The sequence below is a fragment of the Hippoglossus hippoglossus genome, chromosome 5, assembly GCF_009819705.1.
Source record: "Hippoglossus hippoglossus isolate fHipHip1 chromosome 5, fHipHip1.pri, whole genome shotgun sequence".
Taxonomy (NCBI): domain Eukaryota; kingdom Metazoa; phylum Chordata; class Actinopteri; order Pleuronectiformes; family Pleuronectidae; genus Hippoglossus; species Hippoglossus hippoglossus.
The window spans coordinates 16,057,255-16,179,150 of NC_047155.1; the positions used below are offsets into that span (position 1 = coordinate 16,057,255).

General features: G+C 42.1%; 7 protein-coding genes across 20 annotated transcripts; 6 read left to right on the forward strand and 1 right to left on the reverse strand.

Moving 5' to 3' along the window:
• Positions 1 to 23,378: 23,378 nt before the first annotated feature.
• Positions 23,379 to 32,859, forward strand: LOC117761678 (ATP-dependent 6-phosphofructokinase, muscle type-like). Of its 2 annotated transcripts, none has more exons than XM_034585777.1 (24): positions 23,379 to 23,468; positions 24,188 to 24,253; positions 25,023 to 25,127; positions 26,515 to 26,588; positions 26,967 to 27,044; positions 27,354 to 27,543; positions 28,205 to 28,370; positions 28,465 to 28,509; positions 29,305 to 29,413; positions 29,513 to 29,605; positions 29,701 to 29,796; positions 29,924 to 30,049; positions 30,198 to 30,262; positions 30,353 to 30,416; positions 30,516 to 30,662; positions 30,782 to 30,852; positions 30,964 to 31,051; positions 31,179 to 31,331; positions 31,451 to 31,615; positions 31,730 to 31,791; positions 31,877 to 31,988; positions 32,093 to 32,192; positions 32,301 to 32,406; positions 32,612 to 32,859. In XM_034585777.1, the coding sequence occupies exons 2-24, from the start codon at positions 24,220 to 24,222 to the stop codon at positions 32,748 to 32,750; spliced, it is 2,388 nt and encodes a 795-aa protein (XP_034441668.1). In that variant the 5' UTR covers positions 23,379 to 23,468; positions 24,188 to 24,219; the 3' UTR covers positions 32,751 to 32,859. The 2 variants fall into 2 exon arrangements, with proteins under 2 accessions (XP_034441668.1, XP_034441669.1); XM_034585778.1 differs by having other exon boundaries at positions 23,445 to 23,462; positions 32,612 to 32,750.
• Positions 32,860 to 33,485: 626 nt separating this feature from the next.
• On the forward strand, positions 33,486 to 48,668 carry espl1 (extra spindle pole bodies like 1, separase). The gene is made up of 32 exons (XM_034586177.1): positions 33,486 to 33,805; positions 33,989 to 34,077; positions 34,554 to 34,856; positions 34,949 to 35,704; positions 35,821 to 35,922; positions 36,074 to 36,185; positions 36,325 to 36,452; positions 36,863 to 37,056; positions 37,399 to 37,641; positions 38,191 to 38,335; positions 38,599 to 38,758; positions 38,956 to 39,095; positions 39,471 to 39,605; positions 39,710 to 39,826; positions 39,923 to 40,094; positions 40,200 to 40,328; positions 40,460 to 40,616; positions 40,755 to 40,864; positions 41,092 to 42,221; positions 42,314 to 42,713; positions 43,040 to 43,165; positions 43,757 to 43,970; positions 44,100 to 44,305; positions 45,330 to 45,457; positions 45,798 to 45,920; positions 46,508 to 46,657; positions 46,820 to 46,987; positions 47,129 to 47,233; positions 47,312 to 47,427; positions 47,514 to 47,597; positions 47,978 to 48,142; positions 48,309 to 48,668. Exons 2-32 carry the CDS (start codon positions 33,997 to 33,999, stop codon positions 48,508 to 48,510), a joined length of 6,501 nt encoding a protein of 2,166 aa, XP_034442068.1. The 5' UTR covers positions 33,486 to 33,805; positions 33,989 to 33,996; the 3' UTR covers positions 48,511 to 48,668.
• Positions 48,609 to 49,993, reverse strand: LOC117761234 (ATP-dependent 6-phosphofructokinase, muscle type-like). Its single transcript, XM_034584932.1, has 7 exons — positions 49,864 to 49,993; positions 49,669 to 49,764; positions 49,481 to 49,573; positions 49,228 to 49,353; positions 49,010 to 49,074; positions 48,863 to 48,926; positions 48,609 to 48,761 (listed from the first exon to the last, which is right to left on the reverse strand). The coding sequence occupies exons 1-7, from the start codon at positions 49,912 to 49,914 to the stop codon at positions 48,609 to 48,611; spliced, it is 648 nt and encodes a 215-aa protein (XP_034440823.1). The 5' UTR covers positions 49,915 to 49,993.
• A 1,240-nt stretch (positions 49,994 to 51,233) lies between these two features.
• pfdn5 (prefoldin 5) lies at positions 51,234 to 54,541 on the forward strand. Of its 2 annotated transcripts, none has more exons than XM_034586451.1 (6): positions 51,234 to 51,376; positions 52,522 to 52,624; positions 52,879 to 52,910; positions 53,032 to 53,106; positions 53,228 to 53,333; positions 54,288 to 54,541. In XM_034586451.1, the coding sequence occupies exons 1-6, from the start codon at positions 51,311 to 51,313 to the stop codon at positions 54,371 to 54,373; spliced, it is 468 nt and encodes a 155-aa protein (XP_034442342.1). In that variant the 5' UTR covers positions 51,234 to 51,310; the 3' UTR covers positions 54,374 to 54,541. The 2 variants fall into 2 exon arrangements, with proteins under 2 accessions (XP_034442342.1, XP_034442341.1); XM_034586450.1 differs by lacking the exon at positions 54,288 to 54,541 and adding an exon at positions 53,413 to 53,524 and having other exon boundaries at positions 53,228 to 53,358.
• A 2,114-nt stretch (positions 54,542 to 56,655) lies between these two features.
• Positions 56,656 to 68,389, forward strand: larp4ab (La ribonucleoprotein 4Ab). Of its 3 annotated transcripts, none has more exons than XM_034585102.1 (15): positions 56,656 to 57,102; positions 58,832 to 58,970; positions 59,278 to 59,638; positions 59,941 to 60,077; positions 60,209 to 60,312; positions 60,613 to 60,723; positions 61,308 to 61,361; positions 62,141 to 62,353; positions 62,454 to 62,557; positions 63,634 to 63,849; positions 64,074 to 64,125; positions 64,322 to 64,486; positions 64,584 to 64,717; positions 64,969 to 65,143; positions 65,649 to 68,389. In XM_034585102.1, exons 1-15 carry the CDS (start codon positions 57,100 to 57,102, stop codon positions 66,048 to 66,050), a joined length of 2,370 nt encoding a protein of 789 aa, XP_034440993.1. In that variant the 5' UTR covers positions 56,656 to 57,099; the 3' UTR covers positions 66,051 to 68,389. The 3 variants fall into 3 exon arrangements, with proteins under 3 accessions (XP_034440993.1, XP_034440994.1, XP_034440992.1); XM_034585103.1 differs by lacking the exon at positions 56,656 to 57,102 and having other exon boundaries at positions 58,826 to 58,970; positions 59,278 to 59,352; positions 59,461 to 59,638; XM_034585101.1 differs by lacking the exon at positions 56,656 to 57,102 and having other exon boundaries at positions 58,826 to 58,970.
• Positions 68,390 to 69,109: 720 nt separating this feature from the next.
• Positions 69,110 to 79,556, forward strand: atf7b (activating transcription factor 7b). Of its 7 annotated transcripts, none has more exons than XM_034585110.1 (12): positions 69,110 to 69,236; positions 70,171 to 70,232; positions 71,236 to 71,332; positions 71,450 to 71,583; positions 71,727 to 71,852; positions 72,467 to 72,621; positions 72,798 to 72,894; positions 75,910 to 76,029; positions 76,234 to 76,350; positions 77,013 to 77,201; positions 77,333 to 77,438; positions 77,557 to 79,556. In XM_034585110.1, the coding sequence occupies exons 2-12, from the start codon at positions 70,185 to 70,187 to the stop codon at positions 77,559 to 77,561; spliced, it is 1,194 nt and encodes a 397-aa protein (XP_034441001.1). In that variant the 5' UTR covers positions 69,110 to 69,236; positions 70,171 to 70,184; the 3' UTR covers positions 77,562 to 79,556. The 7 variants fall into 7 exon arrangements, with proteins under 7 accessions (XP_034441001.1, XP_034441000.1, XP_034440995.1 ...); XM_034585109.1 differs by having other exon boundaries at positions 69,113 to 69,236; positions 76,207 to 76,350; XM_034585104.1 differs by having other exon boundaries at positions 69,150 to 69,236; positions 71,450 to 71,595; positions 76,207 to 76,350; positions 77,584 to 79,556.
• Positions 79,557 to 80,658: 1,102 nt separating this feature from the next.
• dip2bb (disco-interacting protein 2 homolog Bb) lies at positions 80,659 to 121,433 on the forward strand. Of its 4 annotated transcripts, XM_034586216.1 has the most exons (40): positions 80,659 to 80,942; positions 96,180 to 96,251; positions 98,455 to 98,607; positions 102,410 to 102,535; positions 102,650 to 103,009; positions 104,080 to 104,226; positions 104,402 to 104,422; positions 104,821 to 104,940; positions 105,587 to 105,784; positions 106,001 to 106,092; positions 106,299 to 106,409; positions 106,505 to 106,628; positions 106,825 to 106,934; positions 107,419 to 107,521; positions 107,612 to 107,676; positions 108,043 to 108,136; positions 108,223 to 108,342; positions 108,447 to 108,561; positions 108,721 to 108,860; positions 109,739 to 109,875; positions 109,986 to 110,066; positions 110,194 to 110,321; positions 110,658 to 110,772; positions 110,928 to 111,129; positions 111,648 to 111,760; positions 112,052 to 112,075; positions 112,559 to 112,639; positions 113,376 to 113,499; positions 113,599 to 113,720; positions 114,075 to 114,186; positions 114,794 to 114,903; positions 115,114 to 115,244; positions 115,358 to 115,526; positions 116,044 to 116,214; positions 116,306 to 116,367; positions 117,265 to 117,322; positions 117,419 to 117,493; positions 117,582 to 117,756; positions 117,877 to 118,000; positions 119,079 to 121,433. In XM_034586216.1, the coding sequence occupies exons 1-40, from the start codon at positions 80,858 to 80,860 to the stop codon at positions 119,329 to 119,331; spliced, it is 4,923 nt and encodes a 1,640-aa protein (XP_034442107.1). In that variant the 5' UTR covers positions 80,659 to 80,857; the 3' UTR covers positions 119,332 to 121,433. The 4 variants fall into 4 exon arrangements, with proteins under 4 accessions (XP_034442107.1, XP_034442110.1, XP_034442108.1 ...); XM_034586219.1 differs by lacking the exon at positions 112,052 to 112,075; XM_034586217.1 differs by lacking the exon at positions 104,402 to 104,422 and having other exon boundaries at positions 80,660 to 80,942.
• The last annotated feature ends 463 nt before the right edge of the window (positions 121,434 to 121,896 follow it).

Genomic DNA, 121,896 nt, shown 5'->3' on the forward strand with positions numbered 1-121,896 from the left:
GAGTGCCACAGAGGAGACACATGAGGAGAGAGACATGGGGAGAGAGACATGAGGAGAGAGACATGGGGAGAGAGACATGGGGAGAGAGACATGGGGAGAGAGACATGGGGAGAGAGACGCAGGGACACAGGAGACGACACGCCAATTTATGTTTGGTCTGGTTCAAGAAAAGAAAATGCTGAAAGGTGAATGGTTTGTCTATGGCTGCTGTTGGGAGACCCCGGTGGCATCGACATGTGCCACAGTGTCCTCCATGCCCACACCTTTATCATTACAATTGTCATTACTGCTCCCTTTGACTCTGTCAGATATTTTATTTTGTATAAACACTGATCCACCTCTCGATTTATGTGAGACACTGACTTTTTTCTCATCGATGTTGTAAGTATAGTTATTTTGTTGATGTGTTCATCTACACGTGGCGTTTATTGCACTTATATTCGTCCTGGGAGAGGGATCCCTCACATGTGGCTCTCGGAGGTTTCTACATTTTTTTCCCTACTCTAACCCTAACCCTGATCGTTAAGGACATCGGATGTGGAACCTTGTTAAGCATGAATATGGGCTATATTAATAAAATTTGGTTGATTGATTGATTGACAACTGGGCCAAGCTTAACGGCTCTTTGTCTGAAAAAAAAAAGCAGAGGAGATTTTGAACATCACACAGGAATTTCTCTTCCTCCTCTACCCATACAAGGACACATTTAGTGATTTGCACAGACTTTTGTGTACGTCTCTTACACTGCCAGTTACATCTGCAACCTGTGAGCGCAGCTATTCTTGTTTACGGTGTGTCAAAAGCTACATGAGAAGCAACAGCGGGGACCCAAGGAATAGCAATTTGACTTTGCTGTCCGTCAACACAGAACGTGCAAGAGACCTTGATGAGCAGGACATCATAGATGCTTTTAACATGAACCACAAAAATAGACGCATTGTCCCGCTCTGACAGATGTGACATCCAGCGGTTAGTAGGCACTCCCCCCCTTCACTAATGTTTGTGTGTGTATGTGTGTGTTTGGCACAGCATACCACTGTGTACAGTATGTGTAGGCTTTGGCTGTAATAATGCTATACATTGTCTATCATGTAAATAATTACAGGTATTGTAATTTGCTTCTTTAATTTGAAAATTGAGAACTGTCATACATCAACTACGTCAGCACTGTAGTGAAAACATCCTGGTGCCAGCCACGTCCAGAGGTGATATAGTGGAATTTAATCTGACATTCATTCAGGAGAGCTGTCAGGAGACGCAGCCTTCTGTCACCTGAGACATAGAGGCTGTGAAAACAGTCAACAATTCATTTAAACCCAGGAGATTACCCAGACACCTCCTCTACACCCACTCATTCCCACCAAAAACATAGGAATAATTTAGCAGCAGTGCTTCTAACACAGGCTAAGACAGGATTCTGTCCAGTTTCTCCCTGGGACAGAGTCCCAAACTCGGCTTGGCTTGACTAGGACCCTTTGCTTTCTGCTCGCGCTTCTTACTTTTTCACAGTTTACAAATACTTTTTTGTGTGTGAATCTAACACACAAAAATCACAAAAAAAAAACAAGTGAAAGAAATGGACACAGCAACCCGTGACGAAGGACAGAAAGACAGCCGGGGTGGAAGAGAGAGCGAGGGATCATCCAGTGGGGATGACAGGAGCAACAGAGAGAGGAGAAAAAAGGAGGGAGAGATAGTGAAGCGAGACATAGATGACCTTCTTTTAGCTCTTAAACCATGCTGTTCATGCCATCGCATCACTCAGAGACAAGAACACCTCCTATACCCTGCTGCTGCGACATGAACATGACAGGCACTGTCTGATATACTGAACAACGGTCTCTAATACACACACACACACACACACACTTTTTTCCCTCTGAGGCTCTGTGTGATCACATTTACAGTAAAACATCAGATTTTCATGTACATGTAATTTGACTTGCCTCATTATCATGATGTGATCTTACAGTTTTTCAGTCCGTGAATTATTTGATTCAGCATCCTTGTGAGCTTTTACTTCATTTCAAACATACATTTATTAGTAGGCTTTATTCTCCTAAACTCTTTTGTCATTAGGATATTGTCAAAACACAAAGTAAAAGCTACATTCATATTTCCCATAGAAAAAGTCGTTAGCCCTGTGGTATCCTTGAAAAGATAAAAGGGCACAGTTGAGACAAAGCTTGAGACAATGGGTAACGTCATCTACTGTACAACTACGGCCCATCAGTTTCCTCAATGTAGAAGGCAAGATCAAAAGGCAAAAGCAACACTCCAGCTTGCTGACATCGTGGTCCACATTCAGCAGGCAAGAGGAGGTTTGGGCCTAGGTCTGAGCAGACCCCTGTGGAACAAGGCAACTCCTTCAGTGCGACGAAAATTGGTAGTCCTGGAAATCTGGTGTCAGGAAGAGGCAACAAGATGTACAAAGGCTGTCTCTCAAGCCATAGTGGATGAAGTGGGAAAGCATGGAGAAAAGAAAGATCAGCTGGAAGGATCTGTGGGGAATGGCTGCAAGAAAATGTTGGTGTACGTGGGCCAGCGGCTTACAGTCCCATCACATATTGTCACTACCAACCTAAGACCAGACCTGATACTGCACATCTTCTACTTCATAGAATTCACAGTACCCTGGGAGGATCATGTTGATGAAGCCAATGAGAGGAAAAGGCTGCAGTATGCAGACATGGCATTTGAGGCAGAACAACATGGCTGGAAAGCAATAGTTTGCCCTGTGGAGGTTGACTGCAGGGGTTTCCTTACATCATCCAACATCAGGTTGCTCAAAGATCTGGGGATCCATGTACAAGCCCTGCGCCAGACCATAAAAGAAACATCACACACTGCAGAACACTGCAGCCAATGGCTCTGGATCAGGAGGAAAGATCCCGACTGTGCCCCAGGATGCTAGGGACCTGAACCCAGGTCTGATCAACCTGTGGTGGGCCTGACTTATTTGCTGCTGACAACTAACACCTGCTAACATCTACTGTTAATTGGTAACAAAATAAAAACAAATTGTGCAGAAGATCTTCAAACGTACAAGGGACATTCACCATCTTGTCCTATATTCTAAAAAGGTTGGGAATCTTTCATCTTTCCCCTCTTTGTGTTTCCCTTCTGGCCGTGGTTTCCTGGTTTCCGCTGCCTCAGCTGCACACCTCTCCAAGTCTGTTCCAGTATTTAATCACCAGTTGATCCCACCAGACCTCATCAGGTCACACTGTCACACACAGCGATTGGAATGCTGAGGCTGCTGGCTGTTTAATTGCAATAAAAGAATGAAAAAACATTTAAATTAGATTTTTATTTATCTAATACTGCACTTTAATACAAGGACTATAGCGCTATCCTGCAATACAAGAACAAAGCTGCCAAGACGTTTGACACAAACTCATTATCGAAAAACAGGAACGCAAAAGCCACGACAGAAACACTTTTCCAGTCGTTTTCCAGCTTTGCAGTCGTCAATGCGTTTGTGTGAGACATTTCAGCCACCGTATGTACACTTACCAATAAGTCAAATTATAGACTTCATTTGATCTCTCCTGATCATCAGTGTCATCTGCATTTGAGTTTTCAAGTGTCTCTGGATGTAACACCTTGTAGCGACAGTCATTATTTTAGAAGACCCAAATTATAATCATTGTCTGGTAAAGTGCAGCCTGCTTTTTTTCACTTTTATTTTAAACTGAAGATCTATTATTTCAAAAATGATGACACATTTTCACTGATAAATGCTATCACTGTATCAGAGTGGAGAGCTGGACATACAGCAGCAGTAACTAAGGTGGATGGAGCCTAACACAGTATGAAACATAAGAACACAACAGGATACAAAAGAATAAATCACCACTAAGTGAAATACAATGCACTACTCTCCTCTAAAAATCCTATTCCCGCGAGCTGGATATTATTAATTGCAACATATCCTCTCCGATTTTTGAGATTCTCATTAAATTGGACACGACTTAATATAAACACAATCTCTCACCATTTCTATTTTTCGCCCCTATCTCTTATCAAAGCTTTATCTCCAGCTCTTACCCTCCTGCTCTCTCCACACACCACGAGTACAGCGGCCTCATTTGTTTTTATCCTGTAGATAATGAAGTTTCATTTGGCCCGTGCTTGTGTGGGCTGGTAAAACCAAACTCTCTGTCTCTCTCTCTGTCAGATGAAGAAAAAACCTGGGCCATAAATGTACAGAAAATGATCACATCTGTAGCTTTAGTTTTCCTAGTTATTTTTTTCCGTAATACCACCGTAAGTTTTGTGCTTCTTCAGGTCAGAAGATAAATGGCTCCTGTGTGTTCATGATTTGTTATTGACTATTCTTGCTGATAGAAAATAATAAGATAATAATAATAGATAATTTCAACTGTTTATCGGACATTTTTATTAACCATCTAATGGTCCCTGTAGATAATGCTTTGCTGAGGCCTGTTTAATGGACTGATCGGTGCCCTTGGAAACATTGGACTTCACTGAATACTCTCTGGGTCCAAGAGATCAATCTGAAGACCAGGATGTGATGACATAGGAGAATAAGACCAAAAGGCACAAAAGAGAAAAGATGCCATAAAGTAATTTCTCTTCTAGTCTAACTTAAATCTGAAAGTGTCCAAATCAGTTTCATTGATGCATTCAGTGATTATATCATTTTGAACCGATTCGCTCGGAGGGTACTGTTGAGGGTACCAAGAGAAAAGGAGAGTGCTTACATGTAAATTAATTCAGAGTAGTTAGTATCTGTGGCCTCACAGAAAGAAGGTTCTGGGTTCCGGGTCCCTCCAGTCAACACAAACATCTGTCTCAGGTGATCCCATCACAAGTGGACAGAGAGAGAGAGAGAGAGTGTGTGCAGCGCATTGATTTACTCAATAAGATTTTACTCATTTGAAACCCCAACAAAAAAAAAAATTGAAAATCAATATGTGGTGGCCAATGTTGATATTGTGGCTTTTTGTCTTAAAAAAATCAATGTATGGGAAAAACTGAGAAGTCTAAGAATATTGTGGGTTAATTATGAACTAGACGTCAGCTGCTGTGAGATGACAAAGCTTCAATGTGGCCCAGGACACATTTTGAGACGCCCCTGAAACAAGAGTAAATTGTCCACACAGATCTTACAAAGACTAAAAGATGTTCATTATGTGTCTGTGAGTCCCAGATTGAAGCATACAGAACAGTCAAGTGTTAACAGTTTAACAATTGTTTCACGATTTGTCATGTTTTAAATATACATTGAACTTGTTGTCTTCGTTTTCTTTACAAAGCATAATTAGTTGGCACAATTTTGATTGTTTGGGATTCTTTGTATGTTTAACTCATTTTTTTACTTTTAAGTTTTAGAATTATGAAAGATTGAAGTTGTTTGAACAAAGCAAATAGTTGGCGCAATAAACTTAAGATTTTAAGTTTGCCTCAAAACCCCAAATTCTATTGCAGTAAGTTGTCTTGAATTTTTTTGTTTTCCCGACTTTTTAATATTTACAGTGTATAACCATTTGAGTATTGTACGTTATTGTTTCATTCCACTACATAATTCCCCCCATAGGAAATTGAAAAGACTCGAACAACGGTAGAGACAAGAAGAATCAATCTGGATAATTCTGACTGAACCACTGACCCGGATGACCCCCCCGAAGTCTAAAGAGAAATGTACAGTATTTCTGCTACAAACAGCGAAGAGATGCAGCACTTAAAATAAATAGTCCAATAGTAGAAGAAGGCTGAATGAGTTCTTTCTTCAGTGTATTCTGATGAGGAACGTGTATTAAAACTCCAGCTGAGGTCACAGCATGTGTATGTGTCTAAAGGCTGTCTGCTGTAGAGCTATGGTGTTGTCTGTCAAATCAGCCTACTCTCCATTCTGCATCATTTACCTTGTTGTTCTTCATCATCCTCCCCCTATCCTCTTTGTCACTGTTGTATTTCACCATGCCTTTGTATAAATCCTACATTTTCATTGAAGACCTATATCTTTCTGCCAGCTGCATCTCAGTTTATCTAAGGCGTGAACAGGGGGGTTGAGTAATGTGTAGAAAAAACTCAGACAAGACGGCCATGGATTTTAAGGATATATCGAAGCTGCTTAGCTGGTGACTTATTATTTGCTCCATTCACAGGCAAGATAGTAAATCTTAGTTGACCAAACTTACTCCGTCTCTTTTTTCTTCTGTTCATCCGTCTTTTTCAGCAGCAGTCCTCCAACATTTCTCTGTCTCTCACGTCTCCTTGTCCCTGTCTCCTCTTTTGCCAAATAATGACTGTGCATCACGTTTGCTTCATTTCAGGAAATAATCATTGTCTCTTTAACCCGACTTACCCTGTGATTTGATTGCAACATATCTGTGGTTTACTCTTTATCAACAGGCTACATCTACATGCGCACAGGCTAAAATCCAGCTTTGTCTTTGCTCAGTGTGAGTGAAATGCAGCGATGGGTGCCATAGGACCTGAATAATTCATGTGTGCTCCGGCTCTGTCCGTGTGTTTTAAATACTGGTTATAGACCAGGAAGCTATGAATCATTCATCAGAGGCGATTAAAGTCTGCTGTTAATTAACCCTTATCCTTTCCTATAGTAGTATGGAGGGGGTCAGTGACTGGTCCCCGTCCTGACCTCTCAGACCACCTGCTCACTCCCTTCGTCTGTCACTCCTGGACTTTAGCTATCTGTCTTACTGGAGCGTGAGGGGTTGTCTGATTGTTTGTCTTTTCTCACACAGGAGAGGTCAATCTCACTGAGATTTAAGCCACAAAAAAAAAAAATTGTATTTGAGTGTTATAACATCTAAGAGTAGACTGTGTTGTTCAGTGTAAATGACACTTTGCAATATGTTCTGAGTGTACTGAGTATGTGTATGTTAAACATTGAATGTGTGAGTTTGAATGTGTGTGTGTGTGTGTGTGTGTGTGTGTGTGTGTGTGTGTGTGTGTGTGTGTGTGTGTGTGTGTGAGTGTGCGCGCGCGTGTGTGTGTGTGTGTGTGTGTGTGTGTGTGTGTGTGTGTGTGTGTGCGTGTGTGCGTGTGTGTGTGTGTGTGTGTGTGTGTGTGTGTGTGTGTGTGTGTGTAATTGCCGTGACGAGACAAGATGTTGAGAACTCAGCGGTGCATGTCGTCAGACTGCTTGAACGCTCCGCGGAGGGCCCCACAGAGAGGAGGATGGAGAGAAGAGACAGGAGTGGGTAGAGGGATGAGAGGAAGAGAGAGGGAGAGACAGATAAATGAATAAACAATGTTTTATTGTTTAAACAACAGAGAACTTCACAGGGATATCAGAGGGAGCAGCTGTAAAACTGAAGGTGTGATTTGAGATTTATGATATTTCAAGAAAATGGAGGCGTTTTATGGACGAGGCAGAGTTTGTGTCAGGACTGAGGTCAAATTAGTTTCATTACACCTGGTTCAAAATATCATTCACTGGCTAATTAGAGAAAAAAACTGTTCAATTGTGTGTGTGTGTGTGTGTGTGTGTGTGTGTGTGTGTGTGTGTGTGTGTGTGTGTGTGTGTGTGTGTGTGTGTGTGTGTGTGTGTGTGTGTGTGTGTGTGTGTGTGTGTGTGCCGGCATGTGCATTTGTGTAGTGTGTGTGCAGACATTGGTGTATGTATCCAGATTCAGATGTATTAATTCCCCCTTTAATTCTCCTGTCTCCTCCAGTTTCTGACATATGAACACAAGCCAGTGTCAGTTATAATTAATGGGGAATGCCAATATTTTTCAACCCGGGCAATGTGTTTCTACATATGTGTGTGTGTGTGTGTAAATGTATGAAACTTTTGTAATCAGTCCAGTAGATCACCTCCACCAGCAGCTGTGACACTGCTGCAGTGGCTACAATGGGATCTTATGGGGCAACTGCCACAGTCCATGAAATGTCTACTGTAAGTGCTTTTGTTTCACCTATAAAAGGCTCAACATGCTATTCTGGGTCTTTGCTAAGTATTACCACAGAGTTGCTTAGGGTTGATACACACTCCATAAGTGGTGTCAACGCAGCGTGTGCAGAGATACATTTGAAAATGGTATTAGTTTTATCTATAGGGTTTTTAGAACTCAAATTTCATGTCTGGTGAGAAAAGGCTCCAATTTTTTGTTGAAAAGTAAACGGTTGCGTTTGAACTTTAAATTTGTCAGGTTGTTACCGCGGCAGCTGCTTAAATATACCTCCAATTTTGATTTCAATATCGCGTTCACATTCACTTCTTCCTGCTGGTTGTAATCCCGAGTCAGGTATTTTTGATAGCGATGACCTTTTGTGAAAAGAGCCACAAAGATGTCAACAATTTGTGATCAAAATGGTTGCAAAAGCCGTCAAATCCAATTAAAACACTAACAAAGTTACTTCAGCTAATTTAAAAGTAGCTTCACACTGTTTACTCTGGCTATTTAAATGTTGTCACTGCAGGAGAAACCGGTGGAATTAAGCATCTTGGAATTATGCGTGCACACTCCTGAGTCTGAATATTTTTCTTGCTCTGACATCGTCTGAATGCAGCATTAAAGTATACAGCATCTGGCAGTGAATAACAGAGTGAAGCTTAGAGGAAATAAGTGTGACATGGAAGAATGGCAAGGAAACAAGCCAGGAACATGGATTTCTCATCATCGTGTAACAGTTTTAATGGCATTGACTGTTATAACAAGCATGTTTCTCCTCACCTGTTTCTCCCTTTCACTCCCTTCAGCTCATTTTGCAGACGATTCATCTTTAAGGGGAAAAAAAGGAGCGAGTGATGCTGGAGAAAGGGAGGCAGGGAAAGAGATGAGGCCTCTGAGGACCCTGTTGATTTCTGTCAAGTGAGCAGCATTTTAATTCCATGTACCAAGGCCAGCAGACTGCAGATGGACACGCACACACAACCACACACATATTTTTTACCTGCACATTCCTTCCCACTTTTTGTACAGTCAGTCTCACAATCTTAAATGGGATAGTTCCTCGAAAAAGGAAAATTCACTCATTATCTTCTCACCACTGATGAAGGGTTGGGTGGATTTGGCTGCTAAGCTGTTCACCCCTGAGACTCCAAGAGTGTTTTGTGGACTCAAACACTTCACCCACCCCTCCATCGGCATAGTGGAGAGTAGATAATGAGTGCATTTAAATTTTTCGGTGAACTATTCCTTTAATACACTATCAAACACAAACTTGACTCTATCACCTGTAACCTGTCCTGGCTTTCCAACTCTACTCACCCCAACACCCTCTTTGCAAAGCCAAACGGTTTGCAATATATCGTTGACAGGGCCTGGGACTGAAGAAGCGTGTGTGTGTGTGTGTGTGTGTGTGTGTGTGTGTGTGTGTGTGTGCGTGTGTGTGTGTGTGTGTGTGTGTGTGTGTGTGTGTGTGTGTGTGTGTGTGTGTGTGTGTGTGTGTGTGTGTGGCTGGTGGTTGTGGTGGTGGTGGAGGGAGAGTGACAGGCAGTGACGGTGGGTACACAGCGTAACCTTTAGAGGGGAGCCACAGGAGCATGACGGCCAGACTCCAAGGTAACAGAGAGAGAGACAGCGCGAGGTGTGCTGGGGTTGTTGGGAGGAGAAGGAGAAAGTCGACAGGTAGGGGAGATAGAAACTTCAATGTATCTGTGTCATCTGCTGCTCTGTCTGTTTTGTTTTGCTGTGTCCCAGTGCAAAACTGCTACCAGGTTAGACAAAGAAGTTCAACAATTTGGTAAGCATGGATATTTACTATCCTTTTGGGACTGAGATGACAAACAAGAAAGATTTTCCTGCAATAACAAACATTATCATATCTTCTTATGCACGCTGATAGAATTAGTGGTCGCTGTAACCTTTCCCTTTCTTCATTGAGAGTTCACATCCGGCATGGACATAATTATTACATTGACCTGTAACTCTCTCTCACTGTATCTGTGTGAATATTGTATAAAGAGGGACTAATTCTTTAAGCGTGGACTGTGGATGTGTTTAATCCAATTAAGGATTTGAATTGGAGGCAGCTCACTCTGTCAAAATTGAAAAGAAGTTCCCTTAACAACTATAAACCCGTCAAATTAGTAAAATAAAAAAAAGAAAATTGCTGGACCACCTTCCAAGAATCGGTGACACTCAAGTGGATCACGTCTGTTAAAATTAACAAGATACATTAAAGCCGTTTTCAGAGATTAAATATCCGGAGAATTGGGTCCGGACTTTCTCCAGAGTTTGCCTTTGACACATGTTCAATGCAGTGAGAGGTTCTCTGCACAAACGCGTTTGCAACAGCACAGAAATCTCTGGAGTGTTCAAGGGAATTAACATATTCAATCTGCTCCGGAGATCACGTGTTTTTGTTTAAAGCACGTTGACAAAGCAGCATCGGCCCATATCGCCACAAACTCTCTTGACATCTTCGTCTGTGTCTTCTTCATGTGTGGCACCACTTTTTCATCCTGAGATAAATAAAAATGTATTTATGCTTTTCTTTAATTTTTGCATCTGTCGTGTGTGATGAAAAATCATCAACACACCCTCTTGCTTGTGGTGAATCTGAAGGAGGATCTCCTGTTGTGTTCTCACATCGGGTCCTTTGGACATTCTGCAGACTTTTTACCAGGGGACTGGCCGGAGAAAGTCCGAAGAAAGTCCGGAAGCTCTCACTCAGACATTTTAGTTCACACGTACAGCTCCTCCACAGAATGTCTGCGGAGTTCAGTGCATGTCTGAAAGCAGCTTAAGTCAACTGCTCTTCAAAGGCAGCCTCCAAAGGATGTGGCATCTGAATGAAGACGCAGCTTGTGTGACCTCTTTTTAGTTTAACACAGACATGAGACAGATACCTATCTCATCATCTCCCTCGAACAAAATGTTTGAAAAAAACGTTCAGATTTGCATGACTTTTCTGTGAATAAGAGCAAAAGAACGCAGGTGTGTTTACGTACTCTGTGAGTTACAGCTAACTGAGTTTCTCTTATTCCACCATGACTTAATTACACAGGGACTTAATCATTCCTCGTGTCCAGCAGCACTGCTTTTAATTAGCTTCTCTGTATACACCATGCACACATGAACACATACACGAGCGCGCACATCCACTACATATGCAATGACATGGTGCCTATTTATACTTAACCCACGCTCACATGCACACGCTGACACAGCCGAGTGTCTCGCTGTAACATTTTTCTCATTAGGATCTCTGTTCCATCAATTGAGGCGTGGTGAATAATTTATAGATATCGGAGAGTAGATAGTTGGCAGAGGATGAGCGTGTCCAGCTCAGGTCCCTGGTGTGAGTTTTGTCTCTGGTTCCACAAGTCAAAGGGGGTCGTTCTGCCAATACTGTGAGCCAGCTTAGATGTCCTGTCCTGACAGGCCACACTCAAATACGTGCACACATACACGCAGGATGGACATTCATACAGATTCACATATTTAGCTACTTAAATCACACAAACACACATTAATAATGATAATAATAATAATAATGGCTTGCATTTATATAGCGCCTTTTACAGGACCCAAGGATGCATTACATTTGTCTGTGAGGACAAAACAGAAGAGAAAAGAAAAAAATAATAATACAACATGTTCTCACATTAGCTTGATGTTATTGAGAGGCACTCATTTAAATGTCATAGTCATATTTTACTCTGACGTTCATTGAGTTAATGGAAAATTCAGCAATTTTTTCAGCCTCGGACTAAATAACCTGGTCATTCTGTTTTTGGGTCATGCTAACTTTGTGCTTATCCCCTCCACTGTAGATGTTTGGCAACACAGAGCTTAGCCAAATAATGACATCAGAGGAGCACTAAAAGCTTTTCAAATGAAAATAAATTTAGCAAAAATAATTTCAGAGACTTGTCTCAGAGTCTGACCAAAAGTAAACAGAGAAATGAGCCCACTCGTATTTCTGTTAAAGCCTTGCAAGACATTTTTATAATTATTACTGTTGAAATATCACCATGCTACATAAGTAAAACATGGTCACTGCCGATGAGGCCATTATGAGCCATAATAAGAATAGCCAGAATGGAGATAAAGTTGTGAAAGGGGTCACATGTAGTGAGGAACCTACTGAGAACTGTCATTTGATTCTACAGTTGAACTGGACTCTACTGAGCTTCTTATCACCTGTCAACCCATTGCTTTGTTTTTGTGGCCCAACTTTGCCATTATGGTTCACTCTCATTATTTTAGTGTCATTCTTTGCCACAAAAAAAGATCAACTGGAGGCTGCCTGTCCAGCACCATTTAACAGCAGCAGAGCTATATAGCTCAGGAGCTGGTGGAGGCCAGAATTGGAGCAAAACTAAAGTGAATAATAGACCTACATTCATCATAGGGCCAGAAATATGACTCAATGAATAACAATGTTCTCATAAAATGCTACAAAAACTGCACCATTTATTTTGGTAAAGATCATGAAAAAAAATCTTTTGCAGCACTTTCTTTGGTCTGGATCAGATGCAGTGCTGGACCACGACCACCACGGTGGAAGTGGGAGTGTGCTGGTACGGGGTGGCAAGAGTGCAAAATGTGTAGGGGAGATGACATTTATAGATGGAACTATAAATACAGGTTTGTTTATACCCTCATGATGAGTAAATTATGACTCCCAACCTGTGGAAGCTTGGCAGGAGAGGGACAATGATCCCAAACACACAAGAGATGAAAAAGGTGAAGACTATGACCTGGCAGAGCATGTCCCCTGACATGAATCCAATAGAAAAGCACAACAAAAAAAATCCCCCATAGAGCAGTAAATAGAATAATTTCCAAAGAATGTCAGAGCATCTTTCCCCAGATTGAACCAGTCATCAAAAATAAAAGCGGGTGAAAAAAATATATTTAAAACATCTTATTTTCTATTTGATTTAATTTATTACATTTTTATTTAATTCTCTATTTAAGGTGGTACTGATATGTGATGCAGTTGGTTCTTACATGTGCAGCTTTCACTGTAGTATTAGAACATGAACTCGGCTGGTTTTCAAAGAAATTGTCTACCTCTTGGGTTTTATGGTAAATTGACTGTATTTGCATAGCACTTATTCATTCATTCACCCAGAATACAACACATTTGCAGCTCTTCTTTTCTATCACACACTATTCATACACTGTTGGAAATTTGGGGTTCAGTTACTTGCCCAAGGACACTTCAGAATTCGAACTGGGAGAGCCAGGGATCGAACCACTAGCCTTGTGGTCAGTGGATGACCCTCTCTTCCTCCGAAGCCCCCATGGCTGAAGACTAATAAAATCGTTTTAACTTAACATTTTAGTGATATTGACCAGAGTTGTACTCAGTTTAATTGTATACTGTAGAAGGTGATAATAGGTCAGTGTTGTGTTCACAGCCTGTTTGCCCAAAGTGGCCCAAAAAATCTATTCTTTTTGGTTTGAGTTGTGGCTCAGTCTTTTATTTAAGTGTTTGTTTTTGGTTCAGTTTCACAGCTTTTTTAGAATATTTTATTTAAGATGAATTTTGATTAATTGAATTTTCTGAATGAGCCTCCTTTGCATACACTGAATTAAAATTTTCCCGTGAGATATTTCCGTCGATGCAGGGATGCATATGCAAATTAGTGCTATACGCATACAATTGAGCACTTCTACATATGTTCAAACACATTCACATACAGTAGAGATTCATATGCACATTCGACACAGAGAGAGACAGAGACTCTACTTGGACCAGGGCCTGTGACTCTGACAAGCCCTGCTGTCTACTGTGGTCCTCTCCCAGGCTTTGGGAGAGGATGGGGGAGGAATGCTAAAGAAACCAGGAGAAGCCAAGCATACAGTTCCACTGTGCGGGCTGGGAGAGGTGGAGGCTTGAAGTGAGGAAGGAGGAGGAGAAGGAGGAGGAGGAGAAGGAGGGGAATGGATGCTGCTCACCACACCACACAACTCTCTTTCTCTCCTCCCCTTCGTCTCCAAGCATCCTCTCCGTCTGCAGAGACCCCATGTGTGTCAGCCAAGCAGTGGAGCATCCCTTCTGTTTATTTTACCTATATTCTTCTTGCCTCTTCTCCCGCAGTCTCTCTTTTTCATCGCTTCTCATTTTGTGTATTATTTTGTCTATCTTAAAGACTTTTTATTTTATTTCGTAAGGTGTGGTGCAGATGAGGACATTCAGAGTGAAGGAAAATTAAAAGAATACAAAGTTTGGAGCAAATGGGCAGAGGTGGAAATGGAGTTGTTCGAATGCAAAAAAGTCCTCACAAGAATATGATTGATTTGGCTGTTATTATCAGAAGGTCATAACCAACTTGGACTAAAGAAAGAAGGTCCAAATCGTAAAGATAGACTGACTCAGTGGTCCTAGAGAGGTTGCTCTTGTCACTGTGTGTGTGTGTGTGTGTGTGTGTGTGTGTGTGTGTGTGTGTGTGTGTGTGTGTGTGTGTGTGTGTGTGTGTGTGTGTGTGTGTTTGTGTGTTTGTTTTCTGTTAAAACTTCTCCACTGCAGGTGTCAGCTGAAGAAGGAGGCTTGGAGGTGGAGACATGGAGGAAGAAGGCAATTACTGTTGTGGAGCGTTTTGTTTTGTTTGTGGAAGCTGCATTGTGTGGCCTGCTGCTAATGAGGCCCTGCGAGCTTGTTCATAATGAATTGGGGAAAAGGTGACGTGGGGACACTGTGTGTGCGTGTGTGTGTGTGTGTGTGTGTGTGTGTGTGTGTGTGTGTGTGTGTGTGTGTGTGTGTGTGTGTGTGTGTGTGTGTGTGAACGTGCGGGGAGATGGTTGGTGGGGTACTCTCACCAGAGTGTTGACATTCTCTCTGATAGGCCCCCAGGCTGAAAATGGTATCACAGCACTGTTTGATATTGATCTGTCCACACACACACACACACACACACACACACACACTTTTCTTACTATCTCCCTTTTCCCATCTCAACCTTGCAGCTTTTGTATCTGTGTCTAACTGTGAGTTTTGTGACTTTTTATTGACTTGCAAGTCTCGGGTGCCTGGTTTGGTTGACTCCTGAACTGTGTTTATCAGTGTTAAGCCTACGACTGAATGAGGATGAGGAATTCTTTAATATGACTTATGGGCAGGCGTAGAGGTTTGCAATTGAATTAGATGAAAGTATTCCCAAAACACAAACCTTACAGGAGATAATTAAGACTGACTCACTGGGAAACTGACATAATGAACTAGCACTAAACAAAATGCACTGCACAGACTAACACCTTGTTTACACTGCTGCAGATAGTTTCTGAACATGTGTTTTCCCCTCAGTTTAAAGAAAAAAATATCCATCCACATGAACTTTGTTTTCAAAATATCTCCCGCAAGACAAGATGACTACAAATGCACAAACAAGCACGCGGTGCCAATAGGTGGCGATAAAGTCTACATCAATGATACGTGGAACACCAGAGAAGAACATTGTGAGCGTGCTCAGTGAGCTTAGATCCATATTGGGGGAGGTAGAAGCCTGTGAATGTGATACATTGATCATAAATTTAGCTGCAAACTTGTACTTAGACACAGCAGTACAAATCAAACGTAGAGCAATTGCTATATAGCCACCATTGTAGTTGTTGTTTCTGGCATTTTCCTCATCACACAAAGCAACAGTGGGCATGTGGGAGGTAAGCTATGACATCACCAACGCTCCATTTAACGAGCACACATGGATTCATGGAAACTGAAAACTGAAATCTGCACTTTGGAAGGCGTTCGTAAAAATCTCTGTTTTAGTGACTTAAAACACTGTTTGCGTGTGGATGAGAGGCTCAAACTCAGAGGAATGGGCCGAAGTGCTTTAGTGTGGACAGTATCTAAATACATAAATTCAACAAGACAGGAAGCCAATTAAGGTGGGGCAGGTAATCAATAAAGGAGTGAAACTAGACAAAGACAGGAAGTGAAGAAAGAGAAACACGCAAAGAAAGAAGTTTAAAAATAGAAAATTATGATCTCAAAGTGCATAGCTATAGATTCAAAAATTAAACAGAAAGAAAACAGCATGGTCAAAGTCCATAAACACAATAAGTAAAAAAAAAATAGGTCCACAAAGAAAATATCAGAAGTCAAATCATAAAACTCTCTCAAGACAGGGGCAGAATCATCACAATCCGATTCCTGAGAACAGGTTTTCTTTTTAATATTCTATCTCGTTTTTTAGTGAAGTGATTACAGCTTCTTAAATTTGCTTGTATGATGTGTGACTACATCCAGGTAGCTGATGAATTCAAGTGAAACACCTTCTACCTCTCTCTGGATTGGCCAGTGAAGTTTATCCCATCGTCTTTTTGTGTCTATAGATTTGCGCTATGTAATTTGTGCTGACAACACTACTTTGACCAAAACAAACACTGAATGTCGCGCAGTTTACACAATATTCTTTTCCATCTATTTCTCAGTGTGTGGCCAATTGTTTCAGATACATTCAATTGTTAATTTTCGATACACACTTAATTCTATCTTTATTTTAAATCCTGCAACTCAACAGAGGAAACTGTCAATTATTTGACTTATGCTTTGTCATGTGCCTATAAGCACAGCCTCACAATGCTGATAGCGTATAGGCTCTTTGTCTTGTTATTTTACACTATATTGTCATTTTTCTCTACATTGGTTTTAACTGTTTGTGACTGATATCTAATTGTATCCATCTTTAGCAGCTTTCCTCCACATGGCAGAGTTGTTCGTCAACTCTGGGCCTCGGTAAAGAGCTCAGGGATTTGGGATGGATCTGATATGAGAGCTGACTCACCTGCGCTGCATTGAATGAAACAGTCACCTCCGTGCGTGTTTGTGTGTGTGTGTGTGTGTGTGTGTGTGTGTGTGTGTGTGTGTGTGTGTGTGTGTGTGTGTGTGTGTGTGTGTGTGTTTGTGTGTGTGTGTGTGTGTGTGTGTGTGTGTGTGTGTGTGTGTGTGTGTGTGTGTGTGTGTGTGTGTGTGTGTGTGTGTGTGTGTGTGTTTAGTGCTAGAGGGGAGACAGAGAGAGAGAGAATTATTACTCCCTTCACTTTGGTGTCCAAACGAAACCCCTTAGATTTCTCCCAACTAACACCTCCCTGAGGAGAGAGGATCAGACAGTCTGCAAGACGAATGAATTTGTGTGTCTGTACGTGAGTGTGTGTGTGTGTGTGTGTGTGTGTGTGTGTGTGTGTGTGTGTGTGTGTGTGTGTGTGTGTGTGTGTGTGTGTGTGTGTGTGTGTGTATGCATATGTGCATACGTGTGACCATCAGCCGCGTTGGAAGGTTTAGTTGTAGCATGGACCAAAGGACCAAAGACTACTGACAGCTTCTCCTCCATTACTCTGGCTCCTCTTTGTCGCTCTCCGTCTTCATTATGAATACAGCCCGATCCTTCCATTTCTCCTTTTAGCCTTCTAGTGTACCGCCTGACTGTTAATAGCCTCTGTCAACACCAGTGGTCTTTTCTCTGACTGTCGGCCTGCTTTTTTCTCCCCCTCTTTACCTTTAAAAGGTAAAAAATATTTTCAGCATCCCTTTTGTCTATGTAGCTGTCTGTTTTTGACACTTTCTCCCAGTGCTTCATAAACCTTGTCTCCTCTCTTGTCTTCTCTCCCACTCACCTCCACAGAGACGGTGACCAAAAATACACTGTCTTAGTTTAAAAAGCACACTTGTATGCCTCCCTCCAGCCATTTGGCTTTTTCTCCCGTCTCATGTCTCCTTTCATTTCTCTTCCCTTTCTTTTTCTCGTTTGTATCCAGCCACTGAGAGCATGGACGTGAGGTGCATTCTCCTCCTGAGGTATTACTTAATCGATTTGTCTCTTCCTATCATCTTCTTCTGCAATCTCCGTCTTCTATCTATCACAGTGATGGACAGACAGAAATTTAAGACACAGAGTTTTCATATGTCGTGCTCATGAGTCGAGTGCACGTATCATGTGTCGCCAATGATGCATCTCAATAGCTGCGACTGTCTGCTGTCACCATATCGAACAAGGTGGTCCCATGTCGAACAACTTCACATGTAGTAGCCCTAGAGGTTTCTTTGTCTCTCTCTCTCTCTCTCTCTCTCTCTCTCTCTCTCTCTCTCTCTCTCTCTCTCTCCCTCTGACCAGCTTGTCCCTGTGGGGTGGGGCAGAGGAGTGCCCAGTGGACCACAGCGAACCTTGTCTATTTCTGTCTCCCTCTCCCCTCCGTCCCTCTTTAACGACAAAGACGGCCTCCGGGGGCAACGTCTGACCCCCTCAGTCATCTCTCATCAGCTGGATTGACAGCTGTCAATCCAATGTCTGGGATGCGGTGTTACTTGGGGAAGCATTGATAGACAGCCACTATGTTTGTGTGTGTGTGTGTGTGTGTGTATGTGTGTGTGTGTGTGTGTTGAGACAATATGCTTAGCATTCATTAGGCTAATCTCCCATCTAACATCTGTTTATCGATCAAGTGAATGAGTCTCTGGCTCAGTATTGTTGCTTGACGTGATTTAGCACCCTTGAAAGTTTTGTTCAAACAAACTAGCTGATTGTGAATAGTTGTCATTGTAACGATGACAACAGAGGTCCAGTACGCCTATGAGTCTAAATAGATTCTACATGTGAATAGACAGAATCTGGGGAAAAGATTTTCGGGCCGGAAGTTGACTGGTTTGCATTCCATCCCATTTAAGCGGGTAAACAGTCTTTTAATAGAGATTAGTCAAAATATCCTCTGGACGTAAGACGCCTACAAAAAGTATCACTGTTTGTGTTTAGTGTCAAGAAATTATGTGTAATAAAAGGAACTAGTCGGACTGTAAACTGTGTACATCGAACAGAAGACAGAGTCTTGGCCCGGGTATCAGCTGTCTACACCGGTAGCCTCAAAATATTGGCTGTTGCCCCCAGAGGCTGATTTATCATCAGATGATAGCTGATGGGCTCCGAGATCGGTATCAGACGGCAGTGACAAACCATCTATAGGGTCACTGATATAGGAGGAGTTGCTGAAATTTTCATTACTTTCAATTACCAACACATGCACAGCCTAAAAAACTAACTGAATGAGGTTTATGATGAAAATACTAATGACTAAACAGTCATTAAAGTCAGCCTGGTGAGATCCAGCTCAGTAGCTGTGTTCATTTGAGACATGCCTCCTGTGTTGTGTTGTTGAGTAAAGCAGACATTTCCAGAGGTTTTAAAGCTTTGTAGCCGGTGGCAAAAGAGCAGAGCAGCGAGGATTTCTCAGCTTGCCTCTCTTTGTTGTGTGGGAGCGAGCACATCCATTGTTTATCTGCATTATTATTACTCTCCATTGCCAACAAACCGTTAATGACTAAGCATACAGATCAAACCCCTCTTTGGCAGCCAGGTCTGAACTCAAAGACATATTCTGCAATTGTAGATAATGGCTGAACTGTCTGACCCCACAGCTTGAACAACTTTTTAGTTTAGATCTTAATATAGTATTAGAATTACACATGATGTAAACTCTAGGTCTTTGTACAAATTACACCAGTGTAAAAGTTCTCCTTGATGAAAGGTAAATTCTCATGTGGCAAGAAATACCTACGTCATTCTGTTTTTAGTAAAAGTATCAGTACGACAATAATGTACATTTCTCCAAGTAGAACTTTCAGTCTTCAGCCTCACTTTGATACTTTCCAATTATCACCTCTTAATATGCAGAAAAGGCACAAGTACGTGGTCTTCTCCGCCTCCACCAGTGACTCACAATACTTACTAATACTGATCTGATGTACATGAATGTATCCATTGTAATCACCCTGACTATTAACAGAGCAGAGGATTGTGAAACAATGTAGCAAACAACAATAAAAACCATCAAATCTCGAGTGTCAGGATGTTTCACATGTTTGTAATACATGCACTGCTGACATGTAGCTGTCAGCCTGAAGCTATTGTCCATACGCAGTCCTCACATCAAACCTAGTAGCTGCAGGGCAGCCGTCGAGTTAAAAGAAGCAAACATGATCAGCAAGTTCCCAGTTTCATCATGGAGAATGAGGAAAATTATATCCTGTCTACTCTCGACAGCCACTGTTAAAATGTCTTCAATATCATCATGTAGAGGCCCAATAGTGATGCTATGTTTCCTTAAAGCAAAACAGCATTTCTGGTGAATCGTCAAATCAGCAGGCATAACAAGGAATATCTTATTATCGGATGGCAGTAAAATTAAGACTGTGATTTATGTAATTTCAGATTAACACATCAATAAGCCTTATAGGAAATGTCTCATTAATTAGTCATCCCTTAATTGGCCCTGAATGTCATTAGCGCACCGTGTGTGTTAACCCACGCGTTCATTACAACATTACTCTGCGATCCAGATCTGCATGGACGAGCTGGATTAGTTTAACTCCTGTAGCCACTTCTGTGTGTGTGTGGGGTGTGTGTGTGTGTGTGTTTTTGAGAATAATATGACGCCCATGCTGATGCACGGAGCTGGTTCTGCTTTGATCAATGGTGCCTGGCACTGGGGTGCTGGAGGAGGGGGGGAGGGTGCTGGAGGTGAGGTTGGGGGTTGAGGAGGGGGTCTGAACCTCCCCCTGGCGGTGATGAAGACGAATGAGCTAACAAGACATGACGGAATTGCTTTTGCAAAGAGGGGGGCTGAATGCTGTATTGTGATATTGTGTTGAGGGCGGTTAAAAGGGGCAGGTTGATTTATTGTTCCAGCAGCAGATAGCCACCGTTTTACCTCCCCTCCCTCTTTATTTATTCACAGAGACCCTTCGTCCTTTAATTACAGCCCCCAGCCTCCTCCATACTCTCATCTATGTCCTTATTAGAGGAGTCATACCACACATCATACACATGTTCACGACGGCAGACGACATCAGTATACATAAGACACAGGCTGAGGGGAGTACAGGTTTTAGGGGGGGAACTGGTACCCAAAATGTCACAGCCATGTTGATTTTGCATTCTATAACCACCTTATGGTCATGAAAACAGGGAAGAAATGCATAAATGGGTGAGAGTAATGAAGCCAGGGAGCTGAAGGTCAAAGAAGCATCTATGAAAAAAAGCATGGTATGGATGAAATGGAGGAGGGGAGGAAAATGGGCCGATTAAGATATGTACATAATGGGGAAGAGGGATGGGGGATGACAAATGGAGAAATAGAGCAATCCTCAGAGAGAGGAGGAGGGGGTAAAGACATGTTAAATGGTGTAGGAGGCCTGAGAGTATAAGGTGGAGCCCACCGGTCCAATCTGATGAATTCATAAAAGGTCTTGAAGGAGGAGATTAAAAAAAACTATCAGAATAGTCTGACTTGCAGTTTACTAATCAGATAAATACACACTTATTGTCTCGTTGGGCCAATTACAGATTAGTTTGTTTGTTCTTAAATGAATATGGATCATCTCAGTACACAAGACCAATACCCCTGCAACAATAAGTGGACAAATTGCTGTGCAGGTCTACATTAGTGATTCTCTGCAGTGAAAAATAAGAGATGGAAGAGGGGGGAGGGGGGGGTGTCAGGGAGGGGGGGCCACCTCACCCCCACACAATTTATCACTGCATTGCTATTCGCTTTCTGAAATATCAGCCTATTAAAACATTCATTGAGCTGATTAAACTGCAATAAAATCCAACAAAATTTGCACTGACACTTTCAGTGCATGATTTATTAGCCAGGCTCTGCATGTGCGGCTCCAGCACTGATAAACACAGGGAAGGGGGGAAAGATCAGATGCTGCTGCCACCTGTTGGCTGACTGAGAGCTGACGGTGAAGGGTTCAGCAAGGGTTTTCAATCAGAGAGAGAGAGAGAGAGAGAGAGAGAGAGAGAGAGAGAGAGAGAGAGAGAGAGAGAGAGAGAGAGAGAGAGACTAAGAAACCTCTAGGGTTACTACATGTGAGTATTTAAAAGAGTCCTGAGTATGATCACTGTGACTTACTGTTGTAGTTTCCAAGATTCTCAGCTACAGCCTGCGTCTCTACTGGGGTGTGAGAATATGTGAAATAAACTGAAATGGGGAATTTAACACCTGGTGAACATGTTGACTTGATAAATAACTGTAGTAACAAATTGTTTCATAAGTTGAATGAGAGATACAGACTGTAGATAGAGGTTTAAATAATAAAGAAGGGAAGAAATAAGTGTAATAGGAAGTGGAAATATTTAAATTTATTGTATATTTGGCAGCCTCATATTTATTAATGTCAGATGCAAATTGAAATTATTCATGAAAACCATTGTGCAATCAGTGAGAAACGTGTAACCGGTCAACACGTCGCTACAGAACGACCCCATCCTCCTTTACTTGATGTGATCTAATTACTTACCGTGTACTGTGATTCAGATTATTGCAGAATGTGAGCGATCAGATTGTAACAATATCCACAGTCCACATTTCACCGCATTAGCTGAGGGGGAAGTGTTTTGTTTGGAACTGTTGTTGTATTGATCCATGTGGTTTATTACAGGCTGTGCGAATGTTAACACTGTGCGGGGAAGAAAGGAGGTGGGATTACCTGGAAATGGCGGTATCGATCAGGGTTTGCCTCAGGAGAGAGCTGGTCTCCCCCCCCCCCCCCCCCCCCCCCCCCCCCCCCCCCCACCAGGGGTGGCTACGCATGTGTTGGAAGGAATCTGCACAAAGAGCCGGGCCACAAACACCACCTGAGACTGTGTGTGTCTGTGACAAAAGGATTCATTTTTTAAAGACCTCTCTAACGATCATGATCTGCTTGTTTGTGTGCGCTCCTGCACCCTGTTTCTTTCTCTGTGGAACATTTTGAGTCCTGGATGTTAAAATGTATTAGGCCTTTTCTCAGGCCCCTGCTCGAAAATGACGTGCCTAAAATGAAATGTGTATAACTCTACAACTACAGGGTCTATGTGAAGGATCTTGGTATCTGTATAAAGGTAACACAGTGTAAATGAAGAAGGAACACAAAATAAATGAAAGATTTACAATTTAAGATTGAATATCCCCTTTAAATCATGCAGATGAATCCTGTAACCTCTAGCAATCCATAGCACAATGATCGAATATTATCTGTGAATTTAAGGCAACTGTTGGGCCTTGGTGGAGGTATGCGCTTTACTGAGTGCCTTTTTAGTTTATGTGGTTTGAGATTTTAAAGAGTCAGGCTTGGGCTTAGATTAAGGTTTGATTTTGGATTGTTTCATAGTTTTCTTATTTTTTCCACCCATTGCAACCCTTTTACTTTTTTCTTATTTGGGTTTATGTTCAGTTATAGGAAACGTGAATCAATTAAGCAGCTAAGATGGTGTTAGCGTATTTTTTGAGTATACATTTCTAAATATTTATTATACAGCCAAATTTGATTAATATTCACATTACACGTGATGCTTGGACAACTACCCAGCGCTACAGACTCTGATTCTATGGCAGGTTGTATCTGATTACCCACCATGCATTTACACTTGTGCTCATTACACAATGAAGTGTTGGGATATCAAAGCTATTAATACGGATCAGACCCAGAGAGGATGTGGGACCCGGCCGTCCTCTCAGCCCAGTGTTGTCTCACTGTCACGCTGCTGCTGGTCTGTCTGCTGGTCTGGCTCAGAAGGAAAACTCAAGGTGCAGGTAAATGCTGTGGATATGTGTGATGGACCCATTCTGTCTCTGTTTCAGTCAGTGGCTTTTCTTTACATTTGCATCAGCATCACTTTTGGAAACTTTTTAAATGTAATATTTTATAAATTATGTCATAAAGGCCTGCTGTGTATTTATCAGGTAAAAAATACTCAAGCATGACATGTTTTGGCATTCAGTCCAATAGGGGATGACTGTGCAGTTTCACAGTAATGGCGGTGCAGACATCTTGAGTCTATTTAAAGACGCCTCCAATAGGCTGCGTTCAAGAGACGAGCCTTCGTCTCTCACTGATTCTTTCTTTTTCATCTTTAATCAATTTCCATGGCCGTCAATATAAATAATTCACATTCTTAACCATGACTCCTATTCATTTTCTATTTCATTGGCCACAGTATCAATGTTAAGCTTTATAGTTCTAATTTAATATGCAGAGAAAATACAAGAATGGTGATCATTAATGTTTTCACTTGCAAAATGGGCCGAAGAGACAGAGCTGAGGAATAATGCTGGAGCAGCATCTTTTGTGGAAAAGGGTTTATCATGTGAGTGAGCAGCCCCCTTGTACACTGCAGTGAGTGATGGAGCTTTGTTTTCTACAAGAACAGCTGATGATGCAGTTGTACAGGAAGGTCTGTGTGGAGCATATGTATGGTACAGCTGAGGTCTTATCACAGTCTGTATTATCCTGTATCATTCTACCTCCTCAGGTGGTGATGACCTGTCAGCGTCTGAGACTAAGATGTCCTGCAGCTCTGATCCAGCAGTAGGCGCTGGTAAGCCAGATTGAAATGAAAGGACTGTCTCCATTAGTGTACAGTAGTGACGAATGAAGACCTGAAATTCAGCTGCAGTAGCAGTATCTGCTGTTCCGATATGCAGTGAATAACATGACAACTGCATCTCTGATGTTCCACAAAACTTTAATGTTAAAAGTTATTTTCAATAAGACAAAGAAACCGAACAACTGAACAGGGACAGTACGGAGAAAATAACATCAGTGTCCTGGAGAATTCAGTTCAGAATTTGTGGCGTATAACTTGACCTGCAGCAGTTACACACATGGGCAAAACTTTTTAAACTTAATATACATGATAAATATATTGGTTATATTTTCATTTTTGACATTTGTGTGCTGATTAATGTGAAAGAATACATCCACATTCAGAGTTGTAGAAGATGAAATATGTAAAATTACAGAGAGTATGAATGGATTAATAAGATTAATAAGAGATGAATACTTTTAATAGGCACTGCATACGTGCGTGTGTTTCTGTGTGTGTGTGTGTGTGTGTGTGTGTGTGTGTGTGTGTGTGTGTGTGTGTGTGTGTGTGTGTGTGTGTGTGTGTGTGTGTGTGTGTGTGTGTTTAGTGCTAGAGTGCAACTATGTGTGCCTCAGTGTCTGCCAAGAGGATAGTTGAGCTGGACACCCACTGCCATTACTTTCCATAACAGGCAGACTGCATTAGAGGTTGAGGCTCCTTGTGCTCCACACAGTTGAGCAGGGTGGCAGGGATTTTTACACTCAAGGCATCTTTCCCTCAGCCAGCTTCAAGTCCGGCACCATGGCACAACCAGCTCCCGTTCACCCCACCAAGATGGGAGTGGGTCGGGCGATTGCCGTGCTGACCTCGGGAGGCGATGCCCAGGGTGAGTAGAGGATTTCTAGTGTGGCATGGGCAGTGTGGAGTGCCATGTGCCACGTGTCTGTTGTTTGTTTGATACGGCAGGTGGTTGAGAGTATTTGGTGATTAATTAATAACTCTACAGGAGTGTTTAATGAAAGATAATAAGTAGTAGTTAAGTTGTAAAATGAGAGAAGGCCAAGAAAGGCCTAGAAATAGAGTAGAGTCGAAAATGTCGATGTCTCTTCATTGATTGCCTTAGACACAGGCTATACTCCACACAGTGTGTCAGCTTAGCTTGAAACTTGTTTAAAGTATAATATAGCCTGTAATAACATCTCTTTATGTACTAGAAAAGTCTAACTAGCTAGGTACCCATCTGAAATCCTAGCATAACTTATAGAAAAGGGCAGCACAACCTCCCTTATTCCAAGCTGCTCGGAACACAGCGTGAGACAGATGCTCCTCTGACCTTTACCTTGACGAGGACCAAATCTCCACGGCAACCTTTAGGATGTGTCAGTGACCCCACACCAGCCTGTAGTGTGAATGTGTGAAACACTGACTGCTCCATCTGCCTGTTTCTCTACCTATCTTAACTTTACGAGACCTTAGTGGAAGCGTGTGCATGCCAAACAGGCTAACCTTCACCCTTCTTCTTTTTCACCCTTAATCTTCATAATCACAGCCTTGCCTTTTTAGTCATCTTGATATCTTCCTTGATTTAGTCCAACTTTCTGTCTCCTTCCCTCCCTCCTGTCTCTCTCACACTGTATCTGTTATGAGGGCTAATTTTAGAGGAGTGACCTTTCTGTCATGTGTTTGTAAAGTGGAGCGGTAGTGAGTGAGCAGGCCGACCTTACTCCACCTTTCTCTCCTCTCCTCCTTTAAACTGTAAGTGGAGATGCTCTTGGCACACCTAATCTATCCAAATCATGTCCTTTAAGTAACCCACCCCCCTGAGTGAAGAGGCCAACTTGCCTTTCCTGAAAAACAGATTGACACCACAACTCTACAGTTATAATCATCCATCTTTGCCTTAAGCTTGTTGTTGTTGTTGTTGCACCATCATCAGCCGTTTTTTTTAAAGTAACAAAATACAAATGTAAGTCAATGATCGAGAGTTGTGCAACATCCATGCAGCACGTTAAAGCTTTGAAGGGCTCTCAAAATAACTCACTCAAGCTAAATGCTACATTGTTTTAACTGTAGTACAGAAAATTCATTTTTTATTTACTCTTTGATAAAAAACAACCAAATGTTTTTGCAGGAATATAAAGCGCAAAACGTCTTACAATAACTATTTTTTTTACCATATTTTTCCAATCACCTGGTTCAGTCAGTCCCACCTTTGTTTCAATCCTATCATAACATGTATATGTAATTACTATGTGCATGCACTTTGCCTACAGGTATGAATGCAGCTGTACGAGCTACAGTTCGAGTTGGACTTTACACTGGAGCCAAGGTTTATTTTGTCCATGAGGTATTATTTTTTTATATAATTGTTATTCTCTTAATATTATTGTGCACAATATCAAAATAAATACAACAGACTGTATGTCTCTGCCTATTTATTGTGGTGCTAAAGTGCTGTATTCAAAATGTTCATCAAAAACGTTATTAACTGTGGAGCTGGTACCAGTGAATGTTCCACACTTCAGTTTGAGGAATTACTTCAAAATCAAATGTACTTTGATCAACAAATCCATTTAGCATTATCCCATTGACAAACATCACCAAATCCCATTTCCAACATACACTGAACTGAAATAGCAACATGTGTCACAGTAAAAATAGTACTTCTTCCAATCAATGCTCTTTCAAAGAGTTGATTTTGTGTTGTGTGTTTGTTTGTTGCCAGGGTTACCAGGGTCTGGTGGATGGAGGTGATAATATCCGCCTTGCTACTTGGGAGAGTGTGTCGATGATGCTGCAGCTGGTGAGAACAAGCATGAGGATGCAAAAGCATATTTATAAAACAGCATTTTTCTTATTGCTACTGTTTTCCCGATCACTGTCCAAACTATAATAAGTGGGATGGATGTGTGTGTAACTTTAGCAGCTCTGGCTTCTACTTTACAGTTCTGTAGGTCAAGTGGTCATTTAAATGTCAAGGGTTCATTAAATAGCAAGACTCACTGCATCTTAGCCATGAGCACTAGGGTTTCATGACCTTACCCCTTGTCCTTATATGCCTCCCGATGAATCATGTCTGGGAATGCAACCTTTCCTCCTTGCCCGACCTTAGGGTGGGACTGTGATTGGTAGCGCCCGCTGCATGGATTTCCGCAACAAGGAGGGCCGCACCAAGGCTGCCTGCAACTTAGTCAAGCTGGGCATCACCAACCTGTGTGTGATTGGTGGCGATGGCAGTCTGACGGGCGCCAACCAGTTCAAAACAGAGTGGAGTGAGCTGCTGGTCGATCTGGTCAAAGCCGGTGAGAGTCATGGCCATGAAATACACCAATCTAAACAAGACAACCTATGTATACAAGAGAAACTAGAATGTCATTCAGTAGAGCGTATCCCACCGCCAAGGCCTAACAGTCCCCTTAAATTCAATCAAGCTGCACCACATTGCACACACTCAGCATTCTCCCAAGTGTAACTCATTCCCAGCATAGTCTACTACATCATTATGGTTGAGGCTCAGGGGTGGCCTCTTCTGAATTCGTTGTGATTGGATCAGTGGATCAATTCCCCTTTAATCACTGATTCCTTTAAAAATATAAAAAAGAACGTGAACATGTAACACGTGTAAATGTACCTGAATATAAATCTACTGCAGAGTTAAGTACAGATACATGAATAATGTACTTAAGTACAGTAACAAAGAAAATGTACTTTGTTACATCCCACCACTGCTTGCAATGTTAAAGAAAGTGTTGTTTTTTTTTAAATCCCTTTGTCCAGATCTCACACCAAAATTGAATGTCCCCTCCTTTGACCAAGTTTCATGGAAATTGGCTCCGTAGTTTATGCGTAATCCGACTGAAAAACCAACCCAAGAGCAGGGTTGACACCATAACCTTGTGCTCTTCCACATCTGCTGTTTCATTTAACCCTGTTGGTGAAATAGTGCATTTAATCTTCACTCAGGTAAGATCACAGCCAACGAGGCCAAGTGTTCCTCTCACCTCAACATCGTCGGCATGGTGGGCTCCATTGACAATGACTTCTGTGGCACCGACATGACCATTGGCACGGACTCTGCCCTGCATCGCATCATAGAGATAGTGGATGCCATCACCACCACAGCACAGAGGTACTAATGTTACTGTAAAAGTTATTCACTTACATGAATGACAGACCTGCTGTGGCAGTTTAAGATCGTTGACTTGAAATGTGTCATTCTGCAGTCACCAGAGGACTTTCATCCTGGAGGTGATGGGCAGATACTGTGGGTGAGTACAGCCTGTGTGCATGTTGTGTGGCACGGGGGTGAAGTGGCCACAAAGCTCTGTAAACGGGTAGTTGTAACATGATGGATACTGATGCTTAATGTGTAAAGTGCTGGTTGTACACTACATACAAAAAACGGTTGGGACTGTGGTACACAGGACACTCTCGAGGGATATCTGGTGAAATAAACCAGGGCGGAGCAGACAAAGTAAGAATGTAAAACAAAGACACACAACGTTGGTATCTTCTAAGTAAAACAGTAAATAACAGAAAAAGTCCAAATAAAAGGAAATTGCAACTTTAACCCAAAATCTCAAATTGAAACCTTAATTCCAAACAAGTTTTATGTTCAAACAGTGAGTCTCCAATCTGTTGATTCTATAGCTCCTCTCAGGGGCAGATCCTCTCTGAGGATGAAATAGTTAATGTTCCTCTTCTTCACATTCTACAGATATGCTAGCTGCTCTATGAGGATGTGGGGTTGTACTTTGACACACAACACTTTGAGCTAAATGCTGAGAGTTTATCTTATCATAAAATATGCTAATTGGCAGCTAAGGCTGATGAGAATAGTATGGGTTTTGCAGGTTTTATCTTTGGTATCATTAACCAAAATACAGGAAAATGTGGTTGTTTGTGCGATAACTGGTCCTGAAAGGCTTATTTGACCTAAATCAAATTGTAATATGCTGTATAAAAAATGACCCAAGATCACATTAAATAGTTTAAAAGGTCATTACTCAGAGTCTAATTTTCAAAAAGCATTTATCGCCCGTCTGATGACCTTTTACCTGCAGTTACCTGGCTTTAGTGACAGCTCTGGCCTGTGGCGCTGACTGGGTGTTCATCCCTGAGATGCCTCCAGATGATGGATGGGAGGAGCATCTCTGCAGGAGACTGACAGAAGTACACGTTTTATCCTGCATCATCCTCAGAGACTAACTTTAATCTGGCTTTTTTAAAAGTCTGCCTGTTGATTCTAAAGCTGTTCTCTGTCCCTCTCAGCAAAGAGGTCGCGGCTCCCGTTTGAACGTCATCATTGTGGCAGAGGGAGCGATGGACCGCAGTGGAAAGCCTATTACCTGTGAGCTTGTCAAAAATGTGAGTGAAGACAGTGCTCCAACATACTGTACTAAAACATAGGATATACTCTTGTTACAAGAGGAATGCTGCTCATAAATGATCTGTCTGTCCAGCTGGTATCAGAGAGGCTCGGCTTCGACACTCGTACGACCATCCTGGGGCACGTACAAAGAGGTGGAACCCCCTCTGCCTTTGACAGGATCTTGGTAATACCTCATTTTTCTCATATGTAAACTCAGCAGTGGGTCTCATCTCTGTTCCATCAACCAAACATACATCTATGAGCTTCTCTGAGTGCCAACGTGCTCTCTCTCATGCCTTGACATCATCCAGGCGAGCAGGATGGGAGTAGAGGCCGTGATGGCTCTGCTGGAGGCCGCACCAGACACTCCTGCATGTGTGGTCAGCTTGTCTGGGAACATGGCTGTCAGGCTGCCTCTCATGGAGTGTGTGCAAGTGGTGAGTCCATTATTTTTCCATACTGTACACAAAAAAACCTGCTTCTACGGTTTATACAAAATGAGCTAAATTATTAACATATGTTTAGTATTTTGTTCATTTTCTGATTTAATCCTCTGTTTCCTTTTTGTCTTTTGATCAACTTCAGACTAAAGACGTCACCGTAGCCATGTCTGAAGGGAGGTTTGACGATGCTGTGAAGCTCAGGGGAAAGTGAGGCATGCACGGTTGTGTTATCATTTCAAATTCTCATGTGTTGCATTAAGTCTCACTTGTCTGTACATTTCTCACTTCTCACAACAGGAGCTTTGAAAACAACTGGAACACTTATCAAATGTTGGCTCATCTGCACCCCCCAGACACAAAGGTGAGGAAGTGCAGTTGTGCCACATACATAAACTGTCTCTGAGTCAGAAAATCAATACTTTTGTTTTGACAAGTGTCTCTGCAAATCTGACCGTGTCAGAGTAATATCAACATCGCCATCTTGAACGTGGGCGCTCCGTGTGCTGGGATGAATGCTGCAGTCCGTTCAGCTGTCAGGATCGGGCTTCTGCAGGGCCACCAGATGTTGGCAGTGCACGATGGATTCGATGGCTTGGCTCATGGGAAGGTAAATTCTAGTTATGCACACATATAAACAAGAAAGCTTTTACTCTCATGATAAACAGCTTTACCCTGTCGGTGCATGTCTATACAATTGGAAGAGACTGATCCGCTGTCTCTGCTCAGATTGAGACCATTGGTTGGTCTGGAGTGGGAGGATGGACAGGAAAGGGGGGCTCCAATCTGGGAACTAAGAGGTGAGACTTCAATTACATTACATGTTTCAGTTTTTTTTTTTTAAATGTACATTGACTTTTATCTTAATGTAACATGGAGCAGGTTATTCAGTGTGTTTCCCTTTCATAAAGATCCCTGCCACACATGTTCATGGAGGAGATCAGTCTGAGCATCACTAAGTTCAACATTCATGCTCTAATCATTATTGGAGGCTTTGAGGTGAGCAGCAAGTATATGAAGGTTTTGCTTGTGTATTGACGCTATTAAAGTCAGTACACACAAATGCAACATGTAAAACATACGATGAAAGTCATTTGTACTAATTTTGTCCTTTGTTCCCCATCAGGCGTTTGTTGGAGGTCTGGAGATGGTGCAGGCTCGAGAGAAGTATGAGGAGCTGTGCATTCCCCTTGTCGTCGTTCCTGCTACTGTCTCCAACAATGTTCCTGGATCTGACTTCAGTGTCGGAGCTGACACTGCCCTCAACACCATAACCATGGTAAAACTCTTAAAAACAAACACTTAACAATCTAACCCAGGATTATACAAGTCCTGCTCACGACAATTTATTCATCTTCTCTCTGTTTCTTTTCTCTTTGTTCTCGTTCTCCTTTTCAGACATGTGACAGGATCAAACAATCGGCTGCCGGCACCAAGAGGAGAGTGTTTATAATTGAGACTATGGGAGGCTACTGTGGCTACCTGGCAACCATGGCTGGCCTGGCATCTGGGGCTGACGCTGCCTACATCTATGAGGAGCCTTTCAACATCCATGAACTAGAGGTCTGAGCTTATGACTGCATAAAAGGAAGTACCTCTGTGAGGGACGCATGGAGGGATGGAGGGATGGATGGACATTTCTAAACTCTGTGGTCTAACAGCTGCTTTTTTTTGTAGTTGAACGTGGATCATCTGGTGGAGAAGATGAAGACCACTGTGAAGAGAGGACTGATTCTTAGGTTTGCATCGTTTCTGGTCTGAACAGAATTAACTTTAAACTCTCAGTGGCTTTGTACCTCATTCGATATCCTCCTTGTGTTTCAGAAATGAGAACAGCAATGCTAACTACACCACAGATTTCATCTTCAACCTGTACTCAGAGGAGGGCAAGGGTGTGTTTGACTGCAGAAAGAATGTACTCGGACATATGCAGCAGGTGTGTGTGTGTTCAGAACAGGTCTTTTGTCAGTTTGTGCAGTTACAGACTCATTATTTTAATTCAATAATAACACAATTATAAGAAAAGCTTTTTGTTTTCAGGGTGGAACGCCTAGTCCTTTCGACAGGAATTTTGCCACAAAGATGGGCATCAAGTCTGTCCTTTGGTTGACTGCCAAACTGAAGGAATGCTACAGACATGGTGAGGACATCGCGTTACTAAAAACACACAATGTTGTATACTTCTGGTGTGCTCACCCCTTGCGCTTCCTGAATTGATATGGCTTTGTTTTTAATCTCAACCCTCCAGGTCGCATCTTTGCCAACTCTTCAGATTCAGCTTGTGTGCTGGGCATGAAGAAGAGAAGTTTGGTCTTCCAGCCTCTGACAGAACTTAAAGAACAGACTGACTTTGAGTAAGATCTTATTTTAGTCCATTCTGTTTATTTTCATGTCACTTCTCTATCTCTTGATGTGAAATCGGTCAAAAATTACTTTACTTAAAATATTTTACATAAATCATCCGACACGTCTTGAGGACTTCACTCTTGTTGTTATCATGCTCCTTGCTCTGACACATGTTTTTTTGTTGTTGTTGTTGTTGTTGTTTTTAATCTGCAGACACCGTCTTCCAAAGACACAGTGGTGGTTAAAGCTGAGGCCCATCCTGAAAATTCTGGCCCATTACAAGATCGACCTGGACACCTCTGAAAAGACTGCGATGGAACATGTCATTAAGAAGAGAGGCCTAGTTCCTTAGAAGCCTTTGTTCTCAACCTGACGTCACCCGTCTGTTTTCTTTTTGAAGCAACCCTGTCTTTGAAAAGTGTGATATGAATAAAGACAAGCAAGTCTCACAATAAACACTCTATTTGAACACCTTGAAAACCTGTGGTCCGGTGCATTTTTGGGAAATATTGAAATATTGTACTTTTGCTAATGTATTTAATTTGTATTGTAACTTACTTTTTAGATTCACATTAACAACACAAACAAATCTACAAATTATTATGATAAATATGTTATAAACAATGAATTCTGATGCATTATTACAGGTCATCCTGGATTAAAATTCATGATAAACAGCAGTGGAGCTATTATTATGCCTTAATCTCTATCTATCTATCCATCTATCTATGTATCTATCTATCTATCTATCTATCTATCTATCTATCCATCTATCTATGTATCTATCTATCTATCTATCTATCTATCTATCTATCTATCTATCTATCTATCTATAATAACATTAAAATGGACCCCACCGTATAGCAGTAACATAAAATGATGCTGCATCAGTAATAATCAACATACTCTGAAATGGTTCATTCTGTAACCTTGGTAATTTGCTTTAGGTATTTGAGTTACATATATTTTTATGGAAAAACTGTTGTACTATTAATTGAGCAAAATTAAGGAAGCATAATTTTTACTTGAATTTCCAGCCTGTTGTTTCTGGGAGATATTATGTGAAGCCATGTTTCTGATAAAGATGCAAACGTTTATTTTCTAACATGTTGTTTCAACACACTGGTTTTCAAACGTGGGTCAGTGGTTCTGAACCTGAACGGGCACTCGTACATGGCAAAGAAACTACATTACCCACAGGTCCGTTGAACTTCCGTATAAAACCGGATGTCTTGTCGGATTGGTTAACGGACGCCTTTCAAAAAAGAGTGCGCGAGCCGTGCAGTTGTTGAGGATTTTATTCTTTACATTTTAATAAAGCGGTACAATCTATGTCCGTGTGGATATCGGTTGTCCGTGTTATCTGCTGTGAATAAAGGTTTCTCTACGGAGGGTCTCCCGCTCCAGGTAAGTGGCAGTTAACGCTGCCTGTAGTGAGGTTAGCCGATGTTAACGTTAGCCGACGTCAACGCTAGCTGCCTTCATATCGTGCTGGACGTTGTCGCTGATGTCGTCTGACAGCTGAGCTACTTCGCTTTGTGGAAGCTCAAAGATAAAATGGCTAACTCCTGACTAACGTGTCGTCCACAGCCTGCGACATGAAATGCTTAAAGGTGGACGAGTTCATCAAGCGGACTGCTTCCGTGGAGGAGACGGAGCGTTTGCTCCAGGAGCTCGAGGTTAGCATAACACTCAGTCAACTTTATACAGTCAAAGGTCTTTATTGTCATCGTACTCGAGTACAGTGAAATAATCAGATGCTTCTCTCTCCGAGATAAATCTCTATACAAGTTTAAAAATATAGTATGAAAAACAACAATTGTAGCAGCATCAGCAAATAACTATTTACAGAAGATACAATAGTCTTATTTACAGATAATGCATAAACCGTATTAACACACTTGTAAAAGATAAACTGTTCAATAGCTTTGAAGCGGCTACAGCTAATTTATCACATCTTTAACAACATGAACCACTTGTAATACAAGTTCATGTTGTTTTACTAGTTTAGGACTAAAGTGCTAATTTTAACCAAGGATTAACTACCTCCAGGTAGTCCAATTGTTATATTAGATATTATACATGTTTTCTATACATGTTCTTTCACCTTACTATTAAGTAGAGAATCTAAACCAGCGTTGTTTACATTTTGCAGAATTATGTGAAGAGTAAGCCAGGCCTTCAGGGTCGCACGCTGTGTGACCGGATCATCAGAGCCTGTAACCAGGAACTTGGAGTTGGATGCCCTGACCGGGACCATGTCAGTCTGCTGGTGAAGCTGGTGGAGTGTGCCCTTCATGGCTATGACATTTCTCCAGCACTTATTCCTCAGAGCTGTCCGCTGTACATGGAAAAGATCATTTTCCATATCGTCAAGAAGCTGAGCTCCCTAGAAGCTCACAGCCTGTGCAGCTATGTGTCTGGGTTGGTTTACAGCAGGCTTACTACAGCACAGCAGGTATGTATTACCTTTAACACCGGTGCTCCCATATACACACTGCATGATTGTGTCATTACAATCAGCTTTAACAAGATTTATATGGTCTTTAGGGTGAGGACTACTCTGTTCTTTTGCGGAGCTGTTTCTCGGTGCTCTGGAATGGACTATCTGCTAACAAAGACAAGAAGACCCTAACTCCTCAAGAAAAACTCCACTGCCAGATGCAAGCTCTGAGCTTCCTCCTGTTGTTCGACACAGAAAGTACAACTCCCTCCTTCTCCAAAGCTCCCATATACACAGAGGATGCCATCGCTGAGTTTGAGAGGGCCTCTGGAGCGGTGACCAAAGAGGATGCCTCTTTTCTGCTCCAGGAATTGCGCTTGCTTTTCAACAGATGCCAGACTGGAGGTCAAGGCTGCAAGGGGGAAGGGTCAAAGCAGTTTATTAAGAAATTAAGCGTATATGTGGTTTTTGAAATCCTGCTAGTTGCTGTTCGGGTGCTTTGTAAGGCGGGACACTACGATCTGGCTTCCACCTTCCTGAATGATATTGAGAGAGAGGTCCGAGACGTCTCTGCTGACTGTCAGTGTACAGCTCTGTTGCTTGGCAGGTGGGCTGTAGAAGTTCATTCAACAATGAAGGCTGGTGAGGAGAGTGGCCAGGTTTTGACAAACTGTGCTCGAGCTTTGAGGTCTCTCTCTGCCGACCTGGGAGAACAAGAAGCTCATGCAGTTGTGGAAGGGTGTGGACTTGTGGTGTGGGCTGTCGAGACTGGCCACAACAAGGGATTAAGTGGTCCTCTGCTCCTGGCTTGGTTTTCATTCCTGGAGGAGTATCAAGAGCAGATATTAAAAATGTTGAAAAAGGTGAGGATAGTTACTTACCAGTAAAATGATACCATTGTATTATTCTCTTACACCACCATTTATTTTTTGAGAACTTGTAGAGATTTGTAATTTGTGGCTCCTTTTTATGTTTACAGAATCTGACATGCCAGACTGAGGGCAGCCGACTGCAACAGACCCTTTGTTACAGTATTTACCAAGGCTTTGTATATGCTTATGAGAGCATGCTTGCATCACAGGTGAGGATAACATCTGTCCCATCAGATTTTATGACAGTAATGCTGATGCTAAAAATGGGAATGAAGCGCATGTTTTCACACTTACTTGTTGCAACAGTTTAAATGTTCTTAGATTTAGACTTAAGTTCTGATTTGTGATTTGTTGTTTTAGCTGGAGAACGGTGACATACTGGACCGAGTGCTGCTGTACTGCCAAGCCACAGCTGGGCAGATGATGACTGAGGTGCGCAAGCTGCCAAGTGACAGTCTTCACATCAAAGCAGGTGGTTGTACTCTACTTTATTAATCTTGTTGGGTCATATTCAAGGTTCTGGAATGCTCCCATTAATTGCTAGTTACACTTAAAATATAGACATTTAATGTGTTTCATTTTTTCATTTGTGCTCGCTATGTGTATTGCAGTGATAGCTGTGAGCAACTTAGTGTGTGGATTGTACAACCGACGTCTCTATGACCAGGCCTTCACGCTAGTTGAGATCCTCTGCAAGGATCTTTGCAAGAGTTGCCCCGTCTCACTCTCTGTTGATCGGGTAAACTCCTTAATCATGTTTTTGACCTATTGTGCATCACATTTCACAGCATATCATGTCTTAACTTGAAGAGTACTCACTAGAGTTGATACCTCTGCAAAGGCCCAACAGTCCCCTTATGAAACCACATATAAATTCACACATCCTGATTTTGAATTTTGGATCTGCACCAAATTGCACTAACTCATAACTATCAACCCCCTAAAAATGCCTAATTTTTTTGTTTTCAAGATCTATGAATTATTATTATTGTAATCCTGCTAACCAACAAACAAACACAGATGAAAACATAACTGCCTTGGCAGAGGTAACTAATTCTAGAATATTCTTGGAGAGAAGCAAACCAAAATGATTATAGTCATTGTTTTCACCACTTTTAATTCTTAATGGCGATTATTATCATCATCTAGTTGTGCCGACCCTTCATGCTGGCTGTGCAGACTTCTCGGCGGGCTGGACAATTGGAGCGAGCACTCGACTGGGTGATTCTGTGGCTGAAAGCCCTGGGGGATAACATTCCCACTCATATGGCTGAACCAGTCTCCCTGTGGGTGAAAACCAAGACTGATGCAGCACGTAACTCTGAGGAGGACATCAGACTCAGGTACGGATAGGGGGGGGAATCTCTTGGCACCACACAAGTTCGATTCCAATCTCCACATTGATTTGACATTGGTTCAGTTTAGACTTGTGTGCTGCATCTTCAGCCTTTACTGTATCAGGGTACAAACAAAGTAAACGTCAGTACTGTTCAGGTCCTAGAAGCGATTCATTTCCCCACCTCTAGAATATGTGGTAATGTACAGTATTAAAATTAAAGTCTGCAAATAATTCCTGACCAGATATGTAATAGCTAGGTCCTCTGTTGTGTTAAAAGTTAGGTTTTTGAATTTTAGTTTTATTCATAAGTAGGGAAACTTACAAGTGTTTGCTTGTCCTTTAACAGGACGTTACGTGATGGTTTTGGTCCCGACGTCCCTGATGAGAAAGTGATGCTCTGCCTTTTGGAGGAAGAGCTACGTGCCTATAAGGAGGTGGCAAGTGACACTGCCCAGGAACGTTATAACACACTTTGTGACCTGTTGGACATCTGCCATGAGGAGAGCTCCCACACCCACCTACGTGCTGTCTACCTCTGTGAAATGGCCCAAGTTGTGTGTTTCCAGGATTTCAGTGAACAGACTGATTGGTAGGAGCTTTCGTTGACATCCACATTTACAAGGAATAGTGTTTCTTAACAGAGAAAAATGCATTTGGTTTTCCAGTAGTCAATGTGAATATCAATTTGATGTTATGATCACTGTTAGATTTACGTAACCTGCTGCCTGTTCTTCGTGAATTTGGTGGCATTTGAAAGAAATATACAAACTACCAGACTAGTCTAAAAGAAATAAGCAAGAAATCAAGTGGTTGAAAGAGCTAAACTTAGGAAAACCATAATTTTATGTCAAACTAAATACATGTATTAAACACTGATTTATCCACTAAGTTTATGAAACTAAAGCTGCTAATGCAACTTATGTGTTGAAAGAACTTGCAACAACAATCTTTATTAGTGTGAATGGGGTTTACACAGTAAATGTGAGGGTGAGGTAAATATATTAGACCTGGTACCTGAGCAATGGTTTGGGTACAACCTTGTTTTGTACTGGTAATTGGGAAAGTTATTCTGGACCAAAACTGGAGGAAGCCCACTAACCTCTCACTGTGTTTATTATGTTTCTCTTTAACTACACAGCTCTGCAGTTGATTTTACCCATGAAGCTTTGCGGCTACTGGAAGAAGAATCTGTGACTGCAGAGAACGCTGAAAGACTAAAAGATGACAAGGCCCATGCTTCTCTTTGGCTCTTTGTCTGCACTCTTGAGAAGAATCTTCAGGAGGTTAGCGCTGAATCTCTGCACATATATTCAGGAATCACTGTTTTTGTTTTGTTACATGAATAGGATGTTCAATTGTTGTGTTTAGGTTTTCTAGCTTGTTTGTGTTGTATCAATTATGTCCAAAATCAAAAACAGAGAAAGGCATCTGTACACATATATGCTTTTGTCTCAATGATTAGAATTGTGTCTGGATTAGGTAAACAACTAAAAGATGGATTTAAGTGGTACCTACACTGATGGCAATGCATTGTGTTTTTTGCCAGGCCATTGAGAAGGACATCAAATTGCGCGAGTTGCGTAACCAGAAAAGATGTGTGGCCAATCCCATAGGAACCAATGATTTTGACTATGAAGACAAGCAGAAAACAGAGGACAGCATTCTGCTCTATGAAGGCCTGCATTTCAACCTGGCTGCAGAAAACAGTAGGAACCATTTGTTTCTATACTATGCATTGTCTGACTCTTAATCTAATCACCAGTATCATGGTAAATGTTATACCTGTTATTATGCTCCAGAATTAATCCCCAACATGTACCATTGGACGGTCTAAACTAGATAATTGTTTATCACTTGCTGTCTCACTGTGTAATTAATACACATCATTTTTTTCTTTCTTAAGAATTGTGCCAACCTTTGGAAAGAGCTCTGGGTGAGTGGTCTGCTCTTCTGCAGAGTCCAGATCTGCCTTCTGTCAGGAGCCCCAAACAGACCTGCACCTCCATTGCTCTGGCTGCAGCTCTCTTCAGACTAATGGGAAAGGTAACGATTCAAGATATAAATCTAGATAATCACTTGATTGTTTTTTTGGTTCTCTCTTTAGCTCCAACTAGATTTAGATCTTGTATCAAAGTACCTCACTCACTTCATAAAGCATCACAGATTAGGGATATAGATTTTTGTCTTAAGATAATTTTAATAAATTGACTCATGTCATCATCCTTTCTCCCTAGATGTTGATAAAAATATACACAGATCTATTAAGAATTTAATAAATTTGGTTTTTACTGTACTGTAAAGGTGTGTCAGCTGTATTTCATGATTATATACTGGGGTTAGGTTGTTTTAACTTGTGTTCACTTCATTGGTAATTATAGTATCTGTGTATTAATCAAATGTCTCTCTTCTCTCATGCAGCCTTTAAAGACTTTGGAAGCTTACCAACTCACAATTGGACTTTCACGTCAACTCTCTGACACACATGGTTGTGCCAGCTCCCTCTGTCACTCAGCCAGCCTCCTACTGGATATGGGTGCCCCTGAACTCGCTTTGGTAAGGCAGTTTTGTAAGGGTTATTCTATAATGGGACTGATTTGATTTTATATTTATTTTTCAAGTAAATGAGTATTATTCCCTAATCTAACTTGTGGTTTTAGGCCCAGTTAGAGCAAGCAGAAAAAAGTCTTGCCTCAGAAACCACCAATGAGGGAACTTCTTCCCTCTCTATGCTGCCCCTGCTGTTGAAAGCTCAGTACTACTACAGCACAGGACAGGTAGGTAACACATCTGCTAGCAGCATTTTTTATATTATTGGATTACTGCTGTTTTGCAGCTCAGTTTTGCTCCTCTCCTCTTTGATGATATTTCAGGTGGGTCTTGGAGTGCCTTATCTGTGCGAGGTGCTTAAAGAGGTGAATGAGCAGAGACAGTCGAAAAGTTGGTACCTGCTTCGTGCTCGGGCTCTGCAGACCTGCAGCTCCTACCTCAGTTTGGACACAGCTGCACTGCCACAGGCTGAGCGCGGACGTATCACTGAACATGGTGAGCACAAGAATTTTCTCCACTTTAACAGCTGGCTTTGTATTTGAATTTTCTATATTTTAAAATTCCTATAACTAGGTATTGACCTATGTTTGCCTTTCTCAGGTATAAATAGCCCTGACACTGCTCTGTATGAAGGACTGAAGCTTCTCTGCAGCCTGCTGGTCACTTTAGTGGGGAAAGGCCTGTATGGGTCTCATGGCACCAGCTCGGATGTGCGCTTTATCGACCAAGGTACATTTTTCACACACATTCATTCAACAATTCATAAAAACTAACTTCATTTATTTTATTCTTCTTTTAATGCCCTGAGCTATTTCAGTTCCTCAGTCCCTGACTGTGTCTCTCTCTTGGTCCACGAGCAGGAGATAACCTGGTGCTGAAATGGCAGCTGCTCTCAGAGGTGTTAAACTGCTCCATGAAGATGGTTTCTGTTAGGAGCAGCTGTGGGGCCATCAATGATGCCAGGCTCCAATGCCTAGAAGCTCTTAAACTGGCCATAAAGTTGCAGGCACTCAGCCAGTAAGTACATGAACAGGGTTTATAGGTAAAAATGATTTTGTGAAGCAGGGTCTTAAAGCTAGTTTGTTTGTTAGATTTCAATGTATCACATTTTGAGGAAGCTTTTTGATTGAATTCCTTCCTTTGTCATTACTTTAGATGTGCTGAGCTGCTGGTGATGAAAGCGGAGTTGGAGCTGATGCAGGGGGAGAGAGAAGAAAGTAGTACTGATTTGGAAAATGTCAGAAACCTTCTGGACCTCTGCACAGGTCAGTTTAATGCACAGCTACCACTTCAAATCGTGCTGGGCACTGATTCAATCAATATTTCAGGGACTTTGAGTGGAGTTGTAGAGTGATAATGTCATTATATTGTATTATTGTTTCGGTTTTATTTATTAGGAATGTAAGGCAGTGTTATTGCATCATACTTCATTCATATTGACACTTTGCCACTTTCTTAAGCTGCATAATTGACTTAAGTTTCTTCTCCTCAGATTTCTCTGATCAGGTGCAGAAGACGGAGGTAAAAATCAAACCCCGGAAAGGTCGACCAGCGGCGAAACCTCAGCCTCCTCTACCTTCACCTGAGGATGATTTTAAAGACATCCTGAGCACTAGGTGGATTGCTAAAGAACCTGTAGTAAGGGACGTGACCAGCTCGCCACCTCTCAAGGCCCAACCACGTCGTTGGCTCTCCTCCCTGGCACATGAATCTGACTGTCAGTGCCCCTGCTGCTCGGAGCCCTGTCTGGGCCATGCCACTGCTCGCTGGGCTGCTACACAGGCTGATTTGGTTCTCAAGGTGGAGTCCAATGACCCCAAAGTCAGTCTGAAGCTTCAATGGGCAACATTATCCCGCTGTGAGAGCATCACTGCCAAAGTTGGGGCAAAATTGGCTAAACTCTTCCCTCGCTGTGGCCCCACAAAAGGCTCCTATAAACCCTCCCTGATGCAAGATGTAGTGGGTCGTGTGTACCTTCACATGTCCCTGGCCTGTCTGGAACCAAGGCTCAACAACATTTGTGGTATATGGAAAATACTGAAAGCTGGTTTAGCATTTGTTGATTGCACACCCTCTCCTGTGCTAAGACCTGTGAGAGCTGGCTTAATGGCAACCAAAGCCATAGTGTCATTGATCACCTTGGCTTCCAAAAAGGGTTGCAACCCAGAGGAGCTCTTCTCAAATGCGTGGACTTGGAATGCACCGAAAGACAAAGAGCTGAAATCAGAACAGAAAAATCTACCTACCTTGTCCTTGAATAAAAAGCCTAAAGACTGCCTTAAAATCCCTGATGCTCCTGACAAAACAAAGAAGGCAACAAAGGCCAAGGCTGTCAAGCCCAAGATTCAAGTGATGAGCTCCTCAAGCAGAGGAAAGGATCTGGTTCCCAAGACACCAGTAATGGTTAAGTCAAAGTCTGCTGTTAAGGAGCTCAGCGCTTTCGACTTCAACACATTGGTGCCTACTGTGGCTTGCACTCCTGTTCAAAAAGTGAAACCTCCTGCTTCAGTGAGGAAAGCACCAAGAACTGCCTCGAAGCAACAGTTTTATGTGTATGAAGAGTTTTCACCTTCCCAGCCAGTGCCCGCTGCCCCCAGACGCACCAAGACATCACGTTTTAAGGTATGCATCGAATCAGAGCGAGTTTGTTATTTCAAAAATGTACCGTTTGTGTTTTTATGATAAATATCTTTCTTTTTTGATATTTAATACAGGTGGAGTTTAGTGATGAGAGTGACTCCGAGGCTAATACCCAAGCAGAGGCCAAAGAAAAAACAGACGCCCCTAAAAAGCGAACAACTACCAGAAGAGCTGCCCAAAGTGCTAAAACAGTCCCAGATCCACCTGCAGAGAGCAAACTCCCCAAGAGGCAGGCTAAGGGTAGAAAAACCACTGCAGTGCCGAGGGCCACGTCCTCCGAGGACGACGAAAGTTTGATCCTTCAACCTGCGTCAACAAGAAGAGGTAGAAGCAGAAGGGAGCTGACCAAGACAGAGGTGGAAACGATGGAGGAGCTGGACAAAATGAGGACCATCGAGGAGGAATCTAATGAAGTTCTGGATATGAGCATCGAAGAGCTTAGGACATCAGACACTGAGGACAATGCTGCTTCAAGTAAAGAGATCAGTGTGTATTTTGAAATGTTTAACTTTTCATTCGCAGTTAAGTGGCACTTAAAGTAACATTCACAACAATGATCCCCCTCCAAATTTCTTCCCAGCTCAGTTATTGTAATAATAATCAAAACTGTTCTTAATTATGTATCAGAATATCACAAACAACCTGGGAGGAAATTGGATGATATAGCTAAGTTATTGATTTTAAAACATGAAGGATGCCATGAAATGTCAAGACCAATAATAACAATTCTTATCGGTATCCTGTAAAATGTGGATAAATGCTAGAGTGCTAATCCCGCACTTATCTCTCCCCCAACATAGATTTTGAAATCCTGCGGCGGGATATATGTGGTCGCCTGCCGCGAGATGGTTTGTCTGAGCTGAGGAGCAGTGGTCATCTGAGAGAAGGGCCACAAACCCAACTCCCCTACTCAGACACCAGGCCAGGTGAGTTTACTGTGCAATGTTACTGTGCCTTTATGGTCCAATATCGGATGATGTGTAGTATGTTAACGTACGGAGCGGTGCGGGGTTTGCACTGTCTCCTCACAGCAAGAAGGTGCAAGTTGGGTCTTTTTGTGTTGAGTTTACACCAACTTCCAAACGCATGCAGATTGGGATTAGGTGTGAATCTTAATGTGAATGGTTGTCTCTTTATGTCGGCTTTCTAATACACTGGCAACCTATCAGGGGTGTACCCAGCCTCTTACCCAATGTCAGCTGGGATTGGCTCCAATTCCCCCGCGACCTTCAAAGGATAGGCTGTTACGATAATTAATAGATGCATGTAAAAGTAATGGAATTACAAAAGTGGAATTTATAAATTGTTTTGCAAGATCATGTACATCCATACCTCACATTGCAAATGTCCAGTTTTAAATGAGAATATGTTGTGATATTGCTGACTGTAACAATAACATATCAGATTTTCCTGCCTTTTTTTTATATGTTGCTGGTTTGTAGAGTAAAATTCTTTTTACAGTTCATCACAGATCCTTATCCAGTTCCCTCAATGTTTTTTTCCCCCTCGTTTTTCAGAGAATCTGTCCCTGGAGGATGTTGAGTCGTTGCTCCGCTCAGCCTGGCTGGACCTTCAGCACTTCCCTTCTCCCACTCTCCACCCAACCCTCTGCGCTCTCCTGGCCCTGGCACTGGGGCAGCAGGATCCTGTAACCACAGCACTGCTACACGCCGAGTCCTTTGCCATCACGAGCCGTCATCGCACAATCAGGCATTTAGCCAGTTGTCTCAAGTAAGCACGCACTTGTTGATATGCATAATGGAGCATAATCTGATAACTCAAGAGCAACTTCTTTTACTTGTATGATCACTAGTTGTGTGTCAAAATGACTGAACTCTTCTGTTGCCTTGTATCTAATAGAAAGCTGAAAAAGTCGTCCAGTGAACTTGCGGACCAGCTCGATGCTCTGAGTCTAAATGAGCTCAGTTCAACAGAGTCCAAGAGTACTACTGAACAGAGGTTGATTCAGTTGGAGAACATCTTCTCCTTCCCCACTGCTGACTCCTCATCTTTCCCCCAGAACCTCTGCCAAGAGTTTATCCAACAACTTCAACACCTTCCCACAGGTAAAGTTGTAAATTCTGTCTTGGATTCAGTAGCAAAATGGATATATTTTTATTGTAATATTTGATTTGGTCCAGACATGGTTTGCATGTCACTAATGCATTATGAGAAGCTAGTTTATCATTCATCTTACTACTGTAACAATAATTGTACCCTTTATACACCAAATTAGTTCTTGTATGTAGTATTTTAAACACATTTTTTGCAAGCTCACTAGAAAACGGAGTGAAGATGAGCTAAAACTTTATTGATCTACACACCGGGGAAATTCACTTATTACAGCAGCAGGCAGGTCAGAATGAGGTAAACAAGAATAAAGAAATATAAAAAGGACAATAGATTAAAAATAAAGAATTAAAGTTAAATAAAATAATGCTGAGTGTACATTATATACACACAGGATAATTGTATGGGCAAGTAAAAATCTGTTTTGTACATGAGAATAAAATGTTTGTACATGTAAAACAAATGTGCAAAAAGTTGCTTTCTCTTAAAAATAGTGCAAATAGTGTAAGTAACTTGACCAGAGCAACATTTATTTTACATTCCGGATGGTGTGGAAATGAAGGACCTGCGGAAGCGTTCCTTCTTGCACTGTGGGGGGAGCAGTCTGCTGCTAAGGGCCCCCGCGGTATCATGTAGGGGCTGAGAGGTGTTGTCCATGATTGAATTCAGCTAATTAGTAAAAGGTAGAAAGCCACATGCAGCTTAATGATGCAAATCACAGCATTGTGCCAGATATTATGATTGCATCACTGTCGGAGCCAGAGCTGATAAATTCCTGTGACAGATGAAGCATCATTTGACCTGGAAATTAATGTAGATTGCACCCTTACTCACCCAAACGCCAGATCTCAATGGACATTTTTGCTCTGTTTGAAATGGACTTTATTGGGAGTAATTTAATGAGTGTTCACTTTTGGTCTTGCCCATAACTTGAATCTGATTTGTTGACGCTGTCATGCTTAATAAGCTAAGCAAAAACAAAATATAAATTGCATGATATCCTTCCTCTCTGTTGTACAGGGATAACTGTGTGCATGATGTCTGTGCTTGGAGTAAAACCTGGGGAAATGGGCGACAGCATCATACTTTCACGTCTCCAGAAAGGATCTGCACCCGTCACTGTTCATATCTCCACATCTATGCAAAAGGTGATGACAATAGTTTATATAATTTCTAGATGAGTGTTTTATTTTATTTTCCAAACAAGTATTATCTAAGCAAATACAGTTTAAAATCAAGCAAAATTGTAGCCAGAATCAGAAAACAGATAATTATAGTGTGAGCTGTTACTTATGCAGCTGTAGTTGAATTTCAGTGAAATTACAATAATCTGTATATGAGATTCAGTAACGAAAACCAATTCAGTGTCGGAAAATGCTATTATAATATTTGGAACAAGTTTAAGTTTGACTCTTTAATTTTACTCTGTTACAAATTTGCTCTTCACCATCCCAGAAACAAAAATTCAACTTTCTCTGTGTTGTGCAGCGTCCCATTAGTTGGCTCGTGCAGGAGATGGACAGTATTCAGGTGGAACAGAAGGTTGTGAGCTCTGTGTCTGATAAAGCCAAGTGGTGGGAGGGCCGCAGGGCACTTGACTCTCGAGTTGAGGTAAGTGATGAGAAGCCGTGTGGGGGGAAACTCTGGTCTATTTAAACGGTCTAAGCAGTTGTACTTCTTAATTCTTAGTTTTGAGCATAACATGCAGTAAACCAACCAATCATGGGACTTTTCCCATTCCCCGTAAAAGCCGGGTGTGCTTGCACCTGGGTGAATTGATATTATAGTGGTGGATTTGATTATGTAGTGAGGCGAAACAGATCTGCACGTGCAAACCATCTTTTTGAACACACTGTTTACTCAAACCTGAAGTAATGCTTTTTATTACTTCCGCCAATAAGATTGTGTTTTTAAATTTGTTATACGGATTACGCAAAATACTAGATGGATTATAATGAACCTTGGTGGAAGGATGCGTTATAACATTATAATACAATTTTGGTGCGGATCCAGATTAAGGGGTGGATACAAACATTTTTGTCAGTTATTTTAACATTGCGAGATCATTTATGGATCTTGGTGGGAAAAATCACGTATCATTCTAGTTTGGTTGTTTTGACTAAGAAATGTCACTTGAAAGTTCACAGTGATTACTTTATGCTTTTACTTGTCTAAACATATTCACATCTTTCTTCCAGCAACTGTTGAAAGAGATGGAGGGATTGCTCGGATGCTGGAAGAGCTTTCTTCTCCCCCTTTCTTCAGATCCAGAACTTTTCAATCAGGCCCAGCACCTTTGCAAAACCTTGTCTGCTAAAGGAGTGACATGCAGTGAGGAGATGTTGAAGGTGTGTGGGGTTTATTTTGTTTGTTTGTTTTTATTCTGATTCTTTTCACTTGATGGATTCTGGAGCATCAACAGCCGACCTTCCATTCTGACTTGATCTCAATAGCAGCTGGAGCAGGAACAGCAAAACAAACAAACACTGAACTGGTGACTTTTCTTTTAGGCGTTGCTGTCTGCATCTTCTCTGCTGTCTCAAGAAGAATTGCAAAGATTTGCTCTTGGAGTTTCTCCACACTGGCATGCGGAGTGTTGCCAGCTCGTCCATACAGCTCTTTCCCGGCCCTCAGTTAGAGACGAGCCCCGTGGTCATGTTGTTCTGATCCTGGACAAGGTTGGTTATTTCATCTCTACCAAATCCTGTCGTCTGACTTGTACATAAAAGTCAAATAGACCTCTAATGCTCTATTACAATACGTCCCTTGTGGAGCGAAATAGTGTAAAAGTATGGCCATCTGCCCTGTCTCCTTTGCAGTACCTTCAGAAGTTGCCATGGGAGAGCATCTCCATCTTAAAGTCTCACTCTGTCAGTCGGATGCCTTCCCTGCACTCACTGATTGGACTGAGCATTCAGAAAGTGGTAAGATTAAAGTCCACACATGTAATCTGTAGTGTGCAGTAGTAGATATACGTCTCTTACTTAAATCTTTCCCTTCAGAATGACTCTCAATCCGTCCTGACACAAGGTGTGGATACAAAGAAGGCGTTCTATGTGCTAGACCCTGATGCCAATTTAGGAAACTCTCAGGACAGGTTCAAGGAATGGTTTAGCAGGTAAGGCTAACACTCAGAATTAAACAAGGTTGATCTTTTTCACTGCTGTTTCATCCTCAATGATGACATGACTGTTCTGCTTAAAGTAACCCGGACTGGGAAGGTGTGTGTGGGGTTGCTCCTGACTCGGGTCAGCTGGAAGAAGCAGTGGCCAACAAGGATCTGTACATGTGAGTTTGTGATGATCTTATGCATCCTGAAAGAGATGAGACGCAATGGCTACAGTCCACAAACATGTTAATGTTGAGAAATGACATTGTTAATACAGGGCTATGGAAGAATTTAGTGCTTTTGTGAATGTATTGATGCTACCAAATTTTGGGGGAAACACTTGACCAAAATATGCTACACATCAAATGAACAAACTTTGTGGAATAGTTATATAAAGGAAGAAAACTACATACTGATGGGGATTAAAGGGACACCACAGAGGAGATTCAACAAGCACTGTTTTTGTGTTTTAAAGTCCAAATATTCCTGAGCATTTTCCTCCCATATGAAGTGATTGTATGTGATGACCTGTTTAACTTTGCACGTGTGGTCCTTTTAGCTACGTGGGTCACGGAGCAGGCGCTCGGTTCCTCGACGGACAGACGGTCCTGAAGACGCAGATAAGAGCAGCGTCTCTTCTCTTTGGCTGCAGTAGTGCTGCTCTGGCCGTGCGTGGGGACCAGGAGGGACAAGGCATAATCCTCAATTACCTCATTGCAGGCTGGTGAGATATCTGTGTTAATGTGCAGTTGAATAAGGATCAATTGATACATTGTTAACAAATGTTTCTAACAAATGGAGTTGGCGATTTATATCTTGATCTGGTTGACCTACAAACATTAATTCACTGACTTAAATAGTAAATTACTATTTATTTTTTCTCTCTTTAGCCCGTTTGCTTTGGGAAACCTGTGGGATGTGACTGATCGGGACATTGATCGCTTCACCAAAGCTTTGTTGGAGTCCTGGTTCGCTGCTGGACCTGGAGCTCCCCTCCTGGAACACATGGGCCCATCGCGTCAGGCCACAAACCTTAAACACCTGATCGGGGCTGCACCTGTGGCCTACGGTTTACCTGTCTACCTGCAGTAGGTGGGTTGATGAGCCAAAAGCAGGATGTAAACAGTCTCTATGCAGTATTTAAACACACTGCAGAGACAGCTGATCAGTGTCTTGTTTGTGTAGACATGCTACAACAGGGTAAAGCTGTTTATCATGAAAGTTAACGTTTTGTTCTTTGTTTGTGTGTGTGGCAGAAGCCCGATCCTGACAGCTGAACGGACTGCAGCATTCATCCCAGCACACGGAGCTCCCACGTTCAGAACGGCAGTATTGATATTACTCTGACAAATTTGCAGAGACACAAATCTGTTGCAGAGACAACAGATTTGATATTACTGACTCAGAGACAGTTTATGTATGTGGCACAACTGCAGTTCCTCACCTTTGTGTCTGGGGGGTGCAGATGAGCCAGCATTTTGTAAGTGTTCCAGTTGTTTTCAAAGCTCCTGTTGTGAGAAATGTACAGACATGTGAGACTCAATGCAACACATGAGAATTTGAAATTATAACACAACCGTGCATGCCTCACTTTCCCCTGAGCCTCACAGCATCATCAAACCTCCCTTCAGACATGGCTACGGTGACGTCTTTAGTCTGAAGTTGATCAAAAGACAAAAAGGAAACAGAGGATTAAATCAGAAAATGAACAAAATACTAAACATATTTTAAGGACAATAATTTAACTAATTTTGTATAAACTGAAGAAGCTCTATTTTCTTGTACAGTATGGAATAATAATGGACTCACCACTTGCACACACTCCATGAGAGGCAGCCTGACAGCCATGTTCCCAGACAAGCTGACCACACATGCAGGAGTGTCTGGTGCGGCCTCCAGCAGAGCCATCACGGCCTCTACTCCCATCCTGCTCGTCTGGATGATGTCAAGGCATGAGAGAGAGCACGTTGGCACTCAGAGAAGCTCATAGATGTATGTGTGGTTGATGGAACAGAGATGAGACCCACTGCTGAGTTTATATATGAGAAAAATGAAGTATTACCAAGATCCTGTCAAAGGCAGAGGGGGTTCCACCTCTTTGTACGTGCCCCAGGATGGTCGTACGAGTGTCGAAGCCGAGCCTCTCTGATACCAGCTGGACAGACAGATCATTTATGAGCAGCATTCCTCTTGTAACAAGAGTATATCCTATGTTTTAGTACAGTATGTTGGAGCACTGTCTTCACTCGCATGTTTGACAAGCTCACAGGTAATAGGCTTTCCACTGCGGTCCATCGCTCCCTCTGCCACAATGATGACGTTCAAACGGGAGCCGCGACCTCTTTGCTGAGAGGGACAGAGAACAGCTTTAGAATCAACAGGCAGACTTTTAAAAAAGCCAGATTAAAGTTAGTCTCTGAGGATGATGCAGGATAAGACGTGTACTTCTGTCAGTCTCCTGCAGAGATGCTCCTCCCATCCATCATCTGGAGGCATCTCAGGGATGAACACCCAGTCAGCGCCACAGGCCAGAGCTGTCACTAAAGCCAGGTAACTGCGGGTAAAAGGTCATTAGCCCTGAGGCTTTAACTGTGTTTTAAAAGTTTGACTTTGAGTAATGACACTTTTTTTTATAATTTCATGTAAATTTGGCAGAATTTTTTTTTTCAGCATATTCAATTTTGACTTGCCTCTGAGATGGCGTCAAGACAAAAACATGCTTTGACACTTATACAGTAAATACTTCAAAACAAGCTGCTTCACCATGACCTGACTTAAGGTTTCCGCACACAAGCTGGAGAATGTGACTTTAATTTGAATTTCCCTAAAAGTACGATTGTAGTACTGCATTTTCCTTATTTAAATGCCTCTGTTTTTAAACAAATTCTAATGTGTTTTGAATTATTTAAAATTTTAATAGTGTTTGGATGCGTTTTTTATGTATTGACAGAATTGTTTTCAAATAAAGGTGTTCTCACACACAGTCTGTGGTGTGGAAATAACTGATATTTATCACATTTATGTGAAGGGATGGGAAAAGCCTGACTATGGGTATTTACAGTAATAACTAGGGATAGGAAATGTGAAATGTGTTCTTACACAACATACACATCTCATTCGTACAATACAAATGTACTGTTTTTTTATTACTTGTGGGATAGTGTTCTCCTTAATTGTAAAAACTGTAGCTATATCTCTTGTTCTTGAGGCGCTTAATGCAGAGTTCGTTCTGTTTGAGGCATAATGTGTTGACATCACTTCATATTGTGACTCCCATGTAAGGTGGTCTTAATGCATGTTGGGACCATGGAATAAATGCAGGCACTTCAGATGTTAAAAGTCTTTTTAACCAATGATAGGGAGACACCTGATGGGTCTCATCTGATCTGCAGCATGACAAAACATGAGCAGAGTCATAAAGAAACCAACTCTGGAAAAAGAGTCATGGAACAGATGATCTTACTCTCACACATTATGAGATCACATGAGGAGACAGACGACACTAAGAATGACTCAAACCATAGAGGAACTGTGGCAACAACCTACCTGCAAGCTACTTTAAAACTTCTCCACAGAGAATTAGTTCTGTCAGAGGGATTACACCTAATATTATTTTTTCTGTTTAATGCAGTTGGCCTGATATTTACTTATGAATGAAAAACATTCGATGCATTGTTTGTTTTTTAATTCAACAGTAAGCGACTTAAACGTTTTACACCACAGTGTGTTTGTAATGCGTTTGTCTTCCATGAGAGACCATCGGCTTTGTTTAGACTAGTTGTACCGTCGCGTCTTGTCCACCGGGGAGCACTATCGGCGGCACTTCACCCGGAAACACTCCCACGAGAAGAAGAAGAAGAAGAGGGTCATCATCTGGCAGTGCTCTACCAACATGGCGGTGAATCTCACAGACCTCTCCCTGCCCCAGTTGGAGGGACTGAAGAACCAACTGGACCAGGTAACAAGAGCAGGTTCACCTTATTTCACTCCTGAGTGTGTTCGGACATTTTGACCCGACGGGGGGCGACACTGTTGAAAACAAGACGGTGGGGAAGCTAACTAGCATCACTAGCTAGCGGTTCAAACGGTGCTTAAATACCCGGTGTGTTATGACAACGCGTGTTCCTCGTCGTTTTGCGCAGAATGTTCTAGCATGGGACGTTACGAGGCTACGATGAAATAGTGTAAAACGTTGTTTATGGACACAGGTTGTTATTCTCATGGTAAATCAATGCAGTTGAGTTAATGGCCACAGTCCTGTTAGCATGACCAAGTCAACCGTATGGGGCTCAGAGGTGTGCCCCCCCCCCCCCAAAATCTACCGCACTGTCATTATTTCCTCATGCAGGTTAGTTGATCGGTCAAATAGATGATTGACAGAAAATTAACTGGAAACAACCCGATATTAATGTTGATTTATGTCTGCGCCATCTGTTTTCTATGATACTTAACATCTTTGTGTTTTTAAACTTTGAATATATTGACATGTTTGTTCTCGCTATTTGGTGACATTTTATACACTGATCAACCGGACAGTCGTAATCCCTAGAAGAAAGTGTTGTCTCCATTAACATTGTGTATTACTGCAACATTTCCCTGTGATTTGTGTGTGTTTATAGTTTGAAAAACTGGAAGCAGATTGATTTAAAAAGAAAAAACAATCCTTATTAACTGACATAATGACCCCACCCAGACCTGGTATTAACATCCGTCCTGAATGATCCGATTAAAACATGATTTGATCTTAGAGCTGGGAAATGAGATCCGATCACAGGTGGTCCCAGGAGACGCATTCAGAAAGCATTTTAATGCGAGGAGTGAACAGGCCAACTTACAGCTGTCCACGTGTGGTGGGATCTCTCAGGACACATGTCAATACCATGTCTGAACAGGGCCAATGAGGGTCTTGCAGCCAGAATTTGACTTGAGACTGCGCCACAAGATGGGGGACCAGTCAAAGCTGCTTCTGTATTTCAGTCGTACATTCTTCTGACCAATTTGCAATTACTCAAATTGCTTGGACCCAAATGAACCTGGCTTTTTGGGATTGTTTGGTGTGTTGTCTCTGACCATGGTTGTTTTGTCAATTTTAATGTCTTGCAGGAAGTTGAGTTCTTGACGTCTTCAATAACTCAACTAAAAGTTGCCCAGACAAAGTTTGTTGAAGCAAAAGATAGTTTAAATGTGTTGAGCAAAAACAACAAAGGTGAGTGAAATACATTTTATTATTTTTTGACAATCAAGTCTTAATCAGTGTCACTGGAAATATTTATTCAAAAACATACGTACCTCATCAGTGTTTCTTCAGTTCCTGTGATAAACCATATAATTAATACATCAAGTAAAACCAGCACAATTTAGTGATAGTGATGTAGAAATTGTGCTGATCTGCAGCTTTGAATCTTTAGCTGTAATAGATTAGTTGTTCACCTTTTCTCCTTTCTCTTTTTTCTCATGCAGGAAAAAAATTGCTGGTGCCTCTCACCAGTTCTGTATCCTCCATCACAATGTAGCAGCTAGCAGTTACCATTTAGCTGTTCTGTGAGATGTACTTCAAATGATGTCTCTTGAGATGTACAGTAGTTGCTTGTCCTTGACTTGGTTTCTTCTCAGATGTACGTCCCTGGAACATTAAATGATGTGGAACATGTCTTAGTGGATGTGGGGACAGGATATTATGTTGAAAAGGTAAAAATGTGTAGTTTGAACACCACACAATGTATTCATGTATTTCCATTTTTCACATAATGTTGAGCTAGTCATTGTTATGTGAATTTATTTATATAACTGTATTTGTCTGTATTTGTAGAATGTGGGAGACTCAAAGAAATTCTTCAAGCGCAAAATAGACTTCCTCACAAAGCAGATAGAAAAAGTTCAGCCAGCTCTTCAGGAAAAACATTCAATGAAACAAGGTAAGCCCAGAAACATCTTCAACAGATCATTTCTTCCTTTTTGTTTTACCAAACAATGTCACAATTTCCTTTTATATAGACAAACATTTGTACTGCATTTCTCCTGTATCTTTTACTTATACATATGTCATAGACTGTATGGAAAGATGTCTGACATTATGGCTCCCGAAAAGTAAAGCCAAAGCACCTCAATCGCCCCTGGTGGCTGGCTGCAGTATAGGTCATATACTGCGTTAGCAGATGGGGCGTAGGCCAAACTAAAATGAAAAAACACACTTAATTTGATCTGAAAGATGTTTTTAGCAAGTTTGGTTTTAATTAGTTACTTGATGATACAACAACTGGATGAAATGTCATGCTTGACTGTTCTATCCCCCAATCACTACTGCACACACTCCACAAATTATGTAATTAGCACAAGATGACAGCAACCATATCCAGGACATTTTGGCTTCATTTTCAGATAGTGGAAGTGGACCATGTGGCATGTCAACCATCTTTATATAGTCTGTATGCAAGCCCTAAGAAATGCTAAGCATTTCATTGATGTTATACAGGGGTGTATGTATGTTAAATTTCTAATTAAATGGATGAAAGTACCAATGTTCTACAGCTCTGTCAGAAACTCGCCAATGATGAAAACATTTCTGTTTCCAGTCACTTTTGTTTGTTATTTCACTGTTGAGCTGATGATGGGAAAATAATCGGACATTTACAGTTTGATACTGTGACTTTAACTAAAATGTTAAAATTAGTATTCAAGTTATTATTAGTACCCAGAAAATATTTTACAGGAAAAAAACAGTTCACTAGACTGTATAAGTTTTGTGAAAACTTCATTACTGCAGACAGCACAGATCAAGTTACGTTGTCGACCACAACCTTATCCTTTAGTTCAGGAAAAAGAAGGCACCTATTTACTTAATTCATTGAGGGTTTGTTTTTGTCTTGCAGCTGTGATCGAAGTCATGAATGTGAAGATCCAGCAACTACAACAGAGCCAGCAGACGTCACAGGTGGTCGGGACCACCAAGGCTTAACCTAATGAATCCACAATAAATAATGAATAATAAAAAACCTTTTTGTATCCGTCTGAAGTAAGTGCACAAATTTGGTCACCAGTAAATAGGTTGTTGTCACTGGTAAAGTGGTCATGTACTTGGTCAATTTTACATAATCAATAAAAATCATGAGACCATTAAGAAACAGTTTCACTTCTGAGTTTCATCATTGGTATCCAGTACTGAGAGGTTTTTCAGACTTTGGTAACATTTTTACAATCATAGGTAAACTCAGTCCTCTGACGCAACCATTAAGGCCCTGCACACCCATATAGCTGTGTTCCATTAGACTGATGGGAGAATGTGGGTAAAACTTAGTTTGGGAATTACGTGAGACGACTGCAACCCATAAAGTCCTGTGAAGAGGTCCGGTCAGCCTTGAATGAAATCACCTCTGTGGGTTGGAGCATAGATGTGAGGCTTTAAATCATGAAGTTACAACATGATGGTGGAACCGTGCGCAGTTGACCCTGTACAAAACAATCCCAGCACAAGTATAAAGTCATCACAAAGTCAATGTTTCTACCAAGATACATAAACAACAGCTTCAGAGGAAGGCAACACTAACCAGTCATGAAGCCATTTCCTTGCAATAAGGTTCACGATAGAATCCAAGACTTAATTCCACCCTATGACCCCGACTTTCTGCACACTAGGTCATGTTAAAATTGGTTTCATGTGGATACATTCAATTAAACTTGAGATCTCTTAAGAAGGACAAAAAACATTTACACTTACACAGCCACACATCCAGTGGATTATTACAAACTTCTTTAAGTGCAGTTTGTTGTACATTATCATCCATGACCAGCTCTGCTCACACTCTTAACACTGTCAACCACACTGGTTTTATTCCACACACTTAATTCTATGTTCCAGTGCCATCCATGTGATATCGTAACCAGTGTTTCATTTCAATTTACATGTGAGGAAATCCTAAAATCCCATTTGTCTCACGTCACTTTTTAAAGAGCAATTGAAAACAGAAAGCTAAAGACACCAGTACTTTGTAAATTTTTCCAAATTTTCAAACTTTGCATGAGGTCATGTCCTCTTCACTCACTATAGGAGTTATGAGTGCTAACCAGAAGTGATGGGAAGTGATGAAAGTTTAGCACATTAACCTAAGTACTGTGCAATTTAAATACATCTTTGAGAGCTCCTTACTTTGAGTATTTGGGTTTTATGATACATTGTACTTATACTCCACTAAATTCAGCTGGAAATTTACCTTTTTTATACATTTACTGTCAATTATTGAGATTATAGTTAATATAATATATATAGTTAATATAGAAATTTGGCTGTTTTTACCCTCATTTAATTTTACTTTTTGTTTTGAGGTTTGAACAATTGGTTCAACACAACAGAACGTTGTCACTTTGATACAGATGACTGTTATTCTCACTATTTTAATAATTTATAGAAACCAACCAATAATCAGAAGATGAATCCATATTGAAAATGTTAATCAGTTGCAACCTTAAGTAAAAAATAATTGAAATGAGCTTCATCTAAACCTGCTACGATAGTAAAGGGTTAAGCCTTAAATAATATCCACTGATTAAAATCTAGATCTTTTCTACATGGAAAATTAAATTAAATTTTACTGATTGAACTTGAATACTTTATATTAAACTGTATATATTGTTTCTATTCTATTTATATTTTTAGTATACTTCCTTGAGTTTATATTGCATGTTTACTTATCAATTACTTAAGTGATGTCTATTTTTTGCACTGTTCAGCCTCACTGCTGCTACACGGCAAATTTCCACGTTGTGGGACAAACTCAACTTATCTCATTTTATCTTTCTATCTATTTCAATAATAATGTTTTATTTTATCTTGTTTTAACTCTTATCTGTGCCATTTTTATTTCTGTACCTGTACTGTATTGTTGAGTGATCTTCAAATTGCTTTTAAATATTTTTTTTTATCTTTTGCTTTTTAACTATTTCCTATATTGTTTACCTTAAAGTTTTCGTTTTTAATCTTTAAAGCACCTTGTAACCTTGTTTACACGTTTATTATTGTTATCATCTTATCTTATCTTCAACATGTCCAGTGACTGGGTTGTACTTATAATGCAGTAAATTGACTGGTGATGGGAGTTTTAAAGAAGTAAAACATGAAGTGTGTTTGAAACATCCCATGTGGATATAGATTATAGATTATAGATCATATCTCATATCTCGGTGTGTTGCGTCGTGCTCGGACTCCTCTCCTGTGCTGCAGCCGCTCAGAGGTCACCGTCAGCGGCTGCGACGCTGCGCTGTTGGAGGCGGAGGCAGCTCAGCTTGTCGGGACGAACGGTGGCGGACAGAGGACGCAGCTGTCACACGCTGGACGAGCGGCACTTCGGAGCTGATCTGCGGGATGACGAACTGAGCAGCGGAGGGACCACACTGCATGAGAAGAAAACCGAACGGGAAACGCTTTCGACGACAGCATCACTACTGGTTCAAGTTAGAAGTGTTCGAAGTTGAAAGTCTGCGCAGATCCACCCGGAGCACGCGCGGCCGTGTGAGTTACCAGTTGCCGGGGAGACGTAAGTTCAACCGGGGAAGCGACGACGCGGCGACGCTGAACAAAGAGCAGCAGGCCACTCTGAAACCATCTGCGGGGGAATAAATCCACCAGGGCGGTTAAACCCCTCGGAGCCGAAGAGGACACCGTGAGAAGAAGCCGAGGACCGGAGCAGCATGGTGAGTGTTGGGGCCTGGACGTTAGCTAACATGCGGCAACCTGTTTGCGTCCTTCCTCGCTGGAATTAAACCGCTTCACTCTTTTAACAACACGCCAGCGACGGTTTATTAACCTTCGTGTTGCCGCTTCTTTCCCTCGGTTCAATTATTTACATGTGCGGTTAATGGCGGGTCGGGGTCACCCTGTGGAGCACATTAGTTAATGACTGCAGTGTAAAGTCAGGCCAGTTCTCGCCGGTCTGCTACAGTCAACCTAAGCTAGTTAGCTAAAGGCGAGTGTGTTTGTTGTGGCTAGTTACCATATGGTGGCCAACCAGCCCGCCGCGCCGGCCTGCGTGTGTTAAGGGACATGTTGCAATCGGAGGGAAACGTGGGACATGTTGTTCCTTAAGAAGTTGTACTGCACGTATTCTTGAATTTCGTTGCGGTGCCCGTGCTGCACGTGATTTGTGTTCACTGTTAGCTAGCTGCTCCCCTCGGCTATTAAAGGGCTGCGTGGTAAAGGTCATGGCACGATAACTTTGACAGGAGATCGACCAGAGAGCATCCAATAATCGATCGACCACAAACGCCTTGTATCCACACGCCGGATCAGCTCTATTTACTCGGGTTTAACGCGGAATGGTTGCGTTTTGAATGTCGTCCCGAGTTGCATGGGCTCGCCTGCGCCATGTGCTCGTTCTTCCTGATTCTCGAAGAATCGCCGCTACTTCGCTTCACTTTGAGGCCTCGGCGGCTGCAAACGACCACAGGAAGCGCGGAAAGGTTACTACACGTTACCAGTTATTTACTGGTTTCGATGGGCGAAGGGCGATCGGTGTTTTGTAACGGGTGACAGGTTGAAATGTATTGTTCAAGTCACGCTCCCAGACGGACCAGCGCCATGTACGGTTACATGTGCCCGTGGGAGGGGCGGAGTATGGCTGATGAGGAAGCCAATGGAGTGTGTGCGCGCCTGTGTGTGTGTGTGTGTGTGTGTGTGTTGTAAAACTGGATCACAGGATTTCGCATGTGAACTCTCCTCATTCATCGGATTGGCTGTGATATATTTGAGGAAGGAAGTCAGCTGTCAGGGTTGTTAGTTATTTTTGCGTAATACGGATAAGCAGTATTTTAAAAGCATATCCTCAGTGTAAAACTGAGGTCAAAGGCCAAGTTAAAACCACAGCATTTTATTGAGCCCTGAGAATTTGCCCTCATTTCAAATTTATGGCTGACTGGTGCTAATAATATCGTTTTTTTGACAGCTCTACACTTGTCTGGGATCTTTTGTTGCACACAGTTGACACATGTATTTGCAAAGATGCTCTGATTGCTTCATACTATTTTATACACTAAACCACACTTCTCAACTGTGTACACATGATAATCCAGATCTTAAAATCTAGATTATGTAATATATATATTTTCCCACCCTCCACCAGTCTAATATACCAAGCTCCACTTTTAGAAGTAAAAAAATAAACTATTGACTTTTTTGTACTAGCTGCTGGACTTCGCAGTCCCTCCTTATGTTTCCGGTGGAGGGGCATGTGTGAACGCGAATGTCCAAGTTTTCACAGTTTTTATGGACTTTCTCTGCCTGGCCTCCTAGTTTAAAGTCCGTAAAAATTGTGATATAATGATTAATACAATGTTCAAATAACGTTTTGGCTTCTCTATGCTAGTTGTACCTTTTAGCATACAGTGTAAGGTGTGAACCTCAAACTATATTCTTATAATCATGCAGGTTACCACTAAGGGAGCGGGTCTGAATCCCAATGCTAAAGTGTGGCAGGAGGTGCCTGCCCACCAGAACGACATCCCAGAGGGGACAGAGGATTCACCTTGTCCGCAGACCAACCCTCCTCCTGCTGAGATGACCAATGGTAAGAGCACTTCTATGTTAAATTAATGTTTTCGAACTAAAGTTTATCCCCAGCTTCTCCTCACATGAATTTTTAACATGAATATAAAACCCATACCTCTCCCAGTACAACACTTTGACATATAGAATTGGACAGTATTTCTTAAACAAAAACATGGTATATGAGGGAATCATTGTAAGTCTATGTCCTCAGGGTTATGCAGAGAATATGAAGCATGACAAAGCTCGTTCAGAGTGGTGTCTGTTGTGGTCTACACATAACCGTTATTTCACAACTATTTTGTCACTGCCTGCATTCTCTATCTTAGGTTACACAGACGTTCCCTCCGCAGAGGGTAAAGGATGTGACACTGAGTTTCCTGACAGCACTGGTGACTTTGCCCCTGTAGCCACAGAAGGCCCTGTAGCCACAGAAGGCCCTGTAGCCACAGACGGCACTGTAGCCACAGACGGCACTGTAGCCACAGAAGGCCCTGTAGCCACAGACGGCACTGTAGCCACAGACGGCCCTGTAGCCACAGACGGCATCAACCCCCCTGACTTGGGGTCTCTAGTTTTCGACCAACAAAGCGAACCAGCCATAGATGGTGACGTTTCTAAGGAACAACCAATGTCTGAGGAGTGCCTAAGGGAGTCTCTGAAGAAACAACTTGAGTTCTGCTTTTCGAGGTGAGTGGAGAATATATTATTATTAGTAAGAAAAGATCAATAATCTACCAAGTCCTTTTTATATACCACAAATTGTAATTCTGATCTTTCGTGACTGATACTCGCTCATGTACTTTATGAAGTAAGTCATGAATGAATAGAGGGGTTGATGATTGATAAAATAGGATCAGTTCCTGATTAATATTGGTGTGAGATGGGAGTGAAAATCCATTTTTGGCGCAGTCCTGATTTGTGAAGGTACAAAGCAAAGATATTATGAATAATTTTTTAAAGATCAATGTTTTTGTTTTGGGTGTTTACAGGGAGAACCTCTCCAAGGACCTCTACCTTATATCTCAGATGGACAGTGATCAGTTTGTTCCCATCTGGACCATCGCTTGCATAGAGGACATCAAAGCTCTCACTACTGACATGGACCTCATTGTGGATGTACTGCGAGGTACTGTCATGTCACTGCTGTTCTCCCTGTATCCATTTACAATTGTTAGCAGATTCATTGAGGTCCCCAACAGATTCCACATAACATTTTTTTTTAGTTCGTGATGCTAATGTTTTCGCTTTTTGTTACAGCCTCTCCCATGGTGCAAGTCGACGAAAGTGGAGAGAAGGTTCGGCCGAACCACAGTCGCTGTATCATCATTCTGAGAGAGGTGCCAGAAACTACACCAGTTGAGGTAAAGACAACTCACACTGCACAGTCCTCGACATCCACACTTCTCACTGTACAGTACATCCTACAAACAAGGTGTTTTCATATGATTGTGCTTGTTTTACACTGTGTTGCTGCTCAGTTAGTAGTTAGTTATAGTGAGTGATTCACAGTACCTGCATCACTTTGATGTTAAAATTCTGGTTTGATTTGTTTGTGGCTGTGTTATGGTTCATTGACAGCTCATCACCGAGCATGCAGGGGGAGATGAGTTCAGTGGTGGAGCCAGAACAGTATAACATGTGCCTCGTTTCTCTCTTTGCAGGAGGTGGAGGCTCTTTTTAAGAGCGAAAACTGTCCAAAAGCGTTAAGTGCTGAGTTTGCACATAACAGCAATTGGTACATAACATTTCAGTCAGATATGGATGCACTACAGGTACGTCTCCTCATTAATAACCACAATAATAACTGCATGTCTTAGCTTTGACCAACTTGCTGGTCAAATCTAGAGTTAGAATACAGTTCATTTTTTGGAATTGATAATAGGGCTGAGTTTAATATAATTTGAGTATTAAAATCAATACTATTCAAATGCTTTATTTTTATTTATTTTATAAATTTTTAGCACCCAGAGTAAAAATGAAATAATTGAGCCTTGTGAGGCTTTTATTGTTCACAATGACGGATGAAAATAATGCAGTGAATGACAGTACATGATAAAACGTAACTAATCACACTTCAAGACTTAACAACACATGTTGAAACATGGTGAAACATAATAAGCAGTTTATGACACAGTAAATGGTAATTAATGACGCATATTAAATAATAAGTGATTTATGGTGTCAGTGAAAATAGATCATTGTAAAGGATGTGAAGGCGCGATGACACAGAAGTTATCACAACAAAGTGACGTGTTAACAGTGAAGTGAGCGGAGGAAAGATTTAACTCTTTAAATTTAAAAGGGAACAACGCAGATTTTACAGTATTGTGAATGTGGGTTCTTTTTTTGTCCCCAGGCTTTCAGATACCTCAGAGAGGAAGTGAAAATGTTCCAGGGAAAACCCATCATGGTGAGTACTGTTATTGACTTTATTGGGTATAGTAAGTTCTTAGCTCGGGCTGAATCACTGCTTATCATTGGTTGTAATTTAGACACTAGTGTGGAGCCCGGTGAGCCTTGTGTTACGCAAGACTAGTTATGTTGTCAGCTGTCGCGGCACTACTCTATGCTCGGCTGTTTGGCTAAGCTGTGGCCTCAAGAGTGACCTTGGGATTTGTGTGTACAGGCCCTTGATAAGCAAGGAGGAAATCCAATGATCTCTGCTCCTTTGTTTGTCTGAACTGCAGCATACTCGTATCTCCAGACAGTTTGATTGCCCGTGTTATCACCGTCTGGCATTTACCTTTGCCTTTCAGGGATCTTTTGCAGCTGGACTTTGACTTGACCTTGTGGGCCCTCGTTTATTTGCTGATATAACAAATTAGCCTGTGACATATTAATCGTTATGTTTAAACCCCAGTGATGATCAGTATCGCGCTTGGAAGGACCCATATGCACTGCGACTGGCTGGGAGGAAGTTTTAATCTGTAGTTCTCTAATTCTACCGTATTTCTGCTGCTGCTTCTACTCTTCACCTCTACTCTCCCTTGTCCTCCTTCACTCTCTCCCCCCCAACTCCCTCTCCCTCCCCTTCTCTCCCCTAGTCAGAGCAGTGTTTTATGACCTAATGACCGTGAGATTATGAGATCTGAGGGGACTAAAGGACAATATACACAGAGCTACTTCACTTCTTTAGCCACAACAAACACACCTAACTCACTCCTCTCCTTCCTTTTCTGTCCCCCACAGGCCCGCATTAAGGCCATTAACACATTCTTTGGTAAGAATGGCTTCCGCAGTTTGGACTCCAGTGTTTTCAGTCAGCCTGCCCAACCACAGGCCCAGTACAGCTCCCCTGTCTACATGCAGCAGATGTACAGCCCTCAGCAGCAGTACCCTGTTTATCCTGTGGTGTCTCACTCCTGGAACCCTTCAGTCATGCCTTACTTTGAAACCCCACTGGTAAGAGTTTCAATCACAACGTGTTTTTCAAGATGAGATTCATTATTGACTAAAGTATCAGAGTTACATTGTGTAATTTGATTTCCTTTGTAACATCTAGGCACCTTTCCAAAATGGTGGATTCATGAATGGTTACAACAATCCTGGGAACTACAAAGGAAACTCAGGCTCCATCAAACCACATCGACCCATGAGCAGGAACCAGTAAGTGCAAGTCATGATGACATAACTCTCTCATTCACAGTAGTTCTGTCCCGTCTTAATTCACCTTTTTCTTTCAACTCTTTATCAAATGCGAAGCAAATGTTCATTCTCTAATCACTGTGATTATTTTACTTAAGTGAACCACAAATACGCTTGCCAGAAATACTCACTTGTCAGGACCTGTCGGGGACCACACATTACGTCACGTGAATTTGAACTCTAGTCTTACTGTAATATCCTTTGTATAACACTACTGACGTTAGGGGTGTGGTAATACTCGTGTTTATTGCCTTACCTTTTAGCAGACTGCATCAAGTTTAACGTTAATGTGTAGCCCCTGATGGTTCAAATGTCTTTAACAAGACTAATACTGTCATAACTATGATTCAATTGAGAAGATTTCCTTCTGGATTTGTTTTGGACTTCGAGACAATAGTGTAGACATTTACTGCAACTCAAATGGACCCACATTATGAAGTTAAATGGGACATTTGTTACAGTAGCTTAATTATGTCATTTGAGAGGGCGGCAAATGCCAGGCTCAATACAGTTTTTCTTTTAGTTGTAGTGGTTGTTAAATCAATTCATAAACATTATATGTAAGCCCTAATTTTCTATTGGCAAACAGAAGTTGCAAGCTACTTTAGAACATAGGACAAGATGGTGAATTTCCCTTGTACGTTTGAACGTCTTCTGCACAGATTAGGTTGTCAACTACCAGTAGATGTTAGGGACATAACTTCAATAATAAGCATTTGTTTGAATTTGGCATTTGTTTGAATTTGGTCCATATATTTTAAAATGGAAAGCAAATTATTTAAACAAATCCTAAAGACATACGGAAAAAATATGTGCAGTCAAAGCAACCTGTGTCAGCCATTTATGGTCTAGAAATGTAAAAAACTACATTGTGATCAAACTACCATATCCCTTTTGCCTTTTATTTGAAACTGCTTTAACGTCATAATGTGTTCACTCTTATTGTTAAAGTAATTGATTATACTTTGCTAAAATATCAATCTACTTTTTCATGGTAACGCTGGTATTGAGATTGTATGTCCTTTGTTTATGTCCAGAAACCACGTGAAGGGTCACCACAGGCCGGCTGACATGCCCACTCATTCTCCGTCTTCCTTGACACTGGGGGCCCTGATGGATGGTCTGCCTGGTCCCTTGAGTCCGCAGCCCTTGCAGACACCAGAGCCAGTCTCTCTGCTGTCCTTCACTTTTAAAGATATTTCTCTGCCAGCTAACATATCCAGCGGAGATCTGAGTGGGGGTGGACGTGGCAGGTTAGTTAATTATATCCTGTTTGTGAACATTAAGAGATTATTTGCAGTGTGACCCACTAATGTGCAGTGAACTGGTGTGTACTCTATTCATATATATAGTTGTCGTAATTTGATCGTCTCTTAAGTGTTGACATTATTAAGGAATGTTTTTGGCTTTCACGGTCAGCTCAATGGAAATGCAAGACAGAAAAAACCCTAATAAAACCCAACTGATTTGTTTTTAGGAGAGGTGGCTACAGAGGCATGAGGAGAAAAAGAGAAGATGAATATACCACGGTGAGCACTTTTTCCTTTTTCTGTAAAATATCGAGTGACTCTCTACAAAACAATTGTCCTCACACATTTCTGTAGAACAGACAGGTCCTGAGGGTATCTCAAAAAGTTGACAGTTTAATGTTCTGTGGCAATTTTCAAGTAGTGTACAAAATCCTTTCTTGTCTTAACCTTTACTGATTTTTTTTTTCTTCTGCAGCGTCCTATCCCTTTGATGGAGGCCAAGGTTCCACCTCCTCCAAAGTTTGACCTGGCCGCTTCCAATTTCCCTCCTTTACCAGGGTCTGTGGTTAGTACGCGAGGAGAAACCACACCAGAGATGCGCCTCTCTGATGTTGTACGTGGCATAAAGGTGACCAACAAGGTAAATCTCACCTTCTCTGATGGCCCCTTTATTGGAGAATCAGCCTTAAAGTTACAGTTGCATAAATGCTCATTATATTTTTATATTTTAATCTCAGCCTGTGAGCCAAGAAGCTAATGAGACCAGACGCACAACTGTCTCAGAAGATCCTGTGAGCTCACCAGAATCCGTGGTCCCAGCTGCCATACCTGCTCCTGTGACACTGCAGACAGAGGCACCACCCACCTCATGGTACAGTTTTCTTCATGGTGTAGCAAGAACTAATAAACACTTGTGTACAAGTGGATCAAAACTTGTGAAAGAGCTCCCTCTCACTGTGTTCAATCAGAACACAGGTCTACTACTTGTAGCATTGCATATTACATTTCTGATTGCAAGTTGGACAGTGTGCAGGAGCTCTTCCAGAAGGTTTGATTGTAAGAACTAACAAAATATCTGAAAGACGTGTAATGAAAAATAACACAATATTTTTGTCTATTCAGTGATTCTCCAGTAAAGGAAGAGGATAAAGCTGAACTTCCCATTCCAGAGGAAGTGATCTCTTCATCCACGGAGGCTGTTTCTCCAGCTGAATCAGAATATGTCCCCCCCGTCTGCAGCGAGTCGTTACCAACTGAAGCGCCATCTCCGTCTCCCTCAACTCCAACATCAGACCTGGTGAGTCCTGCTTTCCTCCTCTTGAATACTGCATCAGTTCCCTGCTTAATGCTCCCTGTTTAGTCAGTCATATGAGTCATTTTATAACCTCCGTACACTGTGCTTTGTGTCATACAGAATTATTCAAAAAACTTAAATAAAATCTAGTTAAATCTAATCTGACTCCTATGTGGATAATGAATATTTACAGCTGTTGTCAGCTTGAATTGACACCAGTTGTGTCTTAACGTTTACAATTTCTATAGAAATGTATCTGTTACTTCTCAGCCTAACTACCACTTCAACTTAATCCACTTCTCTGCCATTGATCTTTGTCATTGTGTTATTGAAGGATTATTTGTTCTACGCTATTTTAATATTTAGGCTCACATGGTGTTCAAACGGAGACAGCCTTTATGTTTGTTAAACTTGTGACAAATTTCTTTATCCTTTTTAATGTTTATTTTGTTGTTTTATATGTGGTTTATATTTCAGTTTTGAAATGTCTCTATTCTTCACTAACCAGGGGCTCAAAAAGCTCAGCTATGCAGAGGTGTGCCAGAAGATGGCCATGGACAAGCCAGGATCACAGATTCCCTCTCCCTCACCTCCTGCGTCCTCAGCTAGCCAACCCCTACAGGAGCTCAAGGCCAACAGGGGTGAAGAGCCTTGCCCCAACTACAGGCGCACAACAGACAAACCAGAGAAAAATGGAGACAGCCGGCCGCCTCGTCAGCCGTTGCGCTCCTTCAGGGGGGGAAATGGCCAAGCCAGAGTTGGAGGTGCAGCTGCAGGTGCAGGTGCAGGTGCAGGGCTGAAAGTTCGGGAGCATCAGAGAGGCCTGAACAATGGAAAACCATTTACTCCACAGCGGGGCGCCAGACGCAGCGGCAAGGAACAGAACATTCCCCCAAGGTCACCAAAATAACTCAAGGAACCGAAACCTTTACAACATGTACTTAAACAAGAAAAAAATATATATGTAAATATAGAATATATGTAAATAGACAGATGGATATATTTCGTTTGACAGACTTTGTCAAAGATTCTCTACATTGTTGCAGAAAAGACTGCAAGTAGACTTTCCATTTAGGAAAAAGCATTTAGTCTGCTGACAGAATTGCAGACGAGGTGATGAAACATACTTTGCCTAAAGTAATATCACCATAAACTGGCAAAAGTGTGTGTGTGTTTGAACCTTCGAAAGAGGGATCTTGTATCTATATAAATATTGTGTTCTGACAAGAAGCATTGTAAACATCCAAAATGACCGAAAGGCAAATGTGGCACATATTTTTTTTAGTGGCCATTATTCGCATTTGTTTCACCTTCGGATTTTATTTAGATTTTTATCAAGGATGTTTTTGTTTTTTGTTTTTTATGAAATAGAAGATGAATCTAGGGCAGAGTCATAGAAACAGTGGAGTGTGATACCACAGAAGGTTTGAGTTTAGATGAGAAGCTGTGATTGGAGAAATTCTCATGATTATGGAATCATGCTCTTCAACAGATGATGGTGAAATACTAAGTTATATAGATTCAAAACATTACATCATATGATGATTATTAATTATTGAATGTTTTGCCAGTAATTGTCCTTTGTGATGCAGATATTAAAGCACTGCAAATAGCTGAAATAACAAATGTAGAGAAACAACTAAATTCTATTTAACTCTTGTGCAAATCTGTATGTCTTATTTCAGTTGCTTAGTTTTATTAGAGTTAAGCAGGAGCAGTAATACATGTTTTATTTGATGGTGTCTGTCTCATGAAGCAGGATTACCAGGTTATCAGCTACTTCAGTAGTTCACGGTGGTAACCTGCCGAGCACAGAACCTGTTCCAGAAATGTTTAAGTCCAGAAGATCACCCACTAATTACTGTAACATAGTATTTAGATTGTTCGGTATTTTCAGTTTCTTCTCTAAAGTTTTTAGAGAAGGATGAGATGTGAAATAATTATTTGTAACCACCACCTGCATGTGACTTGCTAACACATAATGATTTCTGAATAGAAATTGGATTAAAGTAGCTGTTTGATGGATGGTGCTGTGGCCAGTGTCTCCTCTTGGTCTTTGTGACACTGCCTGCATTATCATCACTTCATCATTTCAGCTGAATGTATATCTGTTGATATTGAAACCATGTTTGAGCTTGACCTTTTAAATGTCTTATGTATTAGCTTTCTTGAGTGAGTGTGTGTGTGTGTATATTTTTAGTTGTTTATGTACTTATTTCCTGCTGCACAGGATTCTTTAAATTTAATTTTCAGTCCAGTTCTCATGTTTTTCTTTTCATAGTTATCAGTGTTTCTCTAATGTTTCTAAATTGTTGTGTAGAAAGATCTGAGGGGAAAAAAGACTTGGTTATTGTCGACTGAGTTGAATGCTGATGTGTACAGTCAGGGTTCATGGCAGAGCAACCTGTATCTGTAGTGGTGTGAACTGAAATGCACTATTGTTTGATCTCAAGGTTTTTAATCATAGCAGATGTAAGAAATGGGAAAATGTTGCTCAGAAATGCTGAACTTATGCTTTAATATGTTTTCATTTATTCTGAATAGCCTGTGGTGCTGCAAATTTAAATGAACAAAAAAAATGAGTGAAGGTAAAGAATTATACATTTTAGGGTTAGGGGAATTAAAAAAATGCCTTGAGATACGTGTTTTGATTCCTTCGCTTCTAGGAAACTTACTGTGGTGTTCAGTATTTTGTTTTTTTGGAATCAGTAGTTGTCTCCTGTGTACAGTATAGTACAGTATGTTTGTATTGACAGTGTAAACCTGGGTGCAAGAAAGAGACAGATTGCTTCTGCTTCAAACTACACGGAACTGATATCTCAAACCAAACCTCCAGTGCCTTAGCAGTGTTTGATCTCAACAGCAACAGTTGTGAGATTGTTGAGCACATCACTCCACTGATCGAGGCTGGTTAGCTGGTCGAACAAATCCAACACGGTCCGTTCACGACACTTGGGAGACACGTAGATCCTACCCGATGTAAATCTTAGTTTATGGTGGCTGCAGCTGATTTGAGCAGAGCTTAACATGTACAGTATGTGCATGCTTATTTGTCCAATGTTAGGTGTGTATGATATAGATGATTTTGTTTGCTCGTCAATGCACTATTAGTCTTATATCATAGTCCTGCTTATAACTGTCTCAATCAAACACAGGATTTCAAGTTTCAGCCAAGTACACACTGGTTTATCAAGTGAATATTTTATTACTGAGCCTGATATATGGAAATAAAGATTTATTTTTAAACAGTCCTGTCTTATGTGTTTGTGTGTGTTTTCACATGTTCAGACGTGGGATGTGTTGATCTTCTATTTGACTCTGACATTACTGGCAGGGCAGTGGACAGTGACAGGTGTGTGTGTGTGTACAGTACAGTTTCAGTTTCCTCCCGATTAACGGGAAACGATTTCACTGAGTGTCCAGGAAATGTCTGTTAACTGTGACACTAACACAACTCAACTGCCTTTGTGTAGACACGTGATAAGAGTGGTAAAGTGGGAGGATATAAAGTATCTTTTATTGAAAAATGTTATTAACTAAGAAATTGAACGCCTTACATTGGGTAGACAACACAATGCAAGCGAGCTGATAATGGTAAATTATAAATATATAATAATCACGTGAATAAAGCAATGTTCTGTGCTTTCTTTTTTATTTATGTATTTGTGCTTCAATGCTGTGTGATCGTGTAATAGTCTCCTATTGTTTACTTTTTTTACTCCCTATCGTTTGCCTTCAATTTGTCCATCTTTAACTTGCAAAGCACCTTGTAAGCGTGTTTTGAAAGGTGTTATTTGTTCATTATTATAAAAATCAAATGAACATTCTATTAAATTAAAAGAAAAATACTAATATAAAAAAAGAATGAAAATCTTAACTAAATAAATAGCAATTCATTTGACTTCAGGGGGCTTCCATATGTAAAGTAGGGGCATATTAATAAGACCCCCTCTCTTACGCAATACTGTGGCATGTTGCAGCTCTCGCGATGTTTGGCGGGTGGAGTGTCAGAGTGTCAACAACGGGCAGCAGCAGCAGCAGCAGCACCGCGGCGCTGTCCGGAGCAGGGAGGTGGGAGAGGCCGTTTCCACGGTGGGTGAGTCCGGACACTATTCGGTTGTTCTAACGTCAAATGTGATTTTTCGTGACCGACACAAATCCTGTGCTCGTGTCACTTGTGTTATTTTCTGCGCGACCAGTTCGCGGGCATAGCTTTCTTTAGCATTTAGCGTGCTAACGTGTAGCTGCTAACTCGGTGGAGCCGCTAGTGTGAACTGGAGCTAACGAAGCTTGGGTTAGCATTAGCTTAGCTAGCTGTGTTGTGCTGGCAGCTACACAAGGAAAAAAAATCGCTTTGCTGGGCGTGTTCCACCGTGTGCTGTGTGACATAAGTGAGCGCGATATTAGCCTCTGCGCTCGTGAGGATGACATGGCTGTCAGGTTTCGGGTCAGTGTGGTGTGGCTAGCTGCAGGGTTCTGCTAGCCTGAGGCCCGTTTCTCATGAAGTCCAATATGTATTCACCATATGATAGCCCTATGATAACCTATCCGTTAGTCCCGTAACCCAGCCCACCTCGCTAGCTGCACAGCCTGATGACCTCGGCAGTGATCGCGGGCTAACGCCTCTGACTTGAGGACGCTGTAGGGCAGCTTGTGTGCTAGCTGGCTCTGGCTCTGCTGCTTCATCGCTGATCGCTTGTCCACGGTTGTCCTCGACCGACCGAGTCCGCAGCAAACGCACCAAACAGGCCGGAGATGGTCGGCCTGTTTGTCACTTGTGTGTTTACGTGAGGGCTCGTGCTATCAATGGCGCTAACAGAGACTGTGGTCCTCAACAGGTGCACGTCTCATGTGGCCAACCACTTTCTTTTCGGTCAACGCTGTCAATGGCCTGAAGCTGGTTTAAACTTGCACTATTGCAACATTCAGTAGCATGTATTCATTCCTGTTGTTTTAATGTGTCTTAGTACGATCAGCTGTCTGCTTCCGTTGGAGTTAACAGTTTGCCCTTTGCTCTTTTTTTTTTACAGATCACTCGTCTGAAATGGGGGATGACAGACCTTTTGTATGCTCTGCCCCTGGATGTGGGCAGGTCAGATTTTTTTCAATATTTGTATTCCTATGCATGTCTCCGTAACACTCTTTTCACCTCTCTGATTATCAAGCTCTGAAATCTATTACCATGTTCAGACCTGTTTATTTACACCCATCCTGAGTGATCGGATTACAAGTGGTCTGTGCCAAGTACATGTCTGAATGCACTCAAATGTGTCCTGAGATCCGATCACTCAAATCAACTTTCAAAGGTTGTTTGGACCACGTTCTTTTCTATATGTGAATGCAAAGACGCCCTGGGCCACATATGTAGGATCACCGACTCAGCTGATGTTCTCTTACCCACTACTGTTGACATTTATTTTAATACTTCTCAGTGCCCATATGTTGATTTGTTTGCAGCCACCTGACTTCTTAAATTGGTCAAATCTTTCCTCATAGTTTTGCATTCATTCATTCAGTTCCTCCTGACTCTGCTCGCTAGCTTTCTCTCGCTACCTCTCTCGCTCTTGCTCGCACTGACACACATACAGACACCCACAAACACACACAAACATTGGAGTTAGACCGGGTCAAAACAACATAATTCGGTCATCACAAACACCACTGACAGCTGTGATCTGCATATAGAGTGGGGAAGTGTTTCCCGAGAGATCCAATCACAAGTGGTCACAGGAGACACATTCAGGACGTATTTGAATGCCAGGTCTCAACAAACGATCATCACGCTGACCACTTCTCTCAAGATGAATGTTAATATCAGGTCTGAACATGGTCTAAAATAAATCCTTGCCTCTTTCTTATTACATGGACTCACCGCAATTTATTCAAGGTGGTGCACAAATGGCAAAGTAGTCCATAAAAATGATTAAGCACATGTAAGACTGTTTTTACAGTGTCTGACATCACTGTGGACCTTCTGCACATAAAGCAGGAGCTAATATTAATCTCAAATCAGATTTATGAGCAGCACAGTGGCCAGAGTAATGATGCTGTTTATATTACTACACTTTTCTTACCTGCTGTGTTATTGTTTGCAGAGATTCACCAATGAAGACCACCTGGCAGTCCACAAACACAAGCACGAAATGACATTAAAATTTGGTCCGGCCCGAACCGACTCCGTTATCATTGCAGGTAATGACATTACCATTTACATGAGTGTTTTTACCTCTATATTGATATAAAAGTCTGTTGTCTGTTGTGAAAGAAACATTTCTGTCTACTAACATAATATAATTTTTTCAAATGCAGACCAGACCCCCACACCGACACGTTTCCTGAAAAACTGTGAGGAGGTCGGGTTGTTCAGTGAACTAGCCAATTCCTTTGAACACGAGTTTACCAAAGCACATGATGATGACCAGAGGACAAAGCACCTGGTTAGAGTAAGGATGACTGTATGTTGAATGGAACTTCACACTGTTGTTGTGCTCAAGTTGTAAGATTTATTTATTTATGAAGGATTTAATAATTTCAGACAATTTGAAAGTTGATATTGATCTTCTTTTGTCTGCTTTTTACCTCCAAGTCTGCACCTTTACAAACACCATCTCAAGCAAAAGATGAGGACGAGGGTCCTTTAGAGGTAGACTCTTCACCTCCTGGAAGTCCAGACTCCTCCTCCAGCATGTCGGACGACAGCAGAGACTCAAGGGTGAGAGGACAGATACAAAGTATTGCTAGAGACTTCTTTTATGTGGACTGCACATTGGATTACAGAAGGGCTGCAACTATCGATTAATCCAATGATTATTTTTTTCGATAAATCAATTAATCTAATGATTTTTTTTTATTACTAGATTAATATAATAATGGATTTATCAAAACAAAATTTGTAAAACTTCTGTCATTTATATTTATTTAATAATAATCTCCTAAATACAAACGCATCTGACAACAAACGAAGTATACACTGCAGGGCATTATTCCACAACAAAAAATAGCCCAGTCTGAACTGATAATTTGCATTTTACAGTCCTATATCTCTCCAAAATAACATTTGTGCAAGAGCTTGTTCCATTAAAGTAAAATAAATATTTAAATCTACATTAAACAAAATAAATGAAAACAAAAGTAAAATTCAAGTAACTTTCTGGAGGAATATCAAAACGATGGACGTTGATTACGTCGACGCGTCGCCCCAGCTCTAGTTTACAGGTTCAAACTTTACATCCTGACAATATATATCACAAGTAAAAAGTAAAGTTAATTTCATTAATGATTATATCTGTTTTCCTGAAGACAAAATATACTGTGATGTGTCAACAGGATATTCCCACCAAGCCCAGCTCTGCCCCTACTCCAACCATTGTGCGTCCAGGTTCTCTTCCACTTCACATGAGTAATGACGCACTACACCCTACAACTCTGCCATCCCCAACATCCGTCATCACGCAAACTCCACCCTCCAACAGACAGCTCAGGTAAACTGCCGTGTGTGTTTCTCTTGTTTGATTTTACTATATGTTAATTGGTGGTATTTGCAGCACATCCTAATCCCTCTTGAAAGATATAAATGTACCTTTTCCTCAATCGTAATTTTGTCAGTCGGCACCGAATGGAGGAACAGCAGTTTACAAGTATCTGATTTTGTCAACAGCTCCCCAACAAGTTCTTATCCGCTGGTGAGGCACCTCCCTAATGGGCAGACTGTCCCTCTCCTGCCCAGTCCTGCGCAGATGACCTCAGTTATATCTGTAAGTCATTAAATGTTGAAAATCATTACTTATATACGTTGTGTAATTCATTGACAACAAAACAACGTAAGAATGCTGAAAGGAAATCTTAATCGGTAAACCCTTGAGGGCTGGGTTCAAAATCACCCTGAAATAAAAGTGAAAATTTGAAATCAGGCTGATCCAACTTGTGTGAATTTTCATCTCGACAACTCATAAGGTTCAGTAGTGTGTATGGCCACCTGTATGCACCCCCAACTACATCTGGGCATGCTCCTGATGAGATGGCAGATGGTATCCTGGGGGATCGCCTCCCAGACCTGGATTGGGGCATCAACAAGTCCTGGACAATCTGTGACGCTACTTGGCAGCAACTTGCAACGCATACACTGATACATAATGTCCTAGGCGTTCTCAATCGGATCTAGGGCTGGGGAACGTGAGGGCCTGTCTATGGCAACAATGCCTTCATCATCCTACACATTCTGGCCACATAAGGGCAGAGTGTATTGGTGCATTGTCCTGCACCAGGAAGAACCTGACAATGGGTCTAAGGATTTCATCCCGGCACCTAACAGCAGTCAGGGTACCGTTGACTATGATATGAAGGCGTGTGCGGCCCTCCAAAGATATGCCTCCCCTGACCATCACTGACCCACCGCTAAACTGGTCATGCTGGATGATGTTACAAGCAACATGACGTTCGCCACAGCATCTTCAGACTCTCTCGTGTCAATCAAAAGTGCCAATGTTCCAATGTTCTCTGGTGATGCCAATCGAGCTGCTAGGTGCTGGGCTTTGAGCACAGGTCTCACTGGAGGACGTCAAGCTCTCATGCGACCCTCATGGAGTCTGTTTCTGATAGTTTGGTCAGAAACATGCACAGCAGTAGCAATCTGAAGGTTATCTTGTTGTGCCCTGGCAGTGCTCCTCCTGTTCCTCATTGCACAGATGAGCAGATACTGGTCCTGCTGCTTGGTTGTTTCCCTTTTACAGCCCTGTCCAGCTCTCCTCATGTAACGGCCCCTCTCCTGGTATCTCCTCCAGCATCTTGAGACTGTGCTGTGACACATAGCAAACCTTCTTATGATGGCACACATAGATGTGCCATCCTGCAGGAGCTAGACTACCTGTGAACGGCCCTACCCCTAGATATGAAGTGCCCGTCGCTGGGAGTGTCCACCTCCAAACAGCCACAAGGGGTAGAGCAAGAAAATCTTCCCCCTAGGAATCTGGCACCACTCACTACGTCATCAGCGGCCAAACAACGTTATTACAATGACAAACAATATCAACTAACGCTACTAACAACCGTAATCAACCAACATTATAATAGTGACTCATCTGACCACATTGCAGGACAGACCGGACAGATTGATCTGTTGATCATTACACAGTCATAGAAACCATCCATAGAAACTTCTGCCCCGCACTGAAAAAGTTGTAACACGAGCAGGGAATTTTGCTAAATTTGCAGCTATTCAATTTTTCAAACTTCATATAAGGGACACAGGAGTAACAAACGTTAATTGTTACTCTCACTCAGACTGTTTACATGCTTGTTTTGACAGCATGAATAGCGTTTTTCGTGAAATTCTTGTCACAGAGGTTCAATTTTCATTTGCTACTTGATTGAAATAAGATATACCGCTGGATTTAAAAAGAAATTCATAGTTACTTTGCAAGATTTCATACTTACATTTATGAGCATTTTACCTGCAGCGGCGGCCATGTTTATTTGCTTTCTTTGTTCGTAAAGCATTCAGGAATTTCTGTCTACCCCTTCATTTTAGGGGGGTCCTGAATACACTACGGTTGAAGGGGTGTTTGAAGAAACACAGGTAGCAGCACAAATAGCCTGTCTGACTGACATCTCTCAGTGGATGTCTGCACACCAACTGAAAATTAACCTTGACAAGACTGAACTACTTTTCCTTCCAGGGAAAGGCTCTCCCACCCATGACCTGACTATTACCTTTGACAACTCCGTGTTAACCCCACCCAGACTGCTAGGAACCTGGGTGTGACACTTGACAGTCAACTCTCCCTCACTGCCAACATTACTGCAACAACACGTTCCTGTAGATGCATCCTGCACAACATCAGGAGAATACGCCCCCTTCTCACTCAGAAGGCGGCGCAGGTTCTGGTCCAGGCCCTGGTCATCTCACGCATAGACTATTGTAACTCCCTCCTGGCAGGTCTACCTGCTAGTGCCATCCGACCTCTGCAGCTCATCCAGAATGCAGCAGCTCGACTGGTCTTTAAACTTAATTCACTCACACTACTCCGCTCCTCCGCTCCCTTCACTGGTTACCAGTGGCTGCCCGCATCCGTTTCAAAACATTAGCACTTGTGTATCGTGCTGCGAACGGATCGGGTCCAGTCTACATCCAGGACATGGTCAAACGTTACACCCCAGCCCTTTCACTCCGCTCTGCATCTGCCAATCGGCTTGTTGCTCCCTCACTGCGAGCTAAACACTCAACAAAATCACGACTGTTTGCTGTCCTGGCTCCTAAATGGTGGAATGAGCTCCCCATTGACATCAGGACAGCAGAAAGTCTATACATCTTCCGCCGCAAACTAAAAACACACCTCTTCCGACTATACCTTGAATAAAAGTTTAAACTAACAATTTAGTAGCACTTAAATGGCACTTACTTATAGCACTTTGTAGTTTGGCTTTCTTGAAGAAATTGTACTTTCCTGATTTATTGTTGTTCTGAGTTTGTACCCTCATAGTTGAATGCACTTATTGTAAGTCGCTTTGGATAAAAGTGTCAGCTAAATGAAATGTAATGTAATGAAGAGCTAAATGGCCACTACCTCTACATCACATAGAGAAACGGGGACAATACTACCCCTTCAAGACCATGCACAAAAGTAAGGGGTAGAGGCCATGTGGTAGGGGCTAAGGGATGAATTGGGACAGGCCTGAAGGGATCCCTTAATCTTTTTGAGCAATGTTCTTGATCCATATCTCTTCTGATTCTTACTCTTTTTCTCTGCATGACCATTCGATGGAATGTGAAGCTTGCGAGGCCAGTGAACTCAGTGCCTAACATCCCTGGGATCCCAGGACCTCCAGTTGGTGGAGGGAGCAGTGGCTCGTCCTCACCCTCTGGGTACAGTCTGCATTCTGAGGCCAGGATGGTGAGAGATGATCAGTCATATTCGCATCATTATATGGGCCAAACTATTTGTATCACGTGTAAAATTGCTTTTAAATATTAAATGTGTTATATTTAATATGTGCCTATACCTAACTTTAACAGATTTTTGTGAGCTCAGCATTAGTGGACCTTCATGGTTGCGTCTGTATTTTGGTAGCGACTGAAGGCAGCTCTAACTCATCAGGGCCAGGGAGCACACGATGGTGGTGGGTCAGGATCCATCCCGGCTGTCCCACAGCGGCAGGAACAGAGCCAGCAGCCCGGCCAAAACTCTGATGCACCGTCACCTGCTCAACCACAGGTATTACACAGGCCATATGAGCTTACATACAAAACGACCTAGCACCATTCCCTCCGTTTATCATGAACACATTATCTCAGGAGCATCTCGAAGGGATCCTTTCAAATTTGGTACAAACTTCTACTAGAGGATCATATGATTATTTTTTTTTGGTGGACAAAGTTACTGTGGCCTCACAAAACATCTCTTTGGCTTCTTGAATGTGATATCTCAAACTTTCTCCAAATTTTCCTTAAAGTTTAACTTTATTCAACTGAATAAAACAAAACAAGCTCATATGTGCACTTAAGAAATGAAAACATGAGCAGCACATTCAAGGTTTGTTTTGAATGCTTTCGTTTGACACTATAATACTGAAAATGTGACGTATTTGGACTTTTGACATGACTCATTAAATATAATGAGTACGTCATGCAAATTTAACATGTTTAAAGTTGGTCTCCACATAGCACCACACTGGGGTCTGCAATAAGCATTCATGCACTTATGCCAAAACATCCTGTGTTATTCTGTGTGACTGACTTTCTGAGAAAATGGTCAAGTCACAGCATGTTTGTGCTTCTGAGGAAAAGCTTCCTCCTTGTGACTCTTTCTGTCAATCAACATGCCACATTTCCCATGCCACATAATCTAGATGTGATGTGAAATTCTGTTTCGCCCAGGTGTCCCCTGCTCAGCCCACAGGCGGTCGGCGACGACGAGCCTCAGAGATGGATCCTGATGAGAGGAGGCAGCGTTTTCTGGAGAGAAACCGGGCGGCGGCCTCCCGCTGCCGGCAGAAACGAAAGCTGTGGGTTAACTCTCTTGAGAGGAAGGCAGACGATCTCGTCAGTACGAATGTCTCCCTGACGGTGCGGCTTCAATGTCTCCAGGGTTTATCCCAAATATTTAAACATGCTTACAGATTGGTTTCCCTGATAATGTGACGGGTAGGGGCATGTTGGGAATGATGCGTATGCTGTGTGTTTTGTGTTGCAATCAGACTGAAGTATCCCTCCTGAGGAATGAGGTGGCACAGCTGAAGCAGCTCCTTCTGGCCCACAAAGATTGCCCTGTCACAGTTATGCAGAAGAAGGCAGCTTTCTTAGGTAACCACCGAGGGTCACAAACAGACGAGCTTCCAGCACAATGTTCCTTCTTTTGTTAGGATCCATAAATCATCTCATCCATCTAATGTGTTCTTTTTACTCGCTCACCTCTCTTAAGGGTGAATGTTTCTTTCTCTGTCTCTAGCTGCAGGAGGAGATGAATCCTCCAGGGACACTTCTACTGAGCCCATCGGCTCCCCGGCGGCAGTTATCCAACACGGGCCGTCACCACCTGCCTCTGCCTCCAGCCCAGGGGCCACCATCAACGGGCTGAGTGTCCGCGCTGCAGAGGCGGTGGCTATGTCAGTCTTGGCTGGCATGGGATCCGGCCAGCCGGGAGGGGGCGTCATGGCGACGCAGTCACAGGCAACTTCAAGATGATGTGCTGATGCAGGTAGCCACTATGAACTCAAGTGGCATTTGGTGGCCGAACTGGTGCAAAGTGTTTGAAAAGAGGGATCTGCCCTCCTCTCTCACCCCAGACTAAGTTACTCCGCCCCCCCCCCGCCCCTCACAGCCAATGATAATCACACAAAGACACTGCACAGCGGCTCCATCAGCCCTCCACCCCGGCAGGCTCCCTGTTCAGAGAGTCTCTCTGTGTACATACATATGAATAACACGTCAGAAACTCACATTGTGGGGTTTGGGGGAATTTCTCATTCAGTTACGACAGTTGGAAAATGTTTTAGATCAGGATGAAAATTATGAATGAAAAAAATCAGTATGTGAAAATCATGTGTTTTATTTTTTTTTTCACATTAAATATGCAGCTTTAGTCTAATTCTGTCCCACACGCTGGCTGTGATGAGGTTGGTTGCTTTCCAGGCTGACAGTTTTACTCTGTGATATCTTGTATTTTTTTATGTAAGGAAAGATTTTTCATGCCTGTTACTGGGCGTTCCACGTAACGTGTTGCTGATGCAGTGAAAGTACCGTGAAATATGGGCTGGCTGACTGTAGTAACGGCAGCCTGGGAACTGTTTCTAATGCTCTTCTTTTGTTTACGTCTTACCCTGACTGTTAGTTTTCTGTCTGCGTTTCCCCTTTGAGTTCATTGTCCTTTTGAATACAAAATGGTTTAGTCAGCCAAGTGCGTAACAATCCAAATTATAGACGTGTTCACCGTTTCCCTGTAAATGTCTGCCTGACTTTTGTAGCATTAGTTTTTAAGCCATTTGGAATGGGTCCCATTTCATTAATTGTGTATGTATCAAACTCTATTGGTTGCATGAGTTATTCATGGCTGAAGAATACCACTGTTTGTTTGTGCCTCATCGTACTATCACTGGTTATTGAGCTGCTTTTACTTCTGTTGTATAGCATCAAATTATTGATGCTAAGATTGTCCTTGTGTAAGAATTCCATCCTCAGTCATTGAAATGGTTAGCTTTAGAAGGCCCTTAAAGGATAATCAAACCTAGTGCATTTTAAATAATTTACCATACCATTTCAGTTTGAGGAAAGAGGTAGTGCAATATATTTTTCTATTAAATATCAATGTTCTCGCATTTAGCTGACGCATGTAGCCCAGCCACTGAGAGGGGTTTGGTCTATTTTAATTGAAAGCTTAACTTACTAGGTGAGCGGAAAAAATGTGAAGATGAGTATTCTTGAATGAATGAGTTTGGTGATGAATGCACATCTGTAGGGAAATACAGATGTCCTAGACCTGGTTGCTTTCCAACAATTGAAAAACTGTCTTATATCATGAAGTAGACTTCATACATGAGCAAGGTGCATCTTTTTAAATTTAAGTTTTGACATGTAGATTGTTTTGTACCACATTGTACTTCCAAGACTATCACATTGTGTTTTCCCCTTTGTCACTGTGTGCTTTTTACGTCATTGTCTATATATGTTTTTTTTTTTTCAGTGGGCATGTTAGGCTTTTTTACCATCATGTGATTTTATGTTCCTTTATTTGTTGAAGAGCATAAGTGTGTTTTAATTGTTTAACAGAGTGAACCACATGAAAAAAAAACGTCTTTAAGATATCCATTTGGAGGGTGTTTGTCAAATACTCAGGCCTCAAGGTGGGAAAAATTACGTGTGTATAGTCTCAACTAATTAATAAGTTGTCTCGGGCAAATACAATAAATTTATGAAAAAGAAAACGTCCTCAGTGTGTTTCCAACCAGCCCCAGTTTGTTCCTCTTCTCTTTCCATTGCATTTGATTTTCTGAAAAATAAATGCAGTGATCTTATGTGTTTCTGAAATACTTAAAACAGCTTTAATCAGTATTTGTATATTAACAATGGATCAAAAGACTATATAATAGTGTTTGCTCACAGTGTTAAACCCACAGAGAGTTTACATGTGACTGCAGTTCCTTTCAGCTCCACAGGGCTTTACAGCTTCTTGTAGCTCAGTGTATTCTTAAGTTCACCTCAGTTCACTCTTACAGACACAAGACTGCAAAATTAACAAAATTGTAGGGGTCTGAAATGTTCTGAATAAATACATTGCATGTATAAACTTGTGTTTGATGCCAAAAGAAAAAAAAATACATAAAAATACATATATTTTCATTTGATTGATTTAAGTTATTAATTATTATATATATATATAATGTGTTTAAGTGTTGAATACAATGAAAGCAGAAAAATGTGCAGGTGTCTTTGGTTTAGAAAACACTGTCAGCATTTTAAAAAATTGGTTAAAATCTTTTTTTCTTCAAATACATCTTTTGTTGTGTAACAGACCAAATAGTTTTTATCCAAATGGTTAGAAAAAACGTTGAAGATGTGTTTGTGCTTCAGGAGGCTTTTACACTTAATTTACTCATTTATTTATTTATTTGTAGACATTCAGTCAGACCTGATCTGAACTTAAAATAACTTAATAAATCACTTCTCAATGGATGAATATTTCCATCAGTCTAATGCAGTAATGATATATTAAATTTAATCTATATTGTCAGGAGGTATTGAAAACGTGATATAATAACACTTCTAGCTCCTGTAGATTGCTCCCAGCAGGTTCTCCATCATATTGTAATAACCTACTCTGGTCAAAGTGCATATTGACAAAATAAATCTTGTCCTGGTGAACCTCTGGATCAGCTCCACTGAATCATCGGTGCCACATCCAGATGTTAGTCTGCAGCTGTGTGTGTGTGGGGGGTGACAGGTGTGAGAAGTCCACCAGCAGGGGGAGCAGGGAGTCCGCCTGATCGCAGCCTCCTGTCACGGCACTCGCCATCAGCAGGTCCGGTCATGTGACCGACTCACAGACCGACTCTCGGGGCGAGTTGCTCCACAGTCATGGCGGTGTCGGGGAGCCGCGGAGATGGAGCGGTGAAGAGCAGCGCGACAACCACAGCTTGATTCTTCTCTCTTTCTCCACTTCGCTTCATGCTGGACTGTGGCTGCTGACGAACTCCCCGCTGCAGGTCGCCGCTGCCGCGCTTCCGACGATGGCCGACCGCGGAGTTGATATGTCGGCTCTGCCTAAAGAGGTCAGGGACCAGCTGGCGGAGCTGGACCTGGAGCTGTCCGAAGGTAAGCGGGGCTGTAGCGGTGCGGAGGCTGCGGGGGCTGCGGGGGCTGCGGGGTCTGGTGGTGGATGTGCAGAGAGTGAAAACAAGCACATAAACAAACAGCCTGAGTCAGCGGCACTCAGAGCTGCAGTCAGATTAAAAACACACTGACCTCCTTTTCAAGCTGTCACTTCTTTATCAAGTGTTCTTCTTGCTTTTATTCTACACATCTGATATTATCTGCACAGGCTGTGACACAAAAAAAGTATTTTGTTTCTGTGCCTAAGCTTTCATGTTTGTTTGTTTTATATTTCCCCTTCTGCATCCTTGCTTTGGTCCACATCTTCTCCCTCCATGTTTATCACACATTGCTTCTCATCTCTATGAGCTTGTACACTCCCGCAGAAGAAAATGGGTCATGTCTGTCATCCCTCAGGCCTTGGGTGGCATCGGTGGACTCTACACGATGCTGCTCTCACGGCCTGAACCCTGCACTGCAGCCCATACAGCAGAGGGTCATTTGTTTTAGAAGAATGACTGTGGGAAATCAAAGAAAGAAATAAGAGGAATATGGTGTTATGCAAGTCTCCTCCTCACCCTGTGAATCACAGCGCAGGAGCTTGATTGGTGCTGTGCAGTTCTCAGGCGCCCGGGGGTGGATGAGTAATGTAATGTTTCACGTGGAGGAGCCGGGCAGGGGGGGATGTATGGGGCCACTAATGATGCCTCATGCACCACAGAGAGACACACAAACACTGATACCTGGAAGTGTCCGGCCCATGTGGGAGGACGGGTGAGACTTCAAATCACAAGAGAGGAGGACGTGGAACCAGTTTAGATTCATCACAGTGATGCCTCGGCCAAGGAGGTTGTTTTCACCTTGTCAGTTTGACTGTTGGGTTGTTGGTTGGTTGGTTGGTTGGTTGGATCTAGGATTTTTTATAAATCAGGGGCCGTATAGGGGCCACAATTTACACAGAGGGGCCAATTATAAGTCTAACGTCCATGTACACTTCCTGATTCTGTAAGGTGCACATTTAAGTCGCTCCTTGTTTACTGTTAGCTCTATAGCTCTGAGCGAAGCTATGCATCGTTGAATATATTATATAAAGCTTAGAAAATGATTGACAAATTGATATATGCTTGGTAAATATTGTTAGTAGGTGGGTGCTTTGTTTAGAAAAAAAGACTACTGACAGGACAGGGATACATCAGGGACCAATCAGATTTCAGCTGGGGCCAGTGCCCCCCTGGCCCCAGCCCCTGGAGCCACCCCTGGTTGGTTGGTTGCTTTGCCAGCAGGATCACCCCCAAAACTACTTGACAGATTTCCATGAAACCTGATTAGATGGGACATGGGCGAAGAGAGAGCCCATTTCATTTTGATGTGGATCCAGGTATTTTTTCATCACTTTCTTTGACATTGAACGATAGTGTTTAGTTTTTTTGACGTTTTCACTGATTTCCCAATCTTCCACAATTTGGATTACGTTTTCATGATCTGCATTGGTTTGTTGGTTTAGTTATAAGGCTTGATTTGTTTTACTGGGACTGTTGTCCCTTGGCGGAGGTATGCGCTCTAATGATTGCCATTCTAGTTCCTTTAGAATCCGTATTGGGAATGTTTACTCTTCCATTCATAAGAACGCAATGAGAGGACATGTGTTGAAGATGTGAGCAGATAAACCAGCCGGCAGTACCTTCCACATAATCAGGTGTAGATGTCAATGACCCCATTCAGACCTGGTATTAACATCCGTCCTGAGTGATCTGATCACAAGTGGACAGCTCTGAGTACATGAGTAAACACACAGGGCGGTGGTTCTCCCTGTCATTTGTTCCAGGTGACTTTAGTATATTTAGAAAACAACCGGGCTCGGGCCTTGTTTTCTTAAACTAAAACTTTTTATATAACAAAAATAATACAGGCATCCTCCTCTTTGCGATATTGTTTATACAATATTTCCGTTCATTCTGTTTAAAGTAAAACCTTCATCTTCCTTTTCCCACACTCTCAAACCCATAATCCTCCTCCTCCTCCTCCTCCTCCTCTTCCTCCTCCTCCTCCTCCTCCTCCTCCTCCTCCTCCTCAGCATTACATAGCAGTAGATACTACTACCCTTAACAGCCTACTTGTTATGTGAAGTTAACAGTTTGCCTCCACAGTACCTTTCTTGACATGGTGTCACAGAGAGTTGCTGTGGCGACTTTGATCTGAGCGGCTATGGAGTGTGTTCTGGTTAATAATAGACTGCAATTAACGCTGTGATAATGAGAGTGGATAATGGAGCAGGGGGATGTATGTTCACTGTACATTAAACTCACTTAACATGGACCAGAGGCTGTGGATGATGGGAAATCCCTTTGTAGTCAGGAGGATGATCCAGTCAATAGACGGGACCTCCACCTCTTCGGTTGCTCTGGTCGTGTGTTTTTGATCGCTGTCCTGCTGAGTCATCAGACGTGGTCGTGTCTTTGTTCTAGTGCATTTGACTGAATCCGAGCTCACCCAGTGCTCCTGTCGACCTCTGCATCCATCGTGCTGCAGTGCAATCATCAATAAAATGCCAGTGTGCCAGGCCCATTGGCAGCCATCACAGCCCCATCACCATGTTTGACAGAGGAGCAGGGGACTTTGGATCTATTTCCTCTATTGGTTTCTTTTTTTATGCTTTTGTGGACTGCGACCAGACTTTGCAGGGGTTTGCATCTTCGAGTGAATCCTCTGAAGATGAAGTCTTCTCTTGATTGTTGATGGAAAAAAACATGTCCGCCCACATCCTGGAGACCATTCTTGACTTGCATAAAGGGCTTTTTCTTCACCATGCAAATGATTTTTCTGCTAATCTGCAAGTCTCAAGCTCCTCGATCTATTTGGTTGTTTGATATTTTCCAGTTTTCCTGTGCACATCTGCTTTTTCTTGTGTAGAATATACCCAGTTATGGATTCTGGCAAACCTCTGATATGTCAGATTTCTTTTGAGCCTTTCTGCAACTCTCAGGTCTGAGCCACGTTTGAGCTCTTTTGTGCATGATCTAACAGTCTTGTTTGCCAAATGCATCAAATACTTGCGAAAAAGGCATAAAAACTCAAAAGATTTCATCACACAGCAAGACAATATGACTCTAAACATGCAGCCAAAGAGCTTTTCAGGTCGAAGTGGAATATCCTCGATTGGCCCAGAGCCAGTCACCTGATCTCACTCTGGCTGAGCGGTAGTCAGCTTGATGAAGTAGACTAATAGCAGAGAGAGAGAGAGAGAGAGAGACAACAAACAAGAGCTGAAGGCGACTGCAGTGAAGCTCTGAGAGAGAATGAGACACAAAGATGTCTGTTGACGTCTGTGGGTAAAAGACTTCAGACAGTCACTGATGGCAAGGGATCTTCCCCTAAATACTGAATAACAAGATTTTATTGGATTTCCTGTCCATGTGCTTGTTGTGTAAAGGGCTGTATCTGGCACACAGCTCCTTCTATATTGATGTAAATCTTTCACCATAAAACTAATACTAAGCAGTGGAATTTAACATCCATTATTTTATTTCAAATTGAGTTGTACTGAAGCTCAGAGCTAACTGACCTGAGACTAACAGTCTGGATTGGATGTTGGATGACATTTTACCTGATAAAATACTTCAAAATATAATGTTTCACAATTCGACTAGACTTATGTTATATATTGTGTGACTTGTGTACTTTTATTTTACAAAGTGTTTCCAAAAAAGTTCAAACCCAGAGAATTCCTTCATTTTATCTAAGGTGAAAGGACATTTCTGTTATAATGGTGTTGTATCTGCTTTACCTGTTGCTTTGCTCGTCAGTTTGGAAATGGCTAATTACTCTGGTCCGATTGTCTGTCTGGTCTATTGACTCACCCCTGAAAGTTTCACTGTGTTAAGGCTCAAGTGTGAGTTAGTGGTAAGACGACACCCCCAGGGTTGAGCGTCCTGCTGCTGCGGACTTGGCCCCAGTGGACCGTGGCTCTGTTATTCGGCACTGTCCAGATGCCCCGCTCCTGTATCCACATATTTACAGTGTGATGAAGTGCATTTGCCGTCTGCTCAGCCGCCCGCACTCGGCCTACGCGAGGCTGATGGCACAAGGCGAGCGGCAGCTGGTCGTCCAAAGACTGTGAAACCTTCTCATGGATATCTTTTACATGGCAACAATCACCCCATTGTTGTGGCTATAGATGGGACGACCCCCGGCAACAGAGCAGAGGAAAATATGCATCAGCAGTTTAATTTTTTTTGTTCACACTACACAGCAATAGTTGTTGACAGCAGTTTGTGCACGTGTGTGTGTGTATATGGATGCAAATGTGTTACTCAACCGCCTAAAACCTCGCTGACTGGAAGGACACAAAGAAAGCCATTGAGGGGATCAAAGACTTGGAGCTTGAGCCGGACTGGAATCTAGAGCACTGAACCACAAGTGTTTAAGCTGCTCAGCCTCAGAGTGTGTGGCCATTGTCGTGTCTGCAACTCCTGTATTTGTTTTCATGTGAGAAGTTGACAGAGACGGAGGGTGAATAGTGACCAGAACCATTTACTTTGAAAAGATGCCGTTCACATCCGGGGGACGTAGATCTCAGAAAAGTGTCAGTCTTTCCCAGTAGTAAAAACTGTCAAGTACCAAAAGGTGGCGTCACGTCAGACCTCTTGTTTACACCTGGGTAGAGCATGCAGGAGGCAGGGTAGGATTTGATCAATTCTGCCTTGGAGAGCACGTGTTTTTGTTTACAGCACATCGACACTGGCATCGCCTCTTCTCACCTAAAGCTCTCGTATCTTGTTATTTCAATCTTGTCCTTTCAAGTTGATGACTTCGTCTGTGTCTTCTTTGTGAATGACGCCTCTTTTTCATCCTAAGATATTTGCATTCTTTTTGATTTTTTTTTTCAGTTACACGTCTTTAAACACAAAAGCAGTTTATCTTCCAGCTAATGTAGCTATCAAAAAGCTAGCAGTTTTGTGTGGCTATATTCAGCCATAGTGGACCTTAAATACTAGCATCAAATGCTAACACGGTCCCAATGACAATAAGAACATGCTAATCTATCAGGCATAACGTTTTTCCATAATCTCTCTTTGATTTTAGCTACCATGCTATTGTTCGCTAATTAACACGGAATACAAAGTACGGCTATTCAGAATGTCCTCGGTTTTGCAGATATTCGGTTGTAAGCCAAAGTATTGGACAATTCAAAATTTTGATCCAATAGTTGTGCCACAGAAAAAGGGGGAAAACCCAAAATTTGTCCTGAGGGGTCATGAATACATGGACGATATTTCATGACTGTCCATCCAGTAGTTGAGACAGTCCAGAATAACCGACAGGCCGATATTGCTTTCTCTAGAGTGATGTCGCCAGCGTGGCTATTGACAATCAAATATTATATATGTGCCAGGATGGATACATCTGGAACGGTCCAGCCCTGCTCATATACCCCATGATGCACGCCATCTGTGCCATTGTAAATGTGTGCCTGGTGCTGCAAAGGCATCACATGCCCAGCAAAGCAGACAATTGCACACACATTGTACAGTAGTTTTCTTAATTTGCCTCCATTTTCAGTCCCCGCTGTAACTGTCCCATCTCATAAGTGGACATGTGGATTTCCTAAGGACTACAGCATCCGTCCTGCCGCCTGTCTGCGATGCTGCGGACGAGAGGCAGGTTTTCATCCCAGCAGCCTGCTCCATACTGAGAGGCAGAGAAATGAGAGATTACGTTCCTGCCTGTGTCTCTCAATCTAGGTCACAGAGCATCAGGGGGCAACACGCCTGGCTCATTTAGCCTGTGAGTCACACTGGGCCAGGACTGCTGCTGGGGATCTCTCCCTCTCCCCCCCCGCCCTCACACCACCGCTGCCTTCCCTCGATCTGTCACTTTTCCCCTACTACTGGATTATTTTAGTTTCCCTCCCCTTCAAGATAAATACGATGCAGTCTTAAAGGGCAAGGCCGGTGTTATTCTGTATTCATCTTGCTGTCAACGAGTCCCATGAAAAAACCAGAACCACAAAATATGTTTGTGTGTCTTATGACTTATTGTACCTTTCGACTTCCATAGCTGATCTGTGGCACTCATTCTGAAGCACAGTATGTTTAGCTGTAGAAAATAAAAATAAATAAATATAAAAAAAATGTTATTGTATAGGAACAACTGCAAGGACCATTTACAGTGGTGTTTTAATCGATTTTAAATACCAACGTAGCACAGGGGGAATAAGCCTTTGGTTTTAGTGTTTTTGCAGGATTCGTTGACATTAAGACAAAAATTAAATGTTTTCAGTCTTGACCTTTAAAGCCGACGGGTTGAAAACACCCACTGTGAGCTTTTGGCGTGTATGCATTTCTGTGCATTTGTCTGTGCATGTGTCCACATGCAGCAGTGACAGAAAGGAAGCTGGTTTAGCCTCTCTGTTTAAAAGCTCATTAGCTGATCCCCAGCCACAAGCTCCAGGCCACAGACTTGGTTTTACACCATTAGAAGAGAGACTCCTCTGCCACCTGTGTCACACAAGCACAACAGCAGGACTCATGTATTATTTTTTTTGGGGGGGGGGATGAATCATGAGTATTATGTAACACGCTGTGTGTCTAAATTTGCCATACACGCAGACCCACACACATAAACACTGACAATGCATTGAAGCACGGTGCACAAAGGCAGACTAAATAATTTAGACTCGAGCGCACACCTTCACACAGACACGCTGAACGTCTCACTTTCACGTCCACAGTGAACTGCAGGTGGGTTCTCAACCTCTTCTCACTTTAAAGCTGTGCTTCTCTAAAACCTTTTAATAACTAGAAGCAACATTCTCTGACGTGTGTGTGTGCGTTTTTTTTTTTTTTAACTTCTGCAGCTTATCACTTAAAGTAAGTACTGAGAGAAATGACAGTGAGGCTGACAGAGTAGTAAGTACTGGTCAGGTCACTGTGTTGTTCACTGAATTATTAAGCAGTGCAGTCCGACCGCCTGCAGCACGTGTTTCAGCCTCTGAGAGTTCCACTGTCACTGGATCCAAGTTTCTTTTCATCCCACGCGTTACTTTCTCCTTGATGTCAAACTGACCCCCCTCACTTAAACTGTTACTTTGTTTGCGAGCCTGTGTGCAGATGAAGGGGCTGCAAGTACAGACCATTTTGATCGTCAGTGGCTTAATATAATATAAAAATTGGATAATCTGAGAAATGTCCAAAAAATAATGACTCATAAGTCACCTGACAGAAATCAAGTTTTGACAAGAAATTAACTATTTTCATGATGGATTAATCATTCGTGTCAATTTGCAAGTGTGTTTGTCAAAAACGGGTTGAACTGGTTCAAGCTTTTCAAATATATTTGATGAAGAATATATTATGCAAAAACTGTTGGTCAGATTATCCATGAAACTTGGTAAAAGGATGTGGTATGTGTCTGGAAATGTTGGTGCAGATCAGGTTCAGAGGGTGGATCCAGGAAGTTTGCTCTATAGTGCCATTCAAATAAGACATTGTTGGCTCTTGGATGTTGTGAGGAACATATTTTAGACTAAACAATAAATATACTTGAAAAGAAAATTGGCAGATGAATTAAAAAAATACATACTTTCTCTTGCCCAAGGTTATGTCATTATATTGCTGGTTTTATTTGACTTAACAGTCCAAAGCTAATTTATATTTAATTAACGATGATGTAAAACAGAAAAAGCACAAAATCTTCATCTGTGAAGCTGGAGCGACTGAACTTTAATGACTGTAGTTGTAATGATGGTGCCGGGCTGTATTATGTTTTTAAATCTCATATTCCCTCATGCTACTCTACATGGACCTCGTTGCTGTGGACACGGCCCATGGGGTGCCCCCACACACACCCTGCCCCCATCCCACCCACTTACACACACACACACACACACACACACACACACACACACACACACACACACACACACACACACACACACTTTTGCTTTGTGCTTGTTTCATAAACCCTTTCCAGATTCAGACGGCCATATGTTAGAGCCACACATACAGTAATACAACTGAATGTTGTGCTAAGCTGTTAAAACCATTAGCTTGTCATCACGGTTGGTGTTATTTCAACGGCTGCTCCACATGAGAAAGACACATGATGATTGTCTGAATTTAGAGGATACATTTTGTGTGCGTGTGTACGTGTGTGTGTATCCCTATAATTCGTGTTTTACAGGTATCTGAACTTTAAATTAACAGCAGGTGTATGGATTTATATACATATCTACCCAAATCTGCTTGGTATTTACCAGTTGTCCGTCATATGTTGAGGTGAAATGTTGCATGTTGGAACTTGGCCCAGTCTTCTTGTGGTATTTACATTTTTTTCTTGGCTGTTCAAGAGCAACCTCCTTTGAAGGAATGAAGGAGAATCGCAAAATATGGCAGAGTGGAGTCAGCGTAATCCAATTTTCTAAACATGTAGGGTTGGGAGAAAGTTTAAATTGAGTTGGCCCAGTCTTCCTGCCCTGACTTCCTCGAAAAGAGCTGACGACGTGATCTCCGCAGTGAAATGAATACGTCACTTCCTGCCTCTGTCTGCTGCACCAGGCTGCAACACCCCTTGCCTGAATAATGCAGAGGATTTGCTGCTGTTCTGAAAGTGTCTGTGCAGAGAATCTCCCGCTACATTGTGCATTTGTGATAGTCCGGGTTAAGTCCAGACACAATTCCCTGGGCTTAACCCACAGGTCATGTCTGAAAACAGTGTGTGTGGGCTGGGTCAGGAAGTGTCTCTGTGGCAGGCCTGATCAGCACACTACGACATTTTTTGTGTTCGCTCACCTTAGAGTTACAAATTAAACAAGTGTCTTGAACTTTGCAGCCTGCATTTTACACCCTCTATTGGTTTTAACACTGAAAAAACAAAGAATACCCACAGGATGTTCCACAGGGTTAAGATCATACTTCATAGACATCCATTTGGTATTGTTTTTATCACAGTCATGATTGTCACGGCCCACTCACAGTGTCACACACTGTTGTGTAAATCCCAAAGGGCGATATGCTTCAGTGGGTGTTATGTAGCGTTTGGAATAGCTTTGTCGCTAAATGTTGAAGTGTGTGAAGTCGTGTAGTGTGTCAGGTGTGTGTGAGCTACGCCTTCTTTTTTCACTCAAAGAGAAACATTGAGAGCAGCAGGTGGAAGGAAGCCACCGGCTGAGTCACGTTTGCTTCAGAGAAAGTATTGCACTTCTTTGCTACGCTGCTTGGTAACCCAGTTATTACTTCAACTGTGTTGGGGGGGAGGGGCCATTTTGACTGGTCCTCACAAATTCAATGGGCTGTTTGAGGGTTAAGACTTGGTTTTAGGGTTAGAATTAGAATTAGGTTTAGGTTTAGGTTAGGGTTAGGGTGAGGCATTCAGTTGTGATGTTTAAGGTTAGGGTATAAGGGGCTAGGGAATGCATTATGTCAATGAGTGTCCTCATAACTATAGAGAGACAAGCGTGTGTGTGTGTGTGTGTGTGTGTGTGTGTGTGTGTGTGTGTGTGTGTGTGTGTGTGTGTGTGTGTGTGTGTGTGTGTGTGTGTGTGTGTGTGTGTGTGTGTGTGTGTGTGTGTGTGTGTGTGTGTGTGTGTGTTTGAGCTGAGTTTAATGAGTGTGCGGAGTGAAACATGATTCACTCAGTTACCTGAGTTGGCCACACCCTGCCTCCTGTTTCAGACAGAAAAATCACTAGAGACCAGCAGTGTGTGTGTGTGTGTGTGTGTGTGTGTGTCAGGGCTTTAGGCTCTAAAGCACCTCTTTCATTTACCAGTGCCTGTAATACCAGTTCCATTGTGTGGAGTTATTACCTGTACACACACAGCCTCTCTTCGTGAACTGTTATGCACGGTGAAAGACTCAATGTCTTCCTAGTGAGTTCGTAACTGTATATAAAATGTTTTTCAGGACACCTTGAATCTTTCCATATGATGTAATGATTCGACCATAGAACTGGGAGTCTGGAGTTTGACTGTTTCACTCTGTAAACATTATCACTTGAAAGAGGACCTGGGACAATCTGCTACCAGATGAATACGATTTTGTCAAACTGTGTTGAATAAGATTATTTTTCCTACCACAAAGATACATAAAGGGAAATAAAAATATAAAACATGAATACAGGGGTTATGGTCTAGATATGAGTAGGACTATCGGCCTGAATGTCAGTCACATATACAAGTATACACATGCATAGACACACCTGTCATTCCACATAAACAGCTGTTATAATTCATGATGACACATATGATTGTAAAAGTCATTGCCATACCACTTTTTACATAGACTGCATGCTGAACAATGAACTGTATTACAGGTCAAATCAGTTCTATGGTGGTTGATGTACTCTTATTTTCATAACAAAAAATGTAAAGCTCCACTTCCTCACACTATCAAGACATAAATCTGGAATATCCCTGTTGAATGCTGCCATCTTGGAGCCCCAGTCTGTGCAATAGTGATCGGTGGACCGCATACGGTTGTGGACCACTTCAGGCAATGATGCGCCACAAAATGGACGTGAGCCTTAAGTTGCCTACTTGTAAAATAGCAAATGTGGCCCAAATATCTCAAAACAAATGTGTGTGTGTATGTTTTTTGCAAACATGCGCTGCTCTAGGTAAGGTGTAATTTGGATGTGAACCTAATGTGGCCAATGTGGTGGATAGTGAATATGGCCCAAATAGCACAAAACAAGCACTTTTGGGTGATGCGGTATTGCTATGGTTTACTTGTGGCCTAGATCTGGCAAACAGGAGCGGACCGACCATGTGCCATCATTCCACGCGGTATGTGGGCCGGATTAAAGTGTGACAGTGTGGGTCAAATCTGGGCCTAGAAAATTGCTAGGTGGGGATGGAGCCACAGTATCGAGTTCCCGCCGACACATGCGCTCAACCACTTGTGAGTTAAAGTGGTTGAGCGCACCCTGAAATGAAAATTCACTCATTATCTACTCACCCCTGTTCCAATGGGGGGGTGGGCGAAGTGTTTGAGTCCACAAAACACTTTTGGAGTTTCAGGGGCAAACAATGTAGCTGATTAGTGACCTGTCTTCAGACGTAATAAAACAACAGCAAAAACACAACATACCTCCATACTGCTCCTGTGTCGTAGCCTAAAAGTCCACCAGAAGTGGCTATCCCTTTAATCACTTTTGAGTAATTATAACCAAACTTAACAGAAATGAACACTTTAACAAACATCAGTGTGTTATGAACTTCCTAAAATGAAAAAAAATGTACTGGACGTGTACTTTGACTTTTTTGTCTGGTCCATGTCCCATCGACGAACCTGGAGGAGGCAGGATTTATGGGACCTGTACTGCACTTGGACACCAGCTGGCGATTGAGATGCTTTGGTTTTACTTTTGAACGTAACGTCAGCCTCTCTGACAAAAAACTTGTGTGTGTGTGAAAGAGAGAAATATGTTATACATATGCATCTACCTACCTTTAAAAAAAAAAAAAAAAAAATCAGTGTGTGTCCTGCTGCTGCTGTGTGTGAACGTGTGGACAAGTTGAGTGGGTGATGTCTTGGCGGACTTGCTGGTGAGAGGAGGCCGCTGGGAGCATTCAGTGGGATGTTTGTTCACCAGATAAAGATGTGCCGGGTCTTTCGGCTTCAGGAAAGTAAACAAACCCTACAGAGCCCCCACCCTCCTTTCCTTCCCACGAAAATAACACCGCTCATATCAACAAATATAGGGAGGACACAGCCCAACACAGAGGGGGAACCATGTGCCATCCTTTATTCTGGACCTCAATATTTCAGTCGGCTGCAGAAGTCCCATGACCATAACCAGTCTAATACCTTAACATGTGTCCGTATCATTTTCAGGATTGACATGTGTTGTTTTCACGAGAAAGCAACTGAGGGAGAGGAGAAAACAGAGATGGAGAATAGAGGTCGGTAGCTAATTACTATTCAGACAGAGTGCCTGTGGGGTGGAAGGAGGGATAGACAGAGAGAGAGAGCAGGCTCGCCGCAATTCACATAAACCAGGGTTTGCAAGTGTGAGTGTGTGCGGTGCGGGAAGAGGACACAGCTTTGATGTTTCTCCGTCTAGTGGGGGAAAAAAAAACGTTCTCTCTGAGGTGACCGAAACTGTCGAATAAAGGCAAATGAGGAGAGCGGTGGCGGCCTCATGCAAACCCTGACTGTAACAGAAAGGAGAGGGTTTGATTGTGACCTCCATCACCAGGAGTGACATGAGTGGGTTACTGTGAGAGAAGTGGGTTAACAAGTGGGACCCTCCTCTCGTCACCTCAGCGGAGCTGTGCTCTGCCTCTCAAGCAAATCTGGGACCGTTCATTAAACAGACAGGGACAGATTCTCGTCTTAGATTCTACATAAATTAGAGAAAATAATTTTTTCACAGACAGAAGAGGAAGCTCAGGCCCCCAAAAAAGCAAAAGTAGTCAAAGTACTTCTGTCACTTCCTCCACCAAGGAGGTTATGTTTTCACCTCTGTGATGAAATGAAATGATGCAAGCATTTTCTCATGCAGATGACAAAGCCCTGGCCCGTGTGCAGGGAATTTAAAAAGAAAAGCGGAAAATAACAAAATGGCTTCTCTCTTTTTTCTTATTCGCAAGTTTTGGCCCATTTTGATTTCATGTGTGTGTTCACCTGTAGTTCACTGATGGAATGTAGCTTTTAAAAAGATTTAACTCTTTAGCTCCCACTGCTGGAGCCTGGATCGGATGATATAAGCATAAAAAACAGATGAATTTCAAATCATCCAGATGGAAGAGTGATTACTTTGAGGTTCATTTATTGCCACACCAGCCCCTCCCCCATCTCTGATTCCACCTCTCTCTCTCTCTCTCTCTGTCTCTCTCTCTGTCTCTCTCTCTGTCTCTCTCCCTCTCCCTCTCTCTCCCTCTGTCTCTATGTTTCTGCAGAAACTGCCTGTTCACATGAGCTAAAAATACATCATGTGACTGAGCGAGGCCAACTGTACCATTCATGCATTACTTATGGAAGTGTTTGCTTTATCTCCATTTTTGCTCTGTAGAAAGAGCCTCAGTCCCTGAGTAGATGTACTTTGTTGGGTGGGCTCTTTACCCTCCGAACATGAGTATGTTCGTTTTTGTCAGCTTGTCTGTGTTGCAGCAGTGCGGTGGTTTAACCATGTAGATGTCTGCTGGAACATGGTTTTGTTGTCAACACAACACTGTAGAAGTGTGTGAGGTATTAAGATTTAACACTCAAAGTCAAAACGATCAGCCAGTGTGTAATTGTGTCTGTGTGTTGTCTTGAGTAATTTCAAGGTGATATGAAGTATTGTCTTATTGGATTACAAAGTTATGTCCAATATAATGACCCTAACTCTAAGCAAATACTACTAATGAATAGAAGGGCGCTCATACACCTCCACCAAGGACCAACAGTCCCCTTAAATTCAATCAAGCCTCATTCAACTGCACAAACTCCTAAATATCAGTTACCTTTCTGATTGTTTTCATCAAGACCCTTGAGTTATTCTATGGGAAATCAGTGAAAATCTCTGTTAAAGAAAGTAAAATAAAAAATGAAGCCTGCATCTGATCTCTGATCTGCTCCTAAATTAATTGGGTTCTTTGTTGCCACATGTCCCGTCCCTAACATCCTTGGCAGAGGTAATCAACAAACGTGTGTGTCTCACTGAGTATTACTATAAGTCATGTAGAGACAAATGATCGTACGAACATGATAACTAATCATTAATCATTTGTCAGATAATCATATAGCAGCCAACCTCTGAAGGTCTATCGTTTGTTGCCTGGTTGGACCTTTATAGGGACATCACTGTGTTATCAGAATCATTTTGAATTACTTTAGTGGTTACAATGTTATCATAACTGGCAGAAAGGAGAGCTGAATGTGACAATAAGACCAAAATTGAAATTATTCCTCAGTATTGTGACTGAATTCAGCTGTAGGACTGTTCTCTCTGTGTCGGTGTACCAGGAAATGCTTATCTAGTCTCTGTTGTCCTCTGTGGTGTAACTGGGAAAAGACGCTATTGTTATCGGACGGCTTCAACCTTTCATCGCTGTGCATGTCAGCCGTCGTATTTCCTATCAGGGATCAAAGCTCACAGCTCTGGGAGACGATACAACTGTAGAGGGAGTCACCTGCCACACTGGCCACTATCACTGAAGACACAATAACACAAACCTGTTACAGAATCAGGCTTGTTTTAGGCTCTGCTCTCGATTTACCCTCCGACATTCTTGTAGATACTGTAAGTCTCAGTATGACAATGATGGAGATGAGGTTTGAGAGCAGCCAATGGCGGGAGGACTCACTCACTCACCCACTCAGTGAATCATCATTGGTAACTAAGTGAGTGGTTTTTTTTAGTGTGTGTCTGAATATCTCACAGCTTTGCCCACACTGGAGTTTGGCAGAGTCACTGCATCGCTTCAGGGCCATCGAAGAGCCCAGTCCGCCTGGGTCAGGTCTGGTGGGGCGGAGGGGGGTGCAGATGGGCTGTCGGCGGGAGGGAGACAGAGAGGGAGTTGTTGAGGGGGGGGGGGCACTTTTCTGGCCGCTCGCTTGAGGCTCAGGATTCCTCTTCTGTCCTCTGTCCCTCACCTCTCTCACCTCACCTCTCTCTCCTCTGTTCTCTCGTCATTCCCCTTTTTATCTCCGTGCCTCCCACCTTTCTTGCCTCAGCCTTCGTGCTGGTTTTTTCTCTCTGCGTCTATGAATCATCCCATCTCCTGCCCACACTTCCGCAAGTTTCCAAATTTAGCCCTGTTTTTCTCCCTCCGTTTCATAATTAAGGCTGGAACTGATCCACATCTTTGACGCCATCGGCCATCTCTGGAGATGCCCGCGTCCATCTGTGTTTCCATCTCCATCCCCGTTTATTCATTTTTTGTTGTTGTTGTTTTCTTTTCTTTTTTTCAACCGCTCTGTCTCCTCCGTGTTGCTCTCTCCCTCCTCTATGATCATTCTTGTGTTTGAACAGGTGGTGATTTATCTCATTCAGACACATCAGAGAAAGTAGATCAGTACAGAGGTGTTGAGTTCATCATCAAACGATGGAGAGAATACTTGAATGAGTCTTGTTTCTTTTAGATATGATCTCACTGTCTGTGGTGCGGGTTTGTTTTATCAAGAGAAAAACAAATGTGCCTCCTTGTAATGTGGAATGGGGAAAAGACTGACAACAAGATGTTGCTCTTTAAAGTGTTGCGTTTAAAACTTTGCTTTTTCATATATCAGTCTGTAAAAAATGTGTTTCTGTTTTCAGGTGACATTACACAGAAGGGCTACGAGAAGAAAAGGACCAAACTCCTGGCTCCCTACGTCATCCACACTCCAGGTAAACCTGTTATGGAAGTTTTCTGGTATCTGGTGAAAGGAGAACTCAGGCAGCAGCTGATGTCTTATGCAGAAGATTTTAATGTAGACTTGATGCATCAAGGAGACCAGAGGGTGGAACAATATAACAACGTCAACAGAGTAACATGAGCAATTGTCACCCCCAAGTCTGAAGATGTCTCCCACAGCATCCCCATATTTCTCCCTCTACTTGCGTCACCCATTCAAACAGCACATCCATGAAAGGCTAGAATTGCTGTCACTCTCTATGTTACATGTAGGTGTTTGCATCCTATTGGACAGTTAAGCCTAAAGTATGCATAACTAAATCACATTGTGTCCTTAAGTCTTGCCCCTGGTGAAATACGCAAAAGAGTTGAAGTTGGTGAAAGGTGAAGTTGGTGCTTCTCCGTCTGGTGCATGTGAGTTAGATATGAAAGTCTCTAAACTCGACACTACAATGCACTGTTGGGCCTTTATCTATAACCTGACCTTGGGTACTGCTTAGAGAGAGAAGGGAGTGTGTGTGTGGAATTAGATAGTCACTATTCTCCTGTACAGATATAATACACAATATACATTATATACATAATATATAGTGGCATATACAGTAATTTGTGAGGATGGTCAAAAATTCCTCAACAAAACCCACATGTGCTGTGTCCGAAATCACCCACTCACCCACTAACCCTTATTTCACTGTATAGCGACTTCTATGTAGAGGACAATATAAGGAGCTCATCTGCAAAAGAAAAAAACACTTTCAGACACAACATCATTTTCGCAGGATTATGACGTACAACTACAACACAACGTTGGCTGGTAGAAAACCCAAAATTAATTTAAAATACAAAGCATTACTACCTTCCTCGCGCATTTACATTTGTACGACAGGTCGGGCTGTTCCTGCTCTCCTCTCTCCTCTCTCCTCTCTCCTCTCCACCTTGAGCGCAATGCATGATGGTATATATTGCTCGGTTTGTGACCATTGGTTGTACACTTCTTTTCACCATCCATCGTGGGAAATGATGAGTCCACTATATATGGTATACAAAAATACAAAGCACTACGAAATAGCAAACTCACTAAATAGTGGACAATATAGTGACAATATTAGCAAACGTAACATCTCTCTGTTTTTGTCTTCTCTGGTTACAGCATATTAAAGAGCACTATGTTAAAACCAATAAGAGAAATGTTTTGTCTGGTTCTGATTTTCATTGATTGTCAGTGTCTGTGACAGGGTTACATAAATTCAGATGGCTGCCTGCTCTCACTCACGATGCTCCATAAACCTTGTTGACAATGTATTTTTATAACAATGGTTATTTCAACCTGGGTCTTACACTGTTTATGTACTTTACAAACAACATCCTAACCTGACTGCATTTCATGATAATTGTGTGACATGTGAATTAGACGCACAGTTAATGTTCTGTAGTGGCTGTTTCTCTAAATGTCCCTGGGAGATGACTAGATGATGCTCACTGCTGCCTCCTAGTGGTCCCTACCTCTCACCAATGATTGGACATAAATCCTAATGAAGCACTGGTGTATTTCTGCAGGGCTCTTAGAGGAGCCGCAAACCACTAAACAAACTGCCGGTTAGTCTGAGGTCCTCGGTACAGAGAATTTGGCCAATTTCCCTGTGAGAAATTATCATTGGCTGGTGTAGTACTGTGCAGTTCTTTAACTGGGACTGGTTTGCATGACTCCGTTTTTACCACACAGTATTGCATATAGTAAAAAAAAAAAACATATACATGATAACAGAGGTAGCCTATACACTTAAATTCCAATAAACCAGCTGTCGTTGCAATTTATCAATTCAATCATTCACTGGTCTTTGAAATACATTTGGGATAAAACATTTTAATATGTATTATTGTTACTATTATTCATAGTTAAAACAACAATAAAACAAATACTTGATAGAAAAAAAAGAACAGAAAGAAAAAAGTCAACCGATTGCAAAACAACAAGTCAGTCTTTTCAACAAATACACATCTTTCAGATTTTTTATGAAAACACTTAATCTCGTTTTGCTTCTTAATGACAAAGGTTTAGTGAAGCTCTTTGGCTCCTTGAGGTCCGCTGAGTATTTTTTCAGGAAATTTTGACATTGTGTTGAAGGTAAAGGCAGCGGTTACAGTATTAAGTAATTCCTATTCATTTATTAATAAACCTTTTATTTTCTTTCACAGTGGCGCCTCCCCCTCAGAATGACGTGCTGCCTCCCCCTCCCAGTTCTTCCTCCAGCCACGCCCCTCCTCCGTCCAGCTCGTCCCGGTACCGAGAACGTCGCTCCCGCAGAACACATCGGGGCGGAGGAACCAGGGATGACCGTTACAGATCAGGTCAGCAAGAACTCAAACATTGCAAGACTCAAATTGTAAAACACCTCTGATGCACCAGACACTGAAATGTAGTATCCTATGATGAGTTTACAGACCTCAAATTAAACTACACCGACTTCACTTGTTTAGCCAGCCTATTTTTTAGCTTAGATGTGTGTGTGTGTGCATGTGTGTGTGTGTGTCGTGCAGCTGGGGAGCCCTTCAGTGTGAGGAGCCTCGCTCTGTGAAAGCAGAGTGATGTCACTGCCTGGCTATGTGTGAGAAGGCTGTGTGGAGAACAGGGGGGAATACTGATCTGGTGGGGAAAACCTGACACTGGCGAGGTTAAAGACAAACAGCAGTAGAGCAGAGGTGAAAGAGCATGTGAGAAGAGTTATTGTGTCTACTGAGCTGACTCTGAAAGCATCCTCTCTCCAGATCGGCCCGCACCCCGCTGTTTTGGTGTCGTAATTCTCTCCTCCTGCTCGCCTTTCCAATGTGAAACCCCCCCTCAAACTTCGGCATGATATAAACCAGGCGGACGAGAGTCAATCTCTTAAACTGGAGCGCGATGGAGGATTGTCTGAAGATGTTTCAGTTGTAAAAAGAATCTGAATTGGAGGATAGATTAGAGCTGGGGAAGTTGAGGGAGCTGGACTTTAAAGGCAAAACTAGTAGGTGGAGGAGTTTATTAACAAGGTATTTGAATGTGCACAGGCAGCTGGATATCAGGGTCCAGGACAGGGGATTGTTCCAGGTGTCTTGGTTCCAGAGTCCAGACTTAACCGACAGATAGTTGAGTCCAAAAACAGTACCTAGACAGGGAGCCAGGTGATCGTGTGCAGAACAGGTATTAGCAAGTAGAGTAATAAAACTTCTTAGAGAGAGACCGAAGAGGCTGTAGCGTGTCTGCCACCAACGATCTGGTTTGAGTCCTGTGGGATGAACCGGTTCTTATGCTGGATCTGGTTTATGGTTTAAGGAGCAGATTTGGCAATATGGCTCAGGAGTAGAGATGAATAGGAGGGAAAACAGGAACCCACGCCCAACCAGACACACACAAATACAAGCACAGACAACACAAGGAGACCAAGGCAACAGGGTGTAATTCCAACGAAATCAGTCAAGGCACAATTTACCAATAAATGGCAGAGCAAGGAGGGGCTGTGCTGAAATGTACTGAAAGAAAGTAGTGCAGCTTTGTCTTGGGTTTCCACAGTTCAGTGTAAAAGTAAAGTTTTGTGGGACTGATGGGTTGAAAGAAATGTCCTGGAGGAGACGAGCATTGGACAAGGATGAGAGAGATGATGAGCAATTTGTCATAAAATGAGTGTGCCTTCCATTTGACTGTGTCCACTATGTAGTACAGTTCAAGTGGGGAACTGGAAGGTTATCAGCAGTCAAGTGTCCGAAATCACTCCCCTCTTCATTCATTCACTACTCCTCATAAATTACAATAAGTACTAGTTAGAAGTTAACTGAGTTTCCACAACATAGGAGTAATTATCATTTTGCTGCATCAATGTAGTAAATGGTAAATCCACTGTATCTAAAGACATATTGCACATTTAAATGTGATTTTGAGCTATGAACTAAATGATATCACTGTACTGTGATGAAACACATTCATAGTGGCATTCATATCAAATTTCTTACCACTTTTATAAACATTTGACAATTCATGGGTTGAGCACGGCTCGACACGACACCCAGTGTTTCCATCCATGTTGGACCTTGCAACGCTAATGTTGACATAGAGTTTGGTGGTTCTCACACCAGGAGGTTTGTCACCTGAGTCACGGCCAATCTGCTGTGTAGCTTTGCATATCTGTGATTCTCCATCTCAGTTCAACAGAAAGTGATTTGCTTTTTATATCTGTCATTTAACCTACATTCACTTATATAGATGGCTTGACCAAAACGATGGAAACAAAAATGATAATAAGGTTGAATCAAACTTACATTACATCAGCTATCATGTCAATTAGTTAAAAGTTAAGGAATCACCAAAGTGATCACCTTTCATCTGGATGAGGGAAACATGATCCGTACCAGACTTCATGAAATCAATCCAATATGTTGGTTGTCAAGGAATTTTGCAAACATTTTGAAACAACCAAATGATGGTGCTGACAGACTGAACCACGTTGTCATACACATAACCACATTGCTAGAAAAGCAAAGAGGTGAGAAATGACAAAACACTGCAGCAATAAGAAACAGGGGGAATTAAAGAGCTTATCGCTGCAGAGTCATTTAATTGCCTCTTATCTCCTGTAGCTTCCTCCAGTTCTTTCTACTCTGACTCCACCTGTCAGCACTGACTTCCCTACAATACACTGTTGACTGTTTATATGATGCTCCTGTTTCTAGGGATTCACCAGAGATTAATCTGCTGAAAACCATTCCACTGACTCAGATTCACAACAATGTTAGATTTTGGCCTTTGGCTGCGTGTGTCAAACACACCTCATTCCTGCCTATAGCCACGGAGTCGGCCCTCGCTCTCCCAGACGTGTATGAGGACTCGGCCTCATCTGACGCTCCCGTGTGAGTGTGGACAGCGGCCCATTATGAGGGGAGATGATTTAGCTCGGAGCAATCTGCTCAGCAGAGAGCTCACTTATGTAATCATGGTCCCCACTGCTGCAGTGTAATGAGCTGTGCTGGATTATTTATTTAAATGTGTTGATGTCTGAATGGAAATAATGTCCCCAGAGTGAATAGATGGGGTTTGTCAGTGAGTGGGCTTTTGTTGCACATGTTTCGCTTTGCAGTCTGAATGTGTGGCTGCTCACATGCTCATTTTCTCTATTTGCTTGTGGGTGTCATCAATTGAGAGAATCCCTGCATTAATTACTTGGTGTAATTGTGTGTGCATGTGGAGGAGAGTGTGTGGGCTAACAGTCATCCTCTCACGATTTTCTTCTGACTCCTTCAACTATAATATTTCCTTCACATTTTATATGAGGTGTCGTCTTAAATGAAAGCTGACTGAAACTAATATAGAATTCTGCTGTTAAAGAATACCAGTAAAACCCAAGAAGTTAAATCTTTTATAGTCAGATAAAGCAATGTTTACCTGTTAATAGTATCTATGAGCTGCAAGCAGATCAGTGTTTTGTTTTCTCAGTCTCAGTTTACTAGATTTCAATATTTATAAGTAAAATTGTATATATATACAGTATATATATATATATATTCAAGGTAGATAGCGCAGCAGATTTTAATGTTCTTCTATTCTGTTCAGATTTATCTTGCCACAACAATGTATTATTTTGTTGTTTTTTCCTTTGCTTTATCTACGAGATAAATAGAAGACAATACTTGTCAAGATAATAATACATATAGTTCTGTAAATCACAGCATCAATTATTATTACTTCCATACCTGGCAACTTTTTACATTTTGTAGTAAAGCTGGTTTCTTTACCTGCATTTTAACTGGAGGATCCTTTCAGCTAGTTTCCAGGCCCGGGATTCATTTGAGAGAATAGACTTTCTGGAGGTCGAGTTGGGATCGACTGAATTATATGATTCACAGATCAGTGAAATAATTCAAACAAATAACAGCTACATTGAAGCACAATTTGGGAAAACATTAAGAAAAAAAATACTTTGGGTTATAGCAAAAAAATCTCTCAATAAAAACAGATCCTTGACTCTGTGTTGTGGTCAGTATCTCTTGCTGAGTGAATTTAAAAATGTTTAAAGATTTTTATTTTATTGTTAATTTTATGGTTTCCTTGTTTTTATTCAGATCCAAAGCCACCAGGACAAAGCTATCCCTAACCCAGAGTGTGCATTGTTCTCTGTCTGTGCAGATATCCATACTGAGGCAGTACAAGCTGCCCTGGCTAAACATAAGGAGGAGAAGATGGCACTGCCCATGCCCACCAAGCGGCGCTCCACTTACGTCCAGTCTCCTATTAATACCCGTACACCACCAGGTTGGAGAAGGAGGACAATCCTCCTGTCCTCTTAAGACATGTCTACAGACACATCTGACCTTTAACCAGAGGAATACAGGGCTGAAAAGTCATACTTCTTTCTCTTTTATTTAGACTCTTCATCAGATGATGAAGATGAGACATCTGTGCGCAGGCAGTCATCACTGGTCGCTCCCCAGCACTTGGTCGGTCCCAACCTGCAGAGCCCAGACGCTTGGATCAACCGCACCGTCCAGGGCTCCTCCACCTCGTCCTCGGCCTCCTCCACCCTGTCCCACGGAGACGCCAAATCGCAGCCTCAGAGCCAAGCTCAGCCTCAGCCCCAGTACAAACCGCAGTACCAACCTCTGTTTCAGCCGCACTACCAACACCAGCCTCAGCCTCAGCACCAGCCTCAGCCTCAGCCTCAGCCTCAGCCTCAGCACCAGCCCCGCACCACAGCTGTGACAGACATGCTGGCTCAAAGTCGCATTGGTGAGATGCTGTTGTTAATTGTATTAGTTCAGCAGTTTCCATTGCAAAGTTTGCATCTTTTCTGCCTGTACTCCAGATTCCTCCCACGGTCCAAAGACATGCAGGTTAAGTTTAGTGGAGACTCTATTCTGTAATAAGCTGGTGTCTTGTCCAGGGTGTACCCCGCATCTTGCCCAACATCAGCTGACCCATGACCCACAAAGTATATGCAGTATAGCCATAGACTGTATATAAAGATGGATGATACATCTCTACTTCCTCCCACTATCCAGAAATGAAGCCTAAATAGCTGGTACACAATCGCTGCCATCCTTCTCTTTTGGAACCACAGTCTGCACAGTAGCCATCGGGGGATGGAGGCGTGGTCACAAACTCACACCGATTCAGCGCGTGCACAATCGCGCGTCAGTCTCATCTGTCAATACTTGATGTTTTGCCACATTTTTATAGCATCAAATAACTAATTAAAACCGAACTTACCAGAACAATTAGCAAATGAACAAACATCAGTCAGATGAGAACGGCCTTAAGTGACGAAGCCATCTTTGAGAAATATTTTTTTTACACTTTTTAGTTTGGTCTATGTCCCATCAACTAACATGGAGGAGGCAGGGCTTATAACCTATGCTGCAGCCAGTGACCAGCGAGATGCTTTGGCTTCACGTTTTGGGGAGCAGTCATGTCATGTCCATCTTTATATAACAACTATGGATATAGCTAATGGATCGATAGAAAAAAGCAATAATTTAGGAATATTAAATCCATTCATTTGTTTCTGCCACTCTCATTACATTTCATTAATCTTTGGTACACCTGCTTTGAAAGGATTTTCAGAATTTTTATATAATATCTGACGTTATCTGTTGAGCTGTTGTAAATCTATGCATCTACACATCGAAGGAATTTATGTCTACATGAATCATATCTATGAACTTTGGCAGATTTGTATATGTATGCTGGAGTCTAGCACATTCAAATACCGTTCAAACATTCCAGTGTGTAGTATTTTAAAGTCAGTTGAATCATAAGATTAGCTTTGATCACACCCTCTCCCATTGCTCCCCCTGCAGTCCCATCAGAAAACAGCGCCCCGCCTCCAGACGTTACAGCTGTGGCCCCTCCAGCCAGGGGCCCGCGGGTGGACCTGACCTCCAACGCCGTGGTCCGGGGGATGAGCCGCGGGCAGAGCCGCTCCAGCATGATGGAGACTGCGGATGGTAATGGCCACACCACACAACAGTTTTTGTTTGTGTGTCTCTGCAGGAGCTTGTGTGTGTCTGGCTCTTCTCTCTTCTCAATAAGTGCTGACTTCCAACCATGACATATCATTAATCAGACTTTACTGCTTTCTCTCTCCACCCTGTCACTTGTTTATTTCACTGGCTGATACAGTAGGAAGAGGTAATACGCAGAGTAAGGAAACTCTTTAATATATAATGTCCCTCTGTGATGTTGCTGTTCCACCCTTACTCGCCCTCTTGTTTATAATTATAATAGGAAAAAAAATGCAACAAACACAACCTAAAATAAATCTGCACGTGTGACCCTAAACCCCAAACCCCAAAAAACCCTCACTTCTCGTCGTGTTTTCCTCGTGTTGTTTCCACCTAATGTGAGCCTGCTGCTGTTCATCCGTGAGAATTACTACAATCAATTCAAGACAAACTTATGTCAACAAATCTCTACAATATCTTCTATTTTGGGATGAAGAGCAGCAGACTGGGAGATGTGAAGACGTTCTAACAGGTAGTGTTTTCCCTGTGTTTATGAACCGTCGTGTGTGACTGTGTCCGTCCTGCCACTGCTTGTAGGGGTTCCTGTGAACAGCCGAGTGTCCACTAAGATCCAGCAGCTTCTCAACACCCTGAAGAGGCCGAAGAGGCCCCCGCTCAGTGAGTTCTTCACCGACGACGCAGAGGAGATAGTAGAAGGTACGCTGCTTCCTCAAACACTGCGACCACTGTGATGACAAGATTCCTCTGTACTTAGTTAAGTTTTGTCCATTTTTGCAAACCTGCAGCCACAAAGCTCTGTACCAGACCTGACCCTGATTAAACACACACGCTACATACACACTAACTTCTTGCCTCCTTGTCCTGTTTTGGTGGCTTAGTTGTGTTCTCTGGAAACTATCTGTCAGCTGTCGGCATGTTTCCTCAGCGAAGACGTACCTAGCTTGCGGCCATCAGAAGCTTATGGTTTCTGGCACTTTTCACAAGCAGCAAAGCCACTGAGAAGGGGTCAAAGATGGTGTCGTAGGCTTTCACAGCGAAATAAATCCTTGCGGCAGACTAGGCTTTATATAAGCAGATTTAGATGTTAAAAATACTGCACAATAATTTTTTTTCTTATTTCTCCAGAAAAAGAAACATACTTTCATACTCACCCGCTGCCCGACTGCGTTTTGTTCATTTCTAGCCATAATTATATATATAAATATATTTCTATATGTAACACGCCTTACCCGGAGCCGGAGCAGGACCAGGACGGATGGAAGTGTGGGTTTTCTTTTGTGTAATTTAGTTTTCATTCTGTGGCATCCATATTGGACCTCATGTTCTGTTGTCTCTGCCATAGTGCCACAGCCAGACCCAAACACACCCAAGCCGGAGGGCCGTCAGATCATGCCAGTGAAAGGAGAGCCTCTGGGCGTGGTCAGTAACTGGCCCCCAGCCCTGCAGGCAGCACTGGCCCGTTGGGGGGCCACTCAGGGGAAGAGCCCCGCCCTCACTGCACTTGACATCACAGGCAGACCGCTCTATACACTGACTTATGGTGAGGCACCCAACTGTACCATTTCATATGCAGAAGCCATGGAAGGATGTTTACAGTGTCAAATCAAAGCCAAGTTAACTGTATTAAACAACTGAGTCATACATTTTGTACTGGAAACTGATATTGCTGTGTTGCAATTTGTTTCTCTTAATCTTGTGCCATGAGATTTCTGTTTTGCTCAGATTCTACCTCCCCTGTCCACCTTCTGTCTGTTAGGGAAGCTGTGGAGTCGCAGTGTGAAGCTGGCATACACCCTCCTGAACAAGCTTGGCACAAAGAACGAGCAAATCCTCAAACCTGGAGACAGGGTGAGATGGCACACACACACACAAGCATAGAATACATACACACACATACTGGCAAAGTCATACGGTACAGAGGAATTAAACTTGAAGTACTCACGGGCAAGAAGATTACTAAGACTGCTTTATCTACAGGGTTTGCACACATAAAGACACATTTTCGTCTTTATAATCTCACAAGAAGCTAAATGTCAAGTTGAATGTCTTTGCAGGTGGCGTTGGTTTACCCCAACAGTGACCCTGGGATGTTCTGGGTGGCCTTCTACGGCTGCCTGCTGGCGGAAGTTATTCCTGTTCCTATTGAGGTTCCACTGTCACGCAAGGTAAGACCACCATCAGAGGAACAACACAACAGAAATAGTTGTGAATGTATACTTGTGACAATTGTGTGATTTCCTGTGTGTGTGGTGTGTTACAGGACGCAGGTATCAGCCAGGTGGGCTTCCTGTTGGGCAGCTGTGGGGTTGGGCTGGCTCTGACCAGTGAGATCTGTTTGAAGGGTCTGCCCAAGACACCCACAGGGGAAATTCTGCAATTCAAAGGTCAGCAACTTGTTTTTGTCCCTGGAGTTTTAGAATCACCACAATGCAAAATGCATAACATGTTTATCCAGTAAAAAAAAAATCTCTATTTTTCTTTTATGAAATACTGCAGGTATAATGGCTAACAGTCAAAGTTACAGGTGAATTTCTGACTATTTTGAAATAGTTTATTTTCCCTGATGCCTTTCTCTGATAGGCTGGCCTCGACTTAAGTGGGTTGTGACGGACTCCAAATACCTGACCAAACCCTCCAAAGACTGGCAGCCTCACATCCCCACCGCCAACACTGACCCGGCATATATAGAGGTTACTTTGGTTTCATTCTATGTTTAAGACTATAATGTTGAACTGTATTAACTATTAACTATATGCTTATTAGTAAGTTTATCTTTAAGATGATAAAATCTCTTTAAATTGCAACATATGCTTGTTTGATGGAGTATTTGGGCCTTATTGAAGAGAAAAAAATCCATAGATTTTGAGAATAAAGACCTAATTTAATGAGAAAAAGTCATAATATTTCGAGAATAAAATAAATATTTGACTTTATTTTTGTAATATTTTGACTTAATTCTCGAAATCTCCGAATTATTTTCCCTTTACATGGCCCAAGTTCTCTTTTGTATATAAAACTAGAGCAGGCTGTTGTATTGGAATAGAAGCTAATTTAATTTTTTGGGAGCTTTAAAACTTGACCATTCCATCATCCAGATGTGATATGAACAGCCCAGTGTGTTTGTGTTTGCACCGGTATTCACCTGTAAGCTCTTGTGTCTCCTTCTTTGTGTAGTACAAGGCGAGAAAAGACGGCACGGTTGTGGGTGTGGCGGTGTCTAAAGTAGCCATGTTGACCCACTGCCAAGCACTGACCCAGGCCTGCAACTACTGCGAGGGTGAGCACACAGACCTGCAGTGTCGTTATGAGCCTTGATCCGATGGATTCTTCCATGTCTGACGTCACTTCTGTCTTTCTTCCCTTTCAGGTGAAACTTTAGTGAATGTGCTGGACTTTAAGAAGGACATCGGCCTGTGGCATGGTGTTCTCACGGTGAGCATGTGTAGACGTACTCTATGTTTAGGTGCATTTGACGGGGGAGCTCACTCAAGAAAGACACTTTTTTGTTGGAATCATGAATTTTTATTGAAATGATTCAGCATTACATAGCATTTAGCGTTCTTTTATTATGACACAATAAACGAAACTACATTTTCCCGGCTAAGGGTTAGGGTTACACTACACTTTTAGTCACAAAGCCAGTAGATGGACTGTTTGTTGAAAGTAGGGTTTAGTCTTTAATTTGTTTTACTAATTTGAGTGGGCAGTTTAGTAGAATGTCATAATTTGGGCCTCTACCATGCTGTGTTTAAGTATTATACTGTAGCTGTTTCATTTTATTTTATTTGTTATTTCCAGGCTGTGATGAACAGGATACACACCATCAGTGTTCCCTATGCAGTAATGAAGGCGTGTCCTCTCTCCTGGGTACAGAGGGTCCACATCCACAAAGGTAAATTCCGCTGATTTCTCAGCTTGAGGAGCAACAAGTAAAGAAATGTATTTAACACGCGTAATGTCACTTTTACTCCCGTGTAGCTCGTATAGGTTTGGTGAAGTGTCGTGATCTCCACTGGGCCATGATGGCTCATCGGGATCAGAGAGACACCAGCCTTGCTTCGTTACGGATGCTCATTGTAGCTGATGGTGCTAACCCCTGTGAGTACTTCACATGACCATAAAGTGCTGTGAAATAAAGACCTTTTCAAACTGTACAGATCTGATGATGCAACATATTGAATCCACCAACTCTTACTCTTCAGGGTCGGTCTCGTCCTGTGATGCCTTCCTGAACGTGTTTCAGTCCCACGGCCTGAAGCCTGAGGTCATCTGTCCCTGTGCCACCTCCCCTGAGGCCATGACGGTCGCTATACGCAGGTATAACACTAACTCATATTCCCCTTTTTTTCTTATCTGCAAGTTCTGTAATGAATGGGAATGCACAACACACATATTTGATGTTGTGTTGTGCATGAGATAAGGAGAATGGATGGGATGAATGGAATTGTTGATCAACCTCCTTCCTCTCCTGTGTAGACCAGGAGTACCGGGCGCACCCCTCCCCGCCCGTGCCATTCTTTCCATGGGCGGCCTGAGCCACGGTGTCATCAGGGTCAACACAGAGGACAAGAACTCCGCCCTGACTGTGCAAGACGTGGGTCACGTCATGCCTGGAGGTGAGAGCAGAAGGAAAGATCAATAAAGATAGGTGCTTGAGGGGAAATCTGACATGAGCTATCAGATCAATGAGCAACTGAACTACAGCTGCCAAAAAGATCATAAATCAGTAACTGTATGTTGTAACATTATTTGAAATCTATTGGTTTGGTATTGTATTCGCAGGCCCTGAATGCAACATAAAAAAGCTCTCGATTGAACTAATACAATAAATTAAGATTTATTTGGCAAAATAATCATGGTATGCTTTGTAAAATATACAAAATTATCAAATATGCACAGTTTCCAGGATGATGTTGATGATGATGATGATGATGTTTTTACTGTGTTTATGACTCTGTCAAATACTCAGCCTGCATGAGGTTCCAAGACATCACAGATAGAAATAACACAGATGCAGCACATACATTTTTAAAGAGTTTTCAGGCTTTTATGTCTACAACAAAATCAATAATCATAATAACTTTATTTATTTAGCACCATTCAAAAACAGCTGTAACAATGTGCTTTACGAAGAGGACAATTAAAAACAAGAAAACGAACAAGAAAAAAATATAGACTTCTGATAAAACATAGCTATTGTATTTTTTTTCAATATCAAAATGAAATAACCTATCCAGTTGTTGGTTGTTTGTACCCCAGAATAGAATCCCATCATAGTAATACCTTATAGTCTTCATCTCTACAAGAATTTTTACATTTACTTTCCTCCTGAATATCTTTGAACCTGCCAACCTCAACAGAATATCAGCTTTCAGTTGTGCACCTCAAGATCGTTGGCCTCTAGATAGCCACGATAAACACGTGTGTGCATTGAGACCTGGGCTGAGAAGTACAAAACCATCAGTAACTGTTGTCTAATTGTTGTGCTCTCCAGCTCTGATGTGCATCGTGAGACCTGACGGGCCTCCTCAGCTCTGTAAAACAGATGAGATAGGAGAGATAATCATCAACTCTCGTGCTGGAGGCACCATGTACTACGGTCTGCCCGGAGTCACAAAAAACACATTCGAGGTATGAGAGCAGAGGCAAAACTCAAACCTGCCTGCAATGATCTCATAAAATCAAAAGTAGAGGATTTTTCTGGGTTATAATTCCATCCTCTGTGTCTGTGTTGTGTTCAGGTGATACCAGTGAACAGTAACGGAGTTCCCATCGGAGAGATTCCATTTGTGCGGTCCGGACTCCTGGGCTTTGTCGGCCCAGTAAGTAGACCTGTTTAATGAGAAACTCCAGCCGACATGGAAACCATCCTCCTCTCTCGATCTTCAAATGGATCTGTGCACTTGATCGTGTAATGACCACGCTCCATGTGCTCCCCGCTCTTTACAGGGCAGTCTGGTCTTTGTGGTGGGCAAGATCGAAGGTCTGCTGATGGTGAGCGGGCGGAGACACAATGCTGATGACCTGGTGGCCACCGCTCTCGCCGTGGAACCAGTCAAGACTGTGTACCGTGGGAGGTGAGAAGGAATTCTGCTTAATTCTTCTCGTGTAGAGAGATGACGAGCTCTTCTGTGGTGTGAAGTGTGACTCCAAAGTTATCCATACTGACATCTAGTGGTACAATGGAAGCACAGCAGACTCAAACATAGCACAACTTGATGTGCTGTCGATGGAAAATCATTAAAAGGATAGTTCAACGGAAATTTTTTATTCAAGTGGAGGTGAAGTGTTTCAGTCCATAAAACACTTTTGGACTTTCTGTGTGTTTGTTTGTTTGTGTGTGTGTGTGTGTGTGTGTGTGTGTGTGTGTGTGTGTGTGTGTGTGTGTGTGTGTGTGTGTGTGTGTGTCTCAGGATCGCGGTGTTTTCAGTCACAGTGTTCTATGATGAGAGGGTAGTGATTGTGGCGGAGCAGAGGCCTGATGCCAGTGAGGAGGACAGTTTCCAGTGGATGAGTCGAGTGCTTCAGGTAAATCACATCATCACCCTTCAAGTGTTTATATTAGGAAGCAGCTTTTCTTCAAGTACTGTAATCCATCTCCTCTGGATGCTGCTCCACCACAGAGTTAAGCTGAAGGACGTGTATAATGAAGAAACAAACATTATTTTTGGTTTCCTCTGCAGGCTATCGACAGCATCCACCAGGTGGGCCTCTACTGTCTGGCTCTGGTACCGGCCAACACCTTACCTAAAACACCCCTGGGTGGCATCCACATCTCCGACACCAAGCAGTTCTTCTTGGACGGCAGCCTGCACCCCTGCAACATCCTCATGTGTCCCCACACGTGTGTCACCAACTTGCCCAAGCCGCGCCAGAAGCAGCCAGGTACACATATGATAAAATGGAGATTCCAACATTGCAGTTCTAACTTGCTATGTTGAGCTCTCTGCCTGTGTACGATTTCCTCGTGAAGTGACGCCTGAGTTACTAACTGAATCCCAAAGGAAAGAGAGAAACTGCTGACTCAGGCCTGCGTGCAAGAGTGGGACTGAGTATAAAGTGTTTTGTGAAAAAAAAGAGCCTGGTCAGTAGTTTTACATAACGCACACGTAACATTTTCTAAATTTGGACAAAGTAATATTCCTGCCACGTTGGCCGGGAAGCTGTCACACAATTGGAAAAAGTCACAAAATCCGCACATTTTAATTCAATCACATTGAACAGAGTGTGATAAAAACTTCATTCTGTTTTTTAATTTGACTCCTTATTATTTATACCAAATTCATTTTGTGATCTCTTTCTGTGAATTACACCTGTGGTTGATTCTGACAGGATCATTATTCTTTCCTGTCCTACTCTTCCCTCTCTCACTCTTTCTTATACACACTTTCCTTCTCTTGCAGTTGGTGTAGGTCCTGCATCCGTCATGGTGGGCAACCTGGTGGCAGGGAAGAGGATTGCACAGGCTGCGGGCAGGGACCTCGGCATGATTGACGACCAGGATCTCGTGCGGAAGGTTAGTGTGACTATGAACATTTTAACAAATATTCAACCAATCACTAATTTTGAATCTGATAACCTTTTAACCACATTTTCTTAAGAGCCACTTGTATGTTCTTAATAAGCAGCTGGGAACACAATCAGTACTTTAGCTTAAAGTGTATTATGGGGGTAGATAGTGACATTTGAGAACTCACCACTGCCAATGTAACAATGGCACAAGCTCAGCCAGAGCTCACTTCTACAGATGTTAAAAAAAAAATCTGGACTCTTCTCTCTTTTTCCTCTGGTCTCTCTCTGGATGTAGCTCTGTATGTGGCCCACAGTGATGGTAAGAGTCACGGCCCCTTCTGGCATCTTCCCCAAACCCTTGTTTACTCTCACCGTGCTCTTATCTATAGTGTATCGTGGTTGTTCTTTTTTGTGCTTATGTCAAAATGTGGGACAAGAAAAAGTGCATGTTTTTGTTATTATTTTAAATGCACCTTCTGTAAATATCCCTTGTTTTACTGCAGACGTACCCTTTCACATCCTTAGTTATTGTTCATTATAATAAAAGCTGGATTGGCAGGGGAGCATGTGGTATAAATTGTTTGCACGTTGGCAAGAGATCATTTACGTCAAACGGCTGTCTGCTGAGGTCCGCAGTCTCTGAGCTGCACTTTTTGTTCTATTTAGGTGTGAATAGGTGTGATTCCATCAGCACAAACCTCTCCCTGTATAACCTCGTCATGGTTGTGCTTATGATGTTTATTTAATCACAACCTCACATGTACAGTTTGCACATCTAATTGCTTTTCTCTTCCTATCACAGCATCAGTATTTGACGGAGGCTCTACAGTGGAGGGCACAGACGGACCCAGACCACGTCCTCTATGTTCTTCTCAATGCGAAGGTACCATACCCAGACTTCACACTTCACCACTCCACAACCCGCCTCCACCCAGCACCTCCCGTCATGTATTGTCATTGATGCTGCTCTGTTCTGTGCCGTGGTTCCTTTAGCTGCTGCTCTTTCTTCCTCACTCTGCATGAAGGCTCATAGAAGGACAGGGAGGTCCCAGAACAGAGTCATACCACCAAATATAACTTATTGCAATTAATGAAATCAACTTAGTTTTCTCTAAAGTGCTCCTGACTGAACTGGTGAATACAGGTCTCATTTCATTTATCTATTCGTTTAAAAGGTTGACACACCTGAATCAACAGAAACTCCATTAAGACAGCAATAGCATCAAGTGAGAGTTGACAAGACACAAGCAGAACAGAACAAAACCACAAGACATTAATATGGTGATACACACAACCACAATAACAAATACCAACACAAACCACAACAGACACTTTGGGCAGCGGGCAGAAGAAGTCCGCTTTAGGTAGGGTTACGATAACGAGAGTAAAAAAATAATCAAACTAGAAACAGTAGAATGCATACCTCCACTCTTACAGAGCAGTATACTTGGCTGAAGGAGCTGGATCCGAGAGGGATTCCAGTTCTCTCCTCTTGTAGGTCCGCTCAGATGTTTAAATTACTTTGGTTTTAACTTGAATGCACAGAAATAATGTAAAGATACCACGATGTGAATTACATTTTGTGTTTCTGAACCTCATTATTTCTTCCTGTCCTCCAGGGTGTAGCGGTGAGCACAGCGTCCTGCGTCCAGCTTCATAAGCGAGCTGAGAAGATCGCTGCAGCGCTCACAGAGAAAGGCAGCATCAACACCGGAGAGAACGTAGTTCTGCTCTATCCCCCTGGTAGGCTCCACTTCCAGCTTTCTCCCATTGATTATTGTTCATCGTGGAAGGTTTTCTCTCCTTCTTTTAATCGACCTTTGTCCTCCATCTTTCTCTCAGGCATTGATTTGATAGCAGCCTTCTACGGCTGTCTTTATGCTGGATGTGTTCCTGTCAACGTCAGACCTCCACACCCTCAGAACCTAGCAGCCACACTGCCTACTGTTCGCATGATTATCGATGTAAGTGTATGTGTGCTCTTTTGCACATGCACCTGTGTGGTTATCCATGCTCAAGGGTTTGTGAGTCCCAACAAAATATACTGCACTTCACGTGAAAGTAACATCATAATGTTTCCCTGAAAAGTTTTCCATCTTTAAAAATCATTTTAGTTGATTTATTTTAACAGATCAGCTCCCAAATAACTTTCAAAAGTCAACATCTGGTGTCAGCCTCAAAAGGTTTCACCCAGGCTAAGATAAATCATAGTTTGTACAACACAACAGTGCATTTTATACGTGCTTAGACCTGTTCTGTAACTTTTGACCATTTGTAGCAGCTTCTCTTGTTGAATCCTGTTTATGTTTGGTCACCAGGTCAGTAAAGCTGCGTGTATCCTCACCACTCAAAACCTCATGAGGACACTTCGCTCTAAGGAGGCTGCAGCATCTGTAAACATTAAAACGTGGCCAATAATCATCGACACAGGTAAGATATATAACATATATAAGATATACAGCAGCAGAGCGGACATGTTGACTCAGGTCCGGCTGTGTGACAGTGAGCCACATTGCTGTGACCCTGAAACTGAAGCTACTAAATGGAACTTAGCTGTCTTTCATTTTATTATTTACATCTGTGCTTATTACTCTGTGACATGTCAACATGTTAGTGAAACATTAATAAAAAACAGGCTCCTTAGTAGTGAGTAGTATAGTGAGTGTAACGTGCACAGTTGTGTCAGGAACATTCATATCAGTTATTACAGAGTGTTTGCTGTAACACAGTTTCGACATTAAGCCAAACAGGAAGTGGGACATTTCTCTGCAATGTCTCCTCCAGTTATCATCAATACTGCTCAGTGGTTAGATTTATGTTGCTGCCTTCGCTGTGGTTTGTCTTCCCCAAAAGAAAAGTACTTGAATAAGTTGCACAACCAGTAGATGATATCTGATTGACATACAGATATCACTGAGCAATAACTGTCAGTGTGAGATACACCTGGCAGTGATAACATTCTCTAGTGTCGGTTGCTGATATTCATTTTATGTGTATTTTGTTATTCGTAAAACATTCACCGTTCGTGTTCCTGCAGACGACCTCCCGCGCCGACGGCCTCCACAGATCTACAAGCCGCCCACAGCGGAGATGATAGCTTATCTGGACTTCAGTGTGTCCACCACAGGCATGCTCACTGGAATCAAGGTCAGACACATGAAATCAATCTTCAAATATTGTGGTCCACCTGTTTATACACAGCTGCTGCCACTTTCAATGTCTCTCACAATTCCCCTTATCCATTGGGTCTCTACACCTTTTAGAATATGAATCACAAAAATGTTTAGTGTTAAAACTTAATTTTTCATCTGTGAGGTTTTCCTACGATGGTCTAATGTGTCTTCTTGTTCATGACAGATCTCTCACGCAGCAGTCAGTGCACTTTGCCGCTCTGTAAAGCTGCAGTGTGAACTCTACTCCTCTCGCCAAATAGCCATCTGCCTGGATCCTTACTGCGGCCTGGGCTTTGTCCTGTGGTGCCTCGCAAGGTACAGAAAACTGTCCCCCACCAAACTTCACCCACTTTATGCACCCATGTTTTTTCTCTGAGATGTTTCTCCTCTACTCCTTCACTTGTTCTCCTGAATCTCTCGTCTCACAGTGTTTACTCAGGTCACCAGTCCATCCTGATTCCTCCCTTTGAGTTGGAGAGCTGCTTGTCTCTGTGGCTGAGCACGCTCAGTCAGTACCGCGTTAGAGACACCTTCTGCTCCTACTCTGTCATGGAGCTCTGCACTAAAGGACTGGGCACTCAGACTGAGTTACTCAAGGTAAGAGCTGCACACAAAAGCTCCGTTCAGAGTTCATAGATGAGTCCGAGGTCACTGTGTGTGTGTAGATGTAAAGAGGGCAGTCAGGAGGGGCTAAATGAATAACGATTTCACCAATTAAAAAAAACATATAAATCATTATGTGGTGATTAATGTTTCTGTTGTGGCAACAAACTAATCAATGTATTGTCACTAAGAAGCGTAAAAATACATTTTATTTATTGCAAAACTTTAGTGGGTCAGAGGACTTCAGCTGAGTAGATAGTTCTTCATATGCGGCCCAGGACACATGTGTGTCCCAGACCACCTCAGGATGTGGTTTGAGTTATGGGATCTCAGGACATTTGGGAGCGTTCAGACCTGTAGTTAGAGCTGACCACTTGTGATTGGATCCCTCAGGACAGATGGAAATACCAGATCTAAATGGGTCAAAGAGAAACGTTAATCACAACAAATATGGATTCTTTTGAATTGAATTATCGCTCTGTGTGTGTGTCTGTGTGCGTGTGTGTTTCAGACTCGTGGTGTGAACCTGTCGTGCGTGCGGAGCTGCGTGGTGATAGCAGAGGAACGCCCTCGCCTCACCCTCACACACTCCTTCTCCAAGCTGTTTAAGGACGTGGGGCTGTCACCCCGAGCTGTCAGCACTGCTTTTGGTTCCAGGGTGAACCTGGCCATCTGCCTGCAGGTACACCAGCCACACACAGCCCGGCACTACGTAGACACACACTGTGAGCTACACCTCGAGTCTGACCTGTATGTGTCTGTCCTCTTCACAGGGCACTACTGGTCCTGATCCCTGCACAGTGTACGTGGACATGAAGTCCCTCCGCCATGACAGGTGAGAACAGGCGGACTATTGTAGTCTGCAGTAAATCTTCGACAAATCTTAAATTGACACTTAAATAAAAAAGATTTGGGAGAAAGGTCTATATGGAGTTTAGGTTTCATTAAATATTGTTTTGTGTGTCTGAAGTCCACATTGTGACAAACTGTACCAATCACAAGGATTTATACATTTCCTATGTCATTTTGTGTTGATTTGTTTCCTGAGCTGCTTTACAATGACTTGAAAAAACCTAATAAACATCACACAACCTGTAGCTACCTTCAGAAATGCACTGAAGTCCAAACATGTTCCCGAAGTTTTCTGTAGGGGCTGTATTAGAGAGTGCAAATGTACGAGTCCAAGGACGTTGTCCTGCCAGCCCCCTAGTAAGATATATGGGAAAAATCGTGTTAGAGCGTGTTAGAATACTGCAGGAAAATGTCCTGAAAATGTCCTGAAAATTCAAAGCGAGCCGTCACGTGTTAGAAAGGTTGATGACCTTTCTAACACGTGACGGCTGTGAACCTAGAAGAAAATATCTCAAGATGAAAGGGAGTTGTCATACATGTAGAAGATGCCAACAAACTTCAGTTATACATCACTTCCTGCTGCTCTACTCGGGCACTACCACTCCTCGACTAAATGTTCTGGACATTTTCCAGCTGTTGTGGATGAATCTGACCCGGACCAACTTCTGCTGTTTTCTTCATATGTCATACTGGAGATTTTTCTGGATGTCTGAACAACTTGAGTCTATCACAATGATTCAAAGGTTTAAAATTGTATAACTGTAAATGTTCGATGAAACAATATCACTTACATTTTTCTAATAAGTGGGTATAGAAAATTATTTATAAATTATACAAAAAGTCATAAATATCTGCCTATGATGTGTATGTGTTGTTTCAGGGTGAGGCTGGTGGAGCGAGGAGCGCCTCAAAGTCTTCCTCTAATGGAGTCTGGCAAGGTGAGATGCTCTATTCCTCTGGTGTGTGAAGTGTTAGTTAAAGGAATATTAACAGTATGTTCCATGGTGATTTTAAATTTCTCGTTGTTTTTTTAGATTCTGCCGGGTGTGCGGGTGATAATCGTCAATCCAGAGACCAGAGGCCCCCTTGGTGACTCTCATCTGGGAGAGGTGAAAGGAAGATGTGATCAGACACTCAGTTTTAAGTGTTCACCCCGGTGACGCCATCAGTGACCCAGTGTGTGCTTCTCACTCTTAGATCTGGGTGAACAGCCCTCACACTGCCAGTGGCTACTACACCATCTACGGAGAGGAGAGTCTTCAGGCCGACCACTTCAACACCAAACTCAGCTTCGGAGATCCCCAGACGCTGTGGGCCAGAACCGGATACCTGGGCTTTGTGAAGAGGACGGAGCTGTTGGATGCCAGTGGAGGTAAATAGACCCTGACGCAGCCGAAACTAGTAAACACACTTTTGGCTGCTCACACGTTTCCCTCCGCTTTGTCTACATTCTTCTCTGGGTTGATTATGTGGCCTGTGTCTGTGCGCTCAGATCGGCACGATGCTCTCTTTGTGGTCGGGTCACTGGATGAGACCTTGGAGCTACGAGGGCTGCGTTACCACCCCATTGACATTGAGACCTCAGTGTCTCGGGCGCACCGCAGTATCGCTGAGAGGTGAGAATGCTCCCGTAGACATGATCTACCTGACACATGCACACTTAAAGTATTTTAGGAAACTCAGGAAATCCACCACTGAAGTGCAAATGGCTAAATAATATATATAATTTTATGACACATTTAATTTCACTTTAATCTGTACTTCTGTATGTTTTTTGTATCATAAAATTCTGCTATAAATGACGTTATGATGATGATTATCATGACTTTAGCTGAAGGAAAATGTGGATGGAAATATTATTCTTTTCTGTTTAATCTTTGTTTATATTCGTTGCTGAAAATCCCTCACAGGGGCATAAAAGTCTCTTTTATTTCATTTTATTTACTTTATTATTGTTTTGAAAAGATATTTGAGTCATTGAGGAACGAGGTAAACTCTATATATAGATAAACTATATGGACAGATGTTATATTATATCCCTGCCTTGCTTTTATTCCACGACTAAACCAGGACCCTATTATTGGACTCTGCAGTTCTACAAACAGAATGACAGCAGCTTTGATTTCACTAAAACCTTGTCCAGTTAGGAATAGTTTAGGATGTGTTTTCTTTACTTTCTCTCCCACAGTTACTCTCATGTACATACATTAATATGAATCTATAGATAGCAGCTGCTTAGCTTGACATAAAAACTGGAAATGGGGAAACAACAAGCCTGTATAAAATATTTTTATACTGCATTTTAAGTGATTTTAAAGGTGCTGGTTGGTAAATTGACCTGTTAATCTTTAGATGGAACCTGCTGAGCTTTTTTCCACCTGTTTTCAGTCTTTGTGCTCTGCAAACCAGAGCATCACATTTTGTGTATGAACATCTTTTCGTCTAACTCTTGGCAAGTGTACAAACATTATTCCCATAATAATGATCAAAATAATACATTTTATTTATAGGAGCCTTTCACAGCACTCAAGGTCACGTTACCATGCAGAGATAAAACATTTTTAAAAACAATCTAACAAAAATATCAATAAAATGAACAGTGAGTAAAACATTATGTAGAACATATTTCCCAAAATGTTGAAAATCACAGAGTTTGAAGGCCACGCTCACTCCCCCGGTTCTCCTCCCTCACAGTGCTGTGTTTACGTGGACCAACCTGCTGGTGGTGGTGTCGGAGCTGTGCGGCTCAGAGCAGGACGCGCTGGACCTGGTGCCTCTGATCACCAACGTGGTCCTGGAGGAGCACCACCTCATCGTGGGCGTGGTGGTCATCGTGGATCCTGGGGTCATACCCATCAACTCCAGGGGGGAGAAGCAACGCATGCACCTCCGTGACTCTTTCCTTGCTGACCAGCTGGATCCCATCTATGTCGCTTACAACATGTGATTGGGTCTGTTCTGCCATCACCCACAGTCAGGAGGCTTCTGCACCCTCATCCAAACATTAAACTTTCTGAGCTGGCAGGTGACGAGAAGGAAAAGCATGAACCACACATAAAACTGCCACCCAGCCCTGTGTGACACCAGCATATCTTGGCCACTGCATGTCTGTGACTGGATCTGCCATGTTTGCAGCTGTTCACTGTGTTTTATAGATAGAATTTTGCAAATAGGATCGGAGCAACATGTATTGCATATGGCAAAGAGAAAAAAAAACCACCCCTGTTGCACATTTTTGGGGGTAAAGGGGCAAACAACACATACAACAGGATCACTTTTAATACAGATACTATATTCATGTCTTTGTGAAAATCCATCCTCTCATTCTGTACTCACCACAAACTGATTAAAACACTTTCCCCCTTTGTGTCGACACAAATTCCAAGAGCTACTAGACTAAAATCTACAATTTTAAAATATTTTTGCATACAGCTTTTAAACTAATGCACACATTGCACGTGCTAAGCCCTTGTCATTTTTCACTAACACGGATATATAAAAGAGGACACGTGAAAACAGAACCTTTAAACTAATAGCTATAGTGTCAGTCTGTGTAAATGATTTTAAATGATTATTTTGTCCCATGATAATGAAGCCAAATAGATTCTCCTGCTATCGTATATTTCCTGCCTTATAAAACTTCAGTCATACATTCCTGTGGCTGTTAATTCTCCTTTGGTTTTGACCAGTTGTGGAAGTTCTGACAGACGTCCAAAGGGAGCAAAGTAAAAAAAGAGGAAAGAGGCCATATTCTGCACAGCAGCTAAAGGCCTCGCTGTATTTTAGATACTGTATGTTACTGTATAGATATTTTTAATTGTATAAATGTATAAATGCTCAATTCATCTCTCTTGGTTGATGGTTTCTGATGGATAGTTGTGCTGTGAGACGAGAACACGTAGCAGAGGGAAGATTGTAAATAAGATTTGACAGTACTTTTGAAATGGAATACTAGCTGTATAATTGAGATCAATAACTTTAAAGTGTCGTTAGTTAGGTTAGAAATAACATTGCACTTTCTCCAAAAAAAATGATCTATTTTATTATAACAATGATGCATTAAAGGTAATGGTTCAGGGGCATATATTATTCAGACTTCATCTTGCTTGAGGGGCTTGAGGGAGAGTTTTTTAGGAGGGCTCAATCTGTTAACGCCAGGTACCTTTCCTGTCAGACACAAAAAAAAAAAACCTGGCGTGAGGAGAAAGCTAAAACCAATATCATGACTGTTTCTAGGCGACCAGGTTATTTTGTAAAACATACAAATACAGGCCCACAACTGTTCATCTAATATCCATTACCATCGTATGAATCACACTCCTCTCGGTTTTGTATTGTATTATAATAGTGTTTGAGAGTTCTGCGTTTTCCTTTCCCTCTCGGCACTGTAAGAGTTCAATCGAACTGTTTTTGTGTTTGTGCGACTTTGTAAAGAATTACTTTGAATTCCAACAGCACTGTTGTTGGTACTGTAAGTCTGTAGTCAAAAGAGGAGAGCAATCATGTATCTGACTTACTTTGTGTTCAGTCACTGGATTTAAAAAGCACTTGAAAATGCAGTTGCAGAGCTGAGCCACATCCGAAACACCTTTGATTTGCAATCAATGAATAATATGAAAAAGAAAAGGGTAAACAATCGTTTGCATCAAAATGTGTTTGGTGTCCTGCAATCTTCTGATTACCTTGTACTCTTTGCCTAATTTATAGCTTGTTTGTTCAGTGATTTACCCTTAATAACCAACATGTAAATAGCTTTTTGTTATTTTTTTGGACTTTTATTAATGTCCCATCACAACATCCGATCATGCCAAACGCAATAATAGAAAGATGTTTTATTATTTCAAGGTAAACAGGAATATGATCCATTCAATTTACAGCACTTTGCACTGGTAGTACTTGCAGTAGGTTTCTACTGTGTGGACTTAACATTTGAGTGATTAATTTAACTGCCCCCATTACATGTTTGATTAAATATGTTAATAGTTTTAGAAATATTGTGCTTTACATTTGATTTTTTCCCCCCAGTTTGAAGTCGACCCTAGAAAAAAACCGACTAACAGCACTTCATCTTAGCTTTAACATTGCATCCAGCAGAACGTTTGCATGACTCAGCCAAGCACAAGAAGAAATCAGCTTGAGGCACATCTCATCCCGAGGCACAAGTGGGGGAGATATATACATACACACATAAATATATATAAGTCTACGTGAAACCGTATATTCAGGGAATAAAACTCATAACACAGGGATGGACCAGGTGGTCCCTTGGTGCAATTTGTGAATACTACCCATAAAATGTAGACGTTTGTCCAAAACAAAAATCTGTGTAATCATTGCAAATCTTTCCAACCTAATGAGCAAAAAGAGGGGTTACTGTCGCCAGTGTCCATCCACCATCTACCTGCTTCAGTGGGAAAACTCACCCGCTGGTTTCCACTCTTTTTCTCCGTCAGAGTTCTAACACTATGCAATCCCAAAGACAGTGCAATTCAATTTCCAAGCTTGCAGTTTG

What these genes read in the sequence shown, in the direction of transcription:
- LOC117761678 (XM_034585777.1), top strand. Translation starts at nt 24,220, where the DNA reads ATGTCCTGCAGCTCTGATCCAGCAGTAGGCGCTG. An exon ending in GGTCGATCTGGTCAAAGCCG is followed by an intron (nt 27,544 to 28,204) that starts GTGAGAGTCATG and finishes ATCTTCACTCAG; the next exon opens with GTAAGATCACAGCCAACGAG. An exon ending in TCATGGAGTGTGTGCAAGTG is followed by an intron (nt 30,050 to 30,197) that starts GTGAGTCCATTA and finishes GATCAACTTCAG; the next exon opens with ACTAAAGACGTCACCGTAGC.
- espl1 (XM_034586177.1), top strand. Translation starts at nt 33,997, where the DNA reads ATGAAATGCTTAAAGGTGGACGAGTTCATCAAGCGGACTGCTTCCGTG. An exon ending in GGCTTACTACAGCACAGCAG is followed by an intron (nt 34,857 to 34,948) that starts GTATGTATTACC and finishes TATGGTCTTTAG; the next exon opens with GGTGAGGACTACTCTGTTCT. An exon ending in GCCAACAAGGATCTGTACAT is followed by an intron (nt 47,598 to 47,977) that starts GTGAGTTTGTGA and finishes TGGTCCTTTTAG; the next exon opens with CTACGTGGGTCACGGAGCAG.
- LOC117761234 (XM_034584932.1), bottom strand. Translation starts at nt 49,914, where the DNA reads ATGCCTCCAGATGATGGATGGGAGGAGCATCTCTGCAGGAGACTGACA. An exon ending in TCTGCAGGAGACTGACAGAA is followed by an intron (nt 49,765 to 49,863) that starts GTACACGTCTTA and finishes TGTCCCTCTCAG; the next exon opens with CAAAGAGGTCGCGGCTCCCG. An exon ending in TGCACCCCCCAGACACAAAG is followed by an intron (nt 48,762 to 48,862) that starts GTGAGGAACTGC and finishes CAAATTTGTCAG; the next exon opens with AGTAATATCAATACTGCCGT.
- pfdn5 (XM_034586450.1), top strand. Translation starts at nt 51,311, where the DNA reads ATGGCGGTGAATCTCACAGACCTCTCCCTGCCCCAGTTGGAGGGACTG. An exon ending in TGAAGAACCAACTGGACCAG is followed by an intron (nt 51,377 to 52,521) that starts GTAACAAGAGCA and finishes AATGTCTTGCAG; the next exon opens with GAAGTTGAGTTCTTGACGTC. An exon ending in TGGTGCCTCTCACCAGTTCT is followed by an intron (nt 52,911 to 53,031) that starts GTATCCTCCATC and finishes GTTTCTTCTCAG; the next exon opens with ATGTACGTCCCTGGAACATT.
- larp4ab (XM_034585101.1), top strand. Translation starts at nt 58,826, where the DNA reads ATGCAGGTTACCACTAAGGGAGCGGGTCTGAATCCCAATGCTAAAGTG. An exon ending in CAGAAACTACACCAGTTGAG is followed by an intron (nt 60,313 to 60,612) that starts GTAAAGACAACT and finishes CTCTCTTTGCAG; the next exon opens with GAGGTGGAGGCTCTTTTTAA. An exon ending in CGACCCATGAGCAGGAACCA is followed by an intron (nt 62,558 to 63,633) that starts GTAAGTGCAAGT and finishes GTTTATGTCCAG; the next exon opens with AAACCACGTGAAGGGTCACC.
- atf7b (XM_034585104.1), top strand. Translation starts at nt 70,185, where the DNA reads ATGGGGGATGACAGACCTTTTGTATGCTCTGCCCCTGGATGTGGGCAG. An exon ending in ACGACAGCAGAGACTCAAGG is followed by an intron (nt 71,853 to 72,466) that starts GTGAGAGGACAG and finishes ATGTGTCAACAG; the next exon opens with GATATTCCCACCAAGCCCAG. An exon ending in GTACGAATGTCTCCCTGACG is followed by an intron (nt 77,202 to 77,332) that starts GTGCGGCTTCAA and finishes TGTTGCAATCAG; the next exon opens with ACTGAAGTATCCCTCCTGAG.
- dip2bb (XM_034586216.1), top strand. Translation starts at nt 80,858, where the DNA reads ATGGCCGACCGCGGAGTTGATATGTCGGCTCTGCCTAAAGAGGTCAGG. An exon ending in ATGACGGTCGCTATACGCAG is followed by an intron (nt 108,562 to 108,720) that starts GTATAACACTAA and finishes TCTCCTGTGTAG; the next exon opens with ACCAGGAGTACCGGGCGCAC. An exon ending in GCCAATAATCATCGACACAG is followed by an intron (nt 114,187 to 114,793) that starts GTAAGATATATA and finishes GTGTTCCTGCAG; the next exon opens with ACGACCTCCCGCGCCGACGG.